General features: G+C 52.8%; 6 protein-coding genes and 2 pseudogenes across 7 annotated transcripts; 4 read left to right on the top strand and 4 right to left on the bottom strand.

The window, feature by feature from the left end:
- Positions 1-33,349: 33,349 nt before the first annotated feature.
- On the bottom strand, positions 33,350-34,069 carry PVRIG (PVR related immunoglobulin domain containing; the record flags this gene model as incomplete). The annotated part of the gene is made up of 3 exons (XM_004617205.2): positions 33,956-34,069; positions 33,531-33,878; positions 33,350-33,462 (listed from the first exon to the last, which is right to left on the bottom strand). Coding segments are annotated over exons 1-3 (522 nt in total), but the record flags the coding sequence as incomplete, so codon positions are not given.
- Positions 34,070-40,815: 6,746 nt separating this feature from the next.
- Positions 40,816-71,247, bottom strand: STAG3 (stromal antigen 3). Its single transcript, XM_055136182.1, has 33 exons — positions 71,081-71,247; positions 69,616-69,718; positions 68,042-68,158; positions 66,832-66,928; positions 65,052-65,128; positions 64,541-64,745; positions 62,850-63,001; positions 60,303-60,376; positions 58,750-58,873; positions 58,168-58,266; positions 57,566-57,645; positions 57,029-57,136; positions 56,736-56,850; positions 56,558-56,663; positions 56,310-56,413; positions 55,981-56,073; positions 55,647-55,736; positions 55,231-55,431; positions 55,072-55,142; positions 54,889-54,976; positions 54,441-54,521; positions 54,267-54,359; positions 53,967-54,135; positions 53,740-53,876; positions 47,147-47,248; positions 46,571-46,719; positions 45,402-45,527; positions 45,155-45,312; positions 43,386-43,566; positions 42,706-42,810; positions 42,334-42,412; positions 41,299-41,370; positions 40,816-40,962 (listed from the first exon to the last, which is right to left on the bottom strand). The coding sequence occupies exons 1-33, from the start codon at positions 71,245-71,247 to the stop codon at positions 40,954-40,956; spliced, it is 3,732 nt and encodes a 1,243-aa protein (XP_054992157.1). The 3' UTR covers positions 40,816-40,953.
- Positions 71,248-72,907: 1,660 nt separating this feature from the next.
- GPC2 (glypican 2) lies at positions 72,908-78,585 on the top strand. Its single transcript, XM_055136296.1, has 10 exons — positions 72,908-73,203; positions 73,878-74,036; positions 74,355-74,680; positions 75,293-75,373; positions 76,211-76,373; positions 76,569-76,699; positions 76,805-76,960; positions 77,050-77,189; positions 77,288-77,463; positions 78,066-78,585. The coding sequence occupies exons 1-10, from the start codon at positions 73,038-73,040 to the stop codon at positions 78,335-78,337; spliced, it is 1,770 nt and encodes a 589-aa protein (XP_054992271.1). The 5' UTR covers positions 72,908-73,037; the 3' UTR covers positions 78,338-78,585.
- A 1,117-nt stretch (positions 78,586-79,702) lies between these two features.
- Positions 79,703-85,172, top strand: GAL3ST4 (galactose-3-O-sulfotransferase 4). The gene is made up of 4 exons (XM_004617318.2): positions 79,703-79,797; positions 80,769-81,078; positions 81,245-81,554; positions 83,774-85,172. Exons 2-4 carry the CDS (start codon positions 80,954-80,956, stop codon positions 84,779-84,781), a joined length of 1,443 nt encoding a protein of 480 aa, XP_004617375.1. The 5' UTR covers positions 79,703-79,797; positions 80,769-80,953; the 3' UTR covers positions 84,782-85,172.
- Positions 85,173-85,313: 141 nt separating this feature from the next.
- Positions 85,314-89,275, top strand: TRAPPC14 (trafficking protein particle complex subunit 14). The gene is made up of 11 exons (XM_004617207.2): positions 85,314-85,818; positions 85,918-86,013; positions 86,097-86,226; positions 86,318-86,404; positions 86,524-86,644; positions 86,744-86,891; positions 87,193-87,275; positions 87,357-87,520; positions 88,044-88,198; positions 88,294-88,487; positions 88,558-89,275. Exons 1-11 carry the CDS (start codon positions 85,447-85,449, stop codon positions 88,709-88,711), a joined length of 1,704 nt encoding a protein of 567 aa, XP_004617264.2. The 5' UTR covers positions 85,314-85,446; the 3' UTR covers positions 88,712-89,275.
- Positions 89,276-89,450: 175 nt separating this feature from the next.
- Positions 89,451-93,395, bottom strand: LAMTOR4 (late endosomal/lysosomal adaptor, MAPK and MTOR activator 4). Of its 2 annotated transcripts, none has more exons than XM_055136420.1 (4): positions 93,283-93,395; positions 92,760-92,840; positions 89,892-90,009; positions 89,451-89,756 (listed from the first exon to the last, which is right to left on the bottom strand). In XM_055136420.1, exons 1-4 carry the CDS (start codon positions 93,283-93,285, stop codon positions 89,659-89,661), a joined length of 300 nt encoding a protein of 99 aa, XP_054992395.1. In that variant the 5' UTR covers positions 93,286-93,395; the 3' UTR covers positions 89,451-89,658. The 2 variants fall into 2 exon arrangements, with proteins under 2 accessions (XP_054992395.1, XP_054992396.1); XM_055136421.1 differs by lacking the exon at positions 93,283-93,395 and adding an exon at positions 93,146-93,259.
- Positions 93,396-93,592: 197 nt separating this feature from the next.
- LOC129404402 (uncharacterized) lies at positions 93,593-114,681 on the top strand (annotated as a pseudogene).
- A 20,598-nt stretch (positions 114,682-135,279) lies between these two features.
- LOC101550979 (metallo-beta-lactamase domain-containing protein 1-like) lies at positions 135,280-136,024 on the bottom strand (annotated as a pseudogene).
- Positions 136,025-138,109: the final 2,085 nt, after the last annotated feature.

Below are 138,109 nucleotides of genomic sequence, written 5' to 3'. Positions count from 1 at the left end.
TGACCCAGGTGCTGGGCTCTCTCCACTCTCCCCTGCACCCTTGTTTAGCTGCCCCTGGACACCCCGAGGGCCAGTGTGCATCTCTGACTCTGCCCTTGTCTCTGCTTCTCCCTGGTCGCCTCCTAACTGGGACGGGGTGGCCGTGGGGTCATGGAGACTGTCAGGAGGGGCGCGGTGGCCGTGGGCCTCTCTCAGCCCCTGCCTCAGAGTGAGGGGCTGGCACCTGGTCACCCTCAGCGCCCACTCTGGGGGTTGTGCCCACCGTGCCCAGGCTGAGGTGGTCCTGGCTGGAGGACTGGGCCAAGGGGTGGGCGGCCAGGATTTCACAGAGGAAGTGCTCTGGGCTCTGGGGTTGCAGCAAACAAAGCGACTTCCCTTGTCCTTGTCCCCAAACCCAGGGTCACTCTCAGGTTCCCCCTTGCACTGCCAAGTTCTTCTTTCCCTCCCTCGAAGGCCTGAGGAAGGAGGTGCAGTGTCTTCACAGAGACCCTTGTGAAGCCCTTTCGCTCTGCCCCATCCTGTCATGGCTGTAGCGTGGCTTATCTCCCTGGGAAAGCAGTGGCCAGAGCCCAGAACTTTCTGGGCTGTGAAAGTTGCTTGAGAGAATTGGGGCGAGCTAGAGAGCTGGGCAAGAGTGAGGAACCCGGAGCGTCCAGGCCTGCCCTGAGGCTGACACCGACTTCCTTCCCGCCCGCTCGCTGGGGAACTTGGCTAAAACATCTCCCGGCCAGGCTGCCTGGGGAGGGCCCAGACCCACCAGGGTCACCACTGCCCACTCCCTCAGGCAGAGCAGAATGTCCCCAAAGCGGGCCCTCCAGTAAATGCCTCGCCGCCTCCTGACGGGTCTCTCGGAATCCAGGGGCTTGTTTCACGCCACGTTGCACCCCTGGCCCAGCTGCATCCCCAGAGTGACCATGAGAGGACATTTCTGTTCAGAAAGAGAGAGTGACTCACGGGGGCTCCTTCCTCCTTTCCCCAGAAACAAGAGTCCTGACCAGCATGTGGCTGCGGCCCTGCTCACAGAGGGCCTCAGGGAGGAGGCAGAGGCCTGGAGTTTGGGCCAAGGTTGGGGTGGGGGCAGCCTGTATAAGGTGGGTGGCCGGGGAAAGGCCAGAACAGTGTTACATATACAAAATTTATTTCTGGAGGAAACAGTTTTTTTTTTTCCTGAGAAAACAAAATTTATTTCCTGAGGGCACCGCTGCTGCCCTCCTCAGCAATATTTCCTTTCACCCCCCTGTGTCTGGGTCATGTGGGTAAGGCTGAGGTCCTGATTTTGGAAGCTCAAACCCAGGCATCCCACATGTAACACATTCACACTGGCCCATCTCCCCCCACTGCCCTCCAGTTCATTCTCATGTAGGGGAAGAATTTGCTGTAGGCGAATGAAATAGTCAGTTGCTATGGAAACAGTCTCCTAATCTGAGGAAAGCCTGCTTGGAAGGGAAGTCAGAGAACTGTAAGGAAAACTGACCCCAAACAGGAAAGCAACAGAAATGACAGGTGCTGAAAGACGAGAGAACAGATCAGACAGATGGACAGACACCACTCCAGCAGGAATCTGAGCTGTCAGGAGTGAGTGTGTGCTTTGTTAAAATATTTCGTAGATGAGACGATTTTCTTAAGCAAACAGCTGTGTTTGGGTTTTGAGTTTTGGGGTGACTCCCCTGGTGTCTGGGGCTCTGCTCCACCTGGTCTGGGGTGGGGTTGGGTGTTGTTCTTGGCAGTGAACAGGGGCCCAGGTGGCCCAGAAGGGCTTTAGCCAGCATAAGCTCTGGCCCTTGGAACTCTTTGTGGTGCCCTCAATTTTTTTTTCTTTTTGGGTCACACCCGGTGATGCTCAGGGGTCATTCCTGGCTCTGTACTCAGGAATTACCCCTGGCGGTGCTCAGGGAACCATATGGGATGCTGGGAATCAACCGGGTTGGCTGTGTGCAAGGCAAACACCCTATCCGCTGTGCTATCGCTTCAGCCCACTTTTTTTTTTCTTTTTGGGTCATACCCAGTGATGGTCAGGGGTTACTCCTGGCTTTGCACTCAGGAATTACTCCTGGCGGTGCTTGGGAGAACATATGAGATGTTGGGGATTGAATCTGGGTCGGCCGCGTGCAAGGCAACTGTGCTATTGCTCCAGCCCCCCCTACTTGTTTTTTTAATGTAGGAGTACTGCTATTTATTCAGCCATTGATTAAGCGGATTGAATTGGGCATGAACTCCACTTACTTTTTAACTTATTATTTAAATTTTTTTTAAATTGTATATCCGTGACCACTACAAAGCTGTTCATAATTGGGTTTCAGTCATACAGTGATCCAGCACCCATCCCTCCACCAGTGTACATTTCCCACCACCAGTATTCCCTGTTTCCTTACCACTATCCCCCAACACCCCAATTCCCCCAACCCAACTTCACCTTCCTTCTTTCTCTCTCTCCTTTTCCTTTTGTGCATATGGTTTGCAATACAGGTGCTAAGAGGTCATGGTGTTTGTTCCGGACATTTGGTATTTTTACCGGGACGGTAAGACTGGAGTAGCTTTTCAATTGGGTGGATGCTTTAGGGTGTGGATGTGACTGCCGAGGCTTCTGGAAGTACAGGGAGTGGGGGGAGGTAGCCCATCTCAACCCGGAGAAAGCCTGGAGGTTTCAGTCACAAAACCCATATACTCGAATTTTCGGCAGATTATATCTGTGGAGTCTGCCCTGAGATGGGAGAGTCAGGCTGGAGGTATGGCTGCGATTTTGGATTGTGGAAACAAGTGGCTGCTGGAGGTTCTTCTTAGGCAGCCCCTGGCCAACCTGCCCCACTCCAATTTACCCCGGTCTGTGCGGCCATGTGCGGGTCTGGGATTAATTGTGGCTTTTGATCTTTTTGAAGATTTATGGGTCTTTGAAATAAAGCCAATAAATGAACTTGTATAACAGAGCTGGAAATGGTTTGTGTGTTTGGCTCCCACATGCCTAACTTTTGACCGTTTTTTTTTTTCTATTTTGGGTCACACCTGGCAATGTACAGGAGTTACTCCTGGCTCTGCACTCAGGAATTACTCCTGGTGGTGCTCAGGGGACCATATGGGATGCTGGGAATCGAACCCAGGTCGGCCGCATGCAAGGCAAACGCCCTACCCTCCGTGCTATTGCTCCAGCCCCACTTTTGACCATTTAATGTCTTGGTAAACTTGGCCCCTGGTTGTTGGGTTTGGCCTAAGGCACAACAGCAATTTGGGGGTATCAGGAAGCCTGAAGGCACCATCAGGCTGCTGATGCACTCACCCCACAGGTACAGGTTGGCCTCCTGGCTACACTTTATCCCCCCAAATCCTTGATCTTTATAATGCACTTGAGAAATAATTTTTCTTCAGGGACTGGAGCAATAGTACAGTGGGTAGGGCGTTTGCCTTGCACGCAGCCAACCTGGGTTTGATCCCTGGCATCCCATATGGTCCCCCAAGGACTGCCAGGAGTAATCCCTGAGTGTAGAGCCAGGAGTAGTCCCTAAGCATCGCTGGATGTGAACCAAAAGGAAAAAAAAAAGAGATAATTATCCCTTATTCTTGATAACCTTTCGGTATCAATATTGCAAACCACAATGTGAGAGAGAGAGAGAGAGAAAGAGAGAGAGAGAGAGAGAGAGAGAGAGAGAGAGAGAGAGAGAGAGAGAGAGAGAGAGAGAGGCCATAGAGGCAGGCAAGGGGCCAAGGATAGGGGGTAATGGGAGGGAACTTGGGGACACTAGTGCTGGGAAATGTGCACAGGTGGAAGGATGGGTGTTGGAATACTCTATGCCTGAAATTCAATCATGAACAGCTTTGTAAGTTTCTCATAGTGATTAAATTTAAAAGTTTTTTATTTTATTTTATTTTTTTAATATAAATTTATTTATTGAATCACCATGTGAGCAGTTACAAAACTTTTGGGTTTAAGTCTCAGTCATATAATGATAAAACATCTATCCCTTCACCAGTGCACATTTTCCACTACCAAAAACCCCAGTATACCTCCCATCCCACACCCTCTTCCTACCTGTGTGGCAGATGATTTCCACATTACTCTCTCTTTACTTTGATCACATTGAATATTTTGACCTCAGACCCACCATTATTGTTTGGGATTTTCCCCCAACACTCAGACCTGCCAAAAAGGCAACATTAGATAATTTGTTTCCTTTTTTTTTCTTTTTGGGTCACACCCGGAGTTGCACAGGGGTTACTTCTGGCTCATGCACTCAGGTGCTCAGAGGACCATATGGGATGCTGGGAATCGAGCCTGGGTTGGCCACATGCAAGGCAAATGCCCGACTCACTGTGCTATCGCTCCAGCCCCGACAATATGTTTTCTATTGCTGATTATGAATAGCATATGATATCACGCAGCCACTATTGCAGCCGTGCGATTTTGGAATTCTGAAATTTTAATAATTAAATCTGGAGGGATTTTTGCCAAAAGCCGCTGGGTTTTGAGGTTCCTTTATGTGTCTCTGGGATCATGACTGTTAAGCAGCCTATTCAGTAGCTGGAAGGGCCATTCATGGGTGGTGACTCGGGGTCTCGTTGGGGGGTGGGAGGAGGACAAGTCAATTTTAAAGTTTTTTTTTTTTTTAATGAGATCCCTCATTCTTCTGTAGACACAGAAAAATCTTTATTTATTTTTGTTTTTTTGGTCACACCCAGCAATGCTCAGGGCATACTCCAGGCTCTGCACTCAGGGATCACTCTTGGCACTGCCTGGGGGGACCCTATGGGATGCTGGGGATGGAACCCAGATGGCCACGTGCAAAGCAAACGCCCTACCCCCTCCGGCCCCAAAGAAGAAAATCTATGAAGTGTTTCTTCTGGGGCTCTGATGGTGAAACTGGTGAAAGTTGTTCCCAAGAGCGAGCCCTAAGGAAAGACTCTAGACCCAGAGAAACCCGGGACACGAGGCCCTTCTGATTCCTGGCTGCAGTTGCGGGAGCGGCGGCCGGGCTGGTCCCCCCGGGTGTCAGTGGACACAGTTTTGTGAACACACCGACGCATCTACCAGCATCTTGCGCTCTCTCTCCTTCCCCCGGGGACTGGCCCCAGCGAGGGATCCAGGGAGGTCAGTGCAGGGGGACTCAGAGACCTTGGGCCAGAGTGTTGCTCAGAGCTCTGCGACTTAGGAGGCCCCTCAATAACAAAAACTCTTTTGAACTCTATACTGCTTTATAGATTTTGGGGTTTAGGGGGTACACTGCCGCCAACAGGTCAGCCTGTACCTGCGGGGCGAGTGCATCAGCAGCTGAGGAGCCTTCAGGCCTCCTGATTCCCCAGAATAGCTGCTGCGCCTCTGGCCAGACCCCAACAACTTGGGACCAAGTTTCTGGAGAAATTAAATGGCCAAAAGTTAGGTATGTGGGAGTCACGCCCACAAAGCAGCTCCGGCTCAGCCAGACAAGCTCAATAATCTGTTTAGCATCTGCCTCAAGGGCAGGCTGCGGGGGTGGGGGGGAGCTGGAAGAGTCAAAGTAATGGTGGGGGAAGGTGCATTCGTGGTGGGATTGGTGTTGAAATACTGAATGCAACAATTATTCTGATCAGATTTATGAAAGATTTAAAAAATTAAAAAGAAAAACAAGAATTTGGGGCTTAGAAATAAGAAAGTAGACAAATTGTCCCTGTACAATTATGCAGTGGGTCGGTGTGCAAAGCAAACCCTCTGCAGGTTCAGGTTCATAAGTAAACACAGTCTTAGGAGTGACACTGGCTGACAAGATTCCTTTGCTGTGATGACTTTGCACGGTAAAAGTCAACTCAAAATTAGTCTATTTTCCTACATTTATTTTTAAAACAAGTGAGTATGAATGTCACATTAATTTCATGAGTTACAAATTGTATTTGGGGGAACATAGCTGGCGGCGTTCAGGGCTTCCTTCTGCTCTGTGCTCTTGTGACGTCAGAGACCATATGAGGTAGTAGGGATTGAACCCGGGTCAACCACATGCAAGGCAAGTGTCCTACCCACTGTACTACCCTCTGTTTCTGGCCCGCAAAATTTTATATCGATGACAAAATTCTTCAGAAATGTAAGTGAAACGGAGAAGGCGAGAAGGAGGAGGCTTTAGGACAAAGGGGCTGGCCCGAGCAGCTGACTCACCTGGGGTGACGCTGAGTCTGGTCCCCAGGAATGACTGAGACACCCGTGTCCCGCATCTCTTTGTGTATAGAGTCACTTGGCAGAAGTATGTGGTTGCGTCCCTTCTCCGCAGATTCTGGATGAGGAGGGCGCGCTGTGTCCAGTCCAGGCTGACACGGTCCTTGAACTCCTCATGGATTAAATTCAGAGTCTGATGATAGATGAAATCTCCAGAGGGGTTCTTCCATCTCCAGCCTATCTTCACCTCAGGATTCTCGCCTAACTCCCCGTCTTCGATGTAGAGGGGGCAGGGGATGCGGACGGAGCCGCCCTCGGGGGCTTCCAGGTGCTGTGGCTGTATGACTTTAAAGAAGCCTTTGTTGCAGTATGCAGGGGCAGCTGGGTGGGAGGAGAGACACAGAAGTGTGAGTCCCACATCTCTGGCTCCATGTCCCCGGGCAGGACAGGACTGTCCCTCTGAGCAGTGTCCTCTGTCTTAGGGGACAGGAGGAGAGGGGGACCCAGCACCAGGGCAGCCCTTTGTTTCTGCCCGGCGCCCCCAGAGGCTTGTCCTCCAGGTGCCAGCCACACTCCGTGGGGTTCCCCTGTCCGGTCACTCACCGTCCAGCAGGGAGGCCAGTAGGGGCAGCAGCAGCAGTGGGGCTGGACCCATGCTGTGCACTGCTCAGGGTGGGCAGCAGAGAGGCTGCCTGGGGCACAGCGGAGAGAGGAGCAGGCGGGGACCAGCGCTTCCTGTGACCGAGGCTGCTCTGTTCCTGTATAGCACAAGGCTCTCCCTGTGGCCGGGGGGGGGGGGGGGGGAGAGGGGGAACCCGCCTTAGGTTGGGGCCGGGTCTTGACCCGGGTGCTGGGCTCTCTCCACTCTCCCCTGCACCCTTGTTTAGCTTCCCCTGAACACCCCGAGGGCCAGTGTGCATCTCTGGCTCTGCCCTTGTCTCTGCTTCTCTATGGTAACCTCCTGCCCGGGACAGGGTGGCCTTGGGGCCATCAAGGCTGTCAGGAGGGGCGCGGTGGCCATGGGCCTCTTTCAGCCCCTACCTCAGAGCAAGGGGTCGAGAGATGGGGGCTGGCATCTAGCCACCCTCAGCACCCACTCAGGTGTGCCCAGGCTGAGACAGTCCAGGGTGAGGGACTAGGCCAAGGTATGGACATCCTGGATTTCACAGAGGACGTGCTCTCGGCTTCTGGGGTGGCAGCTAACAAAGTGACTTCCCTTGTCCCTGTCCCCAACCCCAGCGTCACCTCTCAGGTTCCCCCTTGCACTGCCAAGTTCTTCTTTTCCTCCCTCGCAGGCCTGAGAAAGGAGGTGCAGCGTCTTCAGAGACCCTCGTCTGAGTCAGGCCCAAGCGTCCTTGCCTCCTTCTCAGCTTCTCCTTATTCTCTGGTGGTCGTGGCATGTCTGCACATCCCTGAGAAAGCTGAGAATCTTAAGGCCATGGAAACATCTGGGCGATAGAAGATGCTTGGGAGAATTGGGGACTTGTGAAAGGCCCAAGAACCTCTAACCCTGCCCTGAGGGGTGACACCGGCTTCCCTCCCACCCCGCTTACCCTGGGGGTGGCTGAAACGTCTCCTGTAGGGAGCCATTTTACCTTACTGATCTTATCCTGTCACTATTTGTTTAATCACTAGCTAACCCCATGCCACACCTAGCAAAGGTTGCCACTCCTAATCTTACTGATCTTATCCTATCAACATTTGTTTATTACTAGCTAAATCCCGTGCCACACCCTGCATTTCTGTTGGGGGTCCTGGCACCATCTCCTCCCAACAGGGAGGTATAAATACTGTAACTGCCATAGAATAAATGCCTTTTCTCCCTCCTCCGGGCTCTGCGTCTGTTCCTTCGGCTGCGCCCTACGAAGGGTTCTCCCTGCTGAACAGAACGAGACCTCCACATCGACTTCCACACCTGGCGCCCAACGTGGCTGTCGAATTCACAGAAAAAGTGAGTATTTCTGAGGGTCGCCTTTCTCTTGGCACACACCGTGGTGCGGGAATGGCCTACTTACCCTCTGATTCCTCCATCCCTACCTACTCCTGGGAATCCCCAGTTATTTGCATCCTTTGTGTTATTTGCATCCTTTGTCTCGCTAATTTTCTTTGGATCTTAAATGAGATTTTTAAGGCGAGAAAAAGTCAGCCATTTTCAGAGATTCAGCACCGTGTTTCCGAAATTGAGATTTTTTTGAGGAAAAAGTATGAGAGTTCAGAGGCTTCCTCAGTCTTTGGGGATGAGGCACCCCCCATGCAGGGGACTGACTCCTCCCGCGCAGAGGCACCTCTGAGACTTTATCCTGTGACTTCTGATATCCCCGATCCCTCTCCTCCGGAACTTAAATCCTTGCCCCTGGAGGACAAGGCTACCCAGGTAGATGAGGAGGAGAGGTGTAAGCTGGAGGACAAGGCTACCCAGGTAGATGAGGAGGAGAGGTGTCAGCCGTCAGCTCCACCACTCCATTATCTGTCCCATGACACTGCCTTTTTTAATCCCCCATACGCCAGTGAGGCACCCGGCCAGCTTGCCCAGGACACCGCTGCCTTAATAAGGCAGGTGGTTCAGGAACTAGTGAGTGCCCTGCAGCCTTCTACCCTCTCCCAAGAATCTAGTGCAAATTCGGTCTCTCCTCCCCCCTGCCACACTCTAGCTTCAAAACCTATGGCTGCCTTCCCAGTTACCAGGTCCCATTCTCGGGCCCCCAAATACCCCACCTCTGCCACGGCTCCACCTGATGATGATCCCTCAGACAGAGAAGTTGAGGAGGCCGATCAGCCTGAGGAAGGGGCACATTCCCAAGAGGAAAATTCCCCTCAGGACGCAGCTCCACAGGCACCAATCCGCCAAAGCTACCGTAGATTGAAATTCGAAGACCTGAAAGATTTAAAGGCTGCTGTCTCTTCTTGCGGCCCCACTGCTCCTTTTACGCTTGGCCTTTTGGACTCCTTTTGTGAGGGATGGCTCACGCCGAACGACTGGTTCTCAGTCGCTAAGGCTGTCCTGAGTAGGGGAGACTATCTCTTGTGGAAAGCAGATTATTTAGAACGATGCCAAGAAATGGCGCGCCGCAACGTCGAGGCAGGAGGTTCTTCCTCATCCTGGATCTTTGCTAAATTTCAGGGTCAGGCACCCTTTGATTCTAATGAGGTTCAGGCTCAATTTCCCCCAGGGCTACTTGCCCAAATACATGTGGCTGCCCTCCGGGCCTGGAAGGCACTTCCCTCTAAAGGGTCGGTGGTAACATCCTTAGCCAAGGTTCGTCAGGGAGCTAACGAGCCCTATAGTGATTTCATAGGGCGCCTCACGGAGTCGGCTGAAAAACTCATGGGAAACGAAGAGACGGATAATGAGCTGATCCGCCATTTGGCCTATGAGAATGCTAATCCCATCTGCCAGGCCACACTCCGCCCCTATAAGCGTGGGAAGACCCTCTCAGAATACATTCGGCTATGCTCCGAGGTTGATCCCACCACCCAAAAAATAGGGCATGCTATAGGGGCTGCCTTCAAACAGTTCTCTATTCAACCATCGAGCAGTCAGAACAAGCTGTGCTTTGGCTGTCGGCAGCCTGGACATTTCTTAAGAAACTGTCCCAATAAAAAATCGCGGCCCAGACCTAGAAGTCCTTGCCCTAAGTGCAAACAGGGTTTCCACTGGGCGTCAGAGTGCCGCCAGAAGGCCAGGCCGGGAAACTGGGCACAGGGCCAGCCCCAGGGCCCCCAGTCCGCTCCCTCTCCCATGTCTGGGGCACCTCAGAATCATGGGCCGTTCAACCCATCGGCGTCCAGCCCCCAATTCGCTCCCTCTCCCATGACCGGGGCACCTCAAAATCATGGGCTGTTCAACCCATCGGCACCCAACCCCTCTGCAGAGCCATCCCATACTCAGCCGGATTGGATCTCTGTGCCACCTCCCGCACAATATTAGTTAAAGAACAGGGTCCCCAGATAGTGTATGTCAACGCCTGTGGCCCTTTGCCATCTGGAACTTTTGGCCTAATTATTGGGCGAGGCAATATGCTTCCTCAGGGCGTGCAAGTACTCCCCGGGATTATAGATGCTGATTTTCAAGGGCAGATTGGAGTAGTAGTTGAATCACTCTCCCCATTTTCAGTCTTGGACGCTGGTGCGCGGCTAGCACAGCTAATACTCATTCCAATAACAACAGTACAAAAACCACCCCCAATGTCAGAGACTTTTGCATTTTTTGCCCAACGCATTCTTAATCACAAGGGCTTGATGACTTTAGAGATCAACGGGAAGGAATTTTTAGGTCTGATTGACACTGGTGCGGATGTAACGGTCATTGCTGAAAAAGACTGGCCAAAAAGGTGGCCCCTCACCCCCTCACTGACTCACCTTCAGGGTATAGGTCAATCCCAAAACCCTATGTTAAGCTCATTTATGCTTGATTGGCGCACCAAGGAGGGAAAATCCGGGATGGTACGCCCCTATGTTCTGCCCGGGCTCCCACTCAATCTCTGGGGCAGGGATATTCTTTCACAGATGGACCTTATACTAATTGATGCCAAGGGCCTAGACATGCTCCTTTCAGCAGGTTATTCTCCCGGAAAGGTTCTAGGAAAACACCTCCAGGGCACGCCTGCGCCGCTAGCCCTCGACCCAGTGAAAAATGACTGCACAGGCTTAGGTTTATTCTCAGTAACTGCCACTGCTCCTCCTGCACCCCATACGGATAAGATCATATGGAAGTCCAATGAGCCTGTATGGGTGGACCAGTGGCCGCTTCCCACTGAAAAATTACAGGCCGCCAGGTTGTTAGTGCAGGAACAACTCGCGGCGGGACACATAGAACCCACCTCTTCCCCCTGGAACACACCCATTTTTGTTATAAAAAAGAAAAACGGCAGTTGGCGACTGCTACAGGATCTACGAGCAGTAAATAAAACCATGGTCATTTTCGGGGCGCTTCAACCTGGACTGCCGTCCCCAGCAGCCATCCCTTCAGAAATGTATAAGATAGTACTCGATTTAAAAGACTGCTTCTTCCCAATTCCCTTGCATCCTGATGATCGCCCCCGTTTTGCCTTTAGTTTGCCAGCTATTAATTATAAAGAGCCCATGCAACGTTTTCAATGGAAGGTTTTACCCCAGGGAATGGCAAATAGCCCCACACTGTGTCAAAAATTTGTGGCTCAAATTCTTGCTCCCATTAGGGCACAATGGCCCGACATCTATATGATCCATTATATGGATGATATACTGCTTGCTGGATCTGACCCACAGGCCACTATGCTCTGTTGCAATCAGGTGATCCGTGCGTTTACTCAGTCTGGCTTTCAAATTGCCCCCAAAAAAATTCAGATCGCTGACCCTTATACCTTTCTTGGATTTCGTCTTCAGGGGTCCCGTGTACTTTTGCAAAAAACGCAGCTGAAGCTTACTTCATTAAAGACACTACATGATTTTCAACAACTGCTTGGGCATATTACATGGCTCAGTCCCTATCTGAAACTTACCAAAGGAGACCTTATGCCCCTGTATGACCTTTTGCGCGGTGATGCTGACCCTTCTTCCCCTCGGAGTCTGACACCAGCAGCCCGAGAATCCCTAGTTCTCATAGAAAAAGCGATTGAAGGTCACTTTGTTTGCTCTCTAGATTATCAGCGCCCTTTTCACCTCCTTATCTTCGCTACTCCTCATTCTCCTACAGGCTTAATTTGGCAGGAAAACCCTGTTTCTTGGATTCACCTTCCTGCCACACCAAAGAAAGTTCTTGTACCCTACTATCTCTTAGTGGCATCCTTAATTATTGAAGGAAGGAGTTTCTCTCGTAGACACTTTGGTCTTGAACCGGCTTCTGTTATTCAACCCTACAATAAGGAACAGATAGATTGGCTTCTTCAAAATACTGATGATTGGCCCATCGCCTGCGCTTCCTTTTCAGGAATTTTAGATAATCATTATCCCCCCAATAAGTTGATACAATTTATGGCTTTACATCAATGGGTTTTTCCTGTTGTCACTAAGACCAGCCCTATCCCTGGGGCTAAAGTGATTTTTACTGATGGATCCTCTAATGGCCAGGCCGCCTATGCCTGTGAGGGTGAGACTGTTTCTTTTTCCACAAAGGAGTCCTCTGCTCAGCTGGTTGAACTCACAGCTGTTCTAATGGTTTTTAAAAATTTTTCCCTTCTTCCTTTCAATTTATACACGGATAGTGCCTATGTGGCCTTCTCTATACCATTACTGGAGACTATTAGTTACATAAAACCCTCCTCCCCCGCAACGTCATTGTTTTTGCAAATCCAACAGTATATTCGCTCCCGGCGAGCTCCATTTTTCATAGGTCATCTTCGTGCCCACACTAACCTCCCTGGGCCACTGGCGGCAGGTAATCACTTGGCAGATTTGGCCACCCGATCTTTCACAGCGCTAACTCTACAAGCAGATCCGCTGCAGGAGGCCACAACTGCACATGCCCTTCACCATCTGAATGCTCAAACTCTCCGCCTTATGTTTAAAATCACGCGTGAGCAGGCTCGGCAGATTGTGCGCCAGTGCCCTTCCTGTGTATCCCTTCTACCCGTGCCTCACTTAGGGGTCAATCCCCGAGGACTAGTCCCTAATGCCATCTGGCAAATGGATGTCACTCATATTCATTCCTTTGGGCAGCTTAAATATGTGCATGTGACTATTGATACCTTTAGTGGGTTTATTTGCGCCTCAGCCCAGACTGGAGAGGCCTCAAAAAATGTCATTGCTCATGTCTTGCACTGCTTTTCTGTACTGGGCAAACCACAGCTAATAAAAACAGACAATGGTCCAGGATACACTGGAAAAAAGTTTGAGCATTTTTGTAAGAAGCTGCAGATTTCCCATCATACAGGGATCCCCTATAATCCTCAAGGGCAGGGGATAGTGGAGCGAGCCCATCTCACTCTTAAAACATATATTCAAAAGCTCCAGACAGAAAAGGAACTGTACCCAGCCTCGCTTTCCCCTAAGACATTACTATCTCACGCTTTGTTTGTCATGAACTTTCTTATACTGGACAAAGAAGGTCGCAGCGCAGCGGACCGTTTCTGGCATACTTCCACCAGCCACACTTATGCAAAAGTAAGGTGGAAAGACCCTCTGAGTGGTCTATGGAAGGGCCCTGATCCAGTCCTTATATGGGGCCGAGGATCAGCCTGCATATTTGATGCTGCTGATAGTGTAGCCCGCTGGCTCCCCGAACGACTGATAAGGCAGGTCGACACACCTGCTCAGGCTGAACCGACTTCCACCCAGAGAATAAATGAATCCTCTGAGGACAGTGTCCCTTCTGCCACTGCCCAGGAACTTGCTTCTGCTCAGTCAGCCACGTCGAGAGTGACCAACTAGTGGTCTCGCTCACAGAACAGTTATTCAGACTTGGCCTGGCTGGAGCAGGAACCAGTGTTACTTCAAGACCGAAGATGATGCCCATAGGGCAGGATGGGGAGTCTCAGTGTGAATGTGGTGAGTGGGGTGCGCACCCGCGTGAAAGAAGGACCGGTCCGAGCGTGTGCAGGAGTAAGATTTGTGCGTGTGCTCCTAGTGTGTGTGCAATTGTCTCATTATCTTTCTTAATTCTGCTTAGTTTTCAACAACTTTTGAGAAGGTTTTGCCAGCTTATATCAACAAAAGTGCTTTCTTGACCCGTTTTTTTCAACAAGCAGGAAACTGGCTGCTCAGGCAGAGAAACGGGGAGCAATGTTCCCAATCGGCCGACAGGGCTCACTTTGCCCTGGGGACTGCTCTTTCCTTTCTCAGTCTATCAGTTTTTTCCTGCCATTCTTGAAGGGTCAGATTGATCGATCAAGTATATATTTGTGCACATGTGTGATGTTTATTGTCTGACTGTCTGTCTCTGTCTGTGGAACACTCGAGTATTAGAGCTAGTTTAAAGTCAGTAATTCTTAGATCTGGGCAAACAAAATCAAGGGAGGTCAGAGTGATATGGAGCCCAGCAATTTAAAAGATCTAAGTATCTTTGGAGCTTGCTAGATTCAGGTCTAAACAAAGATTTCTAATCAGAATGTGGCGCCTACAAAGAAATTGAAATTTTCAATCCAGATTTCATATTGGGAGAACATTAATAGTTATTAACAGTTGAAATCCTCTTGAATTCTAGTAAGCTAAACATATCTATTGGACTTACATTCCTCACCCTCCACTTTTACAGGTTGTAGATTGGACCATGCCAGGACCCAGTATCTGGGCTAACAATTCCTTTCTTTTACCCCCTCCATGGGATTCACAGATGCCTCAGCTGCCGAATAAAGAAGAAACACCTTTTAATTTTTTCTCTAGGATACTCACTTGATCCTGTCTGCATTGGAGTGCCTCCCTGTCTCCCTCTTCACTTTCAGACTTGGATTCATACCAAGTCCCAAATTCATACTACCTCTGATCACTCACAAAAAGATTTTTCTTTTCTGGTGATTGTGCATTATCTACCTGTCTCAATTCTTCCCTCTCAATCCAAGATTCTCCCCACAGTATAATTTTATTAAGGGCCGGATCGCATATGGTTACCAGTGAACCTGACCAGAGAATGGCAACGCTCCCCCGATAAAGGGCTCCTGACTGAAGATCTGACACAACTGCTCCGGCGCTCCTGATGATTCCTTGGGCCTCTGATCACAGCTATCCTGGACTCATTGCTGTAACCACCACTGATGCTGTTGCAGGAATAGTTCTTCAAGCCTCGGTCCAGACACACAACTTCGTCTAAACATGACAAAATGACTCTTACCACCTTGGGACAATGCAGGCTACTGTCAACCATGATGTTGAGCAACAATTGGACACTCTACAGCAAGTGCTACTTTGGGTCCAGGGCTGGGTTAATATCTTAGAGTAACAAATGAGATTTTCGAGTGTTTAAGGATCTTTGGCTTGATTTGTAGGACCTCATCTTCCCCCAGTTCTTTACCTTGAGGATGCCGGGCTCCCAAGGATTTATTCTTGTGGATCAGGTTGCCAGGCAAAGCACTGCAAGGGAGGGCTGATACCCTGGCCCGGCTCCCTGTGAGGTATTCCGGTATAGCTTAGAGGTTACTCCAAAACCAAGGATTGATGGGGCCTATGAGGAGCCCCCTGCATAGACCCGATCATCCTTTCCTTCCTCTCCCTGCAAAAATGGAGTCTTTATGTCACAAGGGATACCGGACAATGCCTCCCCTGACCACATTTAATTTAAAACAAAACAGGGGGAGATGTAGGGAGCCATTTTACCTTACTGATCTTATCCTGTCACTATTTGTTTAATCACTAGCTAACCCCATGCCACACCTAGCAAAGGTTGCCACTCCTAATCTTACTGATCTTATCCTATCAACATTTGTTTATTACTAGCTAAATCCCGTGCCACACCCTGCATTTCTGTTGGGGGTCCTGGCACCATCTCCTCCCAACAGGGAGGTATAAATACTGTAACTGCCATAGAATAAATGCCTTTTCTCCCTCCTCCGGGCTCTGCGTCTGTTCCTTCGGCTGCGCCCTACGAAGGGTTCTCCCTGCTGAACAGAACGAGACCTCCACATCGACTTCCACAGTCTCCTCCCAGCCAGGCTGCCTGGGGAGGGTCCAGACCCACCTGGATCACCACTGCTCACTCCCTCGGGCAGCGCAGAATGTCCCCAAAGCCAGGCCCTTGGCTGACAGCCCCGAGTAAATGCTGTCAGGTGCCTCAGGCCTCGCTACCTCCTGACGGGTCTCTCGGAATCAAGTGGCACGTTTCACGCTAAGTTCTGCCCCGGTCAGGCTGTATCCCCAAGAGTGACCGTGAGGGGACATTTCTGTTCAGAAAGAGAGAGTGACTCACGGGGGCGCCAGCCTCTCTTTCCCAGAAATGAGAGTCAGGTTCAGCCTGTGTAAAACCCTTCCAGGTGCCTTGAGGAAGGTCAGAGCAGTGAGTGTGATGAGTGAGTTCCAGGTGTGGGTGCGCGGTGTGTTTGGGGTCCGAGAGCCGCCCCCGGCCTCCCCAGTAGAGGAGCAGAGAGACGGGAACCACGGGCTGATGGTCAGAACGGCCGTTTAGCGCAGAGCCGTTGGCACACTGTAGAACATCTGAGGGGTTCAGCGTGCAGGGTTGCACTTACAGAGGCCAGACATGTCAGCGGAGGCAGTTCTCTTGGGGGGATTAACTCAAAAGGACACTGTGTCCCCCAGGGACATCTATATTGTTTCTCTTTCCCCCTTTAGTTGTACATTTTAAACAATTAAGTTTACTTCTTAGTGACACTTGCAGTTATTTAGATGAACACAGTAAGAGACATAAATTCAAGAACTTTGTTCTCTGGGCTCTGAGGGTTAGCAAGGCTTCTACCATAAATCCCAGACTAAGCCTTCAGGCCAGCCAGCTTGTCCTTCCCCATGGGGTCCTGTCTCTTAAGTCATAAGTAGGGGGGGGGCTATAATGGCTTGCATCAAGACCATACTTTTATGCTTTCTGGATTGTTCCATTTCAGTGCTGGGGTAGCTTTGCCTCTCTCCCCAGGTCCATCCCAGTCCCATAGCAGGACCTCCCTTTTATGGGGGATTAGGAACTGTGGCAACTGAAGCCTGAGTCAGGTAATTATGACAGATGCCCAGGAGTAGATATATTTCAGGGTCAACTTCCAAATATTAGGAGCATATAATTAACTGTCTTTCTGTGTTTGAGCAAAGAACATGAATAAAACATGAAAAGGCTATAGGGGAAATAGAAAAGCAAGTAATTCAAATACAGAATTACAGATACAAAGCCCAGAATCACCAGAAGTTTTGACTTTTAAGTAGCCAAGACTGACTTGGGGAATGTAACGATGAGAGAAAAAACACAGAGGAAAGGTGAAAGATAAACTCAGGGCACTAGGGGTGCTCGTAAGAGCACTGTAAGCTTCTCTGGGGGGGAGGAGAGGGGACAGTTCACTGATGAAGCCTGAAACACTTAGGGTTAGCGTCCAACAGAGAGTGGAATTGACCAAGTCTGAGAAGTTTAGATCTTCCCCTCATCCCCCTGTTTTTCTTCCCTACTGGCCTGTCCAGTACTGCTGACCCTTGACCTCGTGCACTCTCAGCGTGCCCTAAGGATCAGGAATCAGTGAAGACCTCTGCTGTGCAGATTCTACCCCATGCAGTATGACACAAAAAAGAAATGTTTGGATTTAAGTGAGTTTCCTTAGACTGGATCTGTCCGACATCCACACATGATCAGACGCAGTGTCCTGTTTTCTTCCTTTGTGTCTTACTGTGGGGAGGGGAGGGGCTGCCTCTGTCCCAGCTCCGATTATTTAATCCTAAGAACTCAGGCCTCCTGCACCTGCCCTTCACATGCAAACTGACTCCTCTGGAAACTCCTTATTGATCTTATCCTCGTACTCCAAGCTGATCATTTTCCCTGCCCTCTGTTTGCCCAGAACAGGGTCCCAGACAGCTAGGGATGGCAACTACGGTGCAGAGCCTGCAGGAATTACCCAGAGCTGTTATAATTGCTGCTTCTCATGCAGAGAGCATGATAGGGTGTGACTACGCTTTTTCCTGGCTTCCTTCTACCCTCTGACCCCGGGGCCTCATGGCCCTGTACACCTGTATACATGTTATTAAAAACTTTCTTGGAGAGGCCCAGAGAGCTATAGTACAGCCGGAAGGGCCTTTACTTTGCACGTGGTCAGCCTGGGGTCAATCCCCAGCACCCCAGATGGTCCCCCCCAGCCTGCCAGGAATGATCCCTACAAGCCCTGAGCACTGGCAGCTGTGGCCCCAAAGCAAACCAAAGCAAACGAAAACTTCCTTGGTGGATCACGGAGCTAGGTCCACATGGTTTTTTTTTTCTTGTTATTTATTTATTTATTTATTTATTTGAAGTAAAACAGATTTTATTTGGAGGGTTTTAAGGTGTGGAGGGAGAGAGGGTGAAAGAGAGAGTAATGCGCTCAAGAGAGACATCGGGCTTCTCCGAGGGCGGAGAAAGCCCCTACACACATTCCAGCATTAGACACAAAAGCATTAAAGTCCACATCTCAAGAGGGGAGATGCGGACGACACATGTGCTCGGTACCACATGTGCTCGGCCACGTGGGCGCAAGCAGCACACGGGCTCGAGCAGCATATGCCTGCCCACATGGTTTTCCATGCAAATAGCCCTTGCTTGGTTCCCAGAACCATAGGGTCCCTCGAGCATTGCCATAGTGACCCCGAGCACCAAGCGCAGATTAGTCTCCAGACCTCCCAAGCACTGCCGGGGAGGCTCCCTCCACCCCCAAGTTCTCTATTAAAATTAACTAAAGATTTAAATAGATACTCAACATGGGTATACAGTAAATAAGCACGGGGGGGATATCATTATCAACCATTAGGAAGATGTCAATGCAAACCACAGTGATGGCCGCAGTGAAGACGACCAGTCATACTAATATGGAGCAACTGAAATTCTCAGATGCTGCGGTGGGTTGTGCAATGGTAGTGTCGGTCACTTCTTACAAAGGGAGATGCCTCCCACGTGACCAGGTCCTGCGTGCCAACCTGCAGTGCCTCTTTTGTGAGAAGTTCCTGTTCTAGGACCCCCAGTCTGCTACAATTCTCATTCCTCTGCACAGAGGCAGGGAAACCCCCAGAGGGCTGAGAGAGGGCGCAGCGGGAGGGCCTGCCCCAGCATGCAACTGACCCAGCTTCCCCTGCATCGACCCAGCTCCTCCCGTATCCCAGGTGGTCCCCTGAGCCCCGACGGGAGTGATCCTTGAGCGCAGAACCAGGAGTAAGCCCTGAGCACCACTGCGTGTGGCCCCAAACCCAAAAGGAAGAAAAAGAACCCCCTGAGTGTTTGAGCTGCCTTTGCAAGCGGTTACAATCTGGGGAGATGAAGGGATTTCATTCCCACCTGCTCGGGAGGGGACGGACGCTCAGAGAGGTTCCCTCACGCAGCCCAGCACTCTCACTGGCCAGCTGGGCTGGGGCCACTCTCAGGGTGTCAGCCTTGTGAGCTGATGCTTCCTCACAGGTTGGGGTCACCCTCGGGGTGTCAGCCTTGTGAGTTCCTTCACACAGGTTGGGGTGCAGCCCCAACAATTTAGTCTCTTTCACGACGGTCTTCTCCCCAGCCCTCCCTAGACAGAGTCATTAATTGGCGCTTCACTCAGGCACCCATCGAGATGTGGGGAAACCAAGGCAGGGGCCTGTGAGACTGAGCCCCCAGGCAAGGCAGGTCATGGAAGTATGGAAGGGGCAGGGAAGGAGGGGAGACCAGGGACGGAAGCCGGGCGCCTGCCTTTCCCAGGGGCTGTTGACGCCCGCTGGTTTCCAGGCGGACCCTGGGGCCAGGAGGGCGCCCCCTGCTGGGCACAGGCGGGCCCCTCCAGGAAGGGGAAACGCGCGGGGCGAAAGGAGCAGGAGAGGCGGGCGGGAAGCACCCCAACTTCCTCCGTGTTGGCTGCTTTCAGCTTATATCCATCTTTCCTTTGGGGGCTGCGGTCTGCCCTGGTAGTGCTCAGGGGCTGGGAGCTACTCCCAGTGAAACCCGGCCAGGCCAGATGGCTCAAGGCGGGGCCAGCGCTGTGTGGGCGCCGTGGAGCGGGGTCCAGCCTGGAGGTGCTGGGGTGCTGGCAGCGAGTGCTTCTGGGGAACGTGAGCCCTGTGCTATCTCCCGAGCCTCTGACACTCTCTTTCCTTTTCCGACTGTTGATGCTCGGACGTCCTTCCCGGCCTAGGGGTCTGCTGGCTGCCCAGGGGCACGCCTTCGTGTGCAGACTGACCCTCCCGCTCCGTTCTGCCTCAGAGACTCCTGGAGGTTGGCTAGCCTTCGGCCCTGCTGGCCCCAGGACCAAGCACCTACCCTGTCCTGCTTCGCCTTTCTCAGGAAAGCCACCAGCGCTGTGCCCCCCCAACCCCCCTCATTTCTGCCTCCTTCCGGCCTGCACAGCCCGGCTGGGGTTGGGCCCCTTAGTCTAGCGATCATGGATGGAAGCTTCTTCCTTTATGGCAGTGACACAATTCTAGGGTGTATTTCAAAATTGCCTCTAATTCTTCCCGTTAGCCCAGGAGCCATTCCGGTTCCCTTCTGCAAGAGGAAGCTGAGGTTGAGAGTGAGATTATGAGTCTCGACTGAGGTTATATTGCCAGTAGATAGCAGCTAGGAAAAGCCGGGGCCAGTCCCCAAACCCCGACTGCTTCCTCCTGCCGTGACCGAGTCAGCGCTCCTCAGCCATGCGAACAGCCCAGTGTCCCCATTGCCTTTTCCTGTGGTCATCGTGTTGTGGGGGCTGACCTGGGCTCAGTCCGTGGAGTTTGGGTCCAGGTCCCCCAGCATAGTGTGGGGGCACTCAGTGTCTCCCAAAGGCCAGGGAGGAGTGAGGGCCAGAAAGGGGTTGTCAGATGCTCCATGTGGCTCTGCAGGGTGATGCCGCATCACTAGTTATCATCCTCACTCCGACCCATGGGAGGGGGTACGGCTGTCACCCCACTCTACAGATGAGAAGACTGAGGCTCAGGAAGGAGGCCAAGTATCCCACCTGTGGACCCTGCAGCCCCAGCTCTGCCCTCTCCATTTGTTTCCTCCCTGGGGCTGAGACCCTCACTGCCAGCCTCCTCCTCTGCCACACAGCCGAGTGGCCTGGCACAGGCCTGGCTTCTCGGCTGACCTCTGACCCTCTGAGCTCCCAGGCTGGGATGAGAGAGATTTACTTCCCTTTTTTGGGGGGGGGTCACACCCGGTGATCTCAGGGGTTACTCCTGGCTCCCTGGCTCTGCATTCAGGAATTATTCCTGGTGCTTGGGGGACCCTATGGAATGCTGGGGATTGAACCCGGGTTGGCAGCATGCAAGGTAAACACCCTCCCTGCTGTACTATTGCTCCGGCCAAGAGACTTACTTTGCTTTCCTTCTCTTTAATAATGTTGTGAGGGGCTGGCGTGATAGCACAGCGGGTAGGGCGTTTGCCTTGCACGCGGCTAACCCGGGTTCGATTCCCAGCATCCATATGGTCCCCTGAGCACCGCCAGGAGTAATTCCTGAGTGCAGAGCCAGGACTAACCTCTGTGCATCACTGGGTGTGACCGAAAAAGCAAAAAAAAAAAGTTGTGATGTGTATTCTACGCACATACATGTGTGTAGAAGCCCTCCTGGCTTCTGGACAGTCTCTTCTGTGCCAGGACCTGGAGCCCGTTTGTAGAGAGAGAGGACCAGGTCGGTCCCGTGACTTCCCCTACAGCCACAGGCTGCACCAGGCCTGCAGGGCCACGTGACTGCAGATCTTCATGGGGCTGAGGCTGTGGATGGTTTCAAGTTGCTGATGTTTGACACACGCCATGTTGAAACATCCTGCTGTTTAGAGTGTTTTCTCTATCACAGACAAAGGCTTTTCTGGGGAGCTGTCCCGTGCTCCTACCACCATTTATTTAAAGAGAACTTGGGGTAGGGGGCTGGAGCAATAGCACAGCGGGTAGGGCGTTTGCCTTGCACGCGGCCAACCCAGGTTCTAATCCCAGCATCCCATATGGTCCCCTGAGCACCGCCAGGGGTAATTCCTGAGTGAAGAGACAGGAGTAACCCCTGTGCATCGCCGGGTGTGACCCAAAAACCAAAAAAATAAAAAATAAAAAAAAAATAAAGAGAACTTGGGGTAGTTTTTCAGTGGTTGTCCCTGAGATTACCATATATGTGTTAATTTTCACAGTCTGGTTAGAATTATGTCTGTTTGTGGGGCTGAAGCGATAGCACAGTGGGTAGGGCATTTGCCTGGCATGCAGCTGACCTGGATTCAATTCCCAGCATCCCATAGGATCCCCCGAGCACCGCTAGGAGTAGTTCCTGAGTGCAAAGCCAGGAGTAACCCTTGTGCATCACCGGGTGTGACCAAAGGAAAAAAAAAAGAATTTTGTTTGTTTGTTTGTGGCTTACTCTTGGTTCTGTGCTCAGGGATCCTTCCTGGTGGTGCTTGGGGAACCATATATAGTGCCAGATATCGAACCCTGGTCAGCCGCGTGCAAGGCCAGCGCCTGAACTGTCTCTCTGGCTCAGTGAGTATTTTTCTTCCTCCAAGGGAGATGACAAAATCTCTTCCAGGCAGGCGCCAGAGCCACAGCAGCGGGCAGGGCACCTGCCTTGCATGCACCCTGAGTGCAGGGCCAGGAGGAACCCTGAGCATCACCGGGTGTGACCCCAAAAAAACAAAAATAAAAAAAAATCCCTTGCAGTTACGTTGATCACTTTATACTGAAATTGTCATATGTGTTAAATGTACCGTCGTGGGAATCCCACTGGGCACTGTTTTATTTTTTCTTTTCAGTGTCAAGTGCCCGGGCCTCCCATGCGTGGAGCACAGACTATCTGAGCCCCGCCCCTGCCAGTGTGGGAAGCCTTGCTTCCAGGCTCAGATACACCGTCCGTAATTTGAACAGGAGGAGAGAAGTGTTACATCCACCCGCATAATTATCGTTTCTGTTGCTCCTGTGTTCCTGAAATTCCAACTTCCCCTGTGGTAGTTCTCTTCCCTGTGAATAATTTTTTCCTGTGTTCATTAGGGTTTGGAGGCCACTCCTTGCCACGCTCTGGGTTTACTCCTGGCTCTGCACTCAGGAATCACACCTGAGTTGTGCTCTGGTGTGTGTTGGGATGGGTGGGGGGACATTTGGCGTGCCGGGGATCGAATCGGGGTCAGCTGCATGCCAGGCAAGCGTCTTGCTCACTATGCCATCTCCGCCGCCCTCCGAGTTTCTTTTACAAGTGTCTGCAGTTTGTGAACTCGCGTAGTCTCCCTTCATTTGAGCATGCATTCATTTCCCTCCTGTGCTGAGAGATGTTTCTGCTGGCTGGGATACGGCTGGCCCAGCCCCTGAAGATGGAGCCCTGTCGCCTTCTGCCTGTCACCCTCCCTCAGAGGACTCTGCAGCCCTCTGAGTTTTCATTCTTCTGTTTGTAGCGCTTTGTTACTCTCTGACTGCCTTCCTGGTGGTGCTTGGGGAACCATATATGGTGCCGGATATCGAACCCTGAAGGAACTCTTCTTCCTTCCTCATTTTCCTCCTCATACCCTATGATGCCCAGGAGCCACTCCAGGTTTAGTGCTCAGGGGACTCTCCTGGCAGTGCTTGGGGCCACGTGGTATTGGGGGTTGAACCCAGGCCTGCAGCATGCAGCACATGCACTCAGCCTTTTGAGCTACCTGGCCAGCCCCTCAAGACTTACTTTTTATATTCTAGTCTTCAGTAGTTTATGATTTGTTTGGATATAATTTCTTTTCCTTTTATCAGGGGGTTTGTGTCATACCCAGCAGTGCTTAGGGCTGACCCCTGGCTGTGTGTTCAGGATGTTTCCTGGTGGGACTCAGGTGACCCTATGGGCTGCTGGGTCCCCCACTATACTATTTCTCCAGCCCTGAATATAATTTTCATTGAGTTTTTACTCAGATCCTTAACTGTCTGTCTTCCACCACATTTGAGATGTTTTGTTCATTGTTTCCTTCTGCATCAATATCTTCTTTTCCAGAACTCCAATGACAAATATGTTAAACCAATATACTGTTCCATTGATCTTCAGAGTTTAGTGCCGGGAACCAATGCCTGGAAACAGTATGTCAGTACCACCTAAGGGACAGCCGCTTCTCGGGGAAAATATCAAAGTGCCTTTTGAAGGTTGCAGAACAATGCCCAGGGTAATTGCCATCAGGGCCCACATCCAGTTTCATTAAACTTTTGCATTCTTTGCTATTCCCCCATTGTAGGATATTATTGGTTTGTCCTTTCTCTCTTGCCACAAAGAGTTTAGGTTTATCTGGTAATAATCTCTAAACATTTTAAGACAACATTGGTATGTCCTGTTCCCCTTGCCACAGGGAGCTTTATCGGGTCACACCCATCAAAGTGCTCCCGAGTCACTCTCTTTCCTTTGTTTTTTTGTAACCACTTCTCTATGCTCCCTTCCCCAACCAGTTAATCAGCTTTTCCCCTAATCAGACTCTGTTAATTTGTAAGGTCAGATCTTTCTAGGATACTGAACTTGTATAAGTTAATATTGCCTTTCTCCTCTCCTTGTGTCTTTTAAATAGTTTACTTTAAAGCAATGTCCTTTTTGTACGGACAAAGGAAGACAGCTGTTAATATGCTTTTATCACTTGGGATTTAATTGGCTTTGAATATTATTCCCTCCCGGGCATCGGCTTTCTCAATTTAAGCCTCAGTTGCCCTTAGTTCCTAGCACCCCAAAATCAGGGTCCCGACAAGGGACTGAAGGGACCCAGGGCAAACTGTGAGCTACTCTGGCATCGATATGGGCCAGGCCAAAGTGCTACGATTCTTAACTATAAGTTAAGAGCTTGATCATGGACAAATGCTGTCATGATCCAAAAGCAACTGCGAGACTAGGACCCTGCTAGGGATAGGAAAGACTAATCTGGACTGAGCACTGTAGTCTGAGATCAAGATGGCCCCAGGAGAGTAATTTTATAAGCTTAATGTATCTCTGACTAAGTCCATACAAAATGATTAATATTATGAATCCTTATATGTTAGTGGGACAAGGAGAGGAGAAACACACCCATGGGATTTCGCTCTTGGGCCGGTGTCCTGCTGAACGAGAATCTGTCCTAGAAGCAGCATCCCCTGAGGGAAAGAACTTTACCCCTATTGATTGTGACCACACCTGTGTGTAAGCCCCAACCCCTCATGCTGGGGGATTTAACTAGGCTGTAAGAATGGGCTGGGGGTTCCAGTGCCAGATCTGGGGGTGCCAGATCGAGATCCAGATCCAGAGGAGAAGGAGAATGAAGTAGCATGGGGGAGGGAGAAGCAGGAGGAGACTCAGAGGAGAATGGGGATGGGAATGGAATAAACTGCAACTGAGACCAACCAGCCTGGCTCCCGTCCCTTCCTTCGCCATCAACCTCCCTGGGGTGGGGGAAGCGGCTCAAGACTACCAAAGAGATAGAGCGCCGCTGGCCGCCCGGTGTGCCCCTTTTTGTATTTACACACCCCATTCTGCCCACTTCCTCATATAATCAACTAAAAAAAACTAGCTTAAGAGAAATAAAATTGGAGCTTGCCCCCATTCTTTGTGTCTGTCCGTGTCTGTCTCTTTCTCCTTGTGTCTGTCTCTTTTTCACTCGCGCACCCTTTCCCGGCCATCTGCGCTCACCAGGTCCTGCAGGACAGGACAGTTTAGAGCTAGGAAGGGCACTTGCCTTGCGTGTGGCCAACCTGGGTTCAATCTCCGACACCCCATATGGTCCCCCGAGCCCTCCAGGAGTGATCCCTAAGCACAGAGCCAGGAGTCAGCCCTGAGCACGGCCAAATGTGGCCCTGAAACCAAACCCCCCCAAATCCTAGATTTACTGAGTCTTCTAGTTGGATAATTTCTTTTGATCCTGGTTTTCAAATCCCCAACTCTTTTCCTCTGCCAGGCTACTAAACTTTTCCAGTTAACTTTTTTGCTTCAGTTAGCATCTGCGTCTGCTTAAAATTCCCATTTAGGTCTTTTCTGTGGATTTTATTTCCTGCCAAGAATTTGCGTTTCTGTTCCTTCCATGGCTGCGGCCTGGAGTGGGTGGGAATGGCTGGTTTGGTCACTCCCAGCGCCTCCATCTGTGTCGTCTGTGCCCCGAGATCTCTTCCCTTTGTGGCTTGTGGAGATTTTCCTGCTTCTTTGTATGTCAGATGATTTTAAGGGATATCTTAGTCAGTTTTAAGGTGCTTCCGGGATGCCGGGTCCTGCTGTAATCCTCTGGGAGTGCAGGTCCTTCTGTGGGAGCAGATGATTGTGCTGACTCCGCTCACCTCGCGGATCCCAGCATGTCTTTTGTGGGTTGTGGGTTCAGCCGTTCCTAGTTTCAAAGCCTTGCAGGGTGCTGGGATCTGCTCTGCTTGAGCCTCTCTCCCGGCCCCTCCTTTTCCTTCCACATTCCACCCCTTCTGAGGTGCATCACTCTTGCGTTTTCAGAGACTTCGGTTTTAAGGGATCTTTGGAGATTTCCTCGGTGCCTATTAGTCTCTCCAGTTTCCTCTCTCTCTCTCTCTCTCTCTCTCTCTCTCTCTCTCTCTCTCTCTCTTTTTCTTTTTGGGTCACACCCGGTGATGCACAGGGGTTACTCCTGACTCTGCACTCAGGAATCACTCCTGGTGGTGCTCAGGGAACCATACAGGATGCTGGGAATCGAATCCGGGTCAGCTGAATGCAAGGCAAACGCCCCACCCGCTGTGCTATCGTTCCAGTCCCCTCCTCTCTCTCTTTTTTGTTGTTGTGGGGGACCCCTCCTCCAGCAGTACTGGGGACTCAGAACTGTACCCCGCGGGTCTCTGAGACTCATGCAGGCCTGGGGGTCTGACCCTCACTCCAGCGCTAGACCCTTATCTCCCCGGCCCTCAGCTTCCACCACTTCAAAATAGAAATTCAAGACTTTCATTTCCTCTTTGCTTCTGGTCATGCCAGTCGTGTGACTGCATCATCCCGGGGGTGGCAGGATGGAAAGAGGGACGAAGGAGGGGACTCCTTGAGAATACTCTCGCACGGTGTTCCCTGCACGCTCTTTCCGGCCGCTCCCGCCAGCGTGGCCTGTCTGCTGGGGGCCCAGAAGCAAGACCCACACTCGTCTCCTCACACTCTCTCGGGCCAAAAAATAGGGTTTGTCTCGGAACATTGTCTGTGCGCCTGCCTGCGGTTGTGATGGAGTGGGGAGTGGGAGAGCCGGACCCTCACCGAGCGCGCAGGGGACTCGCCACCTTCTTGGCCCCGAGTCTGGCTTCCGCTCGGACTGGGGGGCAGGATGTACCGTGTCCAGGGTTTGAAGCTGAGTCCGTGGGAGAGAGATGAGGAAGTGCATTTCCTGCGTCTTCCCTGGACTCGGGACTGCCACCTGGATGTGTGAAACGCCACACGTTAGGCCTGGTCGCCCGTGGTCGATAAGCTCAGCCTGTGTTTGGGGTCACCTGCATCTGCTTGCTGTCCGCCCCTTCCCGCTGCACTGCGGCCCTTGCTTCTGTCCCTGTTAGCTCATTCGAGCAGATCTCTTTTGCGAGTGCTCTTAGCTCATCTTTGTCCTACCACTCTAAGAGAGCAAGGAACTATTTTTTGGCTTCCACGGAGAATTTAGCTATTTGTGGCTCATCTGTAGCTACTAATTTTTTTTTTTTTTTTTTTGCTTCCAGGTAACTTCTTATTTTCCCTATGCTACAGCTTTACAGAATATTTCTGGCTGTAGGCTTCTTTTTATTTACGAAGCTTGGAGTTTACTAGTAGGGTTTCCTGAATCAGCACAAGATAATTTCAAATATTCCTGTTTCCTAAGACATGCAGTTTAGTTTATTTCATAATAAAGCACTTTATGGGGGAAAAAAAAGTTTAGCTCTTTTTAGGGATCCAAAATGAATGAGGTGTAAAATGTATTCACTTCAGGATCATTGGTTTCTATATTATTGTATTTAGTGGTATCTCTGTATCACTGTCATTCTGTTGTTCACCGATTTGCTCAAGCAGGTGCCAGTAATGTCTCCATTCGTCCCCAGCCCTGAGATTTTAGCAGCCTCTCTTTATTCGTCCTTCCCAACAGTGCCGCATTGGAGGCTCTTTCAGGGTCAGGGGAATTAGACCCTCATTGTTACTGTTTTTGGCATATTGAATATGCCACAGGGAGCTTGCCAGGCTCTGCCATGATTTTTTAGTGGTCTATTTATTTATTGCATATTGTATTATATTTATACTTATTATATTATTAATATTGTTATTTATATATATTTTTGTGGAGCAAGATGGCTTTGTTGGAACTTATTTAGAAAGATATGAGGAAAGAGAGAGGCACGTGCTTAAGAGAGGGCAGAGCTTGTGTGGGGTGGAAATAGGTGAGGAACGTGACAAGTGAGCGAGTTCCGTGTTCAAGGGAGAACCCCAGCTTTAGTGGCCGTCACTGGGGCCAGAGCAATAGGACAGCGGGGAGGGCGTTTGCCTTGCACGCGACCAACCTGGGTTCGATCCCCAGCATCCCAAGAGTCCCCTGGGCACCACCAGGAATAACCCGTGAGCATCACAAGGTGTGACTCCAAAAGCAAAATGAAGAAAAGTTGTCATTGTCGTGAGAACTCAATGAGCTCCTTGATAGGCAGCACACAGGACATTAAAAAAAAAGTCTGTATGTATTTCTGTCCCACAAAATGCTCTGCTATGTGTTTGTTTCTGATCTCATAGAGTCAGAGACATCACACATTCCTAGTGTGACTTCTTGGTTAGTAGTGGACACAGCCTGTGGTGCTAGGGGGCCTGTGGGGGGCTCCCTGCAGTTCACCACTGGGGGTGCAGGCCTTGCAGTGCCATCCTTAGGACCCCACCCACTGGGGTGGTTTTTGGTGCCAGGGCCTGGACTTGGGGCCTCCCGGCTAGGCACGTGCTCTGCCCCTCGAGCCAGCGCCCCCACCTGCCATTTGCTTTCTTCTACCAACCTTTTAGAGTTTTGGAGATTCTATGATATTGATTTTGGGGTCACGCCTGGCGATGCCCAGGGATTGCTCCTGGCTCTGCATTCAGGAGTCACACTGGTGGTGCTGGGGAGTGTCCAGGAAGTGGGATGGAGCCTCCCCGAGTACCAGGGCTCTGGCCCCTGGAGATTCTGTGTTTATGATGCTTCTGCTTCTAAGTGTCCCTCCCGAGTGGCTAGTTTTGTGGTCTCTTTATTTCAGCATGCATCCAGTAGCTTCTGTTTTTTCTTAAAAGAGAATTCATCTATTAATAATTTTAAGATCTTTCTCACTCCTAATAATTGCAACATCAGCAGCTCTGAGGGTCTAATCTGACGGCTGTGCTTGTAGTCATGGTTTGGCGGCAACTTTTCACTGAGATTTCATCTTAGAACTCCGTGGGAGCTCTTTGTTGTTGGTTTTGGTGTTTTTTTTGTTTTTGTTTTTTGGGGCCTTTTTTGCTTTTGGGGTCATATCCAGCGATACTCAGAGGTTACTCCTGGCTCTGCACTCAGGACTTATGCTTGGAGGATCCTATGGAATGCCGGAGATCAAACCCAGGACGGCCGCATGCAAGGCAAACTCCCTCCCCACTGGACTATCACTCCGGCTCCATGTGGAGGCACGTTGAGGCCTTGCGTGTTCTTTGTCTAGCACACAGCTGTCTTGCAGTGGTCACTCAGTGTGTCTGGTCACGACTGAGGTCACGTCAGCACCGGTTTTGCTTTTTTTTTCTTTTTGGGTCACACCTGGCGATGCACAGGGGTTACTCCTGCCTCTGCACTCAGGAACTACTCTGGCGGTGCTCGGGGGACCATATGGGATGATGGGACTTGAGCCCAGGTTGGCCGCGTGCAAGGCAAACGCCCTCCCTGCTGAGCTATCGCTCCAACCCCCCTCCTTTTTTTTTTTTTTTTTTCATTTTTAAGCCATGCAGACACTTTGGCCCTGACCCTGAGGAGGGGGTTGTGGTCAGGGCATTCTTCCCGGGAAAGCCCGTCTTCCTGATGCTGGGTCAGGCCAGGGCGGCTGGGGCTGGGATGGCTGAAGGTTCCGGGGAATGTTCACGTGCCTATTACTTTGGGGACGAGAAATTGACCGGAAATAGGTCACTTTGGTGACCAAAGTATTTGGCTTAGATCCTGCTTCTTGGTTACAGTTCCCTAGGCCCTCGGAATCTCCCGAGGAAGAACAGCGGGGACAGCGTCTGCTGAAATACGTGGTCTCTGTTCCTCATTCCTGAGATCCTTCCAAAGCCACAGCAATGAATTGACTCTCGTTATTTAGAGCACAAACGAGGTTGAGTCTCCTGAGGAAGAACTTCGGCAAACGCCTGAGGTTAGGAATTGGGGATCAGGGAAACCAACCAGGAATCCATCATCTGGTCTGGGCAGGGTGGAAGGTCTGGAAGCTTCCTAAATCCCCAGACGTGGCGAGCTGCCGGCTTCGGGGTTGTGCCGGGGTGGTAAGCTAGAGGCGGCCTGGCAGCCCGCACGCTCCCCACACCCCACGGTCCACCTCTTTCCCTTCCGGCTGGCTAAATTAGATCCTTTTGGTTTGGTCTTTAGGGGTCACACACCATGATGCTCAGGGGTTACTCCTGGCTCTGCACTTAGGAGTTGAACCTGGCGGTGCTCAGGGGACCGTATGGGATGCTGGGGGTGGAACCTGGGTCGTGTCAGGCCAGCGCCCTCCCGCTGCCTCCTCCGGGCCCTGCTTTGGCCTGTTTAGAGGGTCCGGGTCTGCCCCCCAAGCCGTCCCACCTGGAGCCCCACACTGTCTCCCCGGGACCTGGGACTGGGAGTCTCGCCCTCCAGGCCCACCAGCTGCCCCTTCTGGCTCCACTGTGCACCGACTCTGCTCCCAGCCGCCCCCTTAACATGGACCCCAGCCACTCTCCAATGCACCCACTGCCCTGACCGGAAACCCCCCTCCACACACCTCCATTCTGCTTCCTCCCTCCCAGAAGTCACCCAGGACCCCTGATCGCCTAAAACCCAGGAAGATGGCCCCAGCCTTGATGGATCCCTCCTCCCTCTCAGGGCTCCGCCTCTCTCTGCCACCCACCCCCCACCTACCCAGAGCTTTGCCTGTACTTTCTCGCCCCCGCCCTCTGTCTTTCGCTGTCTGGAACTGCTGGTCTCCCCCGTCCTTGAAACAGTCCCCACTTCCTCTGGTCTCTAAAGTCACAGAGCTGGGGGCGCCTCGTCCAGCAGGCTGGCCGGGAGTGGGCAGGGGACAGTGGGGAGAAGGGTGGCCGCACAGTGTGATGGTGGGGGCGTGGCTTCTTGGGGCCGAGTAGGCTGGGAAGGGGGGTGGGAGCTGACCTCCAGTCCTGCTTCTGAGTGGGCTGAGGGCCGGGCAGGGGTGCGGCATGGGGGCGGATCGGGGGTTACAGCTGTCCCCTTGCTGGAGGACCTCTGCGCCCTGTAGGGTCAGGCCCGCTCAGGGCTGTCGGTGGCCTACATTTCCTGCGTGGGCGTGGCCACCGCCTGCCCAGCCAGTTCTCGGGGTTTCTAGCCCGTAGCCCCTCACCCACACAAAGGGTGGGCCTGGCCGGGGGTAGCACTGTGCCTCCCTCCTCGCACCCTGGAAGCATCTGCCCACCTTCCAGCTCAGGCCCCCGCGGCTTCCCCGCGTCACCTTGGGCACTGGAGCCCCTATCCCCGGGGACTTTGTGGGTCCGAAAAAGCTGAGGTTCTGGGCTGCAGTCTCCCCTCTCCCCTCAGGCCTGGTCCTGCTGCTGCCACATGTGACGGGCCAGAGAGCTTCATAGATGCTGGGGTCCCACGCCGGGAGCCCTGGGACTCGGAGGTCAAAGCTCTCTTGGACTCGGAGGGCATGTCCCTCATGAAGACTGGGCCAGCTCTGTCCCCTGAGTCTGCTAACTCTCCCCGGGGGACGCCAGTGTGGACCGCAGCCTGACCCAGGGGCGCCTCCCTCTCTCAGACCTCTGGGCGCTGGCCTGGGCCCTCTGGGCCCTCTGCACTCGGGTTGGCGCCAAGCGCGTGGTGCTGCCCAGGCAGCATCAGGTACCCGCACTGTCTCCTGGCCCAGGAGACTCTAGAGCACTGAGGCTCTGTGAGCCTCCTCACCCCCGCCGCCAAGTCCTGTGAGCCTCCACACAGCCGTGTCTCCTCAGGGACTCTGCAGCACCCCGCCCTCTCTCCCCAGAGCCCCTCAGCTGGCCGGGCCCCGGGGGTGGGAGGCTGCCCTCCCCTCAGCCATACACCCTCTGGTCCAGGCCCCGGGCTCAGCATGGCAGGGAGTGGAAATGGGGCGCAGGCAGATTGCAGGGAGAGCTTCCCGGGCCTGCGCTGGCAGCGGCATTGGACTAAGGGAGGCCAGGTGCCCCGCCCACGCCAGTACCACATGGTGGGGAGAAGGTAAGGGCCCCCCCCCCCCCCCGACCCAGAGAGCAGCTCCCCACTGAGCCCTCAGGCCACCTGGCATGGCGAGTGGGGAGACATCCAGCTTCCGGGGTGCAGGATGCCGTGCTGGTGCCCCAGGAATAGCAGATGAGCCGGGGGAGCCCCCAGGACAGGCTGGGCCCAGGAACCCTGGCTTGGGAATTCCAGGTCCAACTCAGGACCCTGCCTTGTGGGCCCCCCACAGCCCCCAGCCGACACCCCATCCTCCCTCTGGCCCCACCCACTCGCATCCCAGGGGCTGCTTATCTCTGACCTTCTCACCCCCAAAGAATAGGCCAGTGGAGACCCAAGTTAGAAAAGCTTTTTTTTTTTTCTTCTTTTTTTTGGGTCACACCCCGGCATTGCACAGGGGTTACTCCTGGTTCATGCACTGAGGAATTACTCCTGGTGGTGCTCGCGGGACCATATGGGATGCTGGGAATCGAACCCAGGTCGGCCACGTGCAAAGCAAATGCTGTACCTGTGCTATCGCTCCAGCTCCTAGAAAAGCTTTTTTGCTTTTGTTTTTGGTTTTGAGCCCCGCCCCGCTGTGTGCAGAGATCACTCCTGGCAGGGCTCGGGGACCACATGTGATGCTGGGAACTAAACCCTAGGTGGCCGTGAGCAAGGCGCGTGCCCTCCCGGCCTGCCCGCTGCTCTCCAGAAAAGCAGTTTCATCATTGACATCAGCTGGGAAGAGGCCCTTGAGGACAGGAAGGGAGCCTGGAAACACCTGGGGTGGGGATTTCCCTTCCTCCCACCACACATGCACTCACGCACATGCAGGCACGCACACACACGCGCGGGCAAACACACACAAGCACGCACATGCCGACCACATCCGCAGCAGTGGGCCCAGCTGCTACATGTGAGGCACGTTAGAGACCTAAGGACCAGACAAGGCGCACAGACCGCGGGCACCCACAGAGGGTCCCGGGTGACTGGGAGGAAGTCCTGTGGGCAGGGCTCCTGCTACACCCCTAAATGCACCTTCCCATCCCGGCCCTGGGCCCCAGCGGGTCCAGGAAAGAGATGAGGGGTGCCTCGCCCATCCGAGCGTAGAGTCCGTTCTCCACAGAGACGAAGCTGCCGCGGACTGTGGCGTACAGCGCTGCCCGGGCAGCAGGCGGCGGGGGCGGCGGCAGGGGCCGGGGCCCCGCGTGCAGGGCTGTGGGGAAGCAGGACTTGGTGCTGAGGCTGGCGGAGGGCAGAGGGAACGAGGTCTGGAAGGTTCTGCTGGCTGCCTGCAGGGGGGAGAGGCCGAGTGAGCCCCGCCTCCAGGGCCCACCCCATCCCGACGCCCCCCTCCTCCTCACCCTCGCCGGCTGTGGTGTCCAGGGCTGGCTGTGGAGTGGCCGGGGGTCTCGGAGGGAACTGGGAGCGTGTACGGGTGTGGCGGGGCCTGCGGGCGGCTCCCACCGGGTCCTTTGCCGATACAGAAGGTGGAGGAGGTAGATGCAGCCGAGGAGGAGAGCCCCGAACACCCCCCAGATCCCGGCCAGGTCTGCCCGCAGTCCAGAGGCGGGAGAAGGCGCAGGGAGCCCTAAGCAAGGAGAGAGGGTAAGAGGGTGGCGGTGCCCAGGCTCCCCCAGGTCCCCCTGAGCAGCCCACCTGGGTCGGCGCCGAGCCAGCTGCTCCCACAGGCCTCCTGGGAGCCCTCGGGGAAGGAGACAAACTTGCAGCAGAAGGTGGTGTTGGGGCCGAGGCTTCTGCCCTCTGACCCCTTCAGGGTCAGGGAGACGCTGCTTCTGGTCTCCCAGCGGGCCTGGCAGTCAGGGTCCCAGTGCCAGGCACCCGACTGTGGGGACAGCACGGCCAGCTTGGTCCCCTGAGCAGCCTCCGACTCCCCACAGCTCACGGTCACCAGGGAGAGCGATCCAGGCCCCAGGAAGCCACAGTGGACGGTGAAGGACAGGCTTTCGGCCTCCATCTCCACCCGCACCCAAACGGCGGGGGTCCCTGAGGAATACAGGAGTGGGGAGGCCCGGGTCTGGTCTCGGCCCGCCGCGCCCCAGTCCCCGCTGCCTGCGCCTTACCAGCCGTGATGCAGAGCGTCAGCAGCGCGGCGAGCGGGAGCAGCGCCAGGGGCCTATCCATGGCCTACCGGGGCCCGGCTCTCCTGCCACGGGCCCAGCAGCCGTCGGCCCCTGCTCCCCCAAACCACACTTCCTTTCAGTCAACCTCAGCGTGGGGGGCAGGACCCAGGGCTCCCTCGCTCGAGACTTGAGGTGACAGCCAGCACCAAGGCTTCCGCTTCCCGGGGGCGTGGCCCCCTGCGAGCTGGCAGGGAACGGGGCCCCGCAGGCCAGGCCTTGGGCAGGGCAAAGTGGGGTTGTGGCAAGAGACATCTCCCCCGGAGGAGAGCTCTGACCCAGCTAAGGGGAGCGCGAGGGGCAGAGAAGGGGTGAGCTGAAAGCAGGCAGAGGGGAGCCTCGCCCCGGGTGAGCCTCGCCCCGGGTGAGCCCGGGTCATGAACAAGAGGTCGCGGGACAGCTGGCAACAGTGAAACGTCTGCTTTGGTTTCAGGGCCAACACCCAGTGTGCTCAGGGGTGACTGCTGGCGAGGCTTGGGGGAACGGTACATAGTTGCGGGGATCAAACCTCTACCAGCCATGGGGCTGGAGCGATAGCACAGCGGAGAGGGCGTTTGCCTTGCATGTGGCCGACCTGGGTTCGATTCCCAGCATCCTATGTGGTTCCCTGAGCACCGCCAGGAGTAATTCCTGAGTGCAGAGCCAGGAGTAACCCCTGTGCATTGCCGGATGTGACCCAAAAAGCAAAAAAAAAAAAATACAACAACAACAAAAACCACTCTACCAGCCTTGTGCAAGGCAAGGGTCCTACCCACTGCGCTCTCCAGCCCCAAAATAAAAAGGCTTCTGCATGCAAAGCACCAAAAAAAAAGTGTGGTTTCTGACAGTGCTTGTCCATTTCTTTTTGCATTTCTCAGAGGAAAAGGGGTAGTGAGTGGAAACAGCTGACACAGCCAAGGTTGGGAACATAGGTGTAGTGCAGTCACCTCCCTCTGACATTTCCGGTGAAATCTTTTTTTTTTTTTTTGGGGGTCACACCCGGCGATGCACAGGGGTTGCTCCTGGCTCTTCACTCAGGAATTACCCCTGGCGTTGCTCAGGGGACCATATGGGATGCTGGGATTAGAACCCGGGTCGGCCGCGTGCAAGGCAAACGCCCTAACCGCTGTGCTATCGCTCCAGCCCCATTCCGGTGAAATCTTCCCATTGGTTCTGTGGTGCTGAAAACGGCCCCGGTGGTGGGCGCCGTGCTGAGGATTTGTCTGGCGCCAAGGTCTAGTGATGCAAGCACAGACAAAGTGGCGACACGCCCACAAGAATCTTCCTGCTTTGGGGTGACTGAGAGAGTGCAGGAAGTGGGGGGTTGGCACTGGAGCACACCTGGCCCCGCCCTCAGTGCCCATCAGTGCTCGGGCTCTGTGGCCAGCTCGGGTCTGTACAGGGACACAACTGCTCCTTTTCTGTCTGCACAGATCTCAGATGGGGAAACGGCCACTTGGGCTTTTTTTTTTTTAAAATTTTTTTATTAGAGAATCACTGTGATGTACAGTTACAAACTTATGAACTTTTGTGTTTGCATTTCACTCGTACAGTGATCGTTCACCCATCCCTCCACCAGTGCCCATTCACCTCCACCAATGATCCCAGTATCCCTCTCACCACCCCCACCCCACCCCCCACACCCCCACCCTGCCTCTGCGGCAGGGCATTCCCTTTACTTGGGCTCTTGTGTAAGTAACAGAGTAAACAGTAACGCGGAACGTAGACTCTGTGCTAAATTTAATCGGAGTGACTCACAAATCGGTTTCACACATGTCCCCTTAAGAGCAAAAGCTCTTCCCAGCACTGCGAGGCAACTGCAGTGAGCCAGGCTCCGACCCCGGTGAAGCTGCTAGCTCCGGAACAGTTACCAGCCGGGCTGAGCCGCTGCTCGCACACAGTTAAAAAGCTGGAATGCAATGATCAGGTTTGTGCCCAGTGGGGAGAAGCGCTGTTTCGGGGCCAGGCTGCCCCCTGTCCTGGCAGAGACGACGTTGCTGGCTTTTCCCTACATCCTCAACCTCTTCCCTGGTCCAATCTCGCATCTGTGTGTTTGTCTTGGGCCCTGCGTGGCAGTGCTCGGGAACCACGCGGTGCTGGGGAGCAGACTCAGGCTGCTGTGGCAGAACATGCACCCATCTCCTTACCCCCAGACTAACTCTTCTTCCCTCCAGTGTGTCGGGACTCAGGCTTCCACTGCCTGCTCCAAGCCCTTGCCAGGTTCTGTGGGTTCTTCCTGGCCACACACATCACTGTGTCTTTCTACTGTCCCAACTCAACACTAAGGATTTTCAGAACATCTGCATTTTGGAATAATTTTAATTTGGGGTTCTTTTGGGGCATACCTGGAGGGGCTCAGGGATCCCTCCTGGCAGTGCTGGGGGGCCATATGGGGTGTCTGGGGTTGAACCCAGTTGACCACAGGCAAGACACTTTACCTGCTGTACTATCGTCCCAGTCCCCAAGAATGATTGGGCTGTTTCTAGGATAGAAATGATCCTAGGGGGCTGGAGTGATAACACAGTGGGGAGGGCGTTTGCCTTGCATGCGGCCGACCCAGGTTCGATCCCTCACATCCCATATGGTCCCCTGAGCACCGCCAGGGGTGAGTCCTGAGTGCAGAGCCAGGAGTAACCCCTGTGCATCGCCGGGTGTGACCCAAAAAGCAAAAAAAAAAAAAAAGAAGAAGAAATGATCCTAGGATGGTCATTCAAAAGTGTTACCTGGTAGAAAGCTGCCGTGCCCTGTAAGGCACTGCTTGGCGCCTGCAGTAGAGCACAAAGGGGCTGCAGGCTCCAGATCCTTCCAGGCTGCGGCCGACTGGGGTTGGGGTGGAGGTGCAGGGGTGCACGTGCACATGCGTATGTGATTCTTTTTTTTTTTAAATAAAAATTTTATTTTATTAAATCACCGTGTGGAAGATTACAATGCTTTCAGGCTTAGGTCTCAGTCCTACAATGCTGAAACAACCATCCCTTCACCAGTGCCCATATACCACCACCAAAAAAAAAAAAACCCACACAGTACACCTCCCATCCCGCCCCCCCACCCCCTACCTTGTAACTGATAAGTTTCATTTTACTTTCTGTTTACTTTGGTTACATTCAATATTTCAACACAAACCTCACTATTGTTGTTAGGAGTAACCCACTAGATTCAGACCTACTGTGAAGACAAATGAGGTCTGCGCGGTTTTGAAATTCTGTACTTTAACACTAAGTCCAGGGAGATTTCTTCAAGATATTGGATCATTGCAGGCTTGAAAACCCAATCTGTGGTCGTCTTAATATGGCGGACACCACGCCCTTCATCCGGGGAGAGAAAGAGGAGAGAGAGAGAGAGAAATACCTTTCCCCTCCTGGGCGGGCACGGGGCCGAGGCTTAGTTCTCAGGCTGGAGACATTCTGCGAGGAGTTGCCCATGCCGAAAGAGGTTTTGCTGGGTCTGGATTCACACTTGTGCAGCTGCGGAGAGGCTGCACACGCGTGCGGCCCCTGGGATCACATCTCGGCGGTGGGAGGGGCCGGTGCCTCCTAGCGTATGTGATTCTAACAGTGCCCAAAACAGTCACAGGATCCTGTAGGAAAAACGAATGCTTCTAGATTTTACAGATCAAAGTATAATCAAGCGGAGGCTGTGGCAATGGTAGAGGCCCCTGTGTTTGACCCCTGGTAACTCATGGTGCTCTGCGCACCTCTGGGTGACCCTGGTGGTTCCTGCCACCAGCAGGCCTGAGCACGAAGCCCTCTGGCTTGTGTGGCCCCAGGCCCCTGAGCACCTTTTGGCTTTGGGATAAAGTTACCTCTTGTTATTGTTTATGAGACTAGTGGCCTCAACGGGCCCCTAATGCATTCATAGTTTATCTCGAAGATGAGTATAAAGGTCAGAGGCTGTGCACATCTGTTACTTAATATGACGGGCTTCCTGCCACAGGATGGTGCGTTCCAAACCACTACAACCCTTCTAAGAACGCTATTTACACCGACTTGTTTTAAAATCTGAAAGAATTTCAGTGTAGCATAATATTGCCACAGGTAGCTTAGGTTTATTTGGGTTACTCCCATCACAGTGCTCCCATTCCTCTGTGTTTATTTGTAACTTCTTTTTTGGTGCTCTGTTGACTTGTAAATATTGTTTTGCATAGTTTATTCAGAGCAATGTCCTTTTTGTATGGGCACAGGAAGACAGTAGTAAATGCTATGCTTTTATAACGTGGGAGTCATTTGACTTTACATGATATTTTCCTCCTGGGCATCTGTTCTCTCAACCTAAGCCTCAGCTGCCTTTACTTCCTAGCACCCCCAATAGCAGGGTCCCGACAAGGGACTGGATGGAACCAGGGCAAGCAGTGAGCTATGTGCTACCCTGGCATTGAGATGGGCCTGGCCAAGGTGCCTAATGCTTAACTATAAGCTAAGAGCTTGATGGTGGAAAGATGCTGTCATGATCCAAAAAGTAATAACTAGATTCAGACCCTGCTAGGGTTAGGGATGATTAACCTGGCCTGAGCACTGTAGTCTTGAGTCTGTGGCGAGATGTTCTCAGGAGAGCTGCCCTACAAACTTCAATGTATCTGTGTCCATACAAAAATAACTAGTATTAAGATGTTGATTTTACATTTCAGGGAGTTTTTGTTTTTTAACTCATCTAACATCTGGTTCTGCATATTTTTGAGAAGTACTTTTTCCATAATAATGAAGGGAAAATTAATGATGAGTGGGGGCTGGAGGGACAGGGCAGCTAGTAGGGCACTTGCCAGGCACGCAGACGACCCTGGTCCCATCCCAGGCACAAGTGGTCCCGAGCCCTGCCAGGACTGATCTCTGGGCACTGCTGGATGTGGCCCCAAAACAAAACCAAAAAATAATAAAAATAAGCAACTTTCTACTTCAAAATTTTTATTGGCTTGATCTCAAACCAATTTCTATGGTTTGAAAAAGATTTCTCACATAGCTATCACTAAAATATTTTTAGAGAAAAAAAAAAAACCCGAATTGGTATTTTTCACTTTAAGCCATTTTTTGCCAGCTAAAGAGAGTTCCTTTCAATCAGCCCGCCCTCCTCTGCCATCTCACGTTGCGGGGACACAGAAGTGGCCTCCTTCCTTTCCAAAGGCCAATCATCAGCATTTTCAGACACTACCTCATTAGCTCAACCATTACACTGTAGTACAGACTAAAACTCACAGATGTTTCTGGAAGGTGTCAAATGCTTAACTGATAAGGACACACAACCTTCTGGGCATGTCGGGTGGTGCTCCGGAGCTGCACGCTGACTGCATGCTCAGTGGAAGGGTCGGGTTTGGAGATGGTGCCGATCCTTGACGCCTCAGTGGCATGACAGGAGGCCCCGGCTCCAGCTGGGGGAGCGCCTCCAGGAAGCCTTCCCATGCAGCTGGGGAGGGGGCTCACTGACTGGCATCTGGGTCTGAGAGTGAACAGCTCAGGAAAAAGGATGCAAACTGCCAGTTTCTTTAAGGCCTTAACCCAGCATCACCCCCTTCACGCCTGGCTGTGTGGCAGGGGGCGAGCCCAGGCCCGCACGCTTCACGGAGCCTCACCCCAGCCCCCTCCGCTGACCACCCCAGCTCACTGTGCAGCAGCAAGGCTCTACATCCACGCTGTTACACGCATCCAGGTATTGGTATTTGGGGAGCAAGGTAGATGTGCACGTGGGCAGATTCTGAGACTAGGGGCTCCCCGCCCCACACCGGGGCTGTGTGGCTGTGCAGAGCCCACACTGACGGCTCCCACATTCCTCTTTTGGCCTGGAAGCACCTCAGCTGGGCTGGCAGTGAATGAACGAGATCCCCTTCCCCTCAGGGTCCTCTGTGATCTCCAGAGCCTCGCCTGGGTGCCTGCCCTGTCCACGCAGCCCAGCAACCCCCTCAGAGTCCTCCCCAGCACACTGAAGCTCTGAGCCAGCAGCCACCCAGGCACAGGCAGCTGCAGATTTCCCAAAGGACACGTACAAACCCGCTTCTAGTTTGCATCTGAGAGGCAGGAGGGGGAAGTGGCTTTGGGCGATAGACCACGTCCCTGCTTGCAGACGGTGCACATGCTGATGGCTGTGTCCAGTGTGGGAAGCTCAGAGGAACCCGCAGCCCAGTGCTCCGTATAGGGAAGATCTGGGAATTCCAGCCCAAGAGCAGCTGCAGGGTCCCTAAGCGCGGCAGTGCACTGATGCTGTGGGGTGGAGGGAAATGTGTGTTTCCGGACAGTGCATGAGAGTGGCCTGCGAGGGACAGGGCAGGACAGTTCTGGAGAACGGCTGGCAGACTTGATGAAGCAGTATTTGGTAAAGGCTAAGATGAAGACAGGTGTCCAGAATCTGGGGGTCAGACATGAGAGGAACTCTGATTTTTGCTGGACGTGGGTCTTTGGGAGGGCGGCAGTTCGCACTGTGAACCCTGCACAAGAGCTGCCAGTCTGGCCCGGCCTGCGTGTGGGAGCCAGCCAGAATCCCCTTCCAGCTCCTGCACTAGAGACAGTGCTCAAAGCCGTGCATGCGCCCCACAGCCTCCCAATGTGGAGTAACAGCCTGAGGGCCGCTGTGTCCTCCAAACACACCTGGGAACCAACGAGTCACAGAGGTTTATTGCACTAATCTTTAAGGCACAAAAGAGGGTGGGGGAAAGATGTTCCCAAAATACAAGTCAACTCCACTGGGGGCCCCAAACCACCAAAACCATCTTCAACATGTCCGAGACAAGGTGCACCCAGTCCAGGGAGGCAGAGCCCCCATCTGACACCCGCGCTTCCAAACACTGCCGGAAATAGGCAGAGCTGCATGCAGCCATGGGAGAATGGCCTGAGGCTTCTGTGGCTCAGTCTCCTGGGACAGGGTTCAAGACAATAGCCCCGCTCCTTCCCCAGAGGCCCAGGCAGGGACGCAGTCTCCCAGTTCTGTGTCTCTTCCAAACAGCTGGTTCATCATGGAGGTAGGGTACGGTCAGAGGTCTGTTAGAAATCCTGTGAGAAGAAAGATGCCACCTAAGATTACAGGCACCAGCTGGGGCTGGAGCAACAGTACAGTGGGGAGGGCGTTTGCCTTGCATGCGGCCAACTTGGGTTCGATTCCCAGTATCCCATATTATCCCTGAGCACCACCAGGGGTAATTCCTGAGTATCACTTGGTGTGACTCAAAAAAAGCGGAAAAAAAAAAAAAAAGAGGGACCAGCTACAGCCGGCCTCCCTCCCTCATCCTCCCCCACGGCTTCCCACAGGCAGGACCTTCCCCTCCCCGCAGCTGAGAGCCCCGGTCCTCTCCCCAGCCCAGGCGCCCCACCACCTATGTGGCTACGTACCTCCAGGAGCACCTCTGTGGAATCTAGAAGGTCGAGGCCATGCTCACTGGGCGAAGAGTGGCCACTTGCTTGCTGGAGAAAAATGGGAGCAAAGATCAGAATTCCCTCCACAAAGCACCAGCCACCATGCTCTCTCCGCCTGTCTCCTGCGGGCCCTCGAGCGGTCAGGGAGGGTGGCCAAGGCAAGGTGGCCAGAGCCCACTGTGGCACGCCTCCTAGGCCCATGATGGACCCCCAGATTTGCTGGACTCGGGAAACAGAATGGATTTTTTTCCTGAGAGAACTTTCGGGAAGATAATTCAGAGGCCTTTCTCTTATCTCGTGGGAAGTTCTTGTGGCGTGGCTTTCTTCCACTCCATGTGGGCAGGCGCTCGCAGCCACTTCCACTTTAGAGGGGCCTTTGTGCTGCGTTTGAGAGGAAGCCAGGAGGGTGACGGGGCGGCAGACTGAGGCCTCTCGACCCTATGGAGCCGCGTGCTCGCCTGGGCAGCTGCAGCAAGGCGCTAGGGAGCCCTCGGGGTGGGCAGGGGAGGCGGGGCTGCACGCTGCTCCCCTCCAGCTCTGGAGTCTTTGTACTGAGGACTTGATTTTAATAAAAATGAAAATGTGTAATTAAAATTAAAAATGTAATTAAATTAATTAAACCTGGCCTCAATTTTAATAAAAATTGTAGTGAAGAGGTGAGAGCAGTGGGGAGGGCTGGTGGGGCCTGGATCCCTGGCATCCCATTGTGCCCCGAGCACTGCCAGGACTGGTTCCTGAGCAGAGCCAGGAGTAACCCCTCCCAGCCTAGCACCCATGGGTTTGGCCCAAAAACAACAAACGAAAGTCTAGCGAAGTGAAATGGCAACTTACGAGCCTCTCTCCTTTACTCTCATTCTTTCAAAATGTCCTTCTCAGAGGCGAGGGAGCTAGCCAGCACACTGGGGGCCCCAAACCACCAAAACCATCTTCAACATGTCCGAGACAAGGTGCCGCCCAGGCGGCCAGGACTGCCCCTCCCTGATGAGGGGGAGAAGGGACCGGGCCACTCACCTTATCTGCGACCTGCCATTCTCCATCTGACTCACTCTGCTCTGCCAGCTCCTCCTCATCCTCTTCCATAAGGCTGAGGCTGTGGGAGGGGGGGGCGGGGTCCAAACTGTTCTCAGGGTCCCCGAGAACTCCTCAGAGGCCCTGGGGGCGCAGGTGGGTTGTAGGCAGAAGGGGCTTTCCTTCCCCACCCCCTAAGCTAGCAACTGTCTCTCTTGGTTTCACACTCAGGGACATTAGCCTGCAAGGCAGATTCTGTGCTTAAAAGCCCCCAGTCCTGGCCCAGGGGTGAGGGCTAGAGGGAAGGGGCAAGCTCCTTGCTGGGGGTGACAGGTGGGGTCCCGAGATGGCAGGTGAAGAGAACAAACAGCCCACCGTGTCAGCCGGCTACCCAGCCCAGAGCGTGAAGTGCTGAACGGCGTCGGGAAGCGAGGCGGGCTCGAGGGGCCTGACCTCTGGGTGCCTGAAAGGGATGAGCTGCTGGGAAGAAGCAGAATCAGTGATGGAGCAAACTGGAAAGGGTCTAGCAACCCAGAGCCACGGTGCGGCCGCCCTGCACTTGGCAATCCAGGTTCCATCCCTGACATCCCACCAGGTCCCTGAGGCCCACCAGAAGGGATTCCAGAGTGAGATCCAGGCGTGATCCCTGTGTACCGCCGGGAAAAACCCAAGGAAAATGGAAAGGTAAGAGGTGTTTATTGCACTAACCTCTAAGGCACGAAAGTGGTTAGGAAAGATGTTGGATTTTTTCTTTTTTTTTCTTTCAGGAAAAGACAAATTATTATTTTTTTGTTACTTTTTGGGTCACACCTGGCAATGCACAGAAGTTACTCCTGGCTTATACACTCAGGAATTACTCCTGGCGGTGCTCGGGGTACCGTATGGGATGCTGCGAATCAAACCCGGGTTGGCCGCGTGCAAGGCAAATGCCCTACCTGCTGTGCTATCGCTCCAGCCCCAAAAGACAAATTTTAAAGCAAAGAAACTAGACCAGGATTGGAGAAGGTGAGGGATCCAGAGAACAGAAGCAACAAGGCGAGCTCCCTGCATCTCACCCTGCGGCAGCCTCGGGCCCCGAGCCAACTTCCTCTACTTCCTCTACTTCCTCCAGCATCAGCAGCGGCCGCCTGCTCTTCACAGCCGTGGAGGTGAGGGTGGGCGCGGGCAGGACGCGGTTCAGGGGCAGGTTTTCTTCCTGGCGCAGAGAGATGTCATCCTTGTGTCGCCTAGAGGATCCTGCAAAGGGAAATGCACTCATGCACTGCACACCAGCTGCCACAGTGCTCTTCCTGGGGTCAAGAGCTCCCCAATGATGCTCGGGGGGCCACTCTTAGCAAGACTCCACCAGCAGAGCGGCCTGGCACGGTGGTGATGTTCCAGGACCACCCACAGCACCTGCCAGCATTCAGGTCTCTGTGCTACCAGGGATTCACCCAGGGCCTCAGGCATAAAGGGGTCCAGGCCCTGAGCAATCTCCCCAGCACCCATTCTTTTGAAAAGACCAACTCAGGATCTAGGGAAGGGACAGTTAAGAAAGCAGAGAGTGGGAAATGGGACGGCCTCGAATCAGGACTGGAGGAGGGGCAGACCCTGTGGGCAGTTCCCAAAGTGGGTTTCAACACACTTTCCATGCTAGAATGATGGGTGGGGGTGGTAGCGGCCTCAGGTGCCACTGGGGAACCTTTCATTCACTTAAAGATGGCAGGTTTGGGGTGTGGGGGCCTCTGCTCTCCAGGCAGACATCCCTGTGAACTAAAGGTCAGGCTAACAGAACAAGACCAAGTGTGTCTGAGGGAATCTCGGTACAGAGCTGAGAAATAGCAATAAGCCTATTTATTTACAGGAAAACAGTAATTATCTGAACATGAATAAGAGGGCTGGGCTCTAATTCCCACATCTGAGAAAGGAAAGCTTCAAATGACAACAGAAGGGTTGAGGATGTGGCTTGTGCCAGGCTCTGAGTTTGGTTCCTGGCACCTCATGGCACTGAGTATGGCCAGGTGCAGTCCTCATGGCCTTCCCTCAAAAGAAATGACAATGGAGTCTTAAGTCCAAAAGCTGCTATGATGAGGGGCTGAGGGGTAGAGAGTAGGAACCGGGACTCTTCCAAATGCCAGAGGAGATGAAAAAAGAGCACACTCGGCAGAGCTCTGCTAGGAAAGGCACATGGAAAGCCAAGGGTTCAAATATTTATAACAACAAGAAAATGGCACTGAAAGCACTCAGAGCAAAAGGAAAAATAGGTAGTAGGCTGGATTTTATAAAAATCAAGGATTTTGGGCTGGGGTGATAGTACAGTGGGTAGGGTGTTTGCCTTGCACTTGGCTGACCCTGGTTCGATCCCAGGCATCCCGTATGGTCTCCCAAGCACTGCCAGGAGTAATTCCTGCGTGCAGAGCCAGGAGTAACCCGAGCATTACTGGGTGTGACCAAAAAAGCAAAAAAAACAAAACCCCAAAATTAAGGTCATTGAGTTAAAAAGAATACCACTGAGAAACTAAAAGGATAAACTACAGAATGGAAGAAACATGTATAGCATCTTTTTGTTAAGGGACTTGTATCTAGAATATAACCTTCTCTTCAGGGTCAGAGAGCAAGCGAGCGAGCAAGAGCAGGGGTATGGCACTTGCCCAGTCAGACCCCCAGCACTACACACGGTCCCCCGGCACAAACAGGAGTAAACCCTGGGCACTGCCAGGTGTGGTCCCAAAACAAACCAAATAAAGCAAGCGAGCATCGTAAATGATAGCTTATGACAGCAGCTCAGCGAAACACTTTAGCGAAGGCCAGAAGCCCCGGTGCTGCTTGTCCCGCCACACATTACCTTCCACTCGCCTCTTCTTAGGGTGGGGGTGGCTGGGGGGGGTGGCCTCCACGGTGCTCTCCACCGGGCTGAGGGAATGGCTATAGGTGCTCACTGGAGCCCAGGCCAGGCCAGGGTTCTGGGAGACTCGCTGCAGACTCTTCTCCAGGTAGGACAGTCTAAGGAAGGGAAGGGTGGGATGAAGAGAGGGAACAGCTGCTGCCTCTGCTGGTGCTTCCCTCACCCCGCCGGAGCCGCCCCCACTCACAGCAGCTTTTTGTCCTGTTGGAAGAGTCGCGGGGAGAACTCTGCTAGCAGCTCCAGAAACGCCAGATTCGGGGGCTGGCCAGAGCCGGCAGGAGGCGGCTCAGATAAGGAGAACTTAATGCCTTCCCTGGATGGGCAGAATTTTTTAAATTTTATTTATTAGTGAATCACTGTGATTCACTGTTACTGTTACAGATTTACATATCTTCGTGCTTGTGTTTCAGTCATACAATGCTGAGTACCCATCCCTCCACCAGTGCCCTTTCTCCACCACCGATGATCCCAGTACCCTCCCCCCCAACCCCGCCTCTGTGGCAGGGCATTCCCTTTTGTTCTCTTTCTCCTTTTGGGTGTTGTGGTTTGCAAAGGAGGTACTGAGTGGCCATCATGTTCAATTTATAGTTTACTTTCAGCACGCATCTCCCATCCCAAGTGGGCCCTCCAACCACACTTTACTTGGTTCCCCTTTTCTATCTGAGCTGCCTTTTCCCCCAGCATGTGAGGCCGGCTTCCAAACTGTGAAACAAACCTCCTGGTACTTATTTCTACTACTCTTGGGTGTAGTCTCCCATTCTGTTATTTTATATTCCACAGATGAGTGCAATCTTTCTATGTCTTTCTTTCTGGCTCATTTCACTTAGCATGATACTTTCCATGTTGATCCACTTATATGCAAAGTTCATGACTTCATCCTTTCTAACAGCTGTATAGTATTCCATTGTGTAGATGTACCAAAAGGATGGGCAGAATTCTTCTAGGAACCAACTTCTTCCTCTGTGCCCCCAGGGCTGAACACTCCTGTGCAGAGGCTGGCCCCATCCCCAGTGTGTACACACACAAACACACACACACACACACACACACACACACACACACACACACACACACACACCCTGATGGCACTTTCTTTTGGGGGGGCACCACACCTGGTGACGCCCAGGGTTACTCCTGCTCTGCATTCAGGAATCACTCCTGGTGGTCCTCGGGGGACCAAATGGGATACCAGGGATTGAACCCAGGTCAGTCGCGTGCAAGACAAGTGCCTTTTCCACCTATACTATCACTCTTGGCTCCCAGTGCTGCTTCTCAAGTAGACCCTCCTTCTGGGACATCGCTCCCTGTCCCCTGGAACATGTCTCGAGTACCGTCACCCCCAATACGTGTCCTTACTTGTGCAGCATGACCACAAGGTCACGGTTGTGCAGCTGCTGGGGTCCAAAGCTTAAGGCGAACCTGCGGGCCAGGTCCCTCATCTCGATGAAAGCTGGAAGCTCGGTCAGGCCCTGGGGCCCCTGCTCCTGCAGCAGCTCTGTGTACAGCTGTCACGGGACAGGGAGAGGGAGGAACACAATGTGATGGAAAGCAAGCAGCGCTCCCTGCTCTGTCCAGAACCGCAGCCACTCCTACTCTTCCCTTTCAGGACACAGACTCGCCCTGCTCCCTGTCAGAGCACAGTGGCCGCTCTCCGGGCAGCCAGGTGGAGTGTGGAGTGTGGAGTGAGGAGGGGCTGAGAGAGCAGATGAGGGATCCCCGAGCAGTTTACTGTCCCTGCTCCCATATCCTGTCAGTTATGATTCCTTGACATGATACTGGTCAGTTAAAAACTTTTTTCCATAACTCTATTAGCTGTGAAGGAGACGGTATTGTAGAAGTAAGAAATCAACGAGCAAAAACCTGCTCTCGGGGACCTTTCTAGAATGGTGGGTTGAGGCAGAGTCGTTCTGTGGGCTTCAGGTTTATGGGTACCTGTTTGAGGCTCAGCAGCAGAATTCTGGAGCAGTGGCTTCGGTCAATTTGCCTCGCTCGAGTTAATGTTTCCTTGATAATGTCACCATAGTCATTATAGAACTGAATGAGAGAAAACGGAGAAGAAAACTTTTGAAGAAACGTCTGCTTTCTTTCTGATGCTAGTGTATATTTAGAACTGAATTTAAAATAAAAAACCGGAGAGTTCTTGTGGATTGGGAATTTGTCTTGCCAAAAGCCGAGATCTGACAGGGTGCGGCCTCACCAGGAATCCTGGCCTGTGTCTGTGGACACTTGGTCTTCAGGGCACCCAGAGTGGGCCAGGGAATCTACTGGTCACCCGTCCTCACCTGTCTGCAGAACCCTGCTTTTAAGAAGAAGTGCCCCATTCTCTTTTTCTATAAAAATGATTTCCTGTGACCGATGCAAACAAGAGGTTACTTTGAAGACTGGAACCTGCCGGCTTCTCACCTGATGACTTATTGTCAATCACTGTCATCTCGTTGCTCATTGATTTGCTCAAGCGGGCACCAGTAACATCTCCATTGTGAGACTTGTAACTGTTTTTAGCATATCAAATATGCCACAGGTAGCTTGCCAGGTTCTGCCGTGTGGGCAAGAAAATCTCGGTAGCTTGCCAGGCTCTCCAAGAGAGGTGGAGGAATCGAATCCGGGTTGGTCGCGTGCAAGGCAAAAGCCCTACCCGCTGTGCTATCGCTCCAGCCCTTATTGTAAATAAAATTTTCTTTTTCTCATTTTTCTTTCTGAGATGCTGGGGATTGAACCTAGGTCAGCACATGTAAGGCCCAAGCTGCCCCCTGCACTAGGGGTCTGGCCGCCTCCTGACATTCTTTTCTGTGAGGTGAGAAGTGACTTTCCTTTTCTTACAAACAATTCCTCCCTGCATGGCTCTGAGAACTCAGGCAGCTGGAATCCAGCACCACAATGCGGATCAAGCCCCCTCAGCTGCAGCCTCAGGTGCCTGGGGAAGACTAACTCTGCACTGTGCAGCGGGGACAGCTGGGTGGTCTTTAAACCATGACCCCCAGGGCTCCTCCCTGGGGAAGGCTGAGACCAATCACCCAGGCAGCAGCTCTCTACTGAGGCCACCTCCCCCCACTGACATCAATTCCTTCCTTCAAATCCCTAATTATGTCTTATTCCAAAAGGGCACTTGGCAGGGGAACATAGATTTCAGCACAAAACAACTCAGATGAGGGCCAGAGAGAGTACGGCAAGTGCGGCATTTACCTTGCATGTGCACTGTATCCACTGAACATGGCCAGGATTGTACCTGAGCACAGAGCTAGGAGTGTGGTCCCAAAACAAAACAACAGGAACAACTACAAGGAAACCTTATCTCAGCCAGGAAGTACAAAGCTAAAAGTAGTTAGCTCAGACAAAGATATGTAGGGGATGCGGGCAGAGAGAGGAGAGCTGTTAGGGCACCTGCCTGCATGGTTGAGACACGGGCCACCCCTAAACCCAAGGGTTTGGCAACACTGGCAGTGGGGTTTCGGGGCGTCCAGGTAATCCCTACTAGCAATGCTGGGCCCTAGTATTAAATTCTGCCCTGGCTGGTCAAAAGCCTCCAGAAATGGCCACAGACTGTGAACAATTGCCCCCTACCTCCCAAAAAGTAATCTAGAGGGAAAAGAAACAACCAAGCCCCCTCGGAACAAAAGTAGTTAAGCTTGAAAGGGTTGGAGTGATAGCACAGCAGGTGAGGTGTTTGCCGTGCACACAGTCAACCTGGGTTTGATCCCTGGCATCCCAAACGGTCCCCTGAGCACTGAGCCAGAAGAAAGTATTGAACACAGCTGGGTGTGACCCAGAAACAAAAACCAAAACAAACCGAAGAAGTAAGCCTGAAACCGAGGCTCTACCAAGTCAAGGTTACTGACTTTGGTAAATTTGAGTTTGACACAGTAAACACCTACTTCAGAGCCTGGATAAAGTACATGTGGGGAGGGCACCCACCTTGCACCTGAACCAATCTGGGTTTGATCCCCAGCATCCCATAGGGCACCACCAGTAATAATTCCTACGTGCAGAGCCAGGAGTAACCCCTGAGTTTTACCGGATGTGACCCGAAAAAGCCAAAAGGAAAAAATGGAAACCCTGAAACCCTTTGTAGGGAGAGATAGGGCAGGGTTAAGGCATGTGCCTTGCATGTGGCCATCCTGGGTTTGATCCTGGCCACTGTATCTGGTCCCCCAGGCACTGCCAGGAGGGACCCTGGGGCACAGAACCAGGAGAAGCCCCTGAGCATCGCTGAGTGTGGTCCCCAACCCCCAAACAAAATCAAAACCAAAAACCCCAAGACTATTTCATATGATAAGCAGAAAATCACTCAGGTGACCCCCCCCCGCCACATCTCTGCTTACCTTTACCTTCAAAGTAGCCAACAACATCTACACGTGTTATGAGTCAAACCTTAAGAGAATCTGCACAGAAAATATATCAAAGGGAGGCTGCCAGCTAGTAGCCTTTAAATTAAAATTCATAAACCCTTTAAACCAGACTTGATCTGAAAGCCCGAAAGACCATAAGCCAGCTAAAAGCCAAAGGTCCAGACCACCAAGAAACCTATCAGAAAGGCTTGAATGACAAGACAGCGAGGAGGACACTTGCCTGGCACTCCTCATATAGTCCCCTGAGCCCACCAGGAGTGATTTCTGAGCCCTGCTGGCGTGCCCGGCTCCCTGGGGATAAAAAGGCTAGATAGAAAAGCAGTTACGGCTCTGACTTGCACACTCTAATCCTGTTCAATACCCAGCCCCACTTGGTCCTCAGAGCACCTTCTGGAGCAAATCCTAAGTACAGAGCTGGGAGACGTCCCCAAGCACCACAGGGGTCCAAGCCTCCCCCCATAAACACGAAAATTCAGGAGACCCAGCCAGATAGTTCTGCAGGGACTATCTTTGTTGCCTGTCTTCTGAGAACAGACAGAACCGTCCTGCAGGATCTTAGGATGCAGGGACCAGGCCCCAGTCCAGACAGACCAGGTGGTTCTCAGCTTCTAGCTGCCTCAGCAAGAAGGCGAGAGCGGGAGCACTCTGTTGATGTGGTGTCCTCCTCCCACTCTGGGACTCCTCTTACACTAACCAACAGTCACCCAGAAAGCTCAAGGACCAGAAGCACCCACCCCACATTAGATTTTTCTTAGGCCCTACATCCTGATTGCTTCTGAGTCTCGGAGTGGACTCCTGGTGGACTCGGGGGACCACATGGGGTGCCTGGTGATTGAACCCAGGTCTGTCGTGTGCAAGCCACCTGCTGTACTATTGCTCTGGGCCCCTCTCTTGTTTCTGAAGCAGATAATAGCTTTCAAGTCCCTCCTTCACTCTTGCCCTGAAACAAAGGGCAAGAAAGATAAATTCGAGCACTGCTTTTCTGCTTCATTACATTCCCGACTGCAAGAGCCTTTTCCTTCTATCAAAGGCGGTGTGCTGGGGTCTGACCCCCCGGTGCACCGGGCATCAGGCCTTCCCTGGGGGATCTCAGTCCCTGCTCCCAGTCCCACCAACAGAGACAGGCGCCCAGACAGCGCTCTGCAGCTGCCTGGTCACTTCTGTCTAGAGTAGAATCCCTAAATTACCTTGCCTACCACCCTATTTTCAGAAGAAAAAAAGTCACTCAGCATCCCCTGGAAAAGTTCCTTCTCTAAGCCAACAACAGAAGTGCCTTCCAGTTGTACCCTTGGGAAGTGTCACCCACTGGTCAGAGGGTGACAGTTCAAGGACTGTCTGGTTTTGGCACATTTTCATTCTCTGGCGAAGAGAAACTGCTCAAATGAGACATCCATGGGTGAGTAACCCCTCTCAGTGTTCGCATCTGTCTCCTTGCAGAGGCAACGAGTCCAGTGAGCAGCCTTGCCAGAAGCACCAAGACCTTCATTATTATCAGTCTTCTAAAGAATGGAGGTTAGAGCCCCCACGGGGGAGTTTCATCTGCCTGGTTTTGAATTTGAGGCCTAGGTCTTAGGTTAACATAGGCGATGGTGTTAAATTAGAATCCCAAGAAACAGATCCTGGGACAGAGCCCCAGGAAATAAACCAGTAATAGAGGAGGTTCTAACTGAGAGGTACTAGAAGCTAAGTTGTTTTTTGATTTGCTGTTGAAGCTCTTTGTAGAGGGATTCTGGTTTTGTCAGAAAAGCTCTGAATTTGTTACTTGACACACCTTGACAAGTGAATACTTAATTCTTTACCACTAGTTTTAAAATTGTGCAATGGTGGATGTTTATTTTTTGTTCTATTTAGTCTATCTATCTGCCTCGATTGATTGAACTTTGCTGATTTGACTTGAATTTCCCTGGTGATTGTAACAAAAACCCAAAGATTGAAGTTTTTGCTCTGGCAACTATAAGCCAACTTGTTAAATGATTGAGTATTTTTGTGTCTGACTATAGTTTGAACTCACATAAAATTAAGACAAAATAGAAACACTCAAGGTATTCCTTTTGATAGTGCCCTGCGCTGTATTCTTCAGAATTAGTCAAACTATAGTTATGTGCCTATGAAGTGGAATCAGATACTATTTTCTTTGTGACTTCCTGTACATGATAATCTCTTGAAGCAGGGGAAAACTGGCCTAAGCAAAAGTCCCTAAACTACTACACTATCTAGTACCTAAAGCTGTTTTGTAGGAGACAAGAGAAATGGGATGAAATCTATACCCTGTCCTGTTCAATCCCTCCTGTCCCTATATTAGGATAAGAACTGTACAAGTGGTGTCATACTCTGATTCAGTGAGAGGGAGCTGAGCCACAGAAACTAGTTTTACCGGATTCTCAACCTGATTTAAATAATGAATTGTCACTTTCACACTTGAATCCTATCATCACTCTTCTTAGTGAGGTACCAGATACTGCCAGAAGGAATGGCTTCTCCCCCTCTGACAGGCAGCACTCAGATTTGATGAGGAGCCATTCAAACCCAAGAGGGTAAATCCCTTTCAGGCAGGTGCCCACTGGAGTAGATGGGCAGAGTCAACCAGACCATACTCCATGTGCAAGTCCATTTCCCACCTCTGATTGGAAAAACAGTCCCGCCTACTTATCACAATGATCCTAGGAGGACCTTCTGTATTTAATACTCGGAACTCCAACTGGAAAGAGGTTCATGGCCTCACCAACTCCCCTTGGACCTCTGAAGGACCAATTTTAGGAAAGTCCCTCAAGAAGCATAAAGAGAGCCCAAACAATTCCACAAGACTCTCTGCAACCGCTGCTATTTCAGCCACAGATTCACAGTGGAACCCCAATGAGCTTGGTCACAGGCATTATTATTGGACTGCATTCCTAGGGGTTACAGAAGGGAATTACAAAATACTGGAAGTTCAAGAAAGCAAAATAAAAACTAGGAGATGGCCTGAGTTCCCTGAGAGAATCTGATGCCAGCTGATTAAAAGTGCACAGGTGTTGATCCTGAAGCCCTAGCAAATTATAAAAACAAGTAAACAATCCTTAATATTCAATGGAACTTCAGATAGCCAGAAATATATTTAAAGACTTGAGGGAAATCTTTGAATGAGTAAGTTTTAATTTACTGAGATTGTCTTCTAGGTATTAATGGTCATGAACAGGCACAAGACAAACTGGAACACCAGATAAGCATTCAAACTAACTTCCTGGGAGCTTCTGAGACAACTAATCCCACTTTTTAGTGAAGAAAAACCCATCTTCTAAAAGAAAACTCCTCAGGCCCTCACTCCTTCTGCCCAAAAGGCTTTTGTCCAATTCCAGGACCCCCACAGTATATGTGTGTGTGAGTGTATGCATACACACATATTACATAAATACACAAATATATATATATATATAATGTAAGAAAAAAATAGACAAAAAACTTTTTTAAGCATTCATACTGTTTTGTGTGAACTCCTTTGCCAAATCAGTAACTGTATCAGTGTTCTGCAGACAAAGAACGGCAAGCATAAATTTAATCAGACCCGTACCCTTGTTTTTGTTTATCTTTTACAACAAAGTCAAATCGTAATATATTTTAGGAAGAAATGCATAAAAAAACACATAATTTTCCAGAAAGCCAAATTACTTGATGACCTCAAGGTCCCCAAACCCAAAAGAGACAAGATACAAGTTTCAAGTCCCTCATTCCAGCTGGACACTGTCTCTGCTCTCCAGACTGCAAAAAAAGCCATTCCCTTCTAGGAAACACTACCTGGCCAGTGTTGGGCGCTCTCAAACACCAGCAGGTCAGCTTCAAGTCTGCCAGCAACCACTGACATCCGGCACTGATGCCACTGTCTTTGTTTCTCCTTCACTAGAGTGGCAGTTTATGAAGAGGAACTCAGTTCACTGCTGTGCCCATATGTGCGAACAATCCTGCCAGGCAGTTAAGTGTGCAATTTAAAAAAAAAAAAACTCTGTAAAATACTTCTGCACAGACAAAATCAAAGGTTTAACCCCAATGAACTTCTTCCTTTTAACTGCTTTTTCTCAAGTATTACTTAATACTCTGTCTTCTGTACCTTCATTCGAAGCCCGTTATCACCGGGAGTCGGGGAACTCCCCATTTGCCCTTTCAGCAGTGAGATAGTGTCTGAAGTCCTGACCATTCAAGCTATACCTTATTGTAGTGTTTGAAAACATCCGAGGCCGCGTCCATCTCCAGCACTCCGTAAAGCAACAGCTTACAGAACCCAGCCAGGAGGCGGCGGCGCTGGTGCAGCTGCTCTATCTGTAAATGATCCTCCTGGGAATGACCTGGCAGATATCAAATGTACCATAAAAACACTAGGACGTGATTCAGGCCTCAGCCCCCAGCCCCTCCCAGAGCTCAGTGAGTCCCTGTACCACTGCCCAGTTCTCCGGGCTGGATGAAGACGTGGTCCATGAGGAAGCTCGCTAGCTCAGATTGAAGAGTGGCTTCAGGGAGAAAGACAAGAGGCTTTAGGAAATCCCGACCCCCTGCAATCATCTGAGGGCTGAAGATGAGAAGCAGGTCGCTGAGTAAGACAAATGCCTGTGGGGGGAAAGTGCACTTTAAAGGGCAGAATTAACCAAGGCAGACATCACACAGCTACAGGATACAGAAGGGGTTTCTGCAGAGCAAGGGAGATGGCTGGCCTCCCTAGGCCCACAGTGGACACTCGCCTGCTCCTGGATCTGGGGATCCACATCTGAGAGGCAGTTCTGGCACAGCTGGCAGAAGGCCACCATTCTGTCCTTCAGACTCATGATTTGTTTCTGTGGAGACAATGGCATGAAGAGGGGAACTGAAGCCAGGCGCCCTCATTCCCAGGCCATCACTTAGACTCATGCGCTCACCTGGGAAGTATCTGATCCAGAAATGTGGGCAAGTGACCAGAGGATGGAAAAATAAACGAGAGTCAAGGCTGGCAGAATCACCTGTAATGAAAAGTGGGGGTCACGGAGGGAGTCTTGCATGTAGAGCAGCGGAGAGGAGGAGACAGGGTTAAGGGAGACCTGTTCCTGCCAATCCTCACAGACGTTCCCCTGGGTGGCAATGTTACCTTCTGTTCCACATTTATGTGAAGTCTCCTTAAGCCCCTCATTTTCTCTTTGCCTCCCAGGAAAGTGAACAAGGAATACTGTTCTCGGGCTCTGGAAAGTACGGCCCTCCATCCCAGGCAGCAGGGAGGAACCCCCGCTCCACATCTTCTCCTGTCTACATCCCCAGAAGAGCTGCCACCTGGGCCACAGGCCTTGGGAACTCCTCCCCAGCCCGCGCCCCATCACTAGCTCATCCGCTGGCCTGGTGCGGCGCCTCTCCTGTGTCCACGGCCTTCTGAAGCAGGCGGCAGCATGGCTCGTAGAGCTCCCAACGAGTGAGGTCATGAGCACTGGAGAAGCAGGGAGAGAACTGTCACCCAGGAACAGATGGGGAGAAGCAATTCCACAGCCGCGGGAGCAGCAGAGGAAAGCAGCAGCTGCTCACTTGTAGAAGGCTGAAAGGCGCTTGAGAGTAGCTGCGAGGCTGTACACTTCATCCTCATCAAGAAAGGACGACTAGGAAGCAAGGCAACGGCATTGACCTGGGAGCTGGAGGTGTTCCCACCCAGGCTGGGGGTATCCTTTTACTCTGCCCCACTTGTACCTGCAGCAGCTCCTCGAGGTCCTGCTGGAAGCGGTCAGTTAGCAGATCAACCAGCTGGCTGCGGGCGAAGTCCACCCGGCCGAAGAAGGTGAACTCGGGGTTACAGAGCAGGTAGAGGGCGTGCGCCCCAGCTTCCAGCACTGCTGGCTCAGCATGTTTCACCACCACCTCCTGCAGTTGCTGCAGGAACAGCTCCAGGTGCTGAGAAGAAGCAAAGCAGGGGGAAAGCAGGGGGCAGTCTGCAAAAGGAAGCCTGGAGGGAGGGGGGCAAGCAGGCTGGAAGCACCACACCTGGAGAAGAGGATGCTTGGGAAAGGGAAGGCTCATTTGGGGGACCCCAGGTGCTGGAGAAGAATCAGATCTGGCAGTAGGACCCTGGGGCCTAACAGGGGAGCATCAAGCTGCCCTTTCTTCACCTTCTCCAAGCGCCGGGTGCAATAGATGTGGAGGTCAAAGTAGTTGAGAAGCTGAAGCAGGGGGGCCACCTTCTCCGCGTCAGCTGAGAACTGGGAAGAGGAGGAAGACAGTGACTAGCGAACACACGATTCTTTGTTTACTTTGGGGGCTGAGGCCACACACCGCTCTGCACTCAGGAATACTCCTGGTGGACCCCAGGAACCTTCTAGAGTGCCAGGGATGGAATCCAGGTTGCCCAAGCACGGTAAATGCCCTCCCCACTGGACTGTCTCTCCAGCCCCACCATTAATTCTTATTCCAGCGCCTCTGGGGCCACTTCCTTTCCAGTGATACCTTGGCCAGGAGCTGCGGCAGCAGGGGGATGAGGTGTTCAGTCAGTTTCACCTTGTCATCAGCTTGGATCTTCCGTTCTTTTGAAGTTAAACCCTGGAATGAAGACATTTGGGTGTGGGGAGAAAGGCATGGAGACACTGCAGACACTGCTGGAGATATGGTTGCCATTCCCACCCCCATATTTATCTGGGAGCAAATGAGAAATGACAGCTCCCCTCATATAATCTTTTTTTCTCTGAGGGGTGGAAAGTGGAACATCCTGCCAAGAGACTTATATGAAGGCGATAGTCTACGTATGGGCGAACACTGAACCCCATCCCATATCTTACCTTCCTCCCAGTGACCCGACCGACTGGTGGGTGAGCCTCGGATGCCTGACGGACGCTAGACACGAGGATCTCTATCAGCGTGCTTTCCTGCACATCTCCCAGATCTGGCTCAGCAAGGAAGCACAGGATCCTAGATTAGATTCTCCACCTCCCTCAGTTCTGCCCCTGTGCCTTTCCAGTACAGAACCTCAGCTGGGTTCTTCCTGGAGGTGAGAGGCCCCTCCTGCCCGCTACCATGTGGCACACACTCTGGTCCTTCTGCAGCAGGAGGCTTGTGAGGCCTTCCCAGTCCTTCAGCTGAGGCCCCGCACAGTCCCACAGGCTGTCCACCAGGTATGCAGCATGGTCATGGAGCTGAGGAGGAAGTGGGCAGAGGGTTACTGTAGCCACACGGAGCCTTCTCCAGCCTCAGCACCCCACACTCACCTCGCTCTCCACAAAGAAAGACAGCAGGAGGTGGAAGAATGTCCTCTGGGCTCTCGGGCTTCGGTGGCGCTCTCTCCCAGGCCCCGTTCTCAGCTCACACTCCGGGTAGAAGAGCCTGGAGCCATTACAGGGGGAGTGAAATGGGGAAACAGTCACCAGTCTAAGGAGACTTAGGAAGGACAAAAGGGACAGAGCTGGGGACGAGTCCAAGGGGTTCAAAGAGAAAGGAGGGGCCTGAGGAAGGTTGCATAGACCAGCAGCACCACGGCCAGAATCAGAGGGTACCCCCTTACTTCCAGTACAGGAACTCGCCCGCCGCGCAGGCCAGTGCCCGGTGAGAGGCGTACACCACAGGGTAGATGCTCTCGCAGTCGGCCTCGGTCAGTACTCCGTCCATGTTCCTGCCCCGAGAAACGGAAAAGGAGAAGGTGGCTATTGGGCACCATCCTCGAGTACAACTAAGGCTAGAAGGAGAAAAGCAACGAGGCTAAACACTACGAGCTTTAAGTGAAGAGCGGAAGACAGCAAGTTAGAGAAGAGAGGAGAATTTCCCTTGGGAGATCTTGCCAATCAGGACTGGCCTCTATCTTTCAACCTGAGCAGAAGGAAAGAGTTGACCTCGGCTAGGGGGAGAGGCAGGACACTGAAAAGACCTTTGAGACTCTGGGAAGGTGACCAAATACAGACTCATGCACTCCACCAGGAGGGATCGATACCTGAACAGAACCAGGAGTAAACTCTGAGCACAACTCAGTGTAGCTCAGAAACAAAACCCTAGTTTGAATGAAACTGTGGAGCTCATGCTTGCCTCCCCACTTCCCAGGACTCACTTCAGGATGAGTATCAGTAACCTGACGGCCTCCACTGCCACATCGTACTCTTTGTCCATAACCATGGAAACCATCCGGTCCTGCAGGAAGGAGAATATGCAACAGCTCATTGTTCCATCCACATACATCCTGAGACCTTGATTACAGACACATCCCTAAAGAGATGGCATAGAAGCAGACAATGCAGAAGAAAGGTTTTGTTTTTGCTTTTTGGGTCACACCTGGCAGTGCACAAGGGTTACTCCTGGCTCTGCACTCAGGAATTACCCCTGGCGGTGCTCAGGGGACCATATGGAATGCTGGGAATCAAACCCGGGTCGGCCACATGCAAGGCAAATGCCCTACCCACTGTGCTATCGCTCCAGCCCCCACAATGCAGAAGAAAGGGCTACAGACATCAGGTACAACAAACATGGGCAAAAGGAGGGAGGGAAAGGCCACTAGGACCAGAGCGAGCTCAGCAGGTAGCACCTGCAGAGAGGCTTCATCCCCAGCACTTGGTCCCCTAAGCACCAGCAAGAACAATCCCCAAGCACAGATCTAAGAGTATTGTCCCCCTCCCCCATTAAAGAGTCAAACCAAGCGCACCATCACAATTTTACCTTGAAGCGGCTGGTGAAGAGCTCCAGGCGTGCAGTCCAGTCCTGGTTGCTATAAAGCCCTTTCAGAGCCTTCAGACACTTCAGCCGAACCTCCCGGTGCTGCAGAGAGGGGCGACATCATCCACCACTGCCCCACTGAGCCCCAGGGGCTGCCATACTCCCCTCCCCTGAGGGTCTGGGTGGGTCTACGACCCCACCAAAGCCTCTGACAATCTTTTTACTTAAGAAATCAAAGGTTCACAGGACTGGGGAAGTAACCCTGATACTGTCTGCTCCCTGAGCACCCCACGACTTTAAAGGGGGAAAAGGGAGAATTCAGCAATCACGATGAGAAACCTCTTTGGATGCTACCCAGAACTGCGATTTCCAATCAAAGGAGAGCACTGTCCTGTTTCTTCACAAGGAGTCTTTCTACCACCTATTCTGGTTTGGGGGCACTTATGTCCCGATACCTTTCCCAGATTGGCCGACCTTCCCTGATCCTGGGTTTCTAAAAGGATCACTGTGCATAGCCCGGAAAATACCCTTAAACAAGGCAGAGAAGGGCAGGTGGAGGAGGAGGTAACTGCACTGGCCTCTCACCTTATCATGCAGGGTCCAGCCAATATATTTTAAATAGCTATCAGTTAGGAAAGACAAGCTGTAGCACTGCATCCAATTCCCGATCTCCTCGATGCAGATAGACCGGATCTCTGGGAGAACATCCCTAGGCAGAGAAGAAAATCAACCCGTACCATCATCTCCCCTAACTCCAATTTACCAGGTATCTCAATGGTACACAATAACTTTCTTGACTAAACATAGCTTCTCTTCCCAAAGTAATTACAATATATGCAAATTAAAAGCAAATGTTGGTAACGTAATGACAGTACAGCACGTAAGACACTTGCCTTGCATGTGGCTGACCCAGGTCCAAAACCAGCACTCCATATGATCCCCTGAGCCAGGAGTAACCTCTGAGCATTGCTGAGTGTGACCCACAACCAATAAGTAAATAAAATAAATGTTTTCACTCTGTAACCAGCTGATTAAATAACTTAACTAACCTTGCACACACTTGCCTTGTGGGGTTATTTTTGTGCAGCAAGCATCAAATCCAGAGTCTGACATATACAAAGCATGTGTCATCCCATGAGCCACATCCCTGACCCTAAAACCTGACTTTGGGGGGCTGGAGTGATAGCACAGCGGGTAGGGCGTTTGCCTTGCACGCAGCCGACCCGGGTTCGAATCCCAGCATCCCATATGGTCCCCTGAGCACCGCCAGGGGTAATTCCTGAATGCATGAGCCAGGAATGACCCCTGTGCATTGCCGGGTGTGACCCAAAAAGAAAAAAAAAACAAAAACCTGACTTTGGAAATTACTGTTGTATGTGCACACACATGTACATGTGTGTACATGTTTTGATTCCACTTTTAAAAATATATTGAAAACAAGATTCTGGAAAGTCAGAGACTTTAATTTCGGTAAAAGTGAGAAATAAATACACACGCTCTCTTTAATTTAAACTCTTATCAGTTTCTGTAGAAAATTCCCTGCCTGGGGCTGGGGAGATAAGGTAGGATGTTTGCCTTGCATGCTGATGACTTGGGTTTGATGTCTGGCATCCCATATGGTCCCCTAAGTATCACCAGGAGTAATTCCTGAGTGCAGATTCAGGAATAAACACTGAGCACCACCAAGTGTGGAAAAAAAAAAATTCCCCTGCCTTTGGTATAATAAAACCCCAAGCTGGGCTACATACATCCCTCAGAAGTTCTTTTAGCTCTTTGTTCTTACCCCCTCAAGTTTCTAACCATAGGAAGACTGAACAGGAAAGGTCTTGTGCAAAGCTGGGAAACATTCTCCGCAGTGTCGTACCCTTTTACTTCCTCTCTCAGGAGAGTTTATAAGATTCTTTGCAGGTGACTGGAGCAGGACCATCACTGGATGTGACCCAGAAAGCCAAAGCCAAAAAAACAAAACAAAAACAAAATCCTTTTTTTTAACTAAGTCTTACTGGTTCAGAAGGAACCTTAGTACTAGTACTTTCAGAGATTCCATCACCATGGTCCAGCTGTTTCAACACAAACAGGAATACTTTAACATGAATGTGCTTCCATGAATTTTAACATACACAAGTCCATGACCTCACCTGTACCGATGTACAAAGACACCCCTGAAGAGGGCATTCATCATCCCCTCAATCTCCTCTTGATGCTCTTGAAGCTGGACAATAGGAAGGAATAGGTCAATCTTAAGATCTTGAGCCTCAACAGCCTAAGGCCACCTACCTATAGTCTAAACCCCTGCTATCCTATGTTTCCTTTCAAACCTACTTTGGGAAGAAGCTATATAGTGAACTAATGGCACAAAGATTTCTTTGTGTTTGGAACTTTTACACGGTTACTTTGGCTCTCTGCTTAAAAGACAGGCTAAAAGGTTTTGGCTGCTAGTTATGGGGTCTCTGACTACACTGGAAAATTATGGCTTGATAGAAATAGAATAAACAAAAAAAGAAAAAATTTTTAAAGATATTTTTGTTTGTCACAACTGGATGAATACAACTCACCTATATGTAGCAAAGGCTGGGATGCTGCTAAGCAACCTACAATGCTAGAACAGCTCCCAATATTAATAGCTAAAAACAGCCACTCTTTTTTTTTTTTTTTTGCTTTTTGAGTCACACCCAACAATGCACAGGGGTTAATCCTGGCTCTGCACTCAGAAATTACTCCTGGCGGTGCTCAGGGGACCATATCGGATGCTGGGAATTGAGCCCGGGTCAGCCATGTGCAAGGCAAACGCCCTACCCGCTGTGGTATTGCTCCAGCCCCAGAAACAGCCACTTTTAAGAAACCCTTGATTTGTTTAATAATAGACATCAAGGAAGAAAAATTACAAGAAAATGTTAAGACAACTGACCTACCTCTTTAATCAATTTATTAGGGGGAATTGGGGTGGAAGAAGGGGAAAGGCAGAGATTCCACAAATGATTTAAAAAAGCCTTGGGTGGGTGGAGGGAGCAGTATAATCGTATAACAAGTAGGGTGTTTGTCTTGCACATGGCTGACCCGATTTGACCCCAGCATCCCATATGGTACCCTAGCACCATCAGGAAATGTAATTTATTAAAGTGCAGAGCCAGGAGTTAGTCCTGAGTACCACCAGGTGTGGCCCCAAACCCAAAATAAATAAATAATAAATAGTATAATTAATGAAATAATTACAAAAGACATAGTGGCTGGAAAGGTACAATACTTGCCTTGCTCATAGCCCATTCAGGTTTGATCTTTGGCACCCCAAATGATTCCACGCCCCACAAAGAATGATCCCTGAGTGCAGAGCCAGGAGTAAGTCCTGAGCACAGCCAGGTATGACCAAAAACAAAAAACAAAATAAAAACTCAGGGAGCAGAGAGATGGTACAGTGGATAGAGAGAGTATGCAGCCAGACAGAGTTCAATCCCTGGGACCACATATGCCCTACCCGCTGTGCTATCACTCCAGCCCCCGAAAATGTTCATATTTAAAATAGAACATTGTATGACTAAAACTCAATCATGAACAACTTTTTAACTGTATCTTATAGTCACCAAACTTTTTAAAAAGAATTCAGAATTCTTTTTAAATTTAAAGAATTCCTAACATAATGAAGTTAGAAACTCCTGGGAATATAGCCCCAAGGCCCAAAAAAGCGATCCAGAAGAGACATCTGCACCTGTGTTCACTAAAACACTATTCACCACTAAACACCAGTGCCCAAGAACAGATGACTGGATAAAGAAACTATGGTACATTTACGCAATGGAATACTACTCTGTCATAAGGAAGGATGAAGTCAGGCAATTTACTGCTACTGGATGGATCTGAAAAGTATCACACTGCATGAAGTTAGTCAGAGGGACGACAGACACAGAATGAACTCTCTCATATGTGGAGTATAAAGAAACATAGTAGGGAAATAACAAAGGTCCAAAGGCAATAGAAATGAAAATCACGAAAACCGGCCTTCAGTAGAAAATTTGCCACTGGGAATAGAAATAGGAAAAATGGGAAGGGGAACATTAGGACAATGATGGAGGGAAGTGGTCACTCTGCAGGAAGGGGTGTTGAAAGAATGTAAAGTGACACGCACGATACCCTATTAGTAATAGCACTGTAAACCCAGTGCCTATAAAAGTGCCTGCCATGTAGGCAGGCTGGGGAGAAGCAGACACTGGTGAAGGGGTTTGTGTTGGACTCTAAACCTGAAACTCAATCATGAATAACTTTTTAATTCACATTGACTAATTTAAAAAATATATAAAAGAAAGGAAGGAGAGCTGGAGAGAGAACAGAGGATAAGGCGCTTGCCTCATATGGCCAATCCGGGTTTGATCTCCGGCTCTGCATATAGTCCCCCAGCCTTGTTAGGAGAGATCCCTTGCACAGAGCCAGAAATTACAGTTTACTGTTAAAAATGAATTCTTTTTATTGAGCCCACATCCCAGGAACAAGAGGAACAAGCTATGGCCTCTGATAGGATGGTTCTAGTGACAGGATGGTTTATGGCCAGCCTTGCTACCATGCCTCGAGAGGCCGCCTGCAGGCCTGTAGTTGAGCAGAGAGAAGCACTTGGGGACTGAGAACTGGACTGCAGCTGCGCAGGCAGGAAGTGAGGGAGGCTGGGGGAGCTTCGAAAGAGACGGAATACTTCTCACCTCTTTGCGCTTCTCCAGCAGGCTCTCCAGCCTTTCCGGTGCTCTGAGCGCAGGCCCCTTGTTCCGTTCAGCATCATACTGACGCTGGTTATTTTCTTTGTGCAGGCTCAGCTGTAGGGCAACTCTTACCAAGGAGGTCATTAGCTTCATGGCTTTGAGTTCAGAAAGATACGATAAGGGAATCATTACTTAAGTCAGAGAAGTAAAGGCAAATTTAAAAAAAAAATGAAAAAGGACAGAGAAAATGGGAAGCTAGAATCTGGGTGTTGACTTTTTTCCTCCCTAATTTCTTTGGGCTTCTTTTATTTTTATTTATTTAAGTTTTTATTTCATTGTACCACCGTGAAAAAAATGCAAAGCTTTTCAGGTTTAAGTCTCAGTCATATAATGATTAAGCCCCCATCCCTTCACCAGTGCACATGTTCCACCACCAAGAACCCAAATATACCCCCTCCCGCCCACCCCCCACATAAGTAGCTAATGATCTTCACCTTACTCTCTCTATACTTTGAATACATTCAATATTTCAATAGAGAACTTTTTATTATTGTTTGGAATTTCCCCCCAACAGTCAGACCTGCTGAAAAGGCATCATTTAATAATTTCTTTTCATGGACTGGAGCAATAGCACAGCGGGTAGGGCGTTTGCCTTGCACGCGGCTGACCTGGATTCGATTCCCAGCATCCCATATGGTCCCCTGAGCACTGCCAGGGGTAATTCCTGAGTGCAGAGCCAGGAGTAACCCCTGTGCATCGCCGGGTGTCACCAAAAAAAAAATAATAATTTCTTTTCATTGCTGAGAATGAAGACTCTATGAGCTCTGATAGAGTTTGGATTTCTGATATTTTAGCTCAGTTCACAGTCTAGATGCATTTCTGTAAGAAGCTGCTCTGGGTGCCAAAATGAGTTAGAAGACCTCTCGGATCATAGTCTTTAGGAGCAGAGGGTCCATTTCTCGTGAGGCAGCTCTAGGTCTTATCTGGGCAGAGGGTGTGCCAGTAACGCCCTCCTTCCCAGGACCGCCTACAAGCCACGTCACTGAAAAGTCCTACCTCTGGGTTGGGGGGTCTTAGGAGGTGGCTCTCGCCATGTGGATGTTGTTTGGGCTTCTTTTAACTGTCAGCAGATTCCCATGATGAATATAAGACGTTAATTCTCTGGGGTTGGAGCAATGGTACAATGGGGAGGGCGTTTGCCAACCCAGATTCAATCTCCAGCACCCCTTATGGTCGCCCAAGCACCTACAGAAATGATCCCTGAGCACAGAGCCACAAGTAAGCCTTGAGCACTGCTGGGTATAGCCCCAAAACAAAACAAAAAGTTGATTCTGGAAATGTTCACCATGACCCAATTTTTACAATTTCAACAGTGAGAAACTGTTTGAGATCAGGGTTAAAAGTAGCATGGCACAACAGAACTGATCCACACAACTGAGCTGGGGTGGGGGTGAAGAGGGAGACACTCTGGGGAAGGGAGGGGGGCACAGTGGTGAAAAGAGTGGCGTTATAATTACATCAGTGAGAATACATTAGTAACAATATTGCAAAGCACAGAATCTCAATCAATAAAAAAAAAATTTAATCAGATGCTCTTCACCAACCCACACCACTTCCCTCCTCCCCTGCCAAAGCAGCATGGCACTTGGACCAATTCCTGGGAGAATATTTCTAGAGTGAAAATGAGCACTCACCAGCCAGGGTGCTAGTGTGGCGGAAGGCCCGGACTTGGGAGTCTGAAAGGCCAGTGAGCAAAGAGATGAGGTTGTCCATAGGAAAGCCGTCATAGAGGAGGCTGTACTGGCACTGATAAACCAGCGTCCTCACAAATTCACAGAAGCTGCCCTGAAACTTCTTCCAGGACGGGCCTGGGGCAGTCAAGGGATAGTCGCCTGAGTCCTAGAGAAGGGTGGACGGAGAGAATGGTAGTCACTACCAGGTCTATGAAATCAGACACTTTGGATATTGAAATTCTGAAAGTAAAAAATTCAGCGATTCAATAAAAAATTTTTTTTAAATGAACGTCATACCTCATTTTTGCTATTTTCAACTCTACAAACAAAATTAGAACCTGTAGATCCTTTTCACCCTCTAGAGAATACATCTGCTACTTCTAAATACTATTCTACTTCCCAGAATTAAAAAAAAGGTATGGTGGGCTTTATATTTTGAAATAGGATAAGAGGCTTTGACATTCTTCTCCACCTCATTAAATTGTTCTGTTAGGTGCCGGATAATCTCAGAGTTGGACATCTTCGGAAACATCTCAGGGGTCACTGTGCCTAAGAACAAGGAGTGAAGAAGAGGAGGTATTTACCAAGAAAATAACAGAACACAATAACCATTTATTTGAATGTACATCTGAAGATGAATAGAAAATACATTGTAAAGACCTGATGAGAAGGAAATCAGAAAACCTGAATCCAGTCATATATCAGTCAAAACATTTATATACATAACATTTAAGCTCGTATGTGGCTCTGCAGTACAGCACTTGTATTGCATGTTTGAGTCCCTGGGCTCGATCCCCAGGATCATCCAAAATCAACCCAACCCCTGCCAAACAGTTTAAAAAGTCAAAACAATAAAACCAAAGTGAAGATTCTTATGAGATAACCTGCCAGAGACTGACCCAAGAAATCTGACCATGGCCTTTGGGAATAGTTTCAGGGGAGAAATATTGGAAGAATAGCTGAATGAATAAAGTATATAAAAGTATGTATGTATATGAAGAAAATATACAATTACTTTCTTCAGAGGAAATAAGACTAAAGAGTCTCTAATGGTTTATTTTGCTCTTGTTTTAGGGGCCACACCTGGCAGTGCTCAAGGTCTACTCCTCGCTACACACTTAGGGGTCACTTCTGGCAGGCTCCAGGGAATTATACAGTGTGCTAAGAATCAAATCCGTGTCCGCCACGTGCAAGCAAGTGTCCAACCCACTATACTATCTCTCCAACTTCTGATAGTTCATTTGTAAAACCTGGATTATGATTTATTTGTTTCTTTATTTCAGGGGTCATACCTGGTGGTTCTCAGAGCTTACTCCTGGCTCTGCACTCAGGAATTACTCCTGGCAGGCTCAGGGGACCATACAGGGTGACATGGATGAACCCTGGGTCAGCAGTGTACAAGGCAAATGCCCTACCCACTATGCTATCACTCCAGCCCCAATCCTGGACTGTAATCATTATGATTATTTTTTATACTACCAGGAATAAGTATCTCCCCTGCCCAGAATCTTATTTACAAACATGTAGTTCCCCACATAATCATTTTTCTATTTAATAATTTATAAAATGTAGTTCCAAAAACAAAAAAATAAGTAGTTAAGAACGGGCTGGAGAGATAGTATAGTGGATAGAGCACTTCACTGCACCCAGCTTCAATCCACTGCACCCACATGGTTCCCTGATCCCCACCAGGAGCGATCCCTGAGCACAGAGCCAGGAGTAAACCCTGACCCCCACATTGGGTGTGGTCCAAAAACCAACAACAAAAAAATGTAATTAAAAAATCTGGAGATGGCTCAGAGGGCTGGAGGGTGTGCCCGGTATGGAAGCAGGCAAAGCCTGATCCCCACTACTTTATGTTCCCCTGAGCACTGTCAGGAATGATCCCAGAACACCACATTTTGGGAATGACCCCCAAACAAAACAATGTAGTTAAATAAGTGCAACTTTTGGGGGCTGGAGCAGTAGCACAGCAGGTAGGGCGTTTGCCTTGCACACAGACGACCCGGGTTGATTCCCAGCATCCCATATGGTCCCCTGAGCACTGCCAGGGGTAATTCCTGAGTGCAGAGCCAGGAATAATCCCTGTGCATCGCAGGGTGTGACCCAAAAAGCAAAAAAAAAAAAAAAAAGGAGCAACTTTTAAAATGCCTTCTCCCTTAATTTTGCCTACCTCTACTCATAAAAGTAGAGGTTTCATAACAGGAGGTTGAAAGCCTAGGAACTAGAAAGAAGTAGGGATTTCTCTTCACCTTTGCATCCACAAGATCGGATGAAGAAGTTAATGAGCTCCAGGAAGCCTGCCTCTGGGTCTTGCTTGTAGCTTTCCAGCCATTCGTCCACCAACGTCTAAGAAAGTCATACAGAGCTTTTATTCTGGCAGTGTGAGATTAGAAATTCTTCATTATTTCCCAATCAAAGCAGAGAAACTGATTGAAGAAATAACCTTTTGCAGTTTGTTCCAGGTGTTTTGGATCACATGCAGTGGTGCTAAGGGGCGACTCCTGGATTGGTGCAGTGCTGGGACCGAACCCAGACCTCCCACATGCAAAGCTGTCTTCCCAGTCCAGTACAAACATATATGATATATATGTATATATATATATGTATATATATATACATATATATACAAACATATATGATATATATGTATATATATGTATATATGAATATATATGATATATTCAAAAAATATTTCTGACTGCTGGGCCAAGCACTGAAACTTGGCCAGCACCGCATGGAGCATCAGCAGGAGCAACCCCAGACACCTCAAGCACTAGACTGAGAATCTCTGAGAGGCACCTAGACCCCCTAAGCACTGTGGGGAGCCCCCCAACACACAGAGAAAAGCAGCATACTCACTGGTGAAACACTATCATGAAAGTTATGGAAACGAATAACAACATTAAATCTAACGGTTATCTCTGTGGCAAGGGGGCTATGAAGGTTGGTAGGGTGAAAAAATACAAGGAATTCTGTATTAGTAGTATTTAATTTCTTGAATAGGTAGAAAACTCTTAAGAGGCCATTTAAAGGACATTAAACCACATAAGTCACACACTTTTACATAACGGAATTAGAAGAAAATTGTTTTTTTTATAAAGGTATGTGAGGAGAAGAAAATAGGTACAATTACTTAGGTGGAATAAAAAGTGGTAAGGTGAACAAGTTGTCAGCTGTACCAGATCTTCCTCCCTAGATTGTCCGATGTTTCTCATTGCCTCTTCTATTAACTCATAAAGACAAAATGAATTCTGTCCTGTAATATTTTTGGTGGAGGAACAATCTTTCTTACCTAATGTCTCACTTCCATCACTCCAAGGTCTTATCAGTCTTTCCTGATAAAGATTAAACTCACAACATTATATTACTAAATGTACATATGAAATATTTGTAGACAGTATCTTTATCTTTCCAGCCCACAAAGGGTGAGAAGGTGTCCAGAAATAGACACAGTTTTACCTGCATATCACCTTTGGCAGCTTTCACAGCATCAAAGAGATCACTGGTTGGTGGTTCCACCTTTCTCTGTCCACGACCACGTACTATTCTGGATGCCTTCTTGGGTTGTTTAGCTACCTAATAAGAACCAAAAATCAGAAATAATTTTTTTCTTAAAAAAATACTGTTGTGGGGGCCGGAGCGATAGCACAGCGGGAAGGGCGTTTGCCTTGCACACAGCTGACCCGGGCTCGATCCCCGACATCCCACATGGTCCCCCAAGCACTGCCAGGAGTAATTCCTGAGTGCAAAAGCCAGGAGTAACCCCCGAGCATCGCTGGGTGAGACCCCAAAAAGCAAAAAAAACCCCCCAAAAACTGCTGTTGGATCTGGAGAGATAGCACAACGGGAAGGGCATCTGCTATATACATGGCTGACATGGGTTCGATCTTGGATCGTTGGCACCCCATATGGTCACACATGCACCACAAGGAGTAATTCCTGAGTACAGAGTCAGAAATATCATTGGATATGGCCCCAAAACCAAAACCAAAAACACCCAAAAACTGCTGTTAAACTTAGCCCTATGGGGCCTGGAGCAATAGCAGAGCAGGTAGGGCGTTTGCCTCCCACACGGCCAACCCGGGTTCGATTCCCAGCATCCCATATGGTCCCCCGAGCACCGCCAGGAGTAGTTCCTGAGTGCAGAGCCAGGAGTAAGCCCTGGGCATTGCCGGGTGTGACCCAAAGAGAGAGAGAAAAAAAAAAACAACTTAGCCCTACACTAAATCCTTCCCCAAATGAAAAATTTCTCTTCACATTTAGGTTTTTTTTTTTTTTTTTACTTTTTGGGGTCACACCTAACGATGCTCAGGGGTTATTCCTGGCTCTGCACTCAGGAATCACTCCTGGCAGTGCTCAGGGGACCATATGGGATGCTGGGAATCGAACCCGGGTTGACCACGTGCAAGGCAAACGCCCTACCTGCTGTGCTATCACTCCAGCCCCTCTCTTCACTTTTAAAAAATTCTGTTTTATACAAAGAAAAAAAGTGTTATTCTGGGGACAGGGAAATAGCACAGTGAGTAGGATGTTTGCCTTGCATACAGTGGACCTGGATTCAATCCCCATCACCCCATATGGTCCCCCAAGTATCACCAGGAGTGATTCCTGAGCACGCAGCCAGAAATAAGCCCTGAACAAATCCAAGTGTGGCTCAACACTCTCCAAAATTTATTTGGGGCAGGGAGTAAAACTTAAACTTAATTCTAAATTTAATTCTTAATTCTTAATTTTCTCTTCAAAACTTTCCCCTCCTTTCTGGGAGGAGGGCAATATCTCTCAGTGCAATATCTGACAGTGCTCAGGGCTTACCCTTGTCTTTGCACTCAGTCCTGGCAAGGGCTGGGGGACCACATGGAGTGTCAAGGATTAAACCCGGGTAAGTGCCCTGCCTGCTGTATGATCTTTTTAGCTTCAAATTTTCTAACTTCTGTCCCTTTACATTAAGTTTTGCCCTTTCTTTTTCTCCTTTTCATTTCATTACTCCATTTCCCAGACCAGGTTCAAAGCCAAAATAAGATGAACAGACTTACTGGAGTTGTTTTGAGTGGTCGTTTTGCAGCTCTCTTCTTCGCTCTGCGTTTCAGGCTATCCTCAAAGTCACTGTCTTCGCCAGGGGATAGAGAGTCACTATCCCTACAAGGAAGTATGGTTATCCTTAAACATAATCTGCAGTCCCTCTATACAAGATGATAAATACAGGTTATTCTCTGACATAGCAACTAGTATACTGTAAGAGATTAGATTACCATTTCCAGGAAGCAAAGACAAAATCTTAAATGAAAAGTTTCTTTTTTTTTAAGTGCCCACCACAAAGGCAGGGTGGGGTTGGGAGGGAAACAGGACACTTAAAGGAATTGGTATTGGAAAAACATAAACCTGAAACTCAATCATAAATATCTCTGTAACTTTGTAATTCATGGTGATTCAATAAAATTTTAAAAAGGGGGAGCAGGAAGACAACACACGGTGAGGGGTGCATGCCTTGCATGTGTGCAACTCCGATTCACTCTCCTACACCACATAGCACTTGAGTATCCCAGTATGTAGTCCCTGAATAGCCCCCCACAAAAAGAAATTTATGTTTTTTAAAAAATTAAGCAATGGAGGAGAGGAACTGAGGTTGCCAATGAACAAACTTTCTCTAAATAAAACAATTAATTGGTAATTCATTTATAAAGGCAGAAGGATGTGGAGAAAAATCAACAAAGTGGACTGGAGAGAGAGTGCAAGCAACTGACCTGGTTCAATTCCTGGCACCCGATATTGTCCCCCAAGTCTGCCAGGAGTGATCTGAGCTCACAGCCAGGTGTAAGCCTGGTGTGGCCCAAAAACAATGAAGTGAGTAAGGAGGAGGACAAGAAGTAAAGGGAAGGGAAGGGAAAAGGGAGAGGAAAGGAAGAGAAGAGGAGGAGGCAGAGAGAAGGGGGAGGGGAGAAGAAGGGGGAGGGGAGGAGATGGGGAGAGAGAAGAGGGAAGAGGAAAGGGAGGAGATGGGGGGGAAGGGAGGGAAAAAGGCCAATTAAAATTACCAGGGGGTAAATCAGGTCTTGAATAAGATGCTTTTTTATGATCAAGACTTGAAAATTAAAAAACAAAACTTTTTATAATCCTCACAAAATAAAGTCATGAACTTAACAAATAAAGTCGTGGACCTATTTATAAAATCTTCCCAAAAGGGTAGGATAGAAGGTCAACTAAGAGGGCTGTACTATTCGTTAGGCAATGGGGAAAAGATGCTTTAACTCCTTCCCCCATGCCCCCTGCTTCATAGACACTTTCACTAGATAGGGAATAAGCCAAGTAGGGCTCTAGTGGTCGCAACCCTATAACATTGGGGGAGGGGGCCTCAAAACTGTAATCGGAGCAGGAGACTCTGAACCAGGTGGCACCTTTCAAATCTTCTCTGAGCCTGTCCCCCAAAGACCAGGGGAGCTCCTGGCACTGCAGGGGAAAAGGGGGGGGGGCAATGGGACTGTGCTCCCGGAATCCACTCACCCGTCCGATGTCTGCTCCGAGTCCCTGCCATCACCGACCACCCTGACCGATGAACTGGGGGACCCGGCCAGACTTCCGTGCCCACTCCCCAGGCTCCTCTGCAGAGGGGAGGATACGACGCAGGAGGAGGTGCTCTGCAGGCGGGAGGAGGAGCGCAGGGCAGGCATGGTGGGCAGCTGCAAAGACCAAGGGGCAAAGGCTCCAACACCCCCACTTCTCCAAGCCCAGACCCCTTCCTTCTAGGAGGCCTGCTCCTGAAACCCGCAAGAAACCCACAAGGACCGAGACAGAGGATCCTGCCCGAAGGCGTCCGGACCCTTTGCGGGCCAAGGTTCCAGCTCAACTTTCCTCACCACAAGGTTTCCCGCGCGGCGGTCAATGCTCCCAGCAAAGGCGCCAAAGGGTAACCAGGCAATAAAACAAGGCAAAAAAAATGGCAATAATAAAAAGGCAAGTAAAAGCAAATAAACGTAAAGCAATTTTTAAAAAAAATTTAAGAAACTTTAAAAAACAAATAAAGACGGTGGGGGATGGCTCTGCGGCAGACCACAGGTCCTACAAGTGAGGGATCCTGGGCAAAAATAGCAAAGACGGGAGCGACAATACAGCGGGGAGGGCGCTTGCCTTGCACACGGCTGATGCGGGTTCGATCCCTGGCACCCCACAGGGTCCCCCAGCTCCAGTAGGAGTAAATTCCTGAGCACAGACCCAGGAGTCAGCCTCAGCACCTATGGGTGTCGGCTCACCCCCCTCCCCCCAAATAAAAGCTCCCGCACCCCAAGCAAGGGCAAAAGCACCCGCCCGAGCTTCTGGAACCTCCAGAGACTTCAGAGGCCGAAACTGGCCATAGCCCCACATGACAACATACGGTGGAACCCCCAGAACAGCCTGGAGTTCCCGCTGGAGCGGTCAGGGCCGCTCCGAGACGCGCCGTGAAGGGCCGTGGGAAGGGCCGAGCGCGCGTCTCTGCGGAGAGGCTCCTCCGACAGGCCCTGAGGTGCTCCGGGCCAAGCGCCTCCACAGCAGCCCGGGCTGCGGTTCCGAGCCTCTAGGGAACGGGCCGGGTCGAGCCCGGAATCTGGAGTGGGAAGGGGCCAGAACCTGGGTCAAAGTGGGACGTCACTAGCGGTGCCTCGAAAAGCGACTTCAGGCCGAGCGAGGCTGAGGAAACGTCCTGCAGGCCTCCAGAGGCCGCCCAGCGCCTCCGCCGCCACCGCCACTTCCGGTGGCGCGAGAACGTAGAAAAGCGCGGGAAGGCGCGAGGCGAGTCGTGCGCAGACGCAGAGCCAACGGTTCGGCCCAGAGGTGTCGCGAGACTTGCGCCTACGTGAGCTCGTGCTCACCACGTTCCCATCACGCCGCGCTAAAATCCTCGAGTAACGGTGAGGTGGGCGGCTGGTCGCCCAGTCACGTGGGCCGGGGCGTGCTGGCTGCTCTCTCTAGCCCAGCCCCACCCCGGCCCCACCCAGACCTGGCCCCTATTCCTTCCCATATCGGGTGGGCTTCGCGCTCAACTATCCCGGACTCACTTCCAGCTCGCTTCTCAACAGTCATAGGCTGAGTTCCATCCCAGCCCCGCCTTCTGAATGGACTGCCACGCCCCCCGAAAGGCCACGCCCCTCCCCCACCAACCTTCTTAGTTCGATCGAGTCCCGCCCCTTGCCGAGTTTCCCTCCCGGACATTGGCTTGATTTCTTCATTGGCCCCGCCCCCAAAGCGGCTCCTAACCATCATTGGTGGGGCTCTGCCCGGGGCCCCGCCCCCTGTCCGACTCCGGCTCCCATTGTCTCGGCAGATGCCGCCTGGTCCAGCTATCGTGCTCTGCGTTCAGTTTTCGGAGGTCGCGCTCTTTCTCTGACTGGCGGGCGGGTCCCGTAGCCAAGAACGGACTTTCTGAGTTCGGGCGGCTCTTCTTTCTTCCTCTGGATCCACTTTGCCATCCCAAGACGCAGCAGCTATGTCCGCGATGCGATCTCTTCTGCTTCTGCTGCTGCCTCTGTTTCCCGGTCCGGGACCTGGACCCAGGAGCGAGGCAAGGGTCACCCGGAGTTGCACTGAGACCCGGCAGGTGCTGGGAGCCCGGGGATATAGCTTAAACCTACTCCCTCCCGCCCTGATCTCAGGTGAGGAGAAAGAGGAAGACTACAGAGAAAAGGGGGCGAGGGAGGGGGACGGGGGGGGGGGCGGGTCCTCCTCATCGCACAATAACTCTCCCCTTTTCAGAGTGACCGTTGTAATAATCTTCTCCCACCACCACCCCTCCACCCCCCATAGTAACAATGCCTCCTTCGGAACTTTCTTACTGGAATCACAGTACTCTCTGGATCACATAATAGCTCTCTTACTCCCCCCACCCCAGGAATCTCCTCCTAGTCATTAGCATCTCCTCTGCCTTTCTTTCTTCGGAGGCCAGTTCATTCCCATCACAATTCCTCCCCGCTGCTTAGGAAGCGGTGCTTTCTAGTTTACCAAGTAATTCCACCCTGCCACCCCATGCTTCCCACAGAAGCTGTCCTGTTAGTCCCTAAAGACTTGCGGTGTGTGATTGTTAGGGAAGGTCACCTGAGGACCCTTTGATCACATTTTTGCCCCATCACTACTTGATCCTGTGGGTACATGAGATGCAGCAGACGTGGGATGAAAGAGGAAACAATAAGGAAGGACCCAGAGCAGGTGGGGCCAGGGCAGACAATAGACAAGGGACCAGACAGGTAGAAGAGAAGGGATGCCCCACAAGAGGTGGGGGGGAGGAGAATGAAGAAATTTCACCTCATCCCCGCCCACTACTTCTGTCCAGGCGAGCACCTCCAGATCTGTCCCCAGGAGTATACCTGCTGTTCCAGTGAGATCGAGCAGAGGCTGACCTGGGAGACAGAGGCCACCTTCCAGAGCCTGGTGGAGGAGACCGGCTCCTTCCTGGTTCATATGCTGTCTACCCGGCACAAAACGTTTGACGGTGAGAACTCGGGAGCCCTCCATGCTGATCCAGTCAGTCCCCTCTGTGTGCTCATGACTCCAAGCATCCTGCTCCTATTCCCCGCTCCTTCCCGAGGCATCCCAGCTCAACCCTAGCTTAGCACCTCCGTCCCCCCAGCCTCTCTCCAAGGTCCTTCCTGCTTCCCCCATCTCCTCCCTAGACCCCACCCCACCCCTACCCCATTCCCAGGCTGCTCAGATCTCTGGGTTTCCAGCTTTTCCTCCTCTCTCCCACCCCTCGCTCATCCTGCTGCTGGCCTTCTGGCCCCTCACACGTGCTTCTCTGCCTTTACCACAGAGACTTTCCGGGAGTTGCTCATGTCATCCGAGCACTCCTTGGCCCTGCTCTTCCACCGCTCCTACGGCCGCCACCTGTATGCCCAGCACACGCTCTTGTTCAGTGGCCTGTTCTCTCGGCTCCGGGACTACTATGAGAAGTCCGGTGGGGGGTTAGATGATGCCCTGGCGGATTTCTGGGCGCAGCTCCTGGAGAGAATATTTCCTGTGCTGCACCCACAGTACTCCTTCTCCTCCGGGTATCTCTTCTGCCTCACACGCTTTGCCACCTCTGCTGAGGAGTCTCTGAAGCCCTTCGGGGACTCACCCCGCCGCCTCCGCCAGCAGGTGAGGGGCCCCAGGCCTCAGCTGCAGCATCTCTGACCTACTGTGTGTTCTCTGACTATGCATCGCTCTTCAGCCCTCTGACGTCCCCTTTTCATGCCCCTCCATCATTCCTGACCTGCGGCAGCTGGCTCTGACCCATCAAGAGTCCTTGTCCCCTTCTTAGCTTCCTGCTCACCTGCTCCTTCAACCCCTCCTGCTCCTAACATTTTGGCTTCCTCTGGTTCAACTTGCCATGAGTTAGCCCTTCAGATTTGAGAAGGGTTGCATTTTCTTCTCATTGATGTAGCTTCCAGAGGGAGGCAGTGATATGCCCATTTTACAGATGAGAATGCTGAGTCTGCTGGAGTTGTTCAGGTGCCATACCGAGCAGGCGGTAAAGCTGTTTTTCATGCTCAGCTCCTCTGTCTTCAAGTTCAGGGTTTGTTTGGATCTAATTGTTCTGTCTTCAGATCCTGTAGAACAGCTCCATCCTGGCTACTCTAAGATAGCCCCACAAGGCTGATGGCCACTGCAGGTCCCCTGGGTGAGCGCTCTTGGTACCTGTCTTGACTGACCTACCTACGAATGACCCTGTATTGGTTTTTCTCTTCCCCACCTTTCCCCTTCCTGCAGCTAACCCGGGCCCTGCTGGCTGCCCGAGCTTTTGTGCAGGGCCTGGAGAATGGAAAAGATGTGGTCAGCGAAGCACTGAAGGTACGGGGGGGTTTATGGGTGCGCAGAGCCCTGGGAGGGAGACCTTAGGAGGAGAGGGCCAGAGAGAGCCTGGTCCCTGGGGTGCTTGTGGAGCATAGGAGTGGTCCCGCTTCCTTGGCACCACATGGTCCTCTAGGCACAGAACCAGGAGTGGCCCCCGCAAGTGGTTGGTGTGGCCTGAAAACAAAAAGGAAAGAAAAGGAGACAGGGACAGCTGGCTGGGGCCTTCCCGTATCAGCCCCAAGGCACCCCAGGGAAAATCAGGGAGGAGGGGTTGGAATGAATGCTCCTTGGTGTCATGACCCCTAACCTCCACTTTCTCCAGCCCTCTGATGACTCATACCCCTGAGAGTCTGCTCGAGATTGGGCCCCTTGTGGGGTCTGGGGGCATCAAGGCCTCACCCCAGAAGCTTCATCACCTGCATCTCCAACTTCCCCACTCCACCCACCCTGGGCCTTTTCTCAGACCCCGCTCAGGACCCAAAAGTAACAGGCGCCCCCTCCTCAATCTGTGGCTCCATCTTGGAGTGTGACCTGCTGTGCCCTGGGGTCAACAGCTGCAGTCACCTCATGCCAGCCTGGACAAGAGTTTGGTGTGGGGGCTGGAGTGATAGCACAGTGGGTAGGGCATTTGCCTTGCACACAACGAATCCGAGTTTGATTCCCAGCATCCCATATGGTCCCCCAAGCACCACCAGGAGTAATTTCTGAGTGCATGAGCCAGGAGTAACCCCTGTGCATTGCTGGGTGTGACCCAAAAAGGAAAAAAAAAAGTTTAGTGTGGGTGGGGCTGAGTGTTTGGAGGTGGTAAAGCTCTGCTCTCTGCTCTCCACCCAGATACCCCTGACTGAAGACTGCAAACGGGCTGTGATGCGTCTGATCGGCTGCCCCCTTTGCAGGGGGGTCCCCTCCTTGGCCCCCTGTCGCGGCTTCTGCCTCAATGTGGCCTATGGCTGTCTCAGCCCTCAGGGACTGGATCCTGATTGGAAGTCCTACCTGGGTGAGGAGAAGCAGGAAAGCCTGGGGGGTGGGGAGTGTACCTGCCAGGTATATGAGAGGTGAAGTGGGGGGTGTCCCTTGTGAGTTTCCCCCGGGCCATGGCGCCTCCAAGGCCAGGTGGGTGATGCTTGTGGTGCCTTGCTAGTTCAGTGACTGTCACCCTGCGGCCCACCTTCTTTCCTCCCCCTCCTTCCAGACAGTCTCCTGTTGCTGGCGGACAAGCTGCAGGGCCCCTTTTCCTTCGAGCAGGCCGCCCGCAACGTGGGCCTGCGGATCCAGGAGGCCTTGATGTACCTGCAGGAACACAGCGTGCGGGTGTCAAGCCAGGTGCCAGTGGGGAGATGGGAGATGGAGGGGTTGGGAGGGACCCCCATGCGGGACCCCCTGGCTTTCCACCGGTGGGCTGACTGCGTCAGGGTGGCTCTCCCACAGGTGTTTAAGGAATGCGGGGTCCCCCAGATCATCCAGACGCGCACTCGCCGAGCCCCACCCCTCCGGGAAGACGGGCCCCGGCTCTGGAGCTCGGGGTCGGTGGAGGAGGAGCAGCCGCCCACCCAGAATACCATGAGCAACAACCTCACGAGACTGGTGAGTGGCGGGGCGGGGCGGGGGTCTCGGGGGTGGGGGGGCGGCGGGCGCAGCGCCACAGCTGGCACCCTGCTCTCTGCACCCCGCAGGTGTGGGAGCTCCGCGAGCGGCTGGGCCGGGTGCGGGGCTTCTGGGCCGGGCTGCCCCACAGCGTGTGCGCGGACTCCCGCATGGCCGCGGACATCTCGCAGGAGGCGACGCCCTGCTGGACCGGGGCCGGTCGAGGCCGGTGAGGCGCGGGCTGGGGGGCGGCCAGGCGCGGCGCGGGGGGCGGCCGGGCCGGGCCGGGCCGGCGGGCGGGAGCCTCCGGGGCCGCTCTGCTCGCAGGTACTTGTCCCCCGTGGTCGAGGACTCCGAGGCCCAGCAGCAGGACAACCCGGAGTTCCTGGGGGTGACCCTGGCCCCCGATTTGGCGGCTCGGAAGAGGCGGCTGCTGCTCCGCTCCGCCACCATCCGTATGAAAGCGGCCGCCGAGGGCCGGGACCTGGCGTCTGAGGACTCGGGTGAGCGGCGGGCCCCGGCGATTGGCCGCGACGGGCCCCGGCCCCGCCCCCTGCCGCTCGGCCCCGCCCCCGCCTGTCATTCACTGGGACGCACTCCTGCCCCGAATAGCCGCGTGCCAAGAGCGCTGGGCTGGAAAACAATCTGGGTCTCCCGCCGCGTTCGCGGTCCGGCAGGGGAGACTCCCACCCATTTCCTGCCCAGCGGTGGGGAGCTTCCTCGAGTGGGCAGTGGCTGTGGGGAGATTGGGAAGGGGGTGTGCGAGGGCCTTTGGGCAGGCTCCCCCAGGTACTGGCAAAGCATCTGTATTTATACCCGTTTCTCATTGTCTCTCTCTCCTCCCGCACCCCCTTTCCTGTCGCTGGCTGCTTCTGTGGATGTCTGTTTTCCCACTCTTCCCGTTTATCCTCTCCATCTGCCCCCTTCTTTTTCTCGTTCTTTGCCTTGGCTCCTTCCTTCGCGGGCTGACTCTGCGCTGCCCCTGCTCTCCTGTCACTCATGCTCACCGTCCCCTTCACCTCCCCCGCCTCTCCATTCTCTTCCCCTCTGCACTTCTTTCTTCCTCCTGGCCGTGCCTCGCACCCGGGGCATTCCCTGCCTGCAGAAGATGACGACCATGAGGAAGAAGGCAGCAGCGGGGGTTCTGGAGAAGGCGTCCACTATGCAGATGACTGGATGGCTGGGGCAGCAGCTGTGCCCGCGCCAGCTCGCCCTCCTCGCCCTCCTCGGAGAGAGGGAGCTGGGAGCAAAGGAGGAGGTGTCGTTGTTCGACACAACCAGGGGAGGAGTAGGACTGGGGGGGCATCTCTTGGTTTTCATTTCCAGCCCATCCTTATTATCTCCCTCTCAGTCCTGGCCCTCCTGGGGCCTCGATAACACAAAAGGGGGTGCCCTGGCATCAGAAGGGTTCATGGCCCCTCCCTGCCCCTCCGCTTAGCTGGGTGTGGGGAGGAGTTGAAGGGGGCTGCAGAGAGATAGAGAAAAGGGACTTTTGGGGTGAATGGCTGGGGCCCCGAATTCAGGGGACTTTTCCATAGGTATTTGGGAGTAGATGGGAAGGGTGTCCACAATATTTATTTTTTCATTGGTTAATGGAGGATGTGGGGCTGGGGGGTATTTATTTAGGAAGGAAGTGGGCTGGGGATCAGTCCCAACAGGGAAAATATGGGGGACTTTTTTAGTGTTGGGGGGCAGGGGGGTTGGAAGAAATTTGGAAGTGGGGAAGGGTGGGAACACCCTGACTCCGAAATGGACAAAGCTGGGTGCTGATGGGCGGTGAGGTTGGGAGGCCAGGGGCTGGGGTGGAGAGTCCAGGAGGTGAGAGTCTATGGGCCTGAGTTCTATCGATTTTTTTTCAGTTTCAATTTCTTAAATGTCATCCATGATCTCTGCCATCCACATCTGATACAAGCTTCGCCATGTCGTGTCTCAGTGTTAGTTCTACAAATAAAGTTACTTTTATTGGATTGGTGTGTGACTGTCTGGACCTTTCGCATTCTGGGGCCTCTGTGACCCACTTCTTGACTCCTGGAAACTGGGCTGGGGAGGGGGGATTGATTTTGGACCAGGGGTCCCGCCTCTCAACCTGAGCTCCCTTCTCGATAAAAGCTGTGGGGGCTGGACGATAGCATAGCAGGTAGGGCGTTTGCCTTGCACGCAGCCGACCCGGGTTGATTGCCAGCATCCCTTAGGGTCCCCTGAGCACTAATTCCTGAGTGCAGACCAGGAGTAACCCCTGTGCATTGCCAAGTGTGACCCAAAAAGCAAAAAAAAAAAAAAACAACAACGAAGAACCCCCGAGTCAAAACTCTGGGAGGCTGTGCTTGTGTTGGCTGAAAGCTTTTCTATGTCTGATTAACATCCCCGCACAGCCCCTGCCCGGCCCCGGGCTTGCCGGCTCCGCTCCCCACCCCACGGCAGCCTCTGGCCACCTTGTCAAGTCTTTGACAAGGTCTGCTTTCAACTCCGGTTCTTTCTCCTTTCTCCTTCCCTTCTCTTTCTTTCTGGCGCCTGAATAAGCCTTTTGTTCTGTCGGGAGAGAAAAAGGTATCGATTCCGGGGAGGAAACGGAGGTGTCGGGCTGGTCTTCCACGGTGGGTCTGGGGCAGGGTTGCTGGGGGCGGTGGTCGCAGAAGGAAAGCTGCGGCGACCCGGCCAGGGAGAGGCCGAGCCGGGATGCGAGCGCTGGGGAGCTGCCCGGGCTGGCGGGACAAAGGGAGGGAGTGGGCGGAGCCTGGGCTCTGGAAAGTTTATGGGAAAGTTGGGCCGGGCGGTGGCTGGGGCGCGCGGCCGGCCGACAGCCAGACCCGCTTCCCCGCGGCTAGCTCAGGTGTCCGGTGAGTGGACCAGTGAGGCCGAGGGCTTCGGCAACTGGGGGGACCCTCGGGTTTACGTGGGGAAAGGTTCATCAAGAGAAGCCCAGAGGGAGGGGGCGTCATCCAAAGCAGGGGACGGAGAGGAGGACTCCGGACGGACGGGAAGAGATGGATGGAAGAACAGAATGCCCCCGGCGCCTCCTGGGCTGGATCCTGGGGGCTGTGCTGAGGGGAGGGACCGGGGGCCCGGGCGTCAGAGGGATGGGCCTTTAGGTGGCCCCTGGGGGATTCTCTGCTGGGATCATTCCCGGTTTCCCCTGAAAGGGGGGCTGGTCAGAACTTGCTGGTGGCTGCGCTCTGGCCCCCCCTCTCCCCGCATCCCCTGCTTGGAATCTGAAAGGGGTGGACCGGCCTCCTGAGGATTAGGGAAGCGGAGCCGCCTGGTACTTGGGTCTCCGTCCCTGTTTCCCTCCCTCCTTCCTCCTTCCCTGTAGATTTTCCAATGATCCGGCAGGACGGCTTGGCTAGGAGGTAGCCAGATATCTGCCCTTATCTCACCTCAAATGCCCCTAAAGTACCAGCCTGCTCTGGCGTCTCCCCTCCTTTCGGATACTGGCGGCCTCTTATGGGGGGAGCCCTCTCTGCTTCCTCCCCCAGCTGACCGCTTCGCCTGGCCCGTGTCGCCCGTGCCCCCAGCCTCCCCGCCAAGCCCAAGAAGGAACCCCTGTCCTCCTGCCCGTCTTCCTCTACTGCAGATCTGTCTCGCAGGGTCTCTGTTTTCTCCCTTCCCGCCAAAGCTCCCCAGGCTCCAGGAGAGAGCAGCGGTGCGGGTTTGGGGGACCAGCTGGCTGCGAGCAGAGGAGGAGCGTGGGGCCTTCCTTAGAAGAGTGGGTGTAGCCCGTACGCCCTGGCCGCTGCTCGGAGTTGGGGCTCACAGCTCAGAGGCTCTACCCCTCTCCTGAGACGCCCCCTCCTTCCTTTTCCTTTCCCAGCTAGACGCTGACAGCGGCAAAAATCTGCTAACTCAGGGGGCCGACTCCACCAGGGCTGAGCAGGCCTGGGGAATGAGCCCCCAGATCGCCCATCCGTGCCTTCTGCGGCTGCACCACTGCCCCCCGCTGCCTCTGGCTCAGTCGCCGGCCTGGCCTTCCCCGGCATCACCCTGTCCCCGGGCCCCATGGGCTCCCTCTCTCCAACCAGGACCATTCGCCTCTGGGGACCTCGGAGCCTGGGGGTGGCCCTGGGTGTCTTCATGACCATCGGATTTGCACTCCAGCTCTGGGGGGGGCCCTTCCAGAAAAGGTAAGTCCTCATCTCTTCCTCCACAGTCACCCCCAGCCCCACTTGCCCCTGCCTGGTGCCCCCCACTCCCCCCAGGCTAGGGGCGTGACTTGCTCCCTAAGACCGCTGGCCACCTGCTGGTGAGGCCCAGTCACTTCCCTCCGTCTGTCTGTCTGTCTCTTCCCAGGCTCCCCGGGGTGCAGGTGCAGTTCCGCAAGCCCTGGACCCCATCCCCGGGCCCGGCGCTTCTGTCTTGCCCACCCCGGCAGCACCTGGTCTTCCTGAAGACACACAAATCGGGAAGCAGCTCGGTGCTGAGCCTGCTCCATCGCTATGGGGACCGGCACGGGCTGCGTTTCGCCCTCCCCACCCATTACCAGTTCGGATACCCCAGGCTCTTCCAGGCTGCTCGCGTGAAAGGCTACCACCCGCAGGATGGGGGCGACCAGTCCCCCTTCCACATCCTCTGCCATCACATGAGGTTCAACCTGAAAGAGGTGAGGGGGCAAGAAGGGCAGAGGGTGGGGGGTCACAGGGGAGATGGGTCCAGGCCTAGGACCAGGAAGAAGGTCTCAGGTCTGGGGCACCCCAGTATTATTTGACCCAAAATGTTGGGGCCTGGGGACCACAAACTTCCTTCCCCCCAGGTTCCCACCCCCCCCTCCAGCTTATCTCTTTCCTCCATTTCCCCTACTGATGCTGGGGCCCCGTCCACTGCCCCAACTCTTCCTCCAGGTACCCCTTGCCCTTCTGGGCCCCTCCCACTGGCAGCTGGCACCCTCCTCTCACCATCTGTGCCAGATCTGGAGGCTTAATGCATGCCAAGGCTTGGCCCCAGCACTGAAGGAGAGATCAGGGCGCGCCGCTACCTGCTGACCCGAACATGCAGGAGCCTGAGTTCTCGGTGGAAGACACTCTCTGAGCAAACGAAAACACCCAGTGGGGGACGGTGCTTTGCAGCAAGCGCTGGGTATTAATCCTATCATTGCCTCGCCAGGAAGGCCCTCGAATCTCCATCATTCAGAGAGAGGCAAAGGGACTGACTGCCTGGAAGTCACCAAGCTGGGCTTTGTACCCAGGTCCATGTATGCCTTCATAGCACCTTCAGGGGCTGTGGGCGTGGGTCTGTATTAAGTCTTTGGAATACTCACTCGGGAGAGTGGGGTTTTCTAGAAAGGTGCATTGGAAAGGAAAGGGTTTTGGGTGTGCCTTTGTAATAAGGAGAATATCTGGGAGGCTTATGGGAGCAAAGCAGCAGCCAAGATGGGGTGTTAGGGGCTGGAGAGAGAGCACAGAGGGTACGGCATTTGCCTTGCACACGGTCTACCTGGGTTTGACCCCCGACATTGCATATGGTCCCCGGAGCACTGCAAGGAGCGAATCCTGAGTGCAGAGCCAGGAGTAACCCAGGTGGATCACCAGATGTGGCCAAAAAAGAAAAAGATATGATGATAGTGGTTTTACATGCACGTATGTGGGCCTGTGAGAGGAAGTGGAGGGGCTGTGTGGGGGTGGGGGGCGTCCAGCCTGGGCCGCTGGAACTGAGAAAGCCATGAAGGCACATGTGATGGAGTATGACAGTGACGGCACCCCAGCAAAAGCCTGACGGTGGTGGTCAACGTGATACCGGACCTGCCAGTCCCATACACCTTCATACTCTTTGAGGGCAGCATGGACCCTGATGGCGTAGCTGGAGGGAAACTCCGGGAGCCCAGCCACCTGTCCTTCATTACCCAGCTGACCAGAGGCCGGGGCAGGATTTCACTCCAGGGCCACCCGACGCCTTGGACTTGGCACTGCACTCTGCCTTCCTGGGGGATATGCAGCCCAGACACTGCCTCAAAGGCAGGCCCACTCATGTCTGAAGGGGCAGGCCTTCCAGGAGGCTGCAGAGTCAGCTCTGACACCAGCTGCCTGCAGAGACCACCCGGGGTGCAGCTCAGCCCTGTCCTCACCTTCCGACACATGGGGTCCTACGTCCCAGCCCTCGGGATGCCACCTTGCCGAGGGTATCCAGTGCCCAAGCCAGCGATGTCTTTTGCTCTCCAACACACTCGGGAGTCCCAGAAGTGCCCTGTCCTTTGCCACTCAGGGCTGGGCTTGCCCACCTGATGCCAGCAGCTGGCATGGCAGTGCCTTGTCTGCTCTCCTGTCTCTTAGTGCCAGATATCCACACCCAGGGGCCTGACACTATTTTTTTTCCTTGGAGCAGAGACCCAGACCCAGATTAGGCCTTCAGAGGTTTTTTTTTTTTTTTTTTGGAGGTGGGAGGAGAAGGGGCTTGGGCCACACCCAGCAGTACTCAGGCGCTATTCCTGGTTCTGAGCTCAGAGGTTACAACCCTTAGCAGGGCTTCAGGGACATTATGTGGTGCCAGGGATTTGAACTAGGGTTGGTGAGCTACAGGGTGAGCACCCTAATCCTTATCCTTTGTTGGGATTTGTTAAGAGGAGACACAAAATCAGTTCCCTAGAGGTTTTTCGGGCTAAGGTGAACAGAAGAGCTTAAAGGGGGAAAATTATTTGTGCAATACCCAGCTCAGGAGCTACTCCTGGTTCTGTGCTCAGGGAACACTCCTGGCTGTACTCAAGGGGATCATATGCGGTGCTGGGGATCCAACCACAGCAGAGCACAAACCGTTCAGAGTAACTTGCTCAGGATCTGGGCAGTCGCCAGTTTGAGCCGGCGCCACTGTGTCTATTCTCTCTCCCCGCAGGTACTTCGGGTCATGCCTTCTGACAGTTTCTTCTTCTCCATCGTCCGAGACCCGGCAGCTCTGGCCCGCTCTGCCTTCTCTTATTACAAGTCCACCTCATCGGCCTTCCGCAAGGCTCCTTCCCTGGCAGCCTTCCTGGCCAACCCACGCGCCTTCTACCGGCCCGGGGCCCGTGGGGATCACTACGCTCGCAACTTGCTGTGGTTTGACTTTGGCCTCCCCTTCCCCCCGGAGATGAAGAATCCTCCTCCCGCCCGGAACCCCAGCTCCGCACAGCTGCGCGTCTTGCCCTCTGGCAGTGACCCCCGAGCCCGCAGCCCGGATGCCAATGCTCTGCTCCATCCGGCCCCCACGGTGGCTCAAGGTCCCAGCTATGCCTCCTTCGGCCTAGGGTCCTCGTCTTTCGTCCAGTGGAGCCTGGATTGGCTGGATTCGGTCTTTGACCTGGTCTTGGTAGCCGAGTACTTTGATGAGTCATTGGTTCTGCTCGCTGATGCCCTGTGCTGGGGTCTAGACGACGTGGTGGGCTTCATGCATAATGCCCAAGCTCGAGGTCAGCAGGGCCTGGGGGACACGGGGGATGGCGGGTTGACAGCTGAGGACAGGCAGCTGAGCACCCGGGCCCGAGCCTGGAACAACCTGGACTGGGCCCTCTACGTTCACTTCAACCACAGCCTCTGGACCCGCATCAAGCAATACGGCCAGAGCCGGCTGCAGAACGCAGTGGCCGAGCTCCGGGCGCGCCGCGAGGCCCTGGCCAAACATTGTCTGGTCGGGGGCGAGGCCTTAGACCCCAAATACATCACTGACCAACGGTTCCGCCCTTTCCAGTTTGGGTCGGGTAAGGTGCTGGGCTATGTACTAAGGAGCGGACTGAGCCTCCCAGATCGGGAGGAGTGCGAGCGCCTGGCTACGCCCGAGCTGCAGTACAAGGACAAACTGGACGCCAAGCAGTTCCCGCCGACGGTGTCTCTGCCCCTCAAGACCTCCAGGCTCCTTTCTCCATAGGCATCAGATGTCCAGTTGGAGAGAGCTGGAAGCCGCTGGGGTGGGTGCGGGTATCCCCGCTTCGTTCAGAAGAGCGCCTGCTCCCGGCAGCGGCCGTTGCCCGGCCAGCCTCCAACTGCTGGGACTCCGGGGAGAGGAGGCGATGGGGAGGGGGGGGTTCTAGGTGCCCCTCCCGCGCCGTCCAGCCCGGGGGCTGCTCCGGGTGCCTTTCCAGGTCCCGGGAGGGGTTAACAATGGTGAGGCAGAGACGCTTCGGGGGTTCGATGGGTTGCACCGGTGTGCCCCTTTGTCGCTGGGATACCCGTTCGTGTCTGTTGAATGAATAAATAACCTGAACCCGTCCCCGGCGCTCCTTGGGCGGGGCGGAGCGGCGAGGAGGCGGGCCGGGGGTTGGTTTTCGCCATCTCCATCCCCCGGGCGGCTGCCAAAGCCCGCTCGGGCCGCACCCCTCTCCCCCGCGGTCCGGCGCCCCCCCCCGCAACCCCCCAAAATCCCGGGGGCCGCGTAGGCCACGCCCCTTCCGCTTCCGGTCGCTCCCCAGTCATTCAGCCCGCGCCCGGGTTCCGGCCCCGGGGGGTCTCGGTTCCGGGTGCGCTGCCCGGGTTCCCGGCCCCCGCGGGCGTGTGGGGTCGGGGCTAGCCGGCCCCGCCGCCCGAGCGCCCCCCATGGAGTCCCAGTGCGACTATGCCATGTACTTCCCGGCCGTGCCGCTGCCGCCGCGCGCCGAGCTGGCGGGCGACCCGGGCCGGTACCGGGCGCTGCCGCGGCGGAACCACCTCTACCTGGGCGAGACGGTCCGCTTCCTGCTGGTGCTGCGCTGCCGCGGCGGCGCCGGCGCCGACTTGGGCGCCCGCGGGGCCTGGGCCGAGCTGGCCAGCGCCCTGGCCGCCCTGGCCTCGGTCAGCGCAGGCGGCGCCGGCGAGCCGGAGGCCGAGCCCCCCGGGGCCGGGGACCCCGGCGGGGGAGCGTTGTTTCGCGGTTGCAGCCCCCTGCTCACCCACGGCCCTGGCCCGGCCGCCTCGGGGGCAGCGAGCACGGTGAGGAGGTCGTGGGAGGGGTGCACCTGACCGCAGGGGGAGGATGACCGCGGGAGGGGGGCCGAGCCGCAGACCCTTCACCCCCTTTCGCAACTGCAGCTGCCGGTGGAGGAGCCGATCGTGTCCCCGGACGAGGTCATTTTCCCGCTCACCGTTTCCCTGGACAGGCTGCCCCCCGGGACGCCCAAGGCCAAGGTAAGCCCGGCCAGGGATGGGGCTGGGGGCGGCCCGCCCGGTCATCCCTCGTATAACAGGGGTCCCGTGTGTCCTGTGTTCAGATCGTCGTGACGGTGTGGAAGCGGGAGGTCGAGGCACCCGAGGTCAGAGACCAAGGCTACCTGCGCTTGCTGCAGACCCGCTCTCCTGGGGAGACCTTCCGGGGGGAGCAGAGCGCTTTTAAGGCCCAAGGTGGGGAGGGGGCCTGTGGGTGTCGGATGGGGGCCCCGGAGGAGAAGGGGTGCTGGGGTAGCAGAAGGGTCATGCGTGGTCCCCTCCGCAGTGAGCACTCTGCTGACGCTGCTGCCGCCTCCCGTTCTGAAATGCCGCCAGTTCACTGTGGCCGGAAAACACTTGACCGTGCTCAAGGGTAAGCAGATCTGGTCTGGTCTGGTCTGGGGACAGAGGGGTGGGGGGGGTTGCACCAGGGGAGCTGGTGGGGGGCTGTGGGTGTGAGGGGTCGGGTACTGAGCCGGCTCCCTGCGACAGTGCTGAACAGCTCCTCCCAGGAGGAGATCTCCATCTGGGACGTCCGCATCCTTCCCAACTTCAATGCCAGTTACCTCCCCGTCATGCCCGACGGCTCCGTGCTGCTGGTGGACAATGTCTGGTGAGGTCTGGGGGCGCAGAGCTGCTGTGGGGGGCGGAGGGGGTCGTGGCAAGGCCAGCTCAGGCTCTGAGCTCTTTCCCCCCCTGTCCCCCAAATTAGTCACCAATCTGGGGACGTCTCCATGGGCTCCTTCTGTCGGCTCCCTGGGACCTCCGGCCGCTTCCCCTGCCCACTTAGTGCCCTGGAGGAACACAACTTCCTGTTTCAGCTAAGAGGGGGTGAGCAGCCCCCTCCAGGGGCCAAGGAGGTGAGAAAAGGGGCCCCAGAGTGCTTCAGGAGAAGGAAAAGCACTTGGGGCCAGGAAAATGGTTCGACGGGCATTCACATTTGCATGTAGGAGGCTGGGGGCTAGTCCCTGGCACCTCATAGTTTCCCCAAGTACCACCGGAAGTGGCCCCCAAATACCAAGCCAGGAGGAGCCCCCAAGCATTGCTGGGTGTGGGCCCTTCCCTCCAACAGAGAAAGCAGTGGGAGGGAGAGCAGGGGGCGTGGCCTTCCTTAAGTATTCGCTGGCCCTCACCAATGTTTCCTCTGGCCCTATCCTGCAGGGCCTGGAAGTCCCCCTGATTGCTGTGCTTCAGTGGTCCACCCCGAAACTACCCTTCACCCAGAGCATCTACACCCACTACCGGTAGGCGCGCGGCTGCCCCGGGGCACCTGCTGCCCCCTCCTTCCCAGCCCTGCATCAGCCGCCTCCTCTCCCTGCTTCCAGCCTGCCCAGCATCCGCCTGGACCGCCCGTGCTTTGTGATGACCGCTTCCTGTGAGTCCCCTGTCCGGACCTATGAGCGCTTCACCGTCACCTATACGCTGCTCAACAATCTCCAGGACTTTCTGGCCGTGAGGCTCGTGTGGACCCCCGAGCACGCCCAGGCTGGTGGGTGGGCCAGGCTGGGGCCTGTACCTGCAGGGGAAGGGGAAGGGGCCGCCATGGCGGCAGGCATCGTGGCAGGCTACGGGGCTCGCCACAGTCTCACGGAGCTAAGAGGCCGCTGACCAGGGCCGTCTGCAGAGCAGGAGAGGCTGGAGTGCTCCCTTCCCTGTGTGACCTAGAGAAAGTCACTTAACCTCTCTGAGCCTCTAAGTCCTGAAAATCACCAGGTTCTTCTAGCCATGAATGAGCTAATGGAGTGGTGAGACCCAACCTCTAACGCCGCAAACTCGCGCTGTTCTTCCTGAAATTTGGCAGACAATCACATACTTGGCTTTCCTCGGCAGGGGGGCTCCCAAGTGGTGCTCAGGGGATTTTGAGGGTCACTCCTGTTGATTCTTGGCCCGGTGGTGTGTGGGGGCCCCTTGGGCCACACTGGCCTTACTCAGAACCTTGGGGGCAAGCCTGGCGGGCGTCCTGGTGGTGCCCGGGCTGTGAGTGGGGGTGTGAGGGTGCCGCCTGTCCGCAGGGAAGCAGCTGAGTGAGGAGGAGCGTCGCGCCATGCAGGCGGCCCTGGACGCCGTGGTGTGCCACACGCCCCTCAGCAACCTGGGCTTCTCCCGGAAGGGCAGCGCGCTGACCGTCAGCGTGGCCTTCCGGGCTCTGCGGGCCGGGCTCTTTGAGGTGGGCGCCGGGGCGCTGTGGGAGGGCCCCCCACACCCCCCCCCCGCCCAGCGGGTCAAGAGCACTGACTGTGCCCCCTCCCCGCCGCCCCCTAGCTGAGCCAGCACATGAAGCTGAAGCTGCAGTTCACGGCCAGCGTGTCCCACCCACCCCCCGAGGCCCGGCCCCTGTCGCGCAAGAGCAGCCCCAGCAGCCCCGCGGTCCGCGACCTGGTGGACAGGCACCAGGCCAGCCTGGGCCGCTCCCAGTCCTTCTCCCACCAGCAGCCGTCCCGCAGCCACCTCATGAGGTAAGGCTGGATCGCGGGGGGCGGGGGGGTCCTGCTTGGGGGCTGCAGCCACCGCCTCTGCTCCCCCCAGGTCGGGCAGCGTCATGGAGCGCCGGGCCATCACGCCGCCCGTGGCCTCGCCCGTGGGCCGCCCCCTCTACCTGCCCCCCGACAAGGCCGTGCTCTCTCTGGACAAGATCGCCAAGCGCGAGTGCAAGGTCCTGGTGGTGGAGCCCGTCAAGTAGAGCCACCAGCCCCACACCGGCACTGCCAGAGACGTAATGCCCCCCCGCCCCCCCGGGCTCCTTGTTCTGGTGGGGGGGGGGTTGTTGAGGGGGACGCAGAGGGCGCCCGTGGCCGTCTGTCTGTGTCTGCTGCTGATGGCGAGGGACGAAGCTGTGAATCACACACTCCAGTGCACTGCCCACTAGGCCAACAGTATTTCCCCAACTTCTGGGGGGGCTGGCCCCACCCCTCGGCCAGGGCAGGGGCTCCGGGAGCCCCCACACACTCCCCGCCTTTCCCCAACTCTTAAGTTTACAAAGTACATCCCTCGCCTTTCCCGCCTCTGACATTCCCGCCGCGGGGCCGAGAGCAGGGGGTGGTGAGCCGGTGAGGGGTCCCCAGCGGTGGCCGTCCTGTCTCAGGGCAGTGGGGGGAGCAGGGGGCCCCTCCTGTTTACGTTTGCAGCCTGAAGCACTTTAAGTTGTGGGTTTCGTTCTTTTTCCGCGTCCGTTTGTTCCTGTAACTTATTCTCCAGCGACGGCTTCACCCCACACCGGATCATTAAAGCCTGTTCGGGAGCCAGAGGGCCGATGTTTGTGTGTTGGTGGCGGAAGCGGGGCCCAGGGCCTCCCAGGGAGCCCCTCAGCGTGCCCCGAGTGGTCGGCTTAGATGCCTGGATGTGGCCTTGTCCCACTCCTCCGGCAGGCGAAACGCAGACACGGGGTGCCCCCCCCCCCAACCAATACAACACGTCTCTGGGCCTGGGAACATCGGGTCACGTTTATTACGAGGGAGGGAAAGAAGAGGGGGGCGCCCTTGTCCCCTCTCAGCACAGAGCCCCGCCCCTCAGCTCTGCTCAGCAGGGGTGGGCCCAGGGCGCAGAACGCCAAGGAGGATGGGGGAAGGCGGGGAGTTGTCTTCAGACGTGGGGCCCCTTCCGATGGCCTCTGCCCCTGCCCCAGGGGGCTTACACGTCGATGGGCTCTCGGCCTCGGTTCTGCCTCTTCACCACAAAGACCCTCTGGCCCGACACGGTCACCAGTAGCGTGTGTTCCCCGAAGACCACTGGAGGGGGCGGGGCAGGTAAGCCGAGGCCACACAGGTGGTGACCAGCCCCCCCCCTCCACCTGACTGAAGGAAGACCGAGTGGGTACTGACTGTGGGGATGGGGGCAGCCCCCCAGGCAGGGCAGGGGCTCACCGGACAGGCGCTTGAAGGGGACGTTCATGCCGTGGTGTAGCCGGAACCCACAGGCCGTGCTGACCAGCTCCGAGATGGCACTGGCCGCCTGCTCGTCATTCTCCAGGTCTCCAGACGACTGCAGGGGGGAAATCAGGGTACAGGGTTGGGGAAGGATCCTGAACAGGCCCTCTGGCCCTGGCATTTGTAACCCCCGCCCCCTCCCCTGTGTGCAGTCATGTTTGGAAACAATCAACCTATGACTCTTCATTGGTTTTTTTTTTTTGGGTGGGGGGAGCAAAAAATTGAGAAAATTTCTTTTTCTTTTTGGGTCACACTTGGTGATGCACAGGGGTTACTCCTGGCTCTGCGCTCAGAAATTACTCCTGGCAGTGCTCAGGGGACCATATGGGATGCTGGGAATTGAACCGGGTTGGCTGTCTGCTAGGCAAATACCCTACCCACTGTACTATCGCTCCAGCCCCTGAAAACTATTTTTATCTTGGGGTTTAGTCCTGGTTCTGCACTCAGGTCACTCCTGGCGGGGCTCTGGGAACCATATGGGAAGCCGGTTCAGAACTGGGCCGACAGCATGCAAGGCAAAGCACCTCCCTGCTATCCTCTCTCTGGCCCCCTGGAAGCCGCCTGGTCTCTCATCCTGACCAGTCTTTCCCGGTCCCTAGAAGTTCGTCCTCTGTCCATCTCCCCAGACCAGATGAACCCACGTTCTCCACGGGTGGTGCCCACCCACTAACTTGTTCTGGCCTTCCCCCGATTTCCCCATCTCTCCACCTGCCCCAATCAGAAACAGCTTCGGCTTTGTCTTGAGCCCTTCCTTGAGAGCCAGGGGTACTGTCAGGAGTGGCCCTGGCCCCTTATTTGTCCGGGGACCACAGCACCCAGCCCCTGGGCTTGCTGTGAGAACTCTGGAAGTATTGCAATGTGCTTCTGTCTGTTTGGTTTTGGGGTCACACCCAGTCATGCTTTAGGGTTCCTCCTAGCTCTGTGCTCAGGGAGCACTCCTGGTGGGATCGGGGGACCATCAGGGATGGCGAGGATCAAACCCGGGTGGCTCACATGCTAGGCCAGCGCTTTCCCGGCTGTCCTATTGCTCAGTCTCTAAAGCGCTTTTTTGAACAGCTTCCAGCAAGGCATCCCAACTGCTTATTTTCATGTCTTGATTGGCTTTGGGCCACCCCTGGCAGTGTTCAGGGCTTACTCCTGCCTCTGTGCTCAGGGGACCACAGGAGGTGCCAGCGTTGCAGCTGGATTGGCCGCATTCAAGGCTAGCACTTCACCCAGCCCACTATCTGACTGCTCTCACTCTAGCAAACTTGGTACCCAAAGCCAAGCCATCAAAGGACAGCCCCAATTTCTCCCCTGTTTGACTCTATTTTCTGTTTCCAGCTTCCATTCTCCAGTCGCAACCCTGTCCTTGCTCCTCACCTTTATGGGCCCACTAGATTTCAGTAGCAGTTCCTTTGTCCTGCCTGTTGGGGCCCCCCTTTCACACCTCCCAGAATCCACTTACTGGGCTACTTCATCAGATCATACTGTCTCCAAAGCCCCCTTCAGCCTCAAGATTAGTTTGGGTTGGGCCAGAGCTATAGTACAGCGGGGAGGGCGTTTGCATTACACACGGCCTATCTGAGTTCAATCCCCGGCATCCCATATGGTCCCCCAAGCACCACCAGGAGTAATTCCTGAGCATCACTGAGTGTGACCCAAAAAGCAAAAAAAAAAAAAAAGTAATTTCCTGTTCCTGTTAACAGACTTCTAAAGCCTTCACAGCTGGCTCCACCTTTTACTGAGGGAAAAGGTTTGAGGGGTCCTACCAGTGGTGCTGGGGATCGATCTGGAGTTGGCTGCTTGCAAGGCAAGTACCTTAGTCCCTGTACTCTCTCTCTTTTGGCCCCACAGTCCTATCTTTGCTTACTATCAAATTTCCTATCTTTCTCCAACTTTTCCAAACCTTGATAACATAAATGTAGACATTCACATAGGCCCATGTCACCCTCGTGCAAACACCAATCTTTGTCCAGAAGGCTCTTTTGGGTGGCTGAAGAGAGAATACAGGTAGCAAGGTGCTTGCTTTGTACGTGTTGCATGCCTGATACCACATAAGCATCACTCCCCGCTTTTCCAGTCCTTCACCTCCAGCTGAATTCTTACCTCCAGGAAAGTTTCCTTGTCCTGACACAAGTCACAGCCTAGAAGGATGAGGCCCTGTTCTTATCCCCTCTAGCAGTTTTTGCCATGCACATCTTTCAACTTTTAACCATAGGCCTGGGCCCCTCTAGATTTAAAATTTGTGAAGTGGGCTTTTTATTGTTCTATGACACAAAAAATAGAGGCTTTTCAGAAAATCCCAAATAAAGACATTTAAAAAAATCCAACAAAACAAAAAAACCTTCAGTAACTATCCCCTTTCAAGAAACATGTTAACTAAGGCCAGAGCAGTACAGTAGATAGGGCGTTTTTACCTTGCATATGGCCCCCCCCAAGTTTGATTCCTGGCATCCTATATGGTCCCCCGAGCACCACCAGGAGAGAACCTTTAGTGCAGAGCCAGGAGTAAATCCTGAGGACTGCAAAGTGCAGCAGAAAGAGAGACAGAAGGAGAGAGAGACAGAGAGGGAGGGAGAGAGGGAAGAAAAGGAAAGAAAGGAATAAAGAAAGAAATCCAGTTGGGTAATTTTAAAGTTCCTGTTTTGCCTTCCATCGTTGAGATTCCAGGGATTTACCTGAATCCTGAAACCATACTAAATGCCAGGCATGATCGCAGCAGAGGCAGAACAGGCCCAATAAAGGAGGATCACCCGGGAAATATGAGCAGATACCACCAGCCCACGTGTAGTTGGGGAAGGGGCTCCCGAACCCTGAACGCACCGCCAGCACTGCGCCTTCGCTCAGCACCAGATAGCCCAGCTGGTCTGGGATTCGCTCCAGTCCCTGGGTCAGTGCAGAAGTCTACAGGGAAAGATGGTGCAGTGAGAAGCAGGCTGCGAGATGGCCCGAGTGTCACCTGCCCCAGGAACAGCCCCAAGCCCCCGACACCCACGCCCGCCCAGGGCCCTTCCAGACTCTCTTCCCAGGGCTCTGTACGTCCCCTTCCTGCGTCCCCACCCGCCGGTGTCGCCCTTTGGCCGCTCCCTGAAAAGGCTCCTTTTCCCGTGGGCCCCTTCTCCGCCCCGCCCCCCCCGCCCCGCAGACGACCCCCGGCCTCGGGTACACCCCCAAGATCGCTCCTGAACCCTCGCCCTCGCCACCCTTGCCATCACTCCCTCTCTGTCCCGGACGGACTGGCAATGAGAGGCCCGAGTGCAGGTCCAGAACTGGGGGTGGGGTGGGGCAGCAAAGAGATTAGGGACCCGGGAGCCCCGGGTCAGCCCGCGCATGCGTTCTCACTCACCATCGCAGCCTTAGGTGCTGGGGGGCGCTGCCTACCGGAGAGGTAGCTTCCGGCTCCAGCCCCGGTCACGTGCTCCCCGCGGGCTGCAACCCCGCCCCCAGGTGCGGATTGGAGCGTGGCTACGCCACTAAAGTGAACCTGCCAGTTGCAGACCGCCGCTGCCCCGGATTGGTTAGGGGGAAGGCGGGTCGGCGGGGGGGGGCCCTGTGCGCCTGCGCGTCGTCGCTCCTAGGTCTCGCACCGCTCCCTAGTGGGGCAGTGAGTGGGTGTCGTGCCGTTTGGACGGCTTCGCTCTGAGAGAGCCCGTTGAATGACGCCCCTGATACGCCTTTGGACTGATTGGTCCACACCCGGCGGCACCGGGGGCTTCTCCGGGTCGGTGCTGGCCGTGCGGTACCGGGGACCCAGGCTCCTGCGCGCAGTGGCCCTCGGCCGCTACCCCTGCACCCGCTTCGGTTCGCTCTCTGCTCGGGACCCGGGCGTGTTCGCCAAGTGGTTTTTCCTACGAAAGCGTTTGGTGGGAACGAGGCGTTGGCAGTGGAGTGAACTCCAGGAACGAATAAATAATACCTGGAAACGTTAGAACCTCGGCAGCCTAGTCTTTTCCAGTTTTGGGGTTTCTAGACCCACTGCACGCAGTACTGGCGGGAGTGGGCAGCGCTGGCGGGGGCGAGTCTAGTTCTCGGCGAGGCCTCGAGTAAATCGCAGCCGGGCCCGTTGCGGGTGGGGGCCCCTGTGGAAGAAGACTGGCGTTTCCCCGGAAAGCACAACCCCTCCCCCCAGTTTTAGCAGTACCACTCCAAGATACACAGAGATGACCTAGAGGTGTCAACTTTTGGACTGATGTATTTGGTTCCGCCCCGGTCCAAAGTAGAACCAGCCACAAAAGCTACAGAATAGATGACAAGTGTGACATATCCGTACCAGAGATTGTTCCCCGTTCAGAAAAAGCAATAAGGTACTCCTGTGTGCTGTAATTTGAAAAGCCTCGTGCTAAGGGAAAAGAAATCCGAATTCCACTGAGGCCCGAGGAATAGCACAACGGGTAGAGCGCTCGCCTTGCTCTTGGCCGACCAGGGTTCATGCCCCACCACCTATGATTCCCCAAGCACTGCCAGGCGTGATCCCTGAGCACTGCTGGCCAAAGGGCGGGGGGAGGGGCGCGGGGGGAATGAATTCCATTTATATGTTGCATCTAAACTAGATAAAGGGGAAGCCGGAGAAATTGTACAGCGGGTACAATTTAGGTCCACACCCAGTGGTGCTCAGGCACGCTGGCACACTGCAGACCCAGGTTAGATTCCTAGCATTCCATATGGTCCGCTGGGCACCGCCAGGAGTAACCCTGAGCAGAAGCCCCAAAACAAAACAAGCAGAAAAAAAAAAGTGTTTCTGAACTAAAGAGAGGGGGTGGGGGAGTGGTTTCTTTTTATGTGATGGAAAAGTTCTGGATTATGATTGCACAGCTCGGTCACTGCAATGGAAACCATTGCGCACTTTAAGATGAAACTGACAGTCTGTGAATCACATCTCAATAAAGAGTAAGTCCTGTTTCTTGAGGAGGGAAAGCTGGTAAGATAACTGTTTGGCTTTTTTTTTTAAATGAGGTATGCTTGGATCTGGAGATGGAGTACAGGGTTCCGGCTCTGCCTGCAGCTGACTTTGGTTCCATCCTGGCCGCTGCATACACTGTTCCCCAAGCACCACTGGGAGTGATCCCTGAGCACAGCAGGTGTGGCCCAAAAGAACCAGACAAAAAGAGACCTGTTCAAAACTATAACCTGGAGGAGCCTAAAAGTTAGCTCAGCGCCTGGAGCACATGTTTTTGTGCCATTATATCTCTGCAGTGGGATGGACCCTGGAGCGCCACCGGGAGTGACCCCTGAACACAGAGCCAGGAGCAGCCCTGAGCACCACTGGGTGTGGCCCTAAAACAAAAACTAAAAATAGAGCAAAGGGAAAGTTAAACTGGAGGAGAGGGGGCTGGAGAGATGCTTCAGCTGGTAAGGCGCTTGTCTTGCAGGCTGCCTACCTGGGTTCGATCCCTGCTCTCCGAGCACCATCAGGAATCATTCCTGAGTGTGGAGCCAGGAGTAACCCCTGGGCATCTCCAGGGGTGTCCCCCAAACAGAAGCATTAAATATACTGGAGGCGAATATAGAGAAAGTTCTAGGACAATGTTGAATTGTAAAGGCATCCCTGGCTTTCGCTAGCCATGAGCTTTGTAATAGTATTTTCTTTCTTTCAAAAAAAATTTTTCTTTAATTTCTGAATTCACCCCTGAATATTTTGGGTGGAGTCACACCGAGTGATCCTCAGAGGTTACTCCTGGATTCAGGAATTACTCTTGGAAGTGTTTGGGGGCTATATGAGATGCCAGGGATCGAACCTGAGTCAGCCACATGCAAAGCAAGCACCCAACCTGCCATCCTATCGCGCCAGCCCGTGGAGTGGTATTTTTTTTTCACACTCCTTTTAACCCTTTTCTCTCTCTTTTTTTTTTTTTTTTGCTTTTTGGGTCACACCTGGCGATGCACAGGGGTTACTCCTGGCTCTGCACTCAGGAATCACTCCTGGTGGTGCTCAGGGGACCATATGGGATGCTGGGAATCGAACCCGCATTGACCACGTGCAAGCAAACATCCTACCCGCTGTGCTATTGCTCCAGCCCCCTCTTAACCCTTTTCTTACTTGCAATCTTATCCCAGTTTTGCAACTGGGTACTTAGGAGAGACTGAACCTTTCTCACGGATGTACAGCCGCTTCAGTCTGATCATTCCTGTGGAAGCTGTTGTCTTCGCCATTGCTCCACAGGCCAACTAGCACTGTAGCACTGTAGCACTGTCGTCCCGTTATTCATCTATTTACTCGAGTGGGCACCAGTAATGTCTCCATTGTGAGACGTTGTTACTGTTTTGGGCATATCAAATGGTAGCTTGCCAGGCTCTGCTGTGTGGGCAGGATACAGCCAAATATGCTTACTATGATTTTTCCTTTGTTTCTGTGCCATACCCAGTGATGCTCAGGTCTTACTCCTGGCTCTGCATTCAGGGATCACACCTGGTGGTGCTCAGGGGATTCTTAGGGGGTGCTGGGGATCAAACCAGGGTCAATTGTGTGCAATGCAAACCCTACCCACCTGCTATTGCTCTGGTCATCTACCTATAATTTAAAATAAATTTTTGTATTGTAGTCTGAGTGGTGTGCTTACAATAGCACCAGTGTTTACGGGTTTTTTCCTTATTTTTCTTAGGTCACACCCAGCAATGCACAAGGGTTACTCCTGGTTTTGCACTCAGGAATTACTCCTGGTGGTGCTCGGGGGACTATATGGGATGCTGGGAATCGAACCTGGGTCGGCCATGTGCAAGGCAAAGGCCCTACCCACTGTGCTATGGCTCCAGCCTCAATGTTTATGGTTTTGATGTACAAAGTTACGCACCTTCACCGGGATCTTCACCAGGATCCAAGACTTCCACCACTGCCCTCATGCCTCTTCTAGTCCAACCTCTCCTACCCCACTCCCAGCCCCTTCTCCCTATCATTACTGTTAATCTACATTTTTGTGAGGGGCCACACCCATGGGTGTTCAGGGCTTACTTCTGGCTCTGCACTCAGGGATCACTCCTGAGTGATGGAGGGAGTGCATGAGGGACCCTAGGGGGTGACGTGTATAGAATACAGGTCAGCCAGGTACAAGGCAAGTGCACTATCTCTTGGGAGCCTAACTTGTCTTTTGCTGTTGTTTTCTGACCACACCTGGCTATGTTTGGGGTTTATTCCTGGCTCTGGACTCAGGAATTACTCCTAGCAGTGCTCAGCAGACTATATGGGGTGCCAGGGATCAAACACAGGTTTGTGCATGCAGCCTCCTCAGCCACAAGTCATCATTTTTAATGGCAGAATAATATTCCATTGACTATATAATAGACTACAGCTTATTTTCCCAGTGCTCTATTTAAGAACATTTAGGTTGATTCCATGTTTTGACTGCAAGGAATAATGCTGCTATGCAAACAGGGTACCAATAGCCTTCTTTTTTTTTTTGCTTTTTGGGTCACACCCAGCGATAATCAGGGGTCACTCCTGGCTCTGCACTCAGGAATTACCCCTGGCAGTGCTCAGGGGACCATATGGAATGCTGGGAATCGAACCCGGGTCAGCTGCATGCAAGGCAAGTGCCCTACCCGCTGTGCTATCACTCCAGCCCCCAAATAGCCTTTCAAATGAGTGTTTTCAGAGCCTTTGGGTAACTGCCTAGGAATGATATTATTGGGCCATCTGGAATTTCCATTTTAATTTTCTTAATGCTCTTCCATATTGTTTTTCATAGATGCTGCATTGGTTTAGTTTCCGGGAAGAGTATCTGAGGAGACAAGTACTTATACAACTAGTTTGAGTCTGAGTTCCTTGAAGACAGGGACCTGGTGACCTTTGAAATTTCAATGCCGGGGCTGGAGCGATAGCACAGCAGGTAGGGCATTTGCCTTGCACATGGCTGACCCGGGTTAGATTCCCAGCATCCCATATGGTCCCCTGAGCACTGTCAGGGGTAATTCCTGAGTGCAGAGCCAGGAGTGAGCCCTGTGCATCACCAGGTGTGACCCAAAAAGCGAAAAAGAGAAATAAAGAAATTTCAATGGCTACTTCAGCACCCAAGCATAATTAATCCACAAACTGGATTTTTTTTTTTGCTTTTTGGATCACACCTGGTGATGCACAGGGATTACTCCTGGCAGTGCTTGGGGGACCATATGGGTTGCTGGAATCGAACCCAGGTCAGCGGCATGCAAGACAAATGCCCTACCCCTGAAATTTACATTTTATTTCTTTGGCAGTGCAGGGGATTAAACCCAGGGCCTCACACACGATGCTCTATTGTTGAACTACATTCCCAGGCCACCAAATTGAACTCTTGTGTTTGTTTTTGGGCCACACTCCAGGTTTGGGGGGTGGAGGGAGCTTCTCCTGATTTATCGCTCAGGACTTTCTGGGAGATCATATGATGCTGGGAATCAAACCCAGGCCTCCTTCATGCATAGCGCCACACGCTCCAGACCTTTGAGCATCTCCCTGGCCCTCAAATGGAATGTTTTCAATACCAGGTTGTTTTTTTTTAAAAAATCTGCTTGTTGGGACTGGAGTGATAGCACAGCAGGTAGGGCATTTGCCTTGCACGCGGCTGACCCGGGTTTGATTCCCAGCATCCCATATGGTCCCCCAAAGACCGCCAGGAGTAATTCCTGAGTGCAGAGCTAGGAGTAACCCCTGTGCATTACCAGGTGTGACCCCCCCCAAAAAAATAAACCATTCTGCTTGCCACTCTTCCATGTCAGTTTATTCTTTGGTAAGGAAGGGGACAGACCCTGGGACCAGAGTGATAGTACAGAGGGGAGGGCACGAAGCCAACCCAGGTTTAATCCTTGACATCCCATATGGTCCCCTGAACAGTTCTAGGAGTAAGTTCCTGAGCATCAAGCCAGGAGTAACTCCTGACTATCACCAGGTGTGGCCCCAAATCAAACAACAAAAGAGGGAACAGATCCTGAGACTGTGAGCTAATAGGTCATGTCCCACCCAGGGCGAGGGTGGGTCCTCCTCTTGCCCAAGCCACCTCCAAACACAACACCCCTCCTCTCTCCGCTCAGCAGGGCCTTCTGACTGGAGCTAACCACCTGTTCCTTCACTCACACATCAACTAAATGCTTATCTTGTTCCACCAAGATCTAATATATCTCTAGGGCAACTCTTAGCTCACATTACTGAGCTGAGCAAACTAGGCAAACCCTTATTTTTTTTTCCCCTGACTTCCTTGTGAGCTGAACTACCTGGGAAGATCCACGTCGCTGTTTGTGACATTTTATTCCCCCACACGTGACCATTAAGCCGGAATCTTCCAAAAGTGCTGTGTGTTGAAGATAGGGGCCGGTCGCAAGATACAGGGAACTGAGAATGGGTGTTGCAAGGGCTGTTGGTGGCTGTTGGAGACTGGAATGAGGAGAAGCAGAGATAAGAAGATGGCACTCAAGATGCAAGGAGGTCCGGTCTCAAAGCAAATGGTGCGACTTTCAACATGTGCACTGGACAAGGGAGCTGGGGGAAAGTACCAAGACTCAAACGCAACAGTACCGAGTCACCCCGGGGAAGCTGTGGACGTCAGGACCTCAGGAGGAGCCCGAGACAAAGCTATCCACCCTGGCGGAATCCGAGAGGCTATCCAGCGGGGAAGGGTGTGGGGGGAGGGAGTGCAGTTCCCAGGGGCTGGCAATGCTATTTTCTTTTCCTTTTTGGGTTTTGGGCATCCACAGTGGTGACTCCCGCTCTGCGCTGGGATTGTCACAATGGGTGCACTGTATCAAGTAAAAAGGAGTCTGATAACCATCAGCGGCCCAAGACAACCAGCAAACGGTGCCCACTTCTTGGCGCCCCCACCCCTGCTTTTGTTTTGACCCTGTAAATCTTACACGGATTTTGCCCACAGTGCAACTCTCCAGAGACCTACAAACCTCACGCGGAGCTCTTACTAAACGCTTGCTGGGGGCTGGAGCGATAGTACAGCAGGTAGGGCATTTGCCTTGCACGCAGCCGACCCGGGTTTGATCCCTGGCATCCCATATGGTGCCCCCAAGCACCGCTAAGAGTAATTCCTGAGTGCAGAACCAGGAGTAACCCCTAAGCATTGCTGGGTGTGACCCAAAAGCAAAAAATAATAATAAATAAAATAAAAATAAAATAAACACTTGCTGGATTCTCTTCATCTCTCTGCCAAGCTGGCATGGTCCCTGGAACAACATTCCTCCCTGGATGGCCCTTCCCTCTCTCTCCCTCTCTCACTTCTGCTCCACCCAGGGGTGTCTGGGAAGGTCAGAATAAAGGAGGAGGAATGTGCTTTGCAGGCGTTGATCTTGGGGGAAGCAACAGCAATCCAGAAGAGTGGGAAGGACATGAGTATCTCGGGCATCGCAGCCTGTGACGCTTTCTGTCACTTCTGTCACCTTGGTTCTCTGTGGCCCAAGGAGGGCAGGGCCCCCCTGATATCCACAGGCTCCCTCAAAGCCAGGGCTAGTTGCATTCCCAGGTGTAGGAGAATCATGTGGAACAGCAGCGAAGCAAACCCAGACACCCCTGAAATAGGACTGTCACTGTCACTGTCATCCCATTGCTCACCGATTTGCTTGAGCGGGCACCAGTAATATCTCCATTGTGAGATTTGTTGTTACTGTGTTTGGCATATTGGATACGCCACGGGTAGCTTGCCAGGCTCTGCCGTGTGGGAGAGATACTCTCGGTAGCTTGCCAGGCTCTCTGAGAGGGCCGGAGGAATCGAGCCTGGGTCGGCTTCATGCAAGGCAAACATCCTACTGCTGTGCTATCGCTCCAGCCCCCTGAAATAGGAACTCTCCTAAATAGTGCCTGGAGCCCCGAGATAGTCGACACCACATGACTTCTTTCTTTCTTTCTTTCTTTCTTTCTTTCTTTCTTTCTTTCTTTCTTTCTTTCTTTCTTTCTTTCTTTCTTTCTTTCTTTCTTTCTTTCTTTCTTTCTTTCTTTTCTTTTCTTTCTTTCTTTTTTTAATTAAATCATTGTCTGATACAGTTACAAAGCTTTCATGTTTGAGTTTCAGTCATAAATGATCAAACACCCATCCCTCCACCAGTGCACATTCTCTACCACTAATGTCCCCAGTATCCCCTCCTCCATCCCAACCCCCGCCCCCTCGCTGCCTCTTTGGAGGACAATTTCCCCCATACTCTCTCTCTGCTTTTGGGAATTATGGTTTGCAATACAGATATTGAGAGGCTATCATGTTTGGTCCTTTATCTACTTTCAGCACACATCTGCCTTCCCGATCGATCCCTCCAACCATCGTTGTCTTAGTGATCCCTTCTCTATTCCAGCTTCCTTCTCCCCCAGCTCATGAGACAGGGTTCCAACTATGGGGCAATATTCCTGGCCTTTTTGTCTACTGTCCTTGGGTAGCAGTCTCGTGTTATTTTACATTCCACAAATGAGTGCAGTCCTTCTATGTCTGTCCCTCTCTTTCTGACTCATTTCACTTAGCATGATACTCTCCATGTCCATCCACTTATAAGCAAATTTCATGACTTCATCTTTCCTAACAGCTGCATAGTATTCCATTGTGTAGATGTACCAAAGTTTCTTTAACCAGTTATCTGTTCTTGGGCACTCAGGTTGTTTCCAGATTCTGGCTGTGAACAGTGCTGAAATGAACATACAGGTGCAGATATCATTTCTACTGTGATTTTTTGCACTCTATATTCCCAGAAGTGGTATTGCGGATTTTGATAGATAGGAATCTATGGATTTTGATAGATAGGAATACAGGGTTTATGGAGCTAATCCCATGAGACGGGAGGCTAAGTTGTTCATTGAAACTTTACATATCTAAAAACTCTTGCCTATTTGGCTAGAAAACTCCCACAAACCCTGTTACCCTTGCTCTCATTTTTGGTGCCTGGTATTTCTTCATTCCTGCCAAGTGGCTATCAGGACGCTTGGACAGAATTTTTATTTAATTCTTTTTTACTGAATCACCATGAGACACACAGTTATAAGGTTGTTTTAGTTATACAATGTCCCAATAGCCATGTCCGTTCACCAGTGTCCGTGTACAATTCCCAGCACCAATGGCCCCGGTTGTTTCCCGCTCACCACCCCCTCCCAACACTCTCTCTCTCTCTCTCTCTCTCTCTCTCTCTCTCATCCTCTCTCTCTCTCTCTCTCTCTCTCTCTCTCTCTCTCTCTCTCTTAGGTACATATATATTACTTTACTCTGCCTCCTATCAGCACTTAGTTCTTGCCCCAGAGTGATCATTTCCAACTATCTTTGTCATAGTGATCCCTTTTCTCCCTAACAGCCACCCCGCTCACACTTTGGCACGCTTCCAACTGTGGACCAGTCCTTCAGGTCTCCTTTCTATTGTCCTAGGGTAATAGTCTCACGCTCTGTGTGTGTGTTTTTTAAATCCCATAGATGAGTGCAATCATTCTATGTCTGTCCTGCTCCCTCTGACTTATTTCATTCAGCGTGATACTCTCCGTGATACAATCACATGGTTTAAACTTTTTCTCTTATTGATAAAATGTATCATATTAATTTACTTGCAAATGTTAAACCCTCCTTGCATCGCCATACTGAAGTCTCCCATACTTCAGAAAGGTATGATCTTTCTGATGAGTTGTTGGATTCTATTTGCTAGTATTTTGTTGAGGAGCTTCACATCTGTGTTCATCAGGGATATTGGCCTGTAACTTTCTTTGTTGCTGGATATCTCTGTCTGCTTTGGGTGTCAGGGTGATATTTGTTTCATAGAAAGTGCTTGGGAATGTTTCTGTTTCTTCTATTTCCTGGAAAAACTTGAAAAGGATTGTCAGTAGTCCTCTTTAAGGTTTGAAAATTCATCCATCTGGGCCTGGGCTTTTGTTATGGGGAAGACTTTTGATTACCATTTCAATTTCCTCTCTAGTCTGCCCAGCTATTCCAGATCTTCTTGGCTCAGCCTTGGGAGGTTATTGGAATCCAGGAATGTATCCATTTCTTCTAGGTTCTCTTGTTCCATGGCATAAAGATTCTCAAAGTAATTTCTGATAATCCTTTGAATTTCTGTGGTTTCTGTTGTGATGCCTCCCTTTCATTTCTGATTCGGTTTATTAAAATTCTCTCTTTCTTTGTGTCTCTTGCTAGTGGTTTATCAATCTCATTTTTCTAAAGAACCAGTTCTTGGTTTCATTGATTTTTTTGGGTTATTTTTTGGGGGTTCCAGTTCGTTAATTTCTGCACTAAGTTTTATTATTTCCCTCCTCCTGCCTGGTTTGGACTCCTTTTTTTGGTCATTTTCCAAGATCTTAAGCTGTGAAGATTAAGCCTGCTCATTCCCCAGGGGCTCGAGGTGCCAGCAAGGCTGGGTTGGTGAGACTGTGCCCAGGGTGCAGCCTTGCCGCTGGCTCCGAGGCGGGCTGTGGCTACGAGGCTGGGCTCTTGGGAAGGATTCTCAATGCTAACTACAGGGCCATCCTGACACAATGCACTGTGGGTGGTGCAGGTGTGCCAAAGAAGCATACTTGTCTGGACTGGAACCCCAAACTAAAATCACACAATGGCCAACACTTTCAGAACGGCTGAACTTATGTCAAACCATCATCACCGACTAAGCCATGTTTACTAGCTACCTCAAAGTTGGTTTGAACATGGCCCAGCAGAAAACATGTTTTTAACCTAAAAGTTGTTTGCTGATAAAGAAAGGGTAGCAATGGGGCTAGAGCGATAGCACAGCAAGTAGGGCATTTGCCTTACACGCAGCCGACCTGGGTTTGATTCCCAGCATCCCATATGGTCCCCCGAGCATGGCCAGGAGTAACTCCTGAGTGCATGAGCCAGGAGTAACCCCTTGCATCGTTGGGTGTGACCCAAAAAGGAAAAAAAATAAAAAGAAATGGGTAGCTAGGACTGGAGAGATAGTACAGTATGTAAAGCACTTGGCTTCCAGGCCATGAAAATCCTGCGATTTGTTTATAAGTGTAATGCCGACTCTTGTGTCATTATTTTACTTCAATAAAGAACCTGTGTCTTGGGACCAGAGCAATAGTACAGCAAGTAAGACACTTGCCTTGTACATGATCAAACCAACTTCATTCCTTGGCTCTTCACCTGGTTTCCTCCACACTGCCAGGAGTGAACCCTAAGCACAGAGCAAGGTGTAAGGTCTGAGCACTGCCAGGTGTGACCTCAAAACCAAACAAACATAAAAAGAACTTGCATCTTATTTAACAAATTGCAAACTTGTGCTATGTCCCTGCAAAACAGAGATCAGAGCTCTAGAGTTGAAAATAGTCCCATGGGGTGGGCTTTTTGCCCTCCCCCATCTTGAAGTTGGGCACCCACACAAAATGAAGCTGGCAGCTGGACCCTCAGTGTTTTGCTCCTGGAACCACCTCCCCTTCCAGGCACCCCCCCTTAAACTGTCAATCTAACATCTTAAACTCAGCACTGTTCACAGTAGCCAGAATCTGGAAACAAGTGCCTGAAAACAGACAAGTTTGGTTAAAGAAACTATGGTACATCAACACAATGGAATACCATAGAGCTGTTAGAAAAAAATGAAGCAATAAAATTCATTTGTAAATGGATGGACATGGAGAGTATCATGCTGAGTGAAATAAGTCAGCAGAGGGACATACATAGAATGACTGCATTCATATGTAGGACATAAAAAAAACATAGTATGAGACTAACACCCAAGGACAGTAGAAACAAGGGCCAGGAGGACCGCTCCATGGTTGGAAGCCTACCTCAAGGGCCAGGGTAGAGGGTAGTTGGGTCAGAGAAAGGACCATTATGACAGTGATGGTTGGAAGGGATTGCTCTGGATGGGAGATGTGTGCTTAAAGTGGGTAAAGGACCAAACATGGTGGCATCTCAGTATCTGTCTGGCAAACCACGATGCCCAAAAGTAGATAGAGAGAAAGACAAAGAAGAAAAGTGCCTGTCATAGAGGCAGACTGGGGGAAAGGGAGAGGGGGTAGTGGCAGGAGGGATACAGGAGATATTGGTGGTGGGAAATGTATACCGGTGGAGGGACAGATATTGGAATATTGTATAACTGAAGTCGGATTGTGAAAGCTTTGTAACTGTATCTCATGGCAATTCAATATTGATTAATTAATGAAAAAAAACCCTAAATGTTCCCATGAGACTCCGTACCAGGCTGTTTTCACTCGGGGTGCCCCAGAGGGGGGCAGGTGAGAACCCTCCCTGCCCCAAGGGACCCAGCCCTGGCAGCCAACTTCCACTACCCAACCGCTGCCATGCTCCAGGACGCTTTCTGGACTGCATGGCCGTGCATTATAAGACACTTCCTACCCATTTTCCATAATTACCACACCATATTTGATGGAGTTCAGACAGTAGGCAACAAATCATAGAGAGTTTTATATATATATATATATATATATATATACACATACACATACATACATATACCTCTCGGAGAGCCTGACAAGCTACCAAGAGTATCCTGCCTTCACGGGGAGACCCTGGCAAGCTACCCAGGGCATATTTGATATGCCCAAAACAGTAACAATAGGTCTCATTCTCCTGACCCCGAAAGAGCCTCCAATCATTGGGAAAGATGAGTAAGGAGAGGCTGCTAAAATCTCAGGGCTGGGAGGAATAGAGACGTTACTGGTTCCCGCTCGAGTAGACTGATTAACAATGGGATGACAGTGATACAGAGACAGTAAAATGGTCCCATGAAGCTGACCTTGGGGCAAAACACAAATCTTAAGTGTTATCAACACCCAAAAGGAGAGAGAGAGCAAAAGGGAATGCCCTGCCACTGAGGCGGGGTGGGGTGGGGAGGATGAGGTGGGGGTGGTGGGAGGGATACTGGGATCGTTGGTTGTGGAGAATGGGCACTGGTGGAGGGATGGGTACTTGACCATTGTATGACTGAAACATAAGCATGAAAGTTTGTAAGTCTGTAACTGCACCTCACGGTGATTCATTAAAAAAAAATCTTAAATGTTCTCATTCATGAAATCATGCCACCAAACAAAACTCTCAAGAGAGAAGGACAGATGAGAAAGGAGATGAAAGAGAAGAAGTGGGGCATGGGGGGAAAAAAAGGAAGAGGGAAAATAAATATGGTGAATAATTGACCTTGATGGGGAAGGAATCAGAAAACTTTCTCTCTTGGAAAAAATATTCCCTTCTGGGGGCTGGAGCAGTAGCACAGCGGGTAGGGCATTTGCCTTGCACGCAGTCAACCCGGGTTCAATTCCCAGCATCCCATATGGTCCCCTGAGCACCGCCATGGGTGATTCCTGAGCGCAGAGCCAGGAGTAACTCCTGTGCATCACCAGGTGTGACCCCCCCCAAAAAAAAAATCCCTTCTGCAGACACTGCAAAGCGTAACAGTGACGAATCCTGTTAGTCTCTGAAGCAAATATCTATGAGCAAATATCTAAAAGATACAACGACCAGTTGTACCCCTTCAAGTAATACTATTCATCTTCCCTTTCCATCTTTGACTGATTCTCATGTTTGATCAGGTTTTTCTTAGAAGCCCACACAGAAGGCTTGGAGCCCCAGAATGCTTCAACCCGTGAAGTGAGTGTTAGTCATTTGTTAGACTAACAAATGCTAGTCATCGGAGGTGAAAATAATCAGGATTAAGCGCAGTTAGAAGCAGACGAGCGAACTGGTGATGGCTGAAAGAGCCCTTCCTGGATTCCACTCTCAGTTTGCCACCTCTTCATTCTGCAACTCACACCACGTATCCCAGGTCAGTTTACAACAGTGGGGGGGGGGTAGTAACCCCGGGAAGTGACCAAGTGAGAAGCTAGGCGGTGCTTCGAATCCAATACATCACCACACGTTTTCCTTGCTCCTCTCACTATCCCATGCGCATCCCCCTTATTCGTCTACCCTGCTCTCTCCCTATAGAAGCTATAGGTTGGTGCGGAGACAACGCCACCCTCTGCCGTCCGCCTTCCTCTCACCTGCGAGCACACCTCCTTGCCCTTCGTAAGGGGCCTTAGAGCAATGCTGCTTTCCTTGGGATCTGTCTTTGCTCCACTAAACTTCTTTCTAGACTTGATTTCTCTGTCTTGCTCTTGAATTCTTTTGTGTGGTGAAGTCAGGAGCCTGGATTGGGCGGGGGTGGGGGCAGAGAGCAGGGCTGACAGCGTCAGTCCTAACTGGGCTCCCCTCTACCATTCTGGTGCTGTTCGTCTGGTGATGGAGCCCCTCCCAGTTGCCAACTGTCGGAGCCGGCAGAATTGCACCAGGACTGATGCCATCAGCTTGGGTCGGCCAGAAAGCGAACAGCTCCCACCTCAGTGGTTGCTGAAACTGCTCTCTCTGTCTCTGTCTTTCTGTCTCTGTGTCTCTGTGTCTCTGTCTGTCTCCCACTCTCTCTCTCTCGGTTTTTTCTCTCTCGCTCTCTCGGTTTCTCTCAGGCCACAACCTCATCTTTACCTGTCCGATGTAGCTCCATCTTCCCCCAAACCCAGGGGCTTAGGTCCAGATCCATAAGAATTTTTTTCCAGCAAAAATAGCGTGAGGAAGGGCTGGAGCGATAGCACAGCAGGTAGGATGTTTGCCTTGCATGCGGCCGACCCTGGTTAGATCCCCAGCATCCCATATGGTCCCCTGAGCACCACCAGGAGTAATTCCTGAGTGCAGAGCCAGGAGTAACCCCTGTGCATCGCCGGGTGTGACCCCCCAAAAAAATAGAGTGAGGAATGCAAATGAACGTTTTCAAGAGCAGTAGTGAGAGAAGAAGGCAGAAAAACAGAGCATTCTCCCCAAAAGCAGAGCGAGAGTCTGCGGAGGGGGAATTGTAACAGTCCCTGGAGCGATTACTGTTGCAAGGGGAGGTGAGCAGGGTCAGGGGTGGTCGGACTCAGCTCATTGCATGGAGGGGAGACCCACAAGGGCCCCTAGAACCTGTCTTCTGCCCAGGGTCCCGGGGCCGAGTCCACAATCAGAGTTTCCCGTCCCAGCTCCCGACAGGAGCAAGTGTCTTAGGACCAATCCCCGAAGTCTCTCACCAAGCCCAGGACTTCTACATTCATCGCTCAGTTGCTTTCGGCGACTCCCATGAGGAGTGAGGGGACTCGAGTTCAAGGAAACTACTGAGAAAAAGAGAAAGAAAAGAAGCTCTCCAGCTCAGAGAACTTCCCAGCAGGCAGGAAGAGACATCTACCAAGAGATCCTGCTTGGCGGAGGGATTTCCCGAGCCAGGCCCCCCAGAGCCTGTAACTCACCTGTGCCTGGGTCTCAAAGGGGGTCTAGGCCTGGCTCCTAGTGCCCCTAGATTTGGTTTTAAGGGTCACACCCATCCTGGTTCTGCACTCAAGAATTACTCCTGGCAGTGCTCGGGGAGTCCTATGTGTTGCTGGAGATCGAACCCAGGTGGGTCATGTGCCAGACAAACGCCCTCCCCGCTACCCTCTTGCTTGGACCCCTGGAAATTATTGGTGGAGAGAGGGTCCTTGGAATCCCACAATGAAACCAGCTGCTTACCAGAAGCTACAACGATATCAAAGGCTGGAAAAGAAAACTCTAGGATTTGAGGGAAAAACAAGGACTTAGAAAGGTGGTTTTGGGACTGGAGCTATAGTACATTGGGGAGGGGTTTGCCTTGCACGCGGCCAACCAGCATCCCCTATGGTTCCCTGAGCACCACCAGGAGTAATTCCTGAGCGTAGAGCCAGGAGTAACCCCTGTGCATCACCAGGTGTGACCCGAAACGGAAAAAATAAGGAAGGAGGAAGGAAGGAAGGAAGGAAGGAAGGAAGGAAGGAAGGAAGGAAGGAAGGAAGGAAGGAAGGAAGGAAGGAAGGGAGGGAGGGAGGAAGGAAGGAAGGAAGGAAGGAAGGAAGGAAGGAAGGAAGGAAGGAAGGAAGGAAGGAAGGAAGGAAAGAAGGAAGGGAGGAAGGGAGGAAGGGAGGGAGGGAGGGAGGGAGGGAGGGAGGGAGGGAAGAAGGAAGGAAAGAAGGAAGGGAGGAAGGGAGGAAGGGAGGGAGGGAGGAAAGGAGGGAGGGAGGGAAGGAGAAAAAAGAAGGAAGGAAAAGAAAGAAAGAAAAAAAGAAAGAAAGAAAGAAAGAAAGAAAGAAAGAAGGAAAGAAAGAAAGAAAGAAGGAAGGAAAGAAAGAAAGAAAGAAAGAAAGAAAGAAAGAAAGAAAGAAAGAAAGAAAGAAAGAAAGAAAGAAAGAAAGAAAGAAAGAAAGAAAGAAAGAAGGGAGGGAGGGAGGAAGGAAGGAAAGAAGGAGCCATAAGGCAGTGGGTAGGGTGTTTGCCCTACATTTGGCCAACCCCGATTGGATCCCCGGCATCTCATATGGTCTCCTGAGGACCAGGAGTAATTCCTGAGAGTCGAACCAGGACTAACCCCAGAGTATCTCCGGGTGTGACCCGAAATCCCCCAACCCTCTCCCCCCAAAAAAAAGGAGAGAGAAAGAGAAAGGGAGAGAAAGCAGAAAAGTTACTGCTTTGTTTTGGTTTGGGGTCTCTCCCTGTGATGCTCAGGGCTTCCCCCTGGATTAACATGAAGAGATCACTCCTGGTGGTGTTTGGGGACCATATACAGTGTTGGGGCCCGAACCCAGTTTGGTTATGTGCAAGGCAAGAGCCTTCCCCAGTGTCGTGGCTCCCTGTTCGCTCTGGTTCAATCCTCAGCATCCCACATGATCTCCAGAGCACTGCCAGGGGTAATTTCCAAGTGTATAGCCAGAACTAGCCCTTGAACATCTCCGGGGTAACCCGAAAAGGAAAATAATATTAATAAAATAAAACCTTTAATAAAAATATGAGCTCCAGCCTTTGAACCATCTCCCCAGCCCCAGATGTATAAACTTGGGTTGTTTTAGATCCCTCATACAAACGGAAAGAGACAATACTTTTCTTTCTGTGACTGGTTTCCTTCCCCCCAGTATTATATTCTCAGACTTCACTCCTATTACAGAATGTCCTTTTTGAGGAAGAAAATATGTTGTGTGTGCATGCTACATTGTCTTTACCCATTCATCTATGGATGGGTATTCCCGCAGGTTGCTTATTCTTTATTGTGTTGCAGTGATCATAAGAGCACTAATATCTCTTTGAAATCTCAATTTCAGTTCTTCTGGATCAGTACCAGAAGTGGGATTGTAAATCACTTGGCATCTTGTTTTTAATCTGGGGAGGAGCAGTCACAATATTTTCCATAGTAACTGCTCCGTTTTTTCACTCTCCCCAATAGTGCACAAGAAGTCATTCTCCCACATCCTTACCGACAGTTGCAGTCTTTGGTTTCTGAAAAGAACCTCCCTTATCAGATGTAAGGTGTGCCTTTGATGTCCTTTTCTGGGAGGTTTGTGACATCGAGAATCTTTTCATGTACCCATTGGCTGTTTGTATGTCTTTGAGAAAGAAATGTCTGTTCAAGACTTTCCTCCACCTTCTAAATAGGCCATTCATTTTTTCGCTTTTAAGCTAGACGTATTTTTAAAAGCACAATGAGAGATTAAGGCATTACTACCTACGTGGTTTGCAAACAGTTTCTCCCTCTTTGTAGATTGCCTTTTTCACCCTGGTGATTGCTTCCTTTGCTGTATGGAAGTTGTTTTTGTTCTTGTCTTTCGAATACACCCTCTGGTGTTCAGGGCTTACTTTAGCTCTGTGCTCAGGAATCACTCCTGGTGGGGTTCAGGGGATCAAACAGGGATTGACTGCATCAATACAAGCACCTCACCCCTGTACTATCCATCTCTGGCCCATAAATGTCCTGATGACCCATCACAAGTCCAGCTGCTGAGTGCCAGCCTGGGACGGGCTGGCAGGACTCTGGGGCTGCCCTGGCAGTGGGGTCTAGCTTTGGTGAACGGAAACCTCCACCATCAGAAGAAACGAGAGAAACATAAGACCCCTGTGAGATCTCGTTGTCTGCCCACAGATCCTCGGTTTGAAAATATACTTCCCGGGCGTCACCCCCTTTCACCCCCAGAAATACTTCCAGCTGCTTCCAAGTACCTGAACCCGCCCTCCCTCCAACTCTCTCTATCCAAACTGACCTTGGATACCAGCCTGACCTCTCTCCTGTACCGGCCTCCCACCCCAGAAGTCCTGGAGGTAAGACCTCCACTTACTACCTGAGGGGTCCCACCCAGGACACTATGCCATGGGCAGCTCCCTGGGGGTCATCTGGGTAGCCGGAGACCACTGTGGTCGGCCCAAGACTGACGGCAGGGACCTGTTCCGGGCACAGCTTCTGGGCCCCCAACTTGAAGGTAGTGGTCCAGGGGGAGGTGGCACCTACCTGCTCCCTGTCCCCTGCTCTGGGCGGTCCCAGGCGGCTGCATCTACGGCTCATGCACTCCAGCGGGGCCGTGGGGGGTTCAGCGGAGAATCTGGAGAGAGAGAGAAAAAGGGGCCACCGTGGACTTTAGAGGCTATTTCCGGGGACTGTCAGGACACAGGAAAGTTGTGACTTACAATGTGGACTTTCCAGTCAACTACGGCAAAAGTCATCTGTGCAGGACAAAGATGTGGACTTGGGGAGCCCTGGTTCTGTGCACGTCCCCCACTCCCTGCCTTGAAATGCTTTGGTGGCACATTCTACTGGAGGACATTGGGTGGTGACCACTCCCCAGGGAGAGAACGCAGAGCTGGATAGTATAAGAAAGATGGGACAAAGTGGGTTTTTTTAAAGCTCTTCACCTTAGCAGCTCAAAGCCCTATGATCTGAGTTTGGGGTTTTGATGCTGCTTTGTAACTCAGCCGTGCAATGCATAGTGCTTGTTTCACAGGCTGGTCAGGTTTTGGTAAATGTGTAGCCAGAGAAATTGTGATGGATTGTAATTCCATCACAATCCAGAGGTGGAACCGCGCCCCCTAGAGGTTCCCGAGGCCCCTGCAGTCGTTTCATACCCGCCACCGGCCCCAAGCAAAGGTTGATGGACTTTCTCTTAGCCGTAAAGCATGTAGGTACCTGGTTTCTTTTGCTTAGTGACATAATTGTTTATCATTTCCTAGTTTTTTTAAATTGAATCACGATAAGATACACAATCTCAAAGCTTTCATGATGGGTTTCAATCATGCAATGTTCCGACACCAGTGTACATTTCTGACCACCAATGTCCCCAGGTCCCCTCCCGCCAGCCCCAACGCCTCGCCGGTCTCTTGGCAGGAGCTTTTCTTCTTTCTCTCTCTCTTCCCTGTGAAACGTTTCTGAGTGGTTTTGTGTAATCAATGGATTGAACAAAAAACAATCGGGTCACTTCCAGACTGGGAGGGGACTCTAAATATAGTTGCTATGAACAGAAGGTGTTTGTAGGCAAATATTTCTCTTTCTCTTGGATAAATACCTGTGAAAGAGAGGAAATTTTTGTATGACTTTGTGTAGAACAGCTTTTAATTTAGGAAGAAACTGAGCAGATGGCAGCACGTTCTTGTATTTGCTTTCCTTATGCTCACACCCCCCACCCCCATCAACCTGGAATATTTGTTGCAATTCCAGAGCCAACATCAATGCCTTGGTATTCGCTACTGTCCATGGTTTATTTCAATTTCTTTGCCTTTTGAGCAGTGGAGGTAGGGACCCTCCCAAGCTGTGCTCCAGAGGTCTGGGCCCCCACCGATGATTCCAGGATCCAGGCTGGAGTAATAGTACAGTGGGGAAGGCTCTTGCCTTGCACACAGCTGACCTGGGTTGGATTCCTGGCATCCCTTATGGTCTCTCAGCACCGCCAGGAGTAATTCCTGAGTACAGAGCCAGGAGTAACCCCTGAGCATCACCGGGTGTGTCCCCAAACCAAAAAACAATGATTCCAGGATCTCCACCAGGAGTTCTAGGCTGGCAGGGACAGTGGGGCTGGGCAGCACCTAAGAATGTGCCGTGGTACCCTGGCTCTGCAGTGCTGAGAGTTCCCGGACTCCCCAGTGAAAACCCCACACCCTTCTGTGCTCAAGGGCCTCTGGACTGCACCCAAGATGCTCAGGGCACCAGCCAATAGAATCAAGGTTGACCACAGGCAAAAGCATCAGCCTGAACCCTGTACAATGTCTCTGGCACCAGATTTCTTTACTTTTCGCCTAATGTCATTTTTCTGTTGCAGAACCCCCTTCAGAATGACATGTTACATGAAATTTCTCATTCTTTTTCTTTTTTTTTCTTTTTGCTTTTTGGATCACAACCGGCGATGCACAGGGGTTACTCCTGGCTCTGCACTCAGGAATTACCCCTGGCCGTGTTCAGGGGACCATATGGGATGCTGGCAATCGAACCCGGGTCAGCCGCTTGCAAGGCAAACGCCCTACCCGCTGTGCTATTGCTCCAGCCCCCGAAATTCCTCATTCTTTTTTGCTTTGGATGAGTGTTGAGAATCCATTCAAACCTTGGTTCCTTCAACCCAATTCAATTCCATTTTTTTCTCCCTTGCCTTTTTTGCCTTCTTTTTTTATTTCCCCTATTTCCTTTTTTTTGGTTCTTTTGGTTGTTGCTTTTTTTTTTTTTTTTGAGCCCAATGGTACTCAGGGATGACTCCTGACTCTGTAATCAGGAATTATTCCTGGCAGGGATTGGGAAACCATATGGGAATAGAACCTGGGTTGGCCATGTACAAGGCAAGTGCCCTCCATGCTGTATTATCGCCCTGACTCCTCTATTGCCATTTTGTCCCCTGGCCTTTGGGTCATACCTGGGGATGCTTGAGGATTGCTCTCAGCTTGGTGCTTAGGGAAGCATGTGGTGCTGGGGATGGAACTGGGGGTTCTGCGTGCAAAGTGTGTGCTTCCTTCCCTCCCTCTTTCCTTCCTTCTTTTTCCCTCCCTCAGATCTCTCACAGGCCTGATGTTCCAGATATACTTGGGTCATCCCACCCAGCAGTGCTCAGCTACTGCCCAACATCTCAGGGGTCTCACACAGAGCCACAGATCAAACTGGGGTGCAGCACCTGACAGTGCCCGCCTCCAGTCCCCTGCATGTTCGCCACAAGACCCCAAGTCTTTCATGCAAGTTTCTGCTTCCTTGGTGAACACTTGGATTGGACGATCATTTTTTTAAAAACATAGCCTGTGTCTCGTGAGTCCACCATCTGGATTCCCTGAGGTTTCTATCTTCCAGTTATTTGATGGTTCTTTGGGAAGTGGGTGGTCTATGGGGGGGGGGGGGGGGGAATATTCCTGACGCTGTACTCGGGAGTGCCCTCTGGCGGTGCAGGGTGGAGGCGCGGGTGGGGATCACGTGGTGCCAGGGCTCAATCACCCGCGTCAGCTGCGTGCAGGACAAGCTCCATTTGTCCACCCATCTCTCTGGCCTCCCATTTGTTTGGAGAGGGGCTGGCTTTTTGGGTCACACCAGCGACGCTCAGGGGCTCCTTCTGACTGTGCTCAGGCATCACTCGTTTGGAAATGAGCCGCCTGGCAGCCTATTCTCCCCTTCTCCCCCACCGTGGCTTCCCTGAGGCCAGTAGATCTTCACCTATCAGAGGGGGCCTCTGCTGGCCGTGGTGCTGCTCAGGCGCACCCCGTGGCCTCCTGCACTCCGTGGCTGGGCGCTGCAGGGTGCAGGGCCCCGGCGTCCACTTCACTGCCTTCCCCGCGTCCATCTCCGTGCAACGCCTGGCCGGGATCCGGGCGGCTGTGTCCGCGCTGCTGGCCCCGGAAGCCTCCCCCTGGTGGTCACCGAGCTCGTCAACACCCGCTACTAGTCCGGGCACCGCAGCGACTGGCTCACGCTCCTGCGCGCCGCCTTCAGCCGCCTGCGCGTGGCCTTCGTGGACGCGTGGGTCATGAAGTCCAGCCTGTCGCTGCCCGACAGCAGCCACCCAGGGCGGTTCATCGGGCGCAAGGAGGTGGACGTCCTGCTGGGGACCCATGTGCAGAGCCAGGAGTAAGCCCGAGCACCCCTAGGTGTAGCCCCCAGACAAACAAACAATGAGTTCAGGAAAAGCCTGTATTTATTCCTGATCTCAAAGTATTTTCTATAACTACTATTCTAGGGGTGTATTCCCCAGACGGTACTATCACCTCCTCACATTTTGAAGTTATAAAATACATCAGAAACAAAGTGTGAAGCAGCTGAAGAGACAAATCAAGCCAATAAAAATTTTGGCTATTGGAGGAAGAGAGCGAAAGGGAGAGAGATACTGAGGATACGAAGAGAGTGACAGAGAGACTTTAGAAATCAGGTCAACTGGGGCTGGAGCGATAGCACAGCGGGTAGGGCGTTTGCCTTGCATGCGGCCGGCCCGGGTTCGATTCCCAGCATCCCATATGGTCCCCCGAGCACCGCCAGGAGTAATTCCTGAGTGCAGAGCCAGGAGTGAGCCCTGAGCATCACTAGGTGTGACCCAAAAAGCAAAAAAAAAAAAAAAAAAAAACCAGAAATGAGGTCAAATCAGATTTTTTCCAAAGGAAAAACATCTCAAACTGCAATATAAGACAAGGATGGTATCTTTACTGAAGAAAATTTATTATTATTATTATTATTATTTGTTTTGGGTCACACCTGATGATGCTCAGGGGTTACTCCTGGCTCTGTGATCAGAAATTGCCCCTGGTGGTGCTTGGGGAACCATATGGGATGCCAAGGATCGAACCCTGGTCGGCTATATGCAAGGCAAGCACCTTACACACTGTACCATTTCTCCAGTCCTAAAAAAATATATACTTTTATTGAGCAAAGATTTCTTAGTCTCATCAGGCTGCCAGAAGAAATGCTGTGGGCTGGAGCAAAAGCACAGCGGGCAGGGCATTTGCCTTGTACGCAGCCAACCCAGGTTCGATTCCCAGCATCCCATATGGACCCCTGAGCACTGCCAGGAGTAATTCCTGAGTGCATGAGCCAGGAATATGCAGCCTGTGCATCGTTGGGAGTAGTGGAAAACTGATAGAAGGTGAATTTGCATTTCAGTCATTTCAAGTGTCCAGTTCACGGACACTGAGTCGGTTGACACTCCTGTGACAGCCTCAGGTTGTAGCTGTGGCTGGTCCGTTCATTCCGGACACACAAGATTCCTCCCACAGCACAAGGATCCAGTCGTCCTCTGCCTTGGTGCCCCCTCGTGGTCATTGTGGGGCACTGCAAAACTGGAAGAAAAAGCTGAGCGTTTGGTTTGTTGTTTTGAAATCACAGTTTTTATTTGGACGTGGGTTTGTTTTTGTTTTTGTTTTGCTTTTTGGGTAACACCCAGAGATGCTCAGAGGTAACTCCTGGCTCTGCACTCAAGAATTACAGTGTTGCTTGGGGGAGCATATGGATTGCTGGGGATTAAACCCATCAGCCACTTGCAAGGCAAACCTCCTACCCGCTGTACTGTCACTCTGGCCCTTATTTGGAGGTTTTGGAGGGAAAAAGGGAGAGGAAATAGAAGAGAGTGGAAAGTAATGCGCTCAAGAGAGAACCCGGGTTTCTCCAGTTTCTCCAAGGGCAGAGAGTGCCCCTAAGACAACCCAGTACTAGGCATGAAAGCATGAAAGTACACATCTCAAGAGGGGAGATGCGGGCGACACATGTGTTCAAGTACCACATGTGCTCGGCCACGTGGGCGCGAGCAGCACTTGGGCTCTGGCAGCAGATGCACCAAAGCCGAGCATTTTGGAGCTGAAATTAGAGCCACATAAGAGCAAACACCAAAATCTTTCCTTCCTCCTTTCCTTCCCTATGACCCTTTTAAAAATCATACTTGCAGTAATTTTCTTCCTTGAATGAATGAGCATGAATTTAAATCTTTTTTCACCACCACAAATGTCATTTCAAGTTGGAAAGTTTTCTTTGATGAGCCGGAAAAGGAGGGAGAGAGAGAGAGAGAGAGAGAGAGAGAGAGAGAGAGGGGTGGGGGGGAGAAGGCAACCTGGGCACTGGAGCGACAGTACGGTGGGGAGGGCATTTATCTTGCATGTGGTTGACCTGGATGTGATCTCTGAGCATCACTGGGTATGGCCCCAAAACAAGCAACAACAAAAAGTTTTTAAAAAATGAAGATAATTATCAAGGCAGGTCTAGATGCCTCCAGTCCTGGGCTTTACTGGGGTCCTTGCTCCCAATTTCTGTAGCTTCTTCCATGGCCCAGAAGGTTTCAGGCCCTTAAGGCTTTGGGCTCAGCTTTCTCAGGGTGGCCCAACATGACACGACCACCACAGAATGGTGTTGCGAGATGCCAGGATACACTAGACCCTCCGCTTCTGGAAGCATGGAACCCGAACCACAGTGATTAAGCTTAAATATGTATCTGTTAAGGACGCAGGTTGGGGGCAGGAGAGAGTCTGGAGAGGAGGGATGGGGTCACGGATCATGGGAATAAGGGCGGGAACATGGAGGACTGACCCTACTGCAAGCACCTTTGGAAATTGTCTAGATTTTAGAAATAGAGGCTGGAACTGTAGTACGGCTGGCAGGGGTGCTCGTCCTGAATGCCACCGACCCAGGTTTATCCTTTGGCAGCCCATATGGACCCCTGAGCCTACTAGGAGTGATCCCTGAGCACAGAGCTAGAGACAGCCCTAGGCACCACCAGGTGAGGTCTAAAAACCAAAAATTACACATATATGTTATATTATATAATAGAAATATATACTTAATGAGCCAAGAAGTGTAGGGCTGATAAACAAGGGTCGCTGTGAAGACACTGTACCTCCTTCCTCAGGCCTGCCAGGGAGGGAAAGGAGGGAACCTGAGAGGTGACGCTGGGCTTAGAGACAGGGAGAAGGGAAGTCACTTTGTTTGCTGCCACCCCAGAAGCCGAGAGCACTTCCTCTGTGAAATCCTGGCCGCCCACGCCTTGGCCTAGTCCTCCAGCCAGAACTGCCTCAGCCTGGACACAGGTGGGCACAGCCCCCAGAGAGGGCACTGAGGGTGGCCAGGTGCCAGTCCCCATCTCTCGGCCTCTCACTCTGAGACAGCCCAGCACTCGGGTCAGGACCCGGCCCCGCACCTAAGGCAGGTGGGTCCCCCCTCACTGGCCACAGGAAGGCCCTTGTGCAATACAGGAACGGAGCAACCTCAGTCACAGGAAACGCTGGTCACTCTCGGGCTCCCTGCGCTGTCCCCACCTCCTCCTCCCTCCACTGTGCTCAGGGGCCTCCGACAGCCCCCCAGAGCATCACCACTGCCACTTGCCCTGAGCAGAGCACAGCATGGGCCCGACCCCGCTGCTGCTGCTGCCCCTGCTGGCCTCCCTGCTGGACAGTGAGTGACCAGACAGGGGAACCCCACGGGTGTGGCTGGCAACTGGGGGACGAGCCTCTGGGGGTCCGGAGCCAGCACTCACGGTCAGAAGCAGAAGACTGCCCTGGTGCTGGGCCACCCCCCTCCCCCGTCCCCTAAGGCTGGACAGAGGACGCTGCTTAGAGGGACAGTCCTGCCCTGCCCCAGGACATGGGGCCCAAGATGGGCTCACACTTCTGTGTCCCTCCTCCCAACCAGCTGCCCCTGCAGACTGCGACACTGGCTTCTTTAGGGTCTTACAGCCAGAGCAGTGGGAAGCCCCCGAGGGCGGCTCCGTCCGCATCCCCTGCTCCTTCTACCACGGCTGGGAGTTAGCCGAGAATCCTGAGGTGAAGATAGGCTGGAAGGACTCCCTTGGAGATTTCATCTATTGTCAGACTCTGAATTGGACCCATGAGGAGTTCAAGGACCGTGTCCGCCTGGACTGGACACAGGGCCAAACCCGGGGTGCCCTCCTCATCCTGAACCTGCGGAGAGGGGACGCGACCACGTACTTCTGCCAAGTGACTCTGAACACAAAGAGATGCGGGCCACGGGTGTCTCAGTCGTTCCTGGGGACCAAACTCAGCATCACCCCAAGTGAGTCAGCTGCTCTGGCCAGCCCTTAAGTCCTAAAGCCTCCTCCTTCTCGCATTCTCCATATCAGTTATATTTCTGAAGAACTTTGTCATCAATAAACAAAATTTGGGGGCTGGAGCAATAGCATAGCAGGTAGGGCATTTGCCCTGCATGCGGCCGACCAGGGTTCGATTCCCAGCATCCCATATGGTCCCCTGAGCACGACCAGGGGTGATTTCTAAGTGCAGAGCTAGGAGTGACTCCTGTGCATAGCCGGGTGTGACCCAAAAAGTTAATAATAAGAATAATAATAAAATAAACAAATTTTGTGGGCCAGAGACAGTGGGTAGTACAGTGGGTAGGACGCTTGCCTTGCATGTGGCTGACCCGGGTTCAATCCCTACTACCTCACATGGTCTCTGATGTCACAAGAGTGATCCCTGAGCACAGAGCAGAAGAAAGCCCTGAATGCTGCCAGCTATGCTCGCCCAAATACTATTTTTTAACTCATGAAATTAATGTAACTTTGAGTTCACTATTTTTTTTCTTTTTGGTCCACCCAGCGATGCACAGGGGTTACTCCTGGCTCTGCACTCATAAATTACTCCTGGCAGTGCTTGGGGGACCATATGGGATGCTGGGGGTCAAACCCAGGTTGGTCGCGTGCAAGGCAAACGCCCTGCTCGCTGTGCTATCGCTCCAGCCCCCACAGTATGTCTGCTTTCTTATTTCTAAGCCCCAAATTTTTGTTTTTCTACTTTTAAAACTTTTCAGAAAGCCGTTCACAATACTGTTCAGTATTTCAACACCAATCCCACAACCATTCCACCTTCTTTCACCATTACTTTGACTCTTCCCACCACCTTCCAGCCTGCCCCTGAGGCAGAAGTTAAATAGATTATTGAGCTTGTCTGGCTGAGCCAGAGCTGCTTTGTGGGCATGACTCCCACATACCTAACTTTTGGCCATTAAATTACTCCAGAAACTTGGTCCCAAGTTGTTGGAGTCTGGCCAGAGTCACAGAGGCAAGTTTGGGGTATCTGGAAGCCTGATGGCACCTCAGCAGCTGATGTACTCACCCTGTGGGTACAGGCTGACCTGCTGGGTAGCACCGTAACCCCGAAGCCTCAAATTCGATAAAGCAGTAGAGAGTTCAAAAGATTTTTTGTTATTGAGGGGCCTCCCAGTCATTATCTGGGGACCCAGGGCCACTCTTGGACACTGTGGGTCAGCCAGCCCAGCCTTTCTATCAAGAGCCCAGGATGCAAGGCTGTTTGAGCCCTGTGTATTGGGGGTCACCCAGACCACACTTGGGGTTCTGCAGAGCTGAACGTGCTGTACTCAGGAGGTCACGTGGTGCCAAGGGTCAAACTGGGTTTCCCACTTGCCGCACACGAGCATGGAGCCCTTTGCTCTCTCTCTGCCACGGCCAAGGAAGAAAACTGTGCGGCTGTGCCAGGCGGGACTCAGAAGCCCGGCCTCACTCTGTGCTCAGGGACAGATGCTGGGCTGGGGTCTGCACCGCGCCACGGCTAAACTGATCCAGGCCGGTGCCCAAGTCCTGTCCTCTCTCTCCGGCTCTCCTGGGAGGAATTTTGAGCAGATCACAAGGGAAAAGTTCTGTGAGCTGAGTGAAGGAGAACTGGACTCTGTAACAGGAAGCAGTCACATGGAATTGGAGGCGCTAAGTCCTAGCAGTAGTGGAGGGACTCAGGAGGAAAGTCGGTGACCCTGTAGAACACCTCCCAGGCCCGGGGAGGTACCGGGTGATTCTGGGAGCAGGGTTGGGGGGAGAGTGTAAGGGGTGGGAGGGGTCTGGAAATCAGAGCAGCGCTGAGAGTTGTGTAAGTGGTAGGAAGTGAGGCCCCCTCTCCCCCCACAAACCACCTCCAGCCCAGCTATACAAGCTCATTTATTGACCTTATTTTAGCACTGCACTGTAGCACTGTCGACCCATTGTTCATCAATTTGCTCGAGCAGGCACCAGTAACATCTCCATTGTGAGACTTGTTACCGTTTTGGGCATATTGAAAACACCACAGGGAGCTCTCCAGGCTCTGCCGTGCGGGCGGGATACTCTTGGTAGCTTGCCAGGCTCTCCGAGAGGGACGGAAGAATTGAACCCGGGTCGGCCACGTGCAAGGCAAACACCCTACCCGCTGTGCTATGGCTCCACCCCTCATTTCAGAGACCCATAAATCTCAAAAGAGATCAAAAGCTATAGTTAACCTCAGACCCATGCATGGCTGAACAGACCTGAGAAAATTGGAGGGGCACAGGTTGGCCAGGGACCCGCCCAAGCAGAGACCCCGGCAGCCACTTGCTTCCACAAACCAAAATTGCAGCCAAACTCCTGGCCTGACTCCACCATCTCAGGATGGACCTCACCAAGATAGAATCTGCAGAAAATTCGAGTATGAGGGCTTGTGACTGAAATCTCCAGGCTTTCTCAAAGTTGGGTTGGGCTATCTCCCCCCATCTCCCTGTACTTCTGGAAGACTTGGCAGTCACATCCACAACCCAAAGCGGCCACCCAATTGAAAAGCTACTCCAGTCTTACCATCTCGATAAAAATGCCATGTGCCCTGAACAAACACCGTGACCTCTTAGCACCCATATTGGAAATCATAATGCACAAAAGGAGAAGGAGAGAGAGCTTCTTGGGTCTGTTACTGTAGATAGGTGAGGGTCTTACCAGGCCTTAGTTCTGGTTTTTCCTGTTTACTACAAGGTCTGCTTTTGCCATTGCCTTGGAAGGGGCCTTTCCTATCCTGCCTACATCACCTTGGTTCCAAGAGACCAGTCAAGAGGCTGCGAGGCCTGAGGCACCTGTCAGCATTTACTCGGGCTGTCAGCCGAGGGCTTGATTGGGGACATTCTGTACTGCCCTGTGGAGTGGGCAGTGGTGACCCTGGTGGGTCTGAGTCCTCCCCAGGCAACCTGGCCGGGAGGAGATGCTATAGCTGCATCCCCAGCAACCAGGCAGAAGGGAAGCCGGTGTCAGCGTCAGGGCAGGCCTGGGAGCTCCGGGTTCCTCACCTGCCCTTGCCCAGCTCTCTGGCTCACCCCAATTTTCCCAAGCAACTTTCACTGCCCAGAAAGTTCTGGACTCTGGCCACTGCTTTCCCAGGGAGATAAGACACGCTACAGCCACGACAGGATGGGGCAGAGATGAAAAGGCTGACAGACAAGGGTCTCTGTGAAGATGCTGCACCTCCATCCCCAGGCCTGCGAGGGAGGGAAAGAAGAACTTGGCAGTGCACAGGGGAACCTGAGAGTGACCCTGGGGTTGGGTACAGGGAGAAGGGAAGTCGTTTGTTTGCTGCTACCCCAGAGCCCAGAGCACTTCCTCTGTGAAATCCTGGCTGCCCACCCCTTGGCCCAGTCCTCCAGCCGGGACCGACTCAGCCTGGGCACCGTGAGCACAGCCCCCAGAGAGGGCGCTGAGGATGGCCAGGTGCCAGCCCCCATCTCTCAGCCCAACTCTGAGGCAGTATCTAACAGAGGCCCACGGCCACTGCGCCCCTCCTGACAGTCTCCATGGCCCCACAGCCACCCATTCCAGGCAGGAGGTGACCAGGGAGAAGCAGAGACAAGGGCAGAACCAGAGATGCACACCAGCACTCGGGGTGTCCAGGGGCAGCTAAACAAGGGTGCAGGGGAGAGTGGAGAGAGCCCAGCACCCAGGTCAGGACCCATCTTGCACCTAAGGCAGGTGAGGCCCCCCCGCACTGGCCATGGGGAGGCCCTTGTGCAATACAGGAACAGAGCAGCCTCGGTCACAGGAAGCGCTGGTCATGCTCGGGCTCACTGCGTTGTCCCCACCTGCTCCTCCCTCCGCTGTGCTCAGGAGCCCCCGGCAGCCCCGCAGAGGAGCAGCCCCGCCGCTGCCCACCCTGAGCAGAGCACGGCATGGGCCCGGTCCCGCTGCTGCTGCTGCACCTGCTGGCCTCCCTGTTGGACGGTGAGTGACCAGACAGGGGAACCCCACAGGATGTGGCGGGCACCTGGGGACATGCCTCTGGGGGTGGAGGATAGAAGCAAAGGTCTGCCCCTGTGCTAGGTCACCCTCTCCCCCTGTCCCCTAAGCCTGGACAGAGGACACTGATCAGAGGGACAGTTCTGCCCTGCCCCAGGACATGGAGCCGTACACGTGGGGCTCACACTTCTGTGTCTCTCCCCCAACCAGATGCCTATGCAGGCTGCAACACTGCCTTTGGGGTCGACCAGCCAGGGCACCTGGAAGCCCCCGAGGGCGGCTCCGTCCGCATCCCCTGCGCCTTCCACCACGGCTGGGAGTTAGCCAAGAATCCTGAGGTGAAGATACACTGGAGGTGGGAGAAATTCCATGGAGATTTCATCTACAACCAGACTCGGAATTGGACCCATGAGGAGTTCAAGGGCCGTGTCCGCCTGGACTGGACAGAGGGCCAGACCCAGGGCGCCCTCCTCATCTGGAACCTGCGGAGACGGGATGCGACCACGTACTTCTGCCGAGTGGCACTGAACACAAAGAGATGCGGGAAAACGGAGCTTCAGTCCCTTGAGGGGACCAAACTCAGCATCACCTCAGGTGAGTCAGCTGCTCCGGCCAGCACCTTTGTCCTAAAGCCTCCTCCTTCTCGCATTCTCTATGTAAGTTACATTTCGGAAGAATTTTGTCATTAAATATAAAATTTTCCAGGCGGAGAGAGTGGGTAGTACAGTGGGTAGGATGCTTGCCTTGCATCATGTGGCTGACCCGGGTTCAATCCCGACTACCTCATCGCTTCTCAGTCTTTTGGATAAGATCAAGTGTCGTATCAATTCCTCATATAGTCTCTGTTCTTTTTTTTTTCTTTTTGGGTCACACCCGGTGTTGCACAGGGGTTACTCTGGCTCATGCACTCAGGAATCACTCCTGGCGGCGCTCAAGGGACCAAATGGGATGCTGGGAATCGTACCCGGGTCGGCCGTGTGCAAGGCAAATACCCTACCCGCTGTTCAAGCCCCTACCTCATATAGTTTCTGACTTCATAAGAGCGATCCCTGAGCATAGAGCAGAAGGAGCCCTAAATGAAACCATGTATGCTTACCCATATAAAATTGTTTAAGTCATGGAATTAATGTGATATTAATACTCATTTGTTTTTTAATTAAATATAGGAAAATAGAATAATTTTGAGTTCACTTTCACCGTGCAAAGTCATCACAGCAAAGGAATCTTGTCAGCCAGTGTCACTCCTAAGTCTGTGTTTACTGATGAATCTGAACCTGCAGAGGGTTTGCTTTGCAGACCAACCCATTGCATAAGTGTATAGGGACAACTTGTCGTCTACTTTCTTATTTCTAAGCCCAAAATTCTTGTATTTCTACATTTTAAATTTTCATAAATCTGATCACAATAATTGCTGTGTTCAGTATTTCAACACCAACCCCACTAACCATTGCACCTTCCTTTTTTTTTTTTTTTTCTTTTTGGGTCACACCCAGCAATGCACAGGGGTCACTCCTGGCTCATGCACTCAGGAATCACCCCTGGCGGTGCTGAGGGGACCATATGGGATGCTGGGATTTGAACCCGGGTCGGCCGCGTGCAAGGCAAACGCCCTACCCGCTGTGCTATCACTCCAGCCCCCATTGCACCTTCCTTGATCATTACTTTGACTCTTCCCGCCACCCGCCAGCCTGCCCTTGGGGCAGGTGCTAAATAGATTATTGAGCTTGTTTGGCTGAGCCGGAGCTGCTTTGTGGGCGTGACTCCCACATACCTAACTTTTGGCCATTTAATTTTACTAGAAACTTGGTCCCAAGTTGTTGGAGTCTGGCCAGAGTCACAGAGGCAAGTTTGGGGTATCTGGAAGCCTGATGGCACCTCAGCAGCTGATGTACTCACCCTGTGGGTACAGGCTGACCTGCTGGGTGGCACCGTAACCCCGAAGCCCCAAATTCGATAAAGCAGTAGAGAGTTCAAAAGATTTTTTGTTATTGAGGGGCCTCCCAGTCATTATCTGGGGACCCAGGGCCACTCTTGGACACTGTGGGTCAGCCAGCCCAGCCTTTCTATCAAGAGCCCAGGATGCAAGGCTGTTTGAGCCCTGTGTATTGGGGGTCACCCAGACCACACTTGGGGTTCTGCAGAGCTGAACGTGCTGTACTCAGGAGGTCACGTGGTGCCAAGGGTCAAACTGGGTTTCCCACTTGCCACACACGAGCATGGAGCCCTTTGCTCTCTCTCTGCCACGGCCAAGGAAGAAAACTGTGCGGCTGTGCCAGGCGGGACTCAGAAGCCCGGCCTCACTCTGTGCTCAGGGACAGATGCTGGGCTGGGGTCTGCACCGCGCCACGGCTAAACTGCATCCAGGCCGGTGCCCGAGCCCTGTCCTCTCTCTCCAGCTCTCCTGGGGGGAATTTTGAGCAGATCACAAGGGAAAGGTTCTGTGAGCTGAGTGAAGGAGAACTGGACTCTGTAACGGGAAGCAGTCACACGGAATTAGAGGCGCTAAGTCCTAGCAGTAGTGGAGGGACTCAGGAGGAAAGTCGGTGACCCTGTAGAACACCTCCCAGGCCTGTGGAGGCACCGGGTGATTCTGGGAGCAGGGTTGCGGGGAGAGTGTAAGGGGTGGGAGGGGTCTGGAAATCAGAGCAGCGCTGAGATTTGTGTAAATGGCAGGAAGTGAGACCCTTCTCTCCCCCCACAAACCACCTCCAACCCAGCTATACAAGCTCATTTATTGACCTTATTTTTTTTTAATTTTATTTATTTTTTATTGAATCACCATGTGGAAAGTTACAAAGTTCTCAGGTTTATGTCTCAGTTATACAATGCTCAAACACCCATCCCTTCACCTGTGCCCACATTCCACCACCAAAGACCCCAGTATACCTCCCACCCCCCGCCCCCCACCCCCCATCCCTGCCTACTTAGTTGATAAATTTCACTTAATTTTCACTTTACCTTGATTACATTCCATAATTTCAACACAACATTCACTATTGTTGGAGTTTTCCCCCAAGAAAGACAGCCCTACTGCCAATGCAGCATTTGATAATTAGTTTTCCATTGCTGAAACTGGAGAGATATGAAGTCCCGCTGTTTCAAGTACATAGTGTTTTCCCCCCTCTCCTTCCCGCGCCACCAAGTTTGTGCCTGCTTAATGAATAGTCCTCATATCATGGCTGACAACACGCCACCCTACGAGAAAAAAGGATATTTCCAGTCCTCGGCCGGCGTGGGGCTATGGCTTAGTTCAGTCTAGAGACATGGTTACAAGTAGTTTCTGGAACCGGAAGTAGTCTAGTTAGGCTCTGGATTCTGGTTGATCAGCAACATCTCGGCCACTCAAAAGTGTGGCCACCCGGGTCGAGTCTCGGCGGAGCATGCGCTGGTATCGGCCCGAGACTTCCCAAGCATCCCGCTGTTCCAAGTATATAGTGGTTATTTTTCCCCCTCCCATTCCCGCGCCTCTAAGTTCGTGCCTGCTTAATAGACTTCATAATATGGTGGACACCACACCGCGTTTCTCCCAGAAAAGGGAAAAGAACCGAGAAAGAAGGATATTTCCTCACCTCGGCCGGTGTGGGGCTTTGGCTTAGTTCACAGTCTAAAGAAATAGCTGCTACTTTGATTACCTTCAATATTTCAACAAAAAACTCGGTACTATTATTTGGAGTTTCCCCTCACAGTAAGACCTGCTAAAAAGGAACCTTTTCACGTTGCTGACAATCAGGAGATATTCGGTCGGTCGCGCAGCTGCGACAGCAGCCGCGTGGTTTGGGATTTCCATATGAAGTCCAAAGAAAATTCTTTGGGTAATTGCATCACTGCAATCTTTTACTTCCCTTTTGTGGTGCTCATATGATGGAGAAGACTGGAGAGAAGAACCGTGCCCTGCTGGAGGCCCATGGGCCAGTAGCTCCGATCACACAGTTTGGAGGCATTTTTGGGGCGCTGCTCGTGTCCAAAGCAGTTCAGTTGCCTCCGGGGTCGAGCTCACGCGGCGGCAGAAAAGAACGTACCCACATGGCGCTGTGCTTAAATATCGGTGCAGGGCGGATCAGGAAATCCCGCCCCCTCGGCTTTCCCAGACTTCCGCGGGTACCTGCATACTCTAAAAACCGGTAACCACCTCGCTGCGTTCAATAAGAGAGAGTTGAGAGAGAAAAGACCGTGCCCCGCTGGAGGCCCATGGTCTAGTAGTAGCTCCGATCACACAGTTTGGAGGCATTTTTGGGGAGCTGCTCGTATCCAAAGGAGTTCAGTTGCCTCCGGGGTCGAGCTCGCGCGGTGGCAGAAAAAGTATTGACCTTATTTTAGCACTGCACTATAGCACTGTCGTCCCATTATTCATCAATTTGCTTGAGCAGGCACCAGTAACATCTACATTGTGAGATTTGTTGTTACCGTTTTGGGCATATTGAAAACGCCACGGGGAACTCGCCAGGCTCTGCTGTACAGGCAGGATACTCTCGGTAGCTTGCAAGGCTCTCCGAGAGGGATGGAAGAATCGAACCCGGGTTGGCCACGTGCAAGGCAAACACCCTACCCGTTGTGCTATGGCTCCAGCCCTTATTTCAGAGACCCATAAATCTCAAAAGAGATCAAAATCTATAGTTAACCTCAGGCCCGTGCATGGCTGAACAGACCTGAGAAAATTGGAGGGGCACAGGTTGGCCAGGGACCCGCCCAAGCAGAGACCCCGGCAGCCACTTGCTTCCACAAACCAAAATTGCAGCCAAACTCCTGGCCTGACTCCACCATCTCAGGATGGACCTCACCAAGATAGAATCTGCAGAAAATTCGAGTATGAGGGCTTGTGACTGAAATCTCCAGGCTTTCTCAAAGTTGGGTTGGGCTATCTCCCCCCACCTCCCTGTACTTCTGGAAACTTGGCAGTCACATCTATACCCCAAAGCGGCCACTCAATTGAAAAGCTACTCCAGGCTTACCATCCCAATAAAAATGCCATGTGCCCTGAACAAACACCGTGACCTCTTAGCACCCGTATTGGAAATCATAATGCACAAAAGGAGAAGGAGAGAGAGCTTCTTGGGTCTGTTACTGTAGATAGGTGAGGGTCTTACCAGGCCTTAGTTCTGGTTTTTCCTGTTTACTACAAGGTCTGCTTTTGCAGGCCTTAGAGGGGGCCTTTCCTATCCTGCCTACATCACCTTGATTCCAAGAGACCAGTCAGGAGGCAACGAGGCCTGAGGCATCTGATAGCATTTACTTGGGGCTGTCAGCGAAGGGCTTGATTGGGGACATACTGTACTGCCCTGTGGAGTGGGCAGTGGTGACCCTGGTGGGTCTGAGTCCTCCCCAGGCAACCTGGCCGGGAGGAGATGCTATAGCTGCATCCCCAGCAACCAGGCGGAAGGGAAGCCGGTGTCAGCGTCAGGGCAGGTCTGGGAGCTCCGGGTTCCTCACCTGCCCTTGCCCAGCTCTCTGGCTCACCCCAATTTTCCCAAGCAACTTTCACTGCCCAGAAAGTTCTGGACTCTGGCCACTGCTTTCCCAGGGAGATAAGACACGCTACAGCCATGACAGGATGGGGCAGAGATGAAAAGGCTGACAGACAAGGGTCTCTGTGAAGATGCTGCACCTCCATCCCCAGGCCTGCGAGGGAGGGAAAGAAGAACTTGGCAGTGCACAGGGGAACCTGAGAGTGACCCTGGGGTTGGGTACAGGGAGAAGGGAAGTCGTTTGTTTGCTGCTACCCCAGAGCCCAGAGCACTTCCTCTGTGAAATCCTGGCTGCCCACCCCTTGGCCCAGTCTCCAGTCGGGACTGCCTCAGCCTGGGCACGGTGGGCACAGCCCCCAGAGAGGGCGCTGAGGATGGCCAGGTGCCAGCCCCCATCTCTCGGCCCCACTCTGAGGCAGTATCTAACAGAGGCCCACGGCCACTGCGCCCCTCCTGACAGCCTCCATGGCCCCACAGCCACCCATTCCAGGCAGGAGGTGACCAGGGAGAAACAGAGACAAGGGCAGAGCCAGAGATGCACACCAGCCCTCGGGGTGTCCAGGGGCAGCTAAACAAGGGTGCAGGGGAGAGTGGAGAGAGCCCAGCACCCGGGTCAGGACCCATCTTGCACCTAAGGCAGGTGAGGCCCCCCCGCACTGGCCATGGGGAGGCCCTTGTGCAATACAGGAACAGAGCAGCCTCGGTCACAGGAAGCGCTGGTCATGCTCGGGCTAACTGCGTTGTCCCCGCCTGCTCCTCCCTCCGCTGTGCTCAGGAGCCCCCAGCAGCCCCCCAGAGCAGCCCCGCTGCTGCCCACCCTGAACAGAGCACGGCATGGGCCCAGCCCCACTGCTGCTGCTGCCCCTGCTGGCCTCCTTGTTGGACGGTGAGTGACCAGACAGGGGAACCCCACAGGGTGTGGCGGGCACCTGGGGACATGCCTCTGGGGGTGGAGGATAGAAGCAAAGGTCTGCCCCTGTGCTAGGTCACCCTCTCCCCCTGTCCCCTAAGCCTGGACAGAGGACACTGCTCAGAGGGACAGTTCTGCCCTGCCCCAGGACATGGAGCCGTACACGTGGGGCTCACACTTCTGTGTCTCTCCCCCAACCAGCTGACTATGCAGGCTGCAACACTGCCTTTGGGGTCGACCAGCCAGAGCACCTGGAAGCCCCCGAGGGCGGCTCCGTCCGCATCCCCTGCGCCTTCCACCACGGCTGGGAGTTAGCCGAGAATCCTGAGGTGAATATACTCTGGAGGTGGAAGCACTACCATGGAGAGTTCATCTACAACCAGACTCGGAATTGGACCCATGAGGAGTTCAAGGGCCGTGTCCATCTGGCCTGGACACAGGGCCAGACCCAGGGATCCCTCCTCATCTGGAACATTCGGAGAGGGGACGCGACCACATACTTCTGCCGAGTCAAGCTGAAAACAAAGATTTGCGGGATACTGAGTTTTCAGTCCCTTAAGGGGACCAAACTCAGCATCACCGCAGGTGAGTCAGCTTCTCCGGCCAGCCCCTTTGTCCTAAAGCCTCTTCCTTCTCGCATTCTCTATGTAACTTACATTTCGGAAGAATTTTGTCATTAAATATAAAATTTTCCAGGCGGAGAGAGTGGGTAGTACAGTGGGTAGGATGCTTGCCTTGCATCATGTGGCTGACCCAGGTTCAATCCCGACTACCTCATCGCTTCTCAGTCTTTTGGATAAGATCAAGTGTCGTATCAATTCCTCATATAGTCTCTGTTCTTTTTTTTTTCTTTTTGGGTCACACCCGGTGTTGCACAGGGGTTACTCTGGCTCATGCACTCAGGAATCACTCCTGGCGGCGCTCAAGGGACCAAATGGGATGCTGGGAATCGTACCCGGGTCGGCCGTGTGCAAGGCAAATACCCTACCCGCTGTTCAAGCCCCTACCTCATATAGTTTCTGACTTCACAAGAGCGATCCCTGAGCATAGAGCAGAAGGAGCCCTAAATGAAACCATGTATGCTTACCCATATAAAATTGTTTAAGTCATGGAATTAATGTGATATTAATACTCATTTGTTTTTTAATTAAATATAGGAAAATAGAATAATTTTGAGTTCACTTTCACCGTGCAAAGTCATCACAGCAAAGGAATTTTGTCAGCCAGTGTCACTCCTAAGTCTGTGTTTACTGATGAATCTGAACCTGCAGAGGGTTTGCTTTGCACACCGACCCATTGCATAAGTGTATAGGGACAACTTGTCGTCTACTTTCTTATTTCTAAGCCCAAAATTCTTGTATTTCTACATTTTAAATTTTCATAAAGCTGATCACAATAATTGCTGCATTCAGAATTTCAACACCAACCCCACCAACCATTGCACCTTCCCCCACCATTACTTTGACTCTTCCCACCACCCCCCAGCCTGCCTCTGGGACAGATGCTAAATAGATTATTGATTGTCTAGCTGAGCCAGAGCTGGTTTGTGGGCGTTTGGCCATTTAATTTCTTGAGAAAACCAGTCCCAAGTTGTTGGGATCTGACCAGAGGCACAGAGGCAATTTTGGGGTATCAGGAAGCCTGATGGCACCTCAGCTGCTGATGTACTCACCTCAAGGGTACAGGCTGACCTGCTGGCAGCACCGTACCCCTAAGCCCCAAATTCTATTTTTAAAAAAGTATAGAATTCAGAAGATTTTCTATTATTGAAGGGTCTCCCAAGTCATTCTCCGTGGCCCTAGGGCCATTCCTGGCCACTGTCGGTCAGTCAGGCCAGCCTTTAAGTCAAGGGCCCAGGACACAAGGCTGTTTGAGCCCTGGGGTGCTGGGGTCAGCCAGGCCACACTTGGGGTTCTGCAGAGCTGAACCTGCTGTACTGGGGAGGTCACGTGGTGCCAACGGTCAAACTGGGTTTTCCACATGCCAGGCACGAGCATGGAGCCCTTTGCTGTCTCTCTGCCATGGAAGAAAACTGTGCAGCTGTGCCAGGCAGTGCTCAGGGCACGATTTTTAACGCTGGAGACTGGGACAGGTCAGCTGTGCACAAGAAGTGCCTCACCTGCTGGTCTCTCTTTCCAGCCCTTAGCTGCTCTTTGATTCTGACTTTACTTTTTTTTATGTAGGGGGGTCACACCCAGGGGTTTCTCCTGGTTCTGCACTCAGGAATTACACCTGGCTGTGCTCTGTGGACCATTTGTAATTCTGGGAATAAAACTCAGGTTGGCTGAGTGCAAGGCAAATGTCCTACCCACTGTGCTATTGCTCTAACCCTGACTTTACTTTTTAAAATGTTTTTATGGGAGTCGGAGCAATGGTACAGTGTGGTGGGCGTTTGCCTTGCATAAGGCTGACCTGGTTTCAATCCCTGCATCCCACTGGTCCTTGGAGCACTAACATGAGTGATTCCTGAGTACAGAGCCAAGAAACCCCTGAGCATTGCTCGGTGTGACATCCCCCCAAAACGCTTATAGATAGATAGATAGAGAGAGAGAGAGAGAGAGAGAGAGAGAGAGAGAGAGAGAGGGAGAGAGAGAGAGAGATTTTATGGATGGGGCAGGAGCAACAGTGTAGTGGGAAGGGCACTTACCTTACACCTGGTCAACCCAGGTTCGATCACCAGCATCCCATTCGGTACCCTATTGAATACTGTCAGGTGCAATTCCTTAGTGCAAAGCCAGAAAAAAAACCCTGAGCATCACCAGGTGTAGCCCAAAAAACAAAAACAAAAAAAAAGGAAAGGAAAAAAAGAAAAAAAAAGTATTTTATGTAGTATCTTGAAAGTTGTATTGGAATATCGGCATCAGAGTCCTCTGGGCCTCCTGAGGAGAATCTGCTGATGTCCTGTGTCTCCTCAGCCCAACCTGAAGCTGGCCTGGATGTGACCAACAGCACACAGAGCCCGGGGCCCCTCACACTGGACCCCGTGGTCGCAGTCACGGTGACCGTCGCTCTACTCAAAATCACCATTTTGGGGCTGATCTCCTACCTCGTGTGGAAGAGAAGCCAAGGTAGGCGGTGCCGGGTCCTGCCCCTCCCCGGCCTCCCACTGGGTCACTCCAGCTCCTGTGCCAGGAAGACAGACAGAGGCGGGCAGAGGCCGGCTTCTTCCTGTGAAGCCATCAGCCGGGTGTGATCCCAGAACCACGGGGTCCACTGAACCCTGAGCACCACGGGGACACACACATACACACAGACGCACATAAAGATACACTCAAATGCACACAGACACACACACAGAGATAGACACACACACACACACACGACAGACACACACACAGCTTGGAGATGGGTGCTGGGAGGCCACTGCCCTGCGGTGTGTGGGGGGGAACCCCCTTCAGTTCCCGAGGGGGGGCAGCGTCGCAGCCCCAACAGTATGGGTGCTCTAGAGGCTGCTGAGGTGCTACTGGGTTGTTGCCCCCGGGGTGCAGGCTTCCAACCGGAGATGGGCACCCAAGGCTGTGGGGGAGGGGACCCCAGGAGGCTGTGGGGGAGGGGAGTGGGAACCACAGCGGCCTCCTGGGAAGGGCTTTGAGAGGTTCCTCATAGGAAGGTGTGGGCGCAAGGCAGCGGGCTGGACAGGGTCCAGCCGTGAGTGTCCAGGCAGAGACAGCAGTGGGCAGGCGGCCCTGCAGGTCCTGGTCAGGGCAGTAGAGCCACAGTGCCGAGACAAAAGGTGGGGGCCCCTCTCACCCCTGCCCGCAAGAGGGGAAGGAGGCAGGTACAGGGGTGCGGCATGCAGACAGGGCTCCTTCTGGGCTGTGGGGGCAAGAGAAGGGCGGGAGTGGGGGGAGCCTCGGGCCCTCCCCGTGGGCTCACGGTGCTACTCTGCAGCTAGGCTCGGGGGGTCTCTGGTGGGTCAGAGTAGAGACATGAGTTTGGGTGGGGGACAGGCCACCAGGACACATTGCCTGTTGCCAGAGGAGGGGACAGCCGCCCTGCCTGACCCTTTCTCTCCTGCTCCCCAGGCTGACACCTCCCCCACCCTCCCCTGCTCTCTCCAGCTCCAGCCGCAGCCCCTGCCCGCTGCTCCTTCCCGGCCCCCACGGACCGAGGCTGTCTCCCGGGGCCTGGGAAGAAGCTACAGGAAACACCCAGGCTCCCCTTGGCCTCGGGTCCGTTCTATTCCAGTCGGGTGTGACCCAGAGACAAAGAAGAGGAGACACAGGGATGGCTTTCAGGTCCAATGATGCACAAACATTAGGCACCCGCTTCCCCCTCACACACGTGTCCTCCCTCTGCCTCTCCCGGGCTGACCACAGAAGCACCAGGTTGTCCCTCTCCGGCTCCCTGTCCACATCCACTCATAGTTCTGGCTGCCACGCCCACATTATGTCTCTGGGAGCCACCTTAGTGCACCAACATCCCTGGTCCAGAGAATCCTGGGAGACACCACAGAGCCAGAGATCTCTCCGGGCCCCATACTGAGCCAATTTCACCGGGGCACCCCAGATGGAGCAGGTGCATCTCCCCGCCTACTCCAGATGGAATCCCGGCCACCGAGAGTTTCCATAGCGAGGCCCAGATATGCGGGTCCCAGGATGAAATCTCCATGCTGAATGCTAACAGAGGTGCCGGGCTGTCCCTCCCCAGCTCCCCATCCACTCATCAGCCCAGCTGTCACCCCCACAATGTCCTTCCGAGTGCCATCTTAGCGCACCAACAGCCCTGGTCCAGAGACCCGCAACTGAATCCCAAAGTGCCCTACAGAAAAGTCTCTGGAGTCCAACCACTTACAATCCAGGGTTCCAGAAGCGCGCGGCCGCAGCATCCAGGACATTCAAGACGAGCACTGGACAATAAATGATCTAGCATCTGCCCCTGGCAAGCAGGCTTGAATGGTGGTGGGAAAATTCGAACAAAACAAAATGCCCCAAAGTAGAGGGAGAGTATTGGGGAAATTGTCTGCCAAGGAGGCAGGGTAGGACTGGGATGGTGGGGGAGATATACTGGGGACATTGGTGGTGGAAAGTGTGCACTGGTGGAGGGATGGGTGTTCGATCATTGTACGGCTGAATCTCAAACATGAAAGCTTTGTAACTGTATCTCACAGTGATTCAATAAAAAAAAATGTTAAAAATAAAAAAAAATGTAATGTAGAGTTCATGCCCAATTCAACCAGCTTAATCAATGGCTGAATTAATAGTAGTGCTCCTACATATAAAAAAAATATGGGGGAAGGTAGATGGGGGTCACATGAGACCCCATCCTGGAGGGCTGCTCATTTTGAAGAAACCTTTCTCATGTCAGCCCTGAGTAACTGGCCTGAGTGGCGGGTACCCAAACATGGGTTCCATGAGTCTGTGTCATCAGTCTGTTCTCAGGCCAAAGGCTTGTGTCTCAGAAGTAACCCAGAACCTTCCTGTGCCCTTCCTGGGCATTGCATAGGGCAGGACCTTCCTGCTCCCCCGGCAGGTCGAGCCCGCCTGTCTTGAGCTCCATAGCGACTGCTCCTGGGGCTGGAATCGCCTCTCCCCCGTTCTGCAGATCTCCTTCCACTCAGTTCTCGTCAAGCTTCCGCTCCCAGGACGTTCTCCCAGAGCACTCTAAAGGAAGACACATCCCCTACCCCCTTTTGTCCCCTTCCCGCTGGATCATTCTCTCCCCTCAGTCAGCACAGGTACTTCCTCTCTGATCACTTGGTAAATCGACCCCGAGGAGGGACGGCCGTTTGTCTGTCCCTCACTGTCCTACCCTCCTGAGCCAGGCTCTTCGGGATTGAGAGAATGAATGCAGAACGGGTGGAGAAACAAGGCTGGTGATGGGGTCGTATGTGTGTGTGTGTGTGTGTGTGTGTGTGTGTGTGTGTGTGTAGGGGACACACCTGGCATTTCTCAGGGATCACTGCTTGCATAGCCCAGGGAACCATAAGGAATGCCAGGGATTGCATGCAAGCAAATGCCCTCTCAGCCACACCATAGATCATAGTGGGGTGCCCTACAGTGGGCACGTTCTTTCTGCAACCTGCAGCCTAAGAGAACCAGCTGGCCAGAGTACCGAGTACCGCTTAGCCCACTACATATGCAAGGTTGCCCTGTTCATGGCCCGCAGTAGGCTGGGGGGCAGGATTGTTGGTGGTTCCCAGATTTTATTTTTAACCACACCCCTGTTTACTAACGAGGTCTCAGAGGAGGGGACACGGGTCAGGCCAGTCCTTGGTCTCACTTGGTGATGAGCGCAGAAAAGGGGGCTTGGTCCTCGCAGGAGACCTTGAAGCTCTCAGCTGACTCCCGCCGCGCTGCTCGGCCTCTGCGATCCTGGTCCTTAGTTCCTGAAGCAGAAGCGTGGTCCCCGGGCTCCTCAGTGCCCAACGGCGGCGTCTGTGTTTCGGACTCCCCTGATCACCCTGAAGGGCGCCCCATGGCCGGGAACCACCACGTCGGCGGCGGCCAGGACCTTCCTGCGGCTCCGCTCCTGCGCCACCGGGTCTTCGCTCAGCGCCCGCCACGACTCCTCATCCCCCTGGCGCTCGAACACGTCGCCGGCCACCACCACGGTGCCCAGGGCCGTGCCCTCCACCACCACGCTCACGTCCCGCTGGCCGCCGTGGCCCGGCGTGGCCCACACCTCGAGCCCGGGTCCGAGCCGCAGGGGCCGCGCCTCGCTCAGCCCGTGCGGGAGGTAGCAGCCCCCAGGGAGGCACAAGTCGTGCGACACCAGCAGGGTCGCCCCGGGGGAATAGCCCCAGGTTCCCGACGTGGTCCGAGCGTGCCCACCACCAGCCCCACGTCGCCCGGGCCCACGCCCTGTCCCTCCAGGGCCCCCAGCAGCGCCTCGCCAGCCCAGGGGCTCCCAGTGTCCACGAGGATGGGGCCGTCGGCCGCCTCCCGCAGCGCCTCCTCTGCCTCCGCGCCCTTGGGCCGGGCTGACGGCCGGGCCCGAGTCCCAGGGCAGGACGAGGGTCACCGTCCACCCACACCGCACCGCCCGCCCCCTCGGGCTCCTCGTAGCCCCCTCTCCCCCCAACCACCACCGAGTAGGAGTTGCCCGGCACCCGTAGCGGGGCCTCCCCAGGCAGCGCCTCGGTCAGCACTGGACAGCTCATCGCCGGAGAAGGGTGCGCTTAGGAAAGAACTTGGGCTGCGAGTGCAGGTTCTGCTTATCGGGTCCCAGCCCCGCCCTCACTGTCCACCAACGCCCCCGCCCCGTACACCCAGAGTGGTGTCGCCCGCCCGTCCCAAGGTGGCTTTCTCGCTTTTCCGTGAACGTGACCGACCCGTCCTCCACCTCCAGAAGGAACCTTGTCATTTCCCTCACTCTACCTGTGGCTGCTCTGCACCTTCCACGTGTTGGGTCGCCTCTCAGAGGTCTGATCTCCGTTATGGAGAAGGACTGAAAAGCGTGAGGAATTTTGCCCTTGGCTACTCCCGTATGGGGCCCTCGGCCAAAGCAGCTCCTGGCTTAGAATTTCACTCCCGCCACACTTTCGACATGCGCAGTCGCGGCTGCCCTTCGCTGGCCTCACCTTTAATGATGGTCTCAGCTGGGGACCACTGGCCGCCTACTTAGGTTGATGGTCTGGAGAGCCCCGTTTGCTGCCTTTTTTTTTTTTTTTTTGGTTTTGGGTAACCCCCCGGCGGTGCTCAGGGCTGACTCCTGGCTCTGCACTAGGGGATCACTCCTGGGTGGCTCCCGGGACGCTTGGGAAGCCAAGGATCTAACCCAGTTCGGCCACGTGCAAGGGAAACGCCCTCCCCTCTAGGCTATCGCCCAGACCCCAACTCCAGTTTCTAGAATCTCGGTGACTGCCACATGCCAGCAGGGCTCTGAGGATCACCCTGGCCCAAGGTCTCTGAGTCCCCCAGCACTGACCTCCCTGGAGCCCTTGCTGGGGCCGGTCCCGGAGGGTGGAAGATGCTGATAGATGCTTCAGTGTGTTCACAAAACTGTGTCCACTGACACCCGAGGGGACCAGCCCTGCTGCTGCTCCTGCAACACATGCTGGTAATCATCTGCTCTGTGGGCGGTGGCACTTTGACAGCTGTAACAGTATCAGCTTCCTGCCTACTGCAACTTCAGCCAGGAATCAGAAGGGCCTCGTGTCCCCGGTTTCTCTGTGTCCTAGAGTCTTTCCTTAGGGCTCGCTCTTGAGAACAAATTTCACCAGTTTCCCCATCCGACCCCCAGAGGGAACACTAGAAATTTTCTTCTTAAGGGCTGGAGTGAGAGTACTGTGGAAGGGTGTTTGCCTTGCTTGTGGGTGACCGGGGTTCCATCCCTGCTGGGACCCATCCTAGAGGGTTCCTCAAGTACCATCAGTAGTGATCCGATCCCTGATGCAGAGCCAGGAGTAACCCCTTAGGATCCTTCCTTCCTTCCTTCCTTCCTTCCTTCCTTCCTTCCTTCCTTCCTTCCTTCCTTCCTTCCTTCCTTCCTTCCTTCCTTCCTTCCTTCCTTCCTTCCTTCCTTCCTTCCTTCCTTCCTCCCTCTCTTCCTTCCTTCCTTCCTTCTCTCTCTCTCTCTCTCTTTCTTTCTTTCTTTCTTTCTTTCTTTCTTTCTTTCTTTCTTTCTTTCTTTCTTTCTTTCTTTCTTTCTTTCTTTCTTTCTTTCTTTCTTCTTGCGTCACCCCTGACAAAGCTCTGGGGTGACTCCCGACTCTCCACTCAGGAATTACTTCTGGCGATGCTTGGGGAACTATATGACATGCCAGAGATCGAACCAGTTTTGGGCATGTGCAAGGCCTCCCTGCCCTCCTTGCTGTATTATGACTCTGGCCCCACAGAGCACTTTTATAAGTGATGAGACAGTGCAGTGATGAGACAAGGAGAAGAACACAAGAATGAAGTGTTGTGATTGGTTGTGTCATGACAATACACTGAGGGACATTGAGGCTAGTGGGGAATGACATGGGCCTGAGCAGAGGCCCTTATGGCTGAGACTGTGTGAGACATTGGGTCTTAGGTCCTGGGGAAACATTTACCAATCTCCTGGTTTGGTGGTCCCACTCCCCTTCCCACCATGGTAACAGGTGAGTCTGGGTCCTTCTATTCCCCCCTGTCAGCTCTGTGATTTGTGACCTATTCATCTCAGCCCAGTTCCCAGGACCGGCTGCTCGCGCTCCCACCTCTGGCTGCCCGTTTCCTGACTTCCCCCTCACTGTAACAATACATTGAGGGAACACACTTCCTGA

This window comes from Sorex araneus, chromosome 4 (assembly GCF_027595985.1).
Source record: "Sorex araneus isolate mSorAra2 chromosome 4, mSorAra2.pri, whole genome shotgun sequence".
Taxonomy (NCBI): Eukaryota; Metazoa; Chordata; class Mammalia; order Eulipotyphla; family Soricidae; genus Sorex; species Sorex araneus.
This window is presented reverse-complemented; position numbering and strand designations above follow the sequence as displayed.

Coding starts and splice junctions, on each gene's coding strand:
- STAG3 (XM_055136182.1), bottom strand. CDS start 71,247: ATGCCTGCCCTGCGCTCCTCCTCCCGCCTGCAGAGCACCTCCTCCTGC. Junction 63,002..64,540: donor CCACACTAGCACCCTGGCTG/GTGAGTGCTCAT, acceptor CTGAACTCAAAG/CCATGAAGCTAATGACCTCC. Junction 56,851..57,028: donor GGCGAGTTCCTGTACTGGAA/GTAAGGGGGTAC, acceptor TAATGGCTCCAG/GCTCTTCTACCCGGAGTGTG.
- GPC2 (XM_055136296.1), top strand. CDS start 73,038: ATGTCCGCGATGCGATCTCTTCTGCTTCTGCTGCTGCCTCTGTTTCCC. Junction 73,204..73,877: donor CCCTCCCGCCCTGATCTCAG/GTGAGGAGAAAG, acceptor ACTTCTGTCCAG/GCGAGCACCTCCAGATCTGT. Junction 76,700..76,804: donor GCGTGCGGGTGTCAAGCCAG/GTGCCAGTGGGG, acceptor GCTCTCCCACAG/GTGTTTAAGGAATGCGGGGT.
- GAL3ST4 (XM_004617318.2), top strand. CDS start 80,954: ATGGGCTCCCTCTCTCCAACCAGGACCATTCGCCTCTGGGGACCTCGG. Junction 81,079..81,244: donor GGGGGGCCCTTCCAGAAAAG/GTAAGTCCTCAT, acceptor GTCTCTTCCCAG/GCTCCCCGGGGTGCAGGTGC. Junction 81,555..83,773: donor TGAGGTTCAACCTGAAAGAG/GTGAGGGGGCAA, acceptor CTCTCCCCGCAG/GTACTTCGGGTCATGCCTTC.
- TRAPPC14 (XM_004617207.2), top strand. CDS start 85,447: ATGGAGTCCCAGTGCGACTATGCCATGTACTTCCCGGCCGTGCCGCTG. Junction 86,645..86,743: donor CTGCTGGTGGACAATGTCTG/GTGAGGTCTGGG, acceptor CCCCCAAATTAG/TCACCAATCTGGGGACGTCT. Junction 88,199..88,293: donor TGCGGGCCGGGCTCTTTGAG/GTGGGCGCCGGG, acceptor GCCGCCCCCTAG/CTGAGCCAGCACATGAAGCT.
- LAMTOR4 (XM_055136420.1), bottom strand. Junction 90,010..92,759: donor GCGAAGGCGCAGTGCTGGCG/GTGCGTTCAGGG, acceptor TCCCCCCTGCAG/TCGTCTGGAGACCTGGAGAA. Junction 89,757..89,891: donor CCCCTTCAAGCGCCTGTCCG/GTGAGCCCCTGC, acceptor CGCCCCCTCCAG/TGGTCTTCGGGGAACACACG.